This window comes from Myotis daubentonii, chromosome 10, assembly GCF_963259705.1.
Source record: "Myotis daubentonii chromosome 10, mMyoDau2.1, whole genome shotgun sequence".
NCBI lineage: Eukaryota > Metazoa > Chordata > Mammalia > Chiroptera > Vespertilionidae > Myotis > Myotis daubentonii.
The window spans coordinates 83,077,627-83,182,453 of record NC_081849.1 but is presented as its reverse complement, the minus strand read 5'-3'; the positions used below and the strand labels follow the sequence as shown (position 1 = coordinate 83,182,453).

Sequence of the window (104,827 nt, the reverse complement as noted above, 5' to 3'; positions counted from 1 at the left end):
GAATCTGGGTTCAGATATTTGTTAAAATATATTTTTATTGATTTCAGAGAGGAAGGGAGAGAGAGAGAGATAGGAACATCAATGACGAGAGAGAATCGTGGATCCGCTGCCTCGATCACTGAGCCTCACCAGCCGGGCCAGAAAGGTGCCTTTCAATGCTGTAAACCGTTGTTGTCATTTGCCTCCCTCTGGGCCCGGCTAACAGTTGGTATGTCAATCATGCAGCCGCTCAATGCTCCCAACAGGTGGGCCCCCCACTGGGGAGACGGGCCCGGAGGGGGCCCCGTTCATGGGTGATGGTGAGGGCCAGAGCGGCTCCCGGGGGCACAGGTGGGGCATCGCGGGTGAGAGCAGGGGCGGCAGGCCTAAGGGCCCGGGAGGCGGAGAGAGAGCTGTGACCCTGTCCCTGTCCCTGTCCCCAGCCCACCTGGGGCAGGACGGAGCCCTGCCCACACCGTCGCCCATGCTCCCGGGGGCAGCCCGGAGTGTCCTGCAGGGCTTCGTGCCCCAGAACCAGCTGTCTGCGCATCTCACCCCTGCTGATGAGCGTGCGCATTAGAAGGCACACTGCCGGCCACGGTGGCTCAGTGGTTGAGCCTCGAGCTATGAACTCACCAGTTCGATTCCTGGTCGCGGCCCATGCCCAGGTTGCAGGCTCGATCCCCAGTGTGGGGTGTGCAGAAGGCAGCCGGACAATGATTCTCTCATCAGTGATGTTTCTGTCTCTCTCTCCCTATCCCTTCTTCCCTAAAATCAATAAATTTAAAAAAAAAAAAAAAAAAGAAGTTGCACTGTATTGTGCATGTTAGTGTGGAATCAGGGAACTAAAGACCCCATTTGCAATGAACGTGTCACTCTTTACATCTATGTAGAGTGTCCTGGGGGCTCCTGTGACCTCATGGAGACAGGACCCTTCCAGCTGTTTCCAAAGTCTAAGTTTTGGGAATGACCTCTGACCTCAAAACACAGAGCCAGGCACAGGAAAGACACTCAGGGGACTGGGCTGAGCCAAGTCTCAGGAAGTCCTGCAACCAAAGAGCGGGAAGCTTCTGCCCTCTGCCCAGAGCCCTGAGCAGCAGCCCCCATGATTGTCTCAGCCTCCTCCCCCCGCCCCCCAAGGCCCAGCCTCAGGGCTCTAACGCGATGGAGGCGATTCCCTGGCCCCTAAGGACAGGCTGCCTCGCAGCTCAGGTCCATCCACCCGTGGCCGAGCCAACATTCACCCACATTCCAGTGCTGGGGGAGGGACCTCGACCTGCCCCTCCCGCTCCAGCCTTCCTGGGCCCTGGTGCTTTCAATGATTCCCCGTGACCTGCTCACCACCCACCTCAAAACCACCTGGGCAGGTGTTTAAAATAAACTTTCTGCCCTGGCGGGTTTGGCTCAATGGAGAGAGCATCAGCCTGCACACTGAAGGGTCCCGGGTTCGATTCCAGTCAAGGGCACAAGCCCGGGTTGTGGTTTCAATCAACAGTAGGGGGCGGGCAAGAGGCAGCCAACCAATGATTCTCTCTCATCATTGCTGTCTCTCTCTCTCTCTCTCTCTTCATCTCCCTTACTCTCTGATATCAATACAAATATATATTTTAAAATAATAATAAAACAAACTTTCCAGGGCACCACCCCAATTTTCTAGAGGTCCTCATAGAGCCCACCCATCAGGTGGGTACCAGATGCCCAAGCCAAGCTCAGCTGATTCCAGTCCTGCGCCCCCTCAGAACAATCATAGCTTTACCCACTTCACCAGCACCCCTCATGCCGGCAATGCCTGAGCTCAAATGCTGAGAGACAAAGCTCCTTGTAACTGAAGCAAATAACTAACCCTAAGCGTAGCCAAAACTCTATCTCTAGCCATAACCATAACAATAATAATGGTCCTAAAGCCTAGAACTAGCCCTGCCCAAAACTAACCCAAAGCCTAGTCCTACCCCTCACTCAAACCCCAACCGTTACCCTAACCCGAACCCTAGCCCTAACCCTAACACTAACCCTAACCCTAACCCTAACCCTAGCCCTAGCCCTAACCCTAACCCTAACCCTAGCCCTAACCCTAACACTAACCCTAACCCTAACCCTAAACCCTAACCCTAGACCTACCCACAACCCTAACCATAGCCCTAAACCTTACACTAACCCTAACCCTAACCCTAGCCCTAGCCCTAACCCTAACCCTAGCCCTAACCCTAACCCTAACCTAACCCTAGACCTAGCCCTAACCCTAACCATAGCCCTAACCCTAAGCCTAACCTTAACCCTAACCCTAACCCTAACCCTAGCCCTAGCCCCGGCCCTAACCCTAACCTTGGCCCTAACCCTAACCTTGGCCCTAACCCAAGCCAAGGGAAGGGAAGGAGGAAGACAAAGGCACTGGCACTAATCCCCAGAAAGCAGGAGAGGCCAACCTCAGAGGGAGCGAGCTCAAAGCAGGGGACACAATCAGGGATGAAAGGGGCACCCAGTCCTCGGGTGGATGCGCCCAACAACGGAGCCCCACGGCCTGCGAGGGAAGCGACAGGCCCACGGTCACACCGGAGCCCTGGACCCCTGTCGGTCAGGACCGGCTGAGGACAGGTGGCGGAACATCTGAGGCAGAGGGACAGCGTGAGGACGGACAGGTGCAGAGCCGGGGCAGGAGCCTGTGCTGAGGACGGCCATGCCGCTGCTTTGGCTCAGGTGCCCACGAGGGCTGGGCCACTGGGAGGACCAGCGGGAGGGCAGGGGGAGCCTGGATGGGCCCTCCGCCCCCTGCTCAGCAGGAACTCAGGAAGGAAGCAGGGAGGAGCGCGCTGGCCCTGCCGCCAGGCTGGGGGGCAGCGGGGCCCGGGAGGGCGGAGGTGGTGTGGGCATCCCTTCCAGGATGAAACCAGGGCCCAGGAAGCACAGTGACCTTGGCCAGGCCACAGGGAGGAAATGCTGCCACCAGCACTTCCAGACCTTTTTTTAAACCAAAACAGTGGACTATTTTAAGAATTACATTATCAATTATTTTACTTATCTTCTTTGACAGGAGAAAAGAATGGGACTCTTAAAAGAGAAAGTGAAATTTTAAATAGGCCTCCACTGGTGGGATTTTATGGGGGTTTTCTCTGATTATAAAAATATTGCATGTAGCCCTAGCCAGTGTGGCTCAGTGGGTAGAGCGCCAGCCTGCAGACCCAAGGGTCCCGGGTTGGATTCTGGTCCAGGGCACGTACTTCGGCTGCAGACTCCACCCCGGCCCAGGCCCCTTAATGCTTCTCTCACATCGATGTTTCTCTCTCTGTCTTTCCCTCTCTCTTCCACTCTCTCTAAAAACCAATGGGAAAATATCCTTGGGGGAGGACTTTAAAAAATTACATTAAATAAAAATGCTGCGTGTAGAAAAAAATACAACGAAGAAAACGTAGAGCTTTTCTTCTCGTGTAAAGAACGTGTTGGATCACCCAGCAGGGGCCCTGCGTCTCCTCCGGGGGCACCTGCCCTGCTCAGCACACAGCGTCCCCTCTGCGCCCAGATGGGTGTGGCGGCCGTCACGCATCCGCATTCCAGGCAGAGGGGAAACAAAGGCAGGAAAGGCGGGCGCCGCCCGCTCACAGGACATTTCTCGGAAGCGGAAGCCGAGGCCACGCTCGCTTCCCTCCCATGGGTCTGGCACACCCATGGCCACACCTCACCGGACGGGCGCTGGGGAGTGACAGGAGTCTGGGTGGCCACGCGACCGGCTAAAAGTCCAGGGACTGTTTATTGCAGAGAAACGGGAGACCAGACCCTTTTACCGCCCACAGCCTGGGCGCGGGAGCAAGAGCCACAGAGAAGGCGTGTGGGGTCGCCGAGGGCTGAAGGTGAAGATCAAGGGGGAGATGGTCCGACATACGCAAGGACACGGATGGGAAGGTCTAGGAAGCCACGGCGCAGCCAGCGAGGCCTGGGCATGCGGACTGGCAGGGGGTTAGGCGGCTGCTGAGTCCAGGAGGGAGTTCAGGGGACAGAGGGAAATGTTGAGGCGTTTGTGATGGGGAGTTTGCAATGGGAACCCCCTCCGCCGAATGCCCGCCCGCTCCTGCGTGCGTCTCCACGCCTGGGACCGTGTCCGTGCCTGTGACCGTCTCCACGCCTGGCTCTGTGTCCATGCCTGTGACCATCTCCATGCCTGTAACCAGGCAGAGCTGGGCCCCTGGGGTGTGGGCACTAGAGCTGCTGCATCTGCCATGTGGGAGGCACGTGGCCAGGGCAGGGCAGGAGGCACAGCCGCCCGGAACCCCTGCGTGTGTGTGTGCGTGCGTGTGTGTGTGTGTGCGTGCGCGTGCGCGCTCGCGCGTGTGGTGTGTGTGTGTGTGTGTGTGTGTGTGTGTGTGTGTGTGTCCTTGCAGCGGGTGACTGCCAGGTCCAGGGAAAGGCCCATTCCTTCCCGCGGCCTGGAGAGCTCTCTGGGCCAAGCCACAGTGAGAGCATGAAAGCAGGCGGGAGGCTGCCTCCAGCCCGCATGGCCCCGTGGGTGTCGGGGATTCACTCCGGTTGGATGTGCCGACCCCAGGCCTGGAGGGAGGGCCAGACGCACTACCAGAGCTGCCTGCAGGGGCGGTGTGAGTCCCCACGGGCGCCTCCCTCCCGCGTGGCTGAGGCAAGCACCACAATCCAGAGGCTCCTGGGTGGCTGCGTTAACTGCGACCTCTGGGGAGGAGTCCCTGGAAACCGGGGATGGTCTCTGGGGGGCGCCCACAACGCCGCTGTCCACTCTTATCTTTCGCGGACGGTCCCCAGCCTGCCGCTGGAAGGAAGTGGGCCGCGAGCTTTACGACGCTGACCAGGGAGCACAGCCTGGCACAGCGTTTGTGCAGAATTGTTCTGAACGCGGGAACACTAGCTGTGCGGGCTGGGTATTTAGATTCTAAAGCAGGGGTGGGCAAACTTTTTGACTCGAGGGCCACAGTGGGTTCTTAAACTGGACCCATAGGGCCGGAACAAAAGCATGGATGGAGTGTTTGTGTGAACTAATATAAATTCAAAGTAAACATCATTACATAAAAGGGTACGGTCTTTTTGTTCAATAGTTTTATTCATTTCAAACGGGCCGGATCAGGCCCGCGGGCCGTAGTTTGCCCACGGCTGTTCTAAAGCATGAGGCTCACTGCTGGTGAGGCCCCAGGCGAGCTGTCCTGTGGCCCCATGGGGGTTAGTCCCCGATGGGCCCTGGGCCACAGCCAGGTGCCAGCTCTGCTTCCGCCAAGTCCCAGCCGTGTCCTGAGTCCCCGTTTCCTTAACCAGTGCGGTTCAGTGGCTAGAGCAGCCGTGGGCAAACTACGGCCCGCGGGCCGGATCCGGCCCGTTTGAAATGAATAAAACTAAAAAAAAAAAGACCGTACCCTTTTATGTAATGATGTTTACTTTGAATTTATATTAGTTCACACAAACACTCCATCCATGCTTTTGTTCCGCCCTCCGGTCCAGTTTAAGAACCCATTGTGGCTCTCGAGTCAAAAAGTTTGCCCACCCCTGGGCTAGAGCGTGGGCCCAGGTTCAAATCTGGTCCAGGGAATCGGTTGCAGGCTCGATCCCAGCCCTGGGTCAGGGCTAATCGATGTGTCTCCTTCGCATCAATGTTTCTCTCTCTGTGTCTCTCTCCCTCCCCCTCTCTCTAAAAATCAATGGAAAGATATCCTCGGGGGAGGATTAACAAAAAATTGTTAAAAACAAAATAAAAAGAGAGGATGAGTCCGATGTTTGCCACCTGTTTCTCTCCCGGTGCCATCCTTCCAGGCGTTTCTGTGCCCGGAAGTAACACAGGGACAGACTTTCAGAGGTTCCCTGTGCGCAGCCAGCGCCCAAACCCTGCTTCCCGGTGTGCCCCCGGCGCCGAGGCATCGGCCTCACACAGCCAGCGCTGTCCAGCACTCCGCGTCCGTCCTTACCCTCCGTGGATGCAAGATCCCCAGAATGTCCTTGTCAGATAGGAACGCCAGCCTACCAGTGCCTGGGCCAGACCCCAGCGGTCCTGAAAAGGCCAACGGGTCGATGGTGCCCCCTGCTGGTAGGCTGTGGCACGTACAACATAAAGGATGAGGTCTTGCCTCCTGGTAGGTAGGTAGGTCTCAGAAATGGCAGAGCGGGAAGCTAGCTCTCACTCAGACGGGAAGGAGCTGAATACCAGCCCCGGCTCTCCTGCCAGTGACTTCCGGACATCCCACAGGTGCCCCCCCCCCCGCCTCCGTGGTCCGGTCCAGAACGCAGTCTGAGCAGAGGGTCCGCAGAGCTCACCAGGGTTCTGTTCCCGAGAGCATGCAAATCCATCGCACGTTCTTGCCAAGGCTTGGGACCTGGACCGTCACAGCCAGCGCAGAAGCAATGAAACCCCAGGTCGCCTACTTCATCTCGGCGTTTCGACTTCCTGGGAGACTGAGAGACACCTGGGAGGAGGGGGCAAAGCTAGCTGGGGTTTCTGAGCGCGTGTGAGTCTTTCCCGTGGGCTGAACCCTTGGAGGCAACGAGCTGCAGACAGCAGAGCAATCCCCCCTCCCTCCCCCCCCCACACACGCCCACCCACTCCCTCCCCCCACCCCCCCCACACACGCACACACGCCCACCCACTCCCTCCCCCCACCCCCCCACACACACGCACACACGCCCACCCACTCCCTCCCCCCACCCCCCCCACACACACGCCCACCCACTCCCTCCCCCCACCCCCCCACACACACGCACACACGCCCACCCACTCCCTCTCCCCCACCCCCCCCACACACACGCACACACGCCCACCCACTCCCTCCCCCCACCCCCCACACACACACGCCCACCCACTCCCTCCCCCCCCCCCCCACACACACACACACACACACGCCTGCCCTCCTCCCCCCTGCTGTGGCTGTCCATTGCCGCGCTCTTTAATTCTTTCACTGTAGGTGTATAGGTTGTGTATTATCTAAATTTTAGATTCTAAAGCATGAGACTTTTTTAATATATTTTTATTGGTTTCAGAGAGGAAGGGAGAGAGAGAAACATCAATGATGAGAGGGAATCCTGGATTGGCTGCCTCCTGCACACCCCACACTGGGGATCGTGCCCACAATCCAGGCCTGTGCCCTGACTGGGAATTGAACCGTGACCTCCTGGTTCATAGGTCAATGCTCGACACCTGGGCCCCCCGGCCGGGCTAAAGCATGAGACTCACTGCTAGTGAGGCCACGCCGAGCTGTCCGGTGGACCCACGTGGGTTAGTCCCCGATGGGCCCTGGGCCACAGCCAGGTGCCTGCTCTGCTTCCGCCACATCCCAGCTGTGTCCTGAGTTCCTGTTTCCACGTTGGAAAATAAGGGGTCTCGGAGAGGAAGGTAGAGGGAGGGAGAGAAAGCTAGAAAGATCAATGATGAGAGAGAATCATCGATCTGCTGCCTCCTGCACGGCCCCTACTGGGGATCGACCCCGCAAACCAGGCATGTGCCCAGATGGAATCAAACGGTGACCTCCTGGTTCATAGGTGGACGCTCGCCACAGCCACTCGGCTGGCCGGGCAGGAAAATGTGTTTCAACAGCCGCTGGGGAACCTGCCTGGGTCAGAGTGAAAGGACCGCAGGAAAACATTTGAAGGGAATACGGCTGTTTTTACCAGACAGGTTTCCACCATGGTTCTGTCTTCATGTGACCTATTGTGTAACCCTGTGAACGTTCTTTTACCGCCGTGGCCTTCGTTTCCTCATCTGGGAAAGTAGGAAGCGGACGAGATGGGACAAGTCAGAGACCGCTTCCAACCCCAGTCCTGCCAGGCCCTCCTGCGTGTGGGCACACCCTGTGCCTCTGAAAGGCCCTCACCCTCAGAGTCACACAAACATTAGCAACCTCTCACGTTTGCTCAAATGAGAATATGAACGTTAAAGTCCTTTAAAAATGGAAAAGTCATGTACAAATGCTAAGTCAGCTTAATCTCACTCTCCAAGGCCCTTTCAGACAAAATGATTTCATTTCCTCGTTCACCCATCCATCCATCCACCTACCCATCCATCCATCCATCCACCTACCCATCCATCCATCCATCCACCCATCCATCCATCCATCCACCCATCCATCCATCCATCCACCCATCCATCCATCCATCCACCTACCCATCCATCCATACATGCATTCATTCATGAAATATTTTAAATGCCTATGACGTGCCCGCACTATGTGAGGCCATGGTAAAGTAATACCTGATACAAACACAACCCCTGCCCTCATGGTGCTGTGGGCTCATGGAGGAGACACACAACTAAATAAATACGCAAATACTTTCGTGATCCTGTAACACAGTGGTTCTCAACCTTCTGGCCCTTTAAATACAGTTCCTCATGTTGTGACCCAACCATACAATTATTTTCGTTGCTACTTCATAACTGTAATGCTGCTACTGTTATGAATCGTAATGTAAATATCTGATATGCAGGATGGTCTTAGGCGACCCCTGTGAAAGGGTCGTTCGACCGCCAAAGGGGTCGCAACCCACACGTTGAGAACCGCTGCTATAACACACCCTCTTCCATGTTCTCCCTTCCCGTCCGCGGTAACCCCACGCTGCCATCGCCACACTGTGTCGAATGCCCAGGGCACAGTGATCACAGGTGGATGCCAGTCATTTTTATTATTGTCAATTCTTCTGAGATAGTACGCCCCTCAGGGTCTGTCCCTACCCATGTAGGTCTCCTCAGTGGCCTCCAGGTTGGCCCCCACTTCCTCACCTCTATTAGGAGGGTGCCTCTTTATTGTAGAGAAACAGGCAGTGCTCAGACACCCTAGCTCCGCTCCAGTCCCTGCTCACACCAGGCCTGCTGGCCGCAGAGTCCCTGCTGAACTTGGACTCAGGCCATGGCCCTGGAGAGGTTTGTGTCCTCGGGTTGTGCAAGCACTTCACGCCTAAGGGCCTCTGGCTTCTCCCGCCTCTCGAGTAAAATGAGAAGCAGCGGGGCTCCCCACACGGCTGGATAGGCAGCAGGTGGCCCGCGGCCCGTTGCTGCCTTCACCTACCCATCTGTCTTCAGGTGTTCTTTTCCTGACGTGTAAATTGTTTGAGATCTTTCTTTTTCCTGAACGTAAGCATGTATCACTATGAACTTCCCCCTGAAAACTCTTGTGCTGCATTCCTTACATTGTGACATATTTTCATTCGTCTCAAGGTGTTTTATTAACCCTCACCCTAGGAAGTGTTTTTACTGATTTTAGAAAGAGGGGGAGGCAGGGGGTGGGCGGGCCTCCAGGGGGCCTCCTCAGCAGGCCCTGTGGGACCAGCTGCTCCCTGTAGCTCTGAGGACAGCGTGCTCAGTAACCCCTTAAGATGGTCACACACACATCTCGGTCAGCAGGGCGTTTGGCCATCAGGCAGGCAGGTGGGGAGCCAGGCCTGGCCCGCCTTCCCGGTGCTCAGTCGGCTTCCCCGGTCCTGTCACTGCTGATGCCACTGTGCCCCTCGCTCGGCTCCACACAGGACCCCCATGTGTCCTGTGGCCCTTCGCCCTCACCACTGACACGGGGTCCGAGCGCAGGAACTTCCTTTCCCTCTGCTTTGTCATCGCCTGGTACCAACTGGCACTCAATCACTGTTTAAAGGGGGTAGGAAAAAAGTAAAATATTTCCCTGGAGGAGGAGAAATCATTGCATCGATTTGGTTCCAAATAATGAAAGCCACGAGCAGAGAGAAGCGACAGCCGGTGCAGTGAGCCCTGTCCAGGGAGGCAAAGGCTCCTGCCCGTCCTCCCCTCACACCGACAGCCGCTGGCAATGAGCGTCGGGGGACCCTTGGCGCCCGTTCAGTGTTTGGATCAAATGTGCCTTGTCACACTGTGTCTTGGTAACAAAGACATTCGTTCATTCAAAACAAAGGGACTGAAAATAAATCAAATAAAAAAAAAAAAAAAGGCCGGTGGCTCCTCCCCCGCCACCCCTCCCGGCCGGAGGAACGGGAGGGCCGCGCGCCCCCCCCCCCGCCCCCCCAGACTCCGTCCGTGCGGTGCTGGCGGTTCTGCCATCTTCCCGAGGCGGTGTCTCCCGGATCGGAACCAGGAGCTGCTCCCAGCCCGGGGCCGGCGGGAGGAGATGCAGGGGGAGGACCGCGCGCCCGGGGGCCGCGGGCGCCTTGGATGACGGCGAGTCCGCTCCCGGGCTCCCTGCGGGAACCGCCCCTTGCGGCCGCCCGGTCCTCCCGAGGATCGTGGGGCGGGCTCGGCCGCGGGAGGCACTTCCAGCCGGGGATCCGGCCCTGCCGAGCGCGGGCCGGGCGGGCGGCCGTGACCGGGCTCGGAGCCGCCCAGCGCCCGGGCAGCGTCCGGCCGGGCGGGCACCACGTGGGGCGCGCCAGCGGCGGCCAGATGTGCCGGCCCGCGGCCCCGCGCACAGGCTCCCGCGCGCTCCCCGGCCGCGCCCGCCCCCGCGGCCCGCCGCCCTCCTAGAGGAAGCCCGGCCCCGCGGGGTCCCCGAGCGGCCCTCGGGCGAACGCCGCGCGGGAGGTTTGTCCCCGCGCGCGCACCGTCCCGCGCGGCCCCGGCGCTGGGCCCGGCGCGCGGCGATGGGCGAGACCATGTCCAAGAGGCTCAGGTTGCACCTGGGCGCCGAGGCGGAGATGGAGGAGCGCGCGTTCCCCAACCGCTTCCCGGACTACGAGGCCGCCGCCTCCGCGGACGCCGCTGCCTCCGCCGCGGCCGAGGACACGGAAGGGGCTTGCCCCGCACCCGCCCCCGACGAGCTCGGCCTCCCCTTTCACGACGACGGGAAGGTGAGTGGCGGCCGGCGAGGGCCCGGCCTTGGGCCGCGCCGGGCGGGGGGAGCCCGCGCGGTGGTAGCGTCCACCCGCCCCGCCCACCTGCGCGCTGGCGTCATCGGCCCCGCCCACCTGCGCGCTGGCGTCATCGGCCCCGCCCACCTGCGCGCCGCTCGCTCCCCCGTCCTGCGTCTCGCCCTCGGCGGGCGTGGGGAGCGCGTACCGGGGTCTGCCTGCCCCTCGCCCCTGCCCCGCTGGGCTCTTCCTGGCGGCGCAGCCCCGGGGGTGTGGACACTGCTGGTTTGGGGCCTCTTTCCCCCCGGCGCCGCGTGCCCTCGGCCCTGGAGCTGCCCTGATGGGGGGTCTGCTCGGGCGCCCCGGGTGGTGGAGGCGCAGGTTTGATGGCGGGCGACGCCCTTCACTCCGCCTCTGCGCGAGCCAAACGCACGCGCTGCGAACCGGCCCCCGGTGTTCCCGCGGCTACGGCGTCTTCCATTTTCTCGTCCTGTTTGTCACTTAGGATTCACGTTTTTTATAATAAAAGGCTTATGTTGACGGCTGGCGAGCATTACACAACCCATGGTTCACGCCGAGCACCAGCTGCCCCTCCGCCGCCCTCAGTGAGGAGGCTGCTGCCTGCGCGGTGCCGGTGCCGGTGCCGGTGCGGGAGCGAGCCCCGCCCGGAGGGCCCGTGGGAGCAGGAAGAGCCGGGCAGCATGCAATGCACGCTGACTGTGAAAATGCTTTTTCCCCCTTTTTACCCTTTGTATGCAGTGAATGTGATTTTCACCCCAACTACAGGGGCGGGCAACAGCGGGTTGACAGCTGTGAGTTCACAAAGCAATGTTTGTTCTTGTGTTGTTATCATTGCATTACATATTCTTCTATGTGGACAGCTGTAACCTACCTTTGCTCACTCCTGCATGTGCAAACGGACTCCTGTCACAGCACAAATAACTCCTGCGGCTTGTGTTCTCTGTGCGGTTAGACATGGTGACGGTCAGGGTGGGGACCGGGCTGTGAGCGCTCGCGGAAGGAGAGGGGCCTGGGAATTGTGTTCTTGGACATGGGGGGGGGGGGTGGTGTTGTGATGTTAAAAGGGGGAAAAGTCACAAGATAAAATGAAGATGGATTAAGTTCCACTATCTTCCATACAGATACTTTATGGTTGGCTGATCATTACATTTTTATCGTTAAAATATTATGTCAAGACTGTAATGAAGATCGATAATGTCAAAAGTATGCATTTGGCTTGAGAGACATGGAATTTCATGAAAACAAGGACGTTATGGGTGGAATGGTGTTTCCCAGGAAGATGTGCCGAGCCCTCACCAGGACACCTCCCCACGGGAGCTTGTTTCCCGGTTAGGAAATGTCCTGAGTTAAGGCAGGTCTTTCTGTGCAGGGGAGAGAGGCCAGTGCCCCTCCCCTCGGGGAAGGTGTCCTCCCCGCGTCTTACTCTCAGTGTTGGAAGGCACATGAGCCTTTCTGTGAAAAAGAAATCCACCGGTATTCAGTTCCAGGGCCTTGCACCCGTTTAAGGTGTAAATTAACAGCTGCCTCCAGGGTTAAGTAAACCTATGGAGTTCTCACACCTTACACTCTGGTCACTTAATTTCTAGGGTTTGCTTTGACTCCACACCCACAAATTTCAGTAAAATTTGCCCTGAAAGCACCCAATGTGCAGGAACATAAAATCACTTTCTGTTTTTCTTTTTCTTCCTTGGACTTCTTATTTACATGGGGCCATGAATTCCTTTTCCTTTTCAATTGCATAAACGCCTTTTCTCTGTGGGTCCACAGGACATTTCATTGTGATAGCAAGTCAGTTTGTGAGGAAGACACAATTGTACATTTGTCTGTGCCTAATAACAGACTACAAAATACACGAAAGCAAAGAAAAATAAAAAGTGCAGAATTAAAGGAAGAAATAGACGATAGGCACGTCTACCATCAGGGATTGTAATGCACCTCCACAGTTGGCATAGCAACTAAATTTTTTAAAAATCGTCAAAGACAGAAACATCTGAACAACTACACATGTAAGAACGTTGCTAAGTTTCCCTTGAGGAAGACTGCCGGCAGTGGGTGAGAATACCTCCTTCCTTCGCTGTTAACAGTGTTGGTACGTAAATACTTTTAAAATATTTTATTATCATCTGACTGGAGGCCCGGTGCATGAAATTCGTGCACTGTCGGGGGGATCCCTCAGCCTGGCCTGCACCCTCTCACAGTCTGGGAGCCCTTACCAGCCGTGAGCCCAGCTTCTGTCTGAGCAGTGCTTCCCATGTGGGAGTGCTCTGACCACCAGGGGGCAGCTCCTGCAATGAGTGTCTGCCCCCTGGTGGTCAGTGGGCGTCATAGCGACCGGTCATTCCGCTGCTTGGTTGATTTGCATATTAGCCTTTTATTATATAGGATAGGCACACCATAATATTTGTACTTATTTGCACTGCATTGATTGCTAAAGTGATTGACCATTTTTGCATATGCCTGTCACTTGACTTTTTTTATGAGGTGCATTGATAATTTTAGGTATATTTCTGTATTCTAGTTTTCTTTTTATTTATAAGTATTTCTCCCTTGTCATTAACTTTCTGACTTAAATTTATTGGCGCGACACTAGTTAATAAAATTATATAGGTTTCATGTGTATACTTCCATAATACATCATACATTGTGCTGTGTGTTCACCAGCCAAAGTGAAGTCTCCTTCCATCACCATTTATCACCCCTTTACCCTCTTCTACCTCCCCATCCCCCTTACCCTCTCTGGTAACCACCATACTGTTTGTGTCTGCAAGTTTTTGTCATTAACTTTTAAACCATCTTATTTTCTTTCACTTATAGAAGTTAAAATATTTGTGTAATCAAATCCACCACTTTTCAGTGGTTTTGTTCCTTTGGTTCTGCAACTTATTTTGTGTAATCCTACTTAAGACTTGTAGTCTGTGTAGGGCATTATCACATTTAAAAACTTACCTTAAAAAAACTAAGGTACACTCTCCAATCAATGAAGCATTAAAATTGGCCAGGCAATGTAATTTCTGCCTGTTAACGTTCTTACGACTTAGCCTGTTAGAGTAGTTATTACAGCGTTGTCCTGTTCTTGTGCCATTTATATTGATGTCTTTTGGTTCTCAGATCATTCACACATTCGCAAGGCGGGTCCAGACCAAAATCAAAGATCTGCTGCAGCAGATGGAAGAAGGGCTGAGGACCGCGGACCCACACGACTGCTCTGCGTATACGGGCTGGACAGGTGAGAGGGGTGCCTGCCTAGTGTGTCCTATTCTTAGATTGTGATATGAAAGACTTCGGTTTAAAACTCCTTTCTCTTATAAAATGGTAAAGTTCTCTACCCTTTAGATGAAGTTTTGAACTGTCTTCCTAGAGGAGATGCTTTGGAATTTTATTTCTAAAAAATTCTGCCTGGCAGTTGGAACCTGATACGTCGTCTGCCGCATGTCTATGACATTATTTGCCCTCACATACGGCGCCTACAAAGATGTGTGATCAGAGCACACTTGCCCCGGGGTCAGTGTTTGTGCTACCTTTTTTCTACCCTGAGTTTTTTTTCAAGTCTGTCCTGTTGCCCTTCAGAAATACAGGTTTTCTGTAGGTTTTCATGTAAATGTAAAATCATGTCCAAAAGGCAAAAGGGAAAGGGACTGATGCTCTTCTTGGGGACTTTCCCAGGCATAGCCCTGCTGTACCTGCAGTTGTACCGGGTGACGTGTGACCAGACGCACCTGCTGCGGTCCCTGGATTACGTCAAGAGGACCCTTCGGAATCTGAACGGCCGCCGGGTCACTTTCCTCTGCGGAGACGCTGGGCCGCTGGCCGTGGGCGCGGTGGTGTACCACAAACTCAGAAGTGACGGCGAGTCCCAGGACTGCATCGCGAAGTGAGCGCTTAACATTGAAGTCTCTTCTCCAGGCTCTCAGGGCAAGGTCCTGCTGTCAACAGAGAATGAAAAAGAAGACATTCTTTAATTCATCTGCTGCTACAGATCTCTCCGAGAAGTGAAGTTTGTGTGTGAATTCTGAGCGGAGTGTGGGATCATGTGCTCGCTTTCTACCCAGCTCTGCTGGCCTTAACTCGGGGAGGAGGAGAGGGGGGCGGAGCACACGCATGTTTCTTTGTGTTGCTTTGATCATTTTTCTGGGGTAATTTTTGGCTGCCTTCAGCGCATGGAAAGTAGCTTGTATGCCTCAGACTTACTGTGATCGTTGTTCTCAGGTCAGTTGCGATGGGACAGTTAGAGAGCCCGCTGTGTGTGCAGCTGTTGGCTTCTGTTCTTCTCTGGAGAAGCAGAAGTCAGCACTCACGACCGCGGCTGTGGTCTCCAGCTCATGCTGGTCTGTTCCTGTTTGTTGAATGACAGGCAACTCGGGCTAATTCCCAACCGTTGGCTACATTTTACTACCGTTTTCGTTTAGAGTGGAAGTCACTTTCTTCTAACTCTGGATTTCAAAATTGAGTGTCTTCTCTTACATGGCTTAGGGCAGATGCACGGTGGACATTTTGACCATAACGATGTTTTGTTACTCATTGTGATATCTGAGAGAGAAATGAGTGAAATGGACAAGGTTTTCTTTTCTGTTTTTTGATATATTTTTTAAACCATTTAAATTGAAAATAAATAACAGGCAATTCCTAAAGGAACGGGGTCATTTACAGTTTCAGGCAGGTGTCCTAGACCTTCTCGGGGAACAGAGACCTTTCTTGTTGGGTAGACTTTTGCAGCTCCAGAGATCCATTGTCTGCCAAGATTCGGACCTTCCGGACGAGCTGCTCTATGGCCGGGCCGGGTATCTGTACGCCCTCCTCTACCTGAACACGGAGATCGGGCCAGGCACCGTGTGTGAGTCGGCCGTTAGAGAGGTAGGGGCACCCACAACCCGGGCCTCCTCTCACCCGTCTGCACTCTGCCCCTAAGAACAGTGACTTCTAAAAGCATCTCATAAAACTAACGAGTTGCTCCTTCCTGCATCTTCTAAGAATGTTTTTGTTTTTAATCTGTACTCCTCTTAGGCCTGTATCCAATCAGCTGTTTTTACTAGAATCAAACAACCCCAGCTTCAGAAAGACAGCATGTCTCTCTTTCACGAGATGTCTGAACTGGTGGGCAGTCCTGGGAAGCTGGCAGGGGACCCTTCCATCTTGTCCTCCCACATCCTAGGCCCATGCCCTTGTCTGCATGGCCAAAGCTAGGTGAGCACCTGTGCCCAGGGGCAAGTGAGTAAGTGTAAGGCCAAGAGCATGAAGCTGCTCTTCTCACTTCTGCTCACATCCCACATACAGAACTGAGCCAGGCGGCAGTGTCAAGCTCTCTGGGGCTAAGAGGCCAGGAGGCCCAGCTAAAACTTGTAACACAGTTACCAAAAGTATGAAGGGAGTCAGGATATTAGGAGCCAGTCGGGATCTGTGCTGCAGCCTCATTACAGCTACGCGAGTCTTCTTTTGAGCTAACTAAAGCTCTGCATGCCACAGCGGACCTCATGTCACTAGGCTTTCCCACAGAGCCAGTTCTGCAGCCTTTCCCACACACAGCCGGTCCCTGCAGCCTTTCCCACGCACAGCCGGTTCCTGCAGCCTTTCCCACACACAGCCAGTTCTGCAGCCTTTCCCACACACAGCCAGTTCTGCAGCCTTTCCCACACACAGCCGGTTCCTGCAGCCTTTCCCACACACAGCCGGTTCCTGCAGCCTTTCCCACACACAGCCGGTTCCTGCAGCCTTTCCCACACACAGACGGTTCCTGCCGCCTTTCCCACACATAGTCGGTTCCTGCAGCATTTTATGGGAGATCACCAGTCTTTTGGGGGAAACATTGTAGCTACAAAGCAGCTAAGTAGTCTAGAATATTTTTATAGGAAGTTTTTCCTGACTCTAGTAAACTTTTTATGCAAAAAAGTTTTGGTTTCATGGTTTGACTTTTTCTACTCTGACATTGTCTCTGCCTATATCTATTAATTCACATAAATAAAGATAACAGTGCTGGCTGCTGGGTGCCTGGAGATTTCTAGATGAAGCTATCTAAGGACATGCTGTTAGTGGTATTAGACTGAAACAGGATACATGTAAGTTTTTCAGACATAAACTGTGTCCTTATGTCTGCAGGTCGTCACTGCTATTATTGAGTCGGGCAAGGCTCTGTCGAGGGAGGAGAGGAAGGCTGAGCGCTGCCCCCTGCTGTACCAGTGGCACAGGAAGCAGTACGTGGGGGCAGCCCACGGCATGGCCGGGATCTACTACATGCTGATGCAGGTGGGAGAACGCCCTGGAATACTGACACGGCAACCAGACATCAAGCAGTAGATCAAATAGGAAAACAGCTAAACTTGGCTCACAAACCATGCAGGCTGCACTAAGGGTCCTTTGAACCATGACACCTAAGCTTTGCTGCACTCACCCAAGCAGTGAGCTCAGTCCGCAGGTGTCTGCGCAGATCAGGTGCCTCCGCCCACACTCCTGGGCAGGTCCTGCTGCTGTGGGCGGAGTTGCCCTTCCCATCGGGAAAGCTCCCGGGAGCACTCGGCCTCCTGTCCACGGCCCTGGGTGAGAAACGGGCTTGGCCATTATCGTTCTTGTGAGCCGCGGCAGCTCACAGCTGAGAGAAAGCCTGGCCACCAGAACAGCCTGAATCTGAGGGTGTGGAAGACGTTTTCAACTTTAGTTTCTGAAACATAAATCATTTACATATATTCCTCACGTGTGCTTATTTCTAGAGTAAGCATTTTAAGCTTTATCATTACCAACATATAGAAAGAGAAAAAATATTTAAGTGTGTGAATAAAAAAAGCAACAACACACCAGACTGGGACAGACTTCTCTCTCCCTTCCTCTCTGAAATCAATAAAAATATATATATTAAAAACACAAACAGCCCTGGCCGGTTTGACTCACTGGATAGAGCGTCAGCCTGCGGACTCAAGGGCCCCAGGTTTGATTCCGGTCAGGGGCATGTACCTTGGTTGTAGGCACATCCCCAGTAGGGGGTGTGCAGGAGGCAGCTGATCGATGCTTCTCTCTCTCATCAATGTTTCTAACTCTCTATCCCTCTCCCTTCCTCTCTGTAAAAAATCAATAAAATATATTTTAAAAAAAAAACAACACAAACAAGCAGGCCTGCTATCTGTGCTAACTTTATGTGTTAACGTGATATTTACTCACGGTGCCGAGAGATGTGGTTAAAGTTACCCTGAATGTTCCTGTGAGGTATTTTGGGTGAGGTTTGTATTTAAATGGGTGGAAGATCTGCCCTAGACTTAATTAACCCAATAATTGAATTGATTCTAATTTTATATGCTTCTCAGTATTCTAGGTCATTGGTACTTTGTTGCCATAAGATAGAGGTTTTTTAAAAGAAAAGAAGGAACTTTAGAAAAACAGATTAAACGTTTTGTTTTGTTTGTTTAAAGCCAGCAGCAAAAGTGGACCAGGAAACCCTGGCCGAGATGGTGAAGCCCAGCATCGATTACGTCCGCCACAAGCGCTTCCGCTCCGGGAACTACCCGTCGTCTCTGAGCAACGAAACAGACCGACTGGTCCACTGGTGCCACGGGGCCTCGGGGGTCATCCACATGCTGATGCAAGCGTACAAGGTCAGTGCCGTCTGCACCTCCCCTCCTCAGTGGGCCTCGGGCCGCCCGAGCTGTTGGAGGAGGAGGGGGTGCTGTCTGCCCAGGGCCGTCAGGAGGAGGGGGTGCTGTCTGCCCAGGGCCGTCAGGAGGAGGGGGTGCTGTCTGCCCAGGGCCGTCAGGAGGAGGGGGTGCTGTCTGCCCAGGGCCGTCAGGAGGACGGGGTGCTGTCTGCCCCAGGGCCGTCAGGAAGAGGGGGTGCTGTCTGCCCCAGGGCCGTCAGGAAGAGGGGGTGCTGTCTGCCCAGGGCCGTCAGGAAGAGGGGGTGCTGTCTGCCCCAGGGCCGTCAGGAAGAGGGGGCGCTGTCTGCCCCAGGGCCGTCAGGAGGAGGGGGCGCTATCTGCCCCAGGGCCGTCAGGAAGAGGGGGTGCTGTCTGCCCCAGGGCCGTCAGGAAGAGGGGGTGCTGTCTGCCCCAGGGCCGTCAGGAAGAGGGGGTGCTGTCTGCCCCAGGGCCGTCAGGAGGAGGCGGTGCTGTCTGCCCCAGGGCCGTCAGGAAGAGGGGGTGCTGTCTGCCCCAGGGCCGTCAGGAGGAGGGGGTGCTGTCTGCCCCAGGGCCGTCAGGAGGAGGGGGTGCTGTCTGCCCCAGGGCCGTCAGGAAAAGGGGGTGCTGTCTGCCCCAGGGCCGTCAGGAGGAGGGGGTGCTGTCTGCCCCAGTGCCCTCAGGAAGAGGGGGTGCTGTCTGCCCCAGGGCCGTCAGGAGGGGGGGTGCTGTCTGCCCCAGGGCCGTCAGGAGGGGGGGGTGCTGTCTGCCCCAGGGCCGTCAGGAGGGGGGGGTGCTGTCTGCCCCAGGGCCGTCAGGAGGGGGGGTGCTGTCTGCCCCAGTGCCCTCAGGAAGAGGGGGTGCTGTCTGCCCCAGGGCCGTCAGGAGGAGGGGGTGCTGTCTGCCCCAGGGCCGTCAGACTGCTGAGTGTCCAATGGTTTCCTAAGCGGGAAGGGCAGTGTCTCGCTGACTCCCACTGAGAACCCTCCTCCCACTGCCCTGCGTCTCCTGCCAGGTGTTCAGGGAGGAGAAGTACCTGAAGGACGCCATGGAGTGCAGTGACGTGATCTGGCAGCGCGGCCTGCTGCGCAAGGGCTACGGGCTCTGCCACGGCACAGCCGGCAATGGCTACGCCTTCCTGTCCCTGTACCACCTCACCCAGGACAGGAAGTACCTCTACCGCGCTTGCAAGGTGAGGCCTCTCTGTCCCAGCAGCCTGGACACTCCAGGCGGAGCCCACACGCAGCTCCCCCTCCTTTCCTCCGGCTTCTGTTTGCCAGGCACAGCGGTCCTGGCCGCAGTCCACCGCGCCACCCGGGAGTCAGACCACACCCCCGTTCCCAGAGCCCGGCCTCGCCCTGTCCCCCCTCTCCTCTCCCTCGCTGGCACCACGCTGCACCTCCAGCCTCTGCCCCTCTCCACGCAGGAGCGCGTCTGTGTTCCCTTTGAGCTGCTCAGCTGGTTCCCATCAGGAGTGCCCTCCCCCGCAACCCCTCCTGATTCCTTTCCATCCAGTCTCAGCCTGGGTGGTGTCCCTATGGCAGACGCCCCGCTGAGAGGGGGTGGCCTGGGCCCCACGCAGAGGCCACGCCCACCCTCTGCACAGCCCGCCCTGCCCTCTGCACAGCCCGCCCCGCCCTCTGCACTGGGCGCAGCCTTCCGGCCGTGGCTCGGGGAGGTCATCGAGGGTCTGCTTTGCTGCCTCCTCGAGTGAACCTGTCTTGACAAGCAATGTCGTCTTCTTAGTTTGCAGAGTGGTGTCTGGACTATGGCGCCCACGGGTGCCGCATCCCCGACAGGCCCTATTCACTCTTCGAAGGTGAGGGGGCCCCAGGTGTGGGTGATCGGGCCCCCATCTCTGTGGGATTGGCACCAACGCCTCCGGTCTTGCTCGAGCAATGACCCCACAGCCACACATACTCACACAGGAGTTCACGGCTAAAGTTTACACTAGTCTCCCTGCCGCCTGCTGTGTGCTCCTGTGAATGTCTTCCCGGTGTTTTGGTCTCTTGTGCAGTGAATGCAGACAGAACATAGGGCGCTTGCTGCTTGGTAACGAGGACATGCTAAGTTCCTCCTCTGCACCCTGTGCGGTGTTGCCTGCGTGCTGCTCTGCACCCTGTGCGGTGTTGTGTGCGTGCCACTGCTCTGTCACAGGGCCTGTTAGCTACTTACATGTATCTAATTACTTCAGTTACATAAACAAATGTAACTAATCAATATTAGCATTTAAAGAACATTAATACCTAGAAATATTAGTAGTTGGAAAAAGTTATGAGAATATCAAAGAAAGTTCTGAAAATCAAGAGCAATGACAGGAAGTGAGAAAACAATATTAACAGTCTGCTGCAGGCACAGTATGTAGAACATAATCCGGGAAAGCAAAATGGTTCTACAGAGAGCCCTGGGGTGTGCATGTGCATGTGTGTGTGTGAGTGTATGCGTGCACATGTGTGAGTGTGTGTGCTGTTTGTGACTGTTTCCTCGGTGGCTCCTGACAAGGAGGGGTCAGGGGGCTGTTCCCTCCCAGGGCCCTTCCTAAAGGACCCCCTTGACTTGCAGGCATGGCCGGCGCAATCCACTTTCTCTCCGACGTCCTGGCTCCTGAGACATCCCGGTTCCCGGCATTTGAACTTAGCTCTTCGCAGACGGATAAAAAGATGTAAAAAGACTCCTAAGCGCCCCATTCGGACCAAAAGCCATGAGACTGCTCCGTGCCTGGCGGGGAACCAGCTGTGAATCCCGAGGGGGAGGCGGAGAGCAGACAGGCGGGGCCCTGTGTGCAGTGACCCTGGACCTGGAGCCCAGTGGCAGCTCCCGTCCAGCCTGTCACGGCCCGCCCCCCCCCCCGCGGGCACGCCCACTCACACCCCGTTCTCACAGCGTCTGCATGTCTCTTGGTGTTTGTTGTGTAGGTACCAGCTGTGCTCAGCAGAAAGCCCCCCGTGCCCTCGAGCGGTGCTGGCCCGGGACACGCGGCAGCCCCTTCCCTGTAAATCACTTCCCAGCGGGAGCCTCGGGCAGAGGCCGGTGACACCCAGTGCTCGCACCCGCGCCGCCTCGCTGCTCCAGGACCGAGAGGCTGAGCAGATACGGGCTCGGCCTTCCCACAAGGGTTTTGTGCTCACCTCGGTGTTTTTTGTTGTCGTTTTTTAATTTTCTTTAAATCCTTACCTGGGATATGTTTTTCTGGTTTTAGAGAGAGAGTAGAGAGATTGCCTCCCACACGTGCCCTGATGAGGACTCGAACTCGCAGCCTTTGGGTGTACAGGGCTGACGCTCCAACCACTGGGCCACCGGCCCGGGCTCGCCCTGGTGGCTTGAGAAGCCGGGCGCCTCGCTCTCCGGGCCGGTCCTCAGCGGAGTGGCCTCGGGACGGGCGGCCGTCCAGGTGAACCTTCCTGTGACCGCTGTGCGTCGGCCCCGAGCGTCCACAGTCCTGGGCCCGGTGCGTTACTGAAGCAGACGGCTCCCCTGTCCGTCGCGTTGTGTGTGTGTCTTGAAGTTCAGTGAATAAAGGTCCAGAAGGCGACCGGCAGGCAGGTCTCTGTCCCGTGTTCCTGCGATTAAACTGCGTCAAACCTGGTCCGTGATCACGGCATCCGCGCGGGATCAGTACGTTCCTGTGCTTTGGCCAGTTGGGTGATGACAGGGTCACGATGACACGTGAAAGGACTGGTCCTCACTTATCCACACGGGAAACACGATCCAGCGAGAGCCTGGCACACGTTCGTGTAAAACGGGCGCTGCTCTGGGTGGGCCCCAGTCCTGCCCCGCGGGGTTCGGTGTAGAAGGGCTTTCCCTGCTGGGATGGCTGGTCTGGAACGTCTCACCTTGCGAGCTGAGGCGGGGTGCCCCCGAGGCCTGGTCCTTGTCTGGACGCCAGCAGCCCCCTCGGCGCCCTCGTGAAGGAGTCCGGCGGGAAGGCGGGCGCGGGGAACCCTAGCGCTGCTGAGCGCCGCCGGGCTGGCCTGATGGGAATGCCGGCTCAGGAGCCTTCGCCACACGCTGTTTCCAAGTCACGACTGTGCCCTCAAGTGGGGCTGGTGACTTCCCGGGACACGAGTCCGCAGGGTTGTTTTTCAGGGGCTTCCTGGGCAGCCAGCGCCCTGTCACCTGGAGGACAGGCGTCATGAGTTAGCTGAGCCCAACCGGACGACCTGCTGCCCGCCCCCATCCACGCCCAGCCGCTCCCAGGGCCCTGCACCCTCACCCCCAGCCTGCGAGGCCATGACAGGAGCGTGGCCCGGGGAGGCCCCAGAGGCTGCACAGGACTCCCCCCCAGGCCCCAGCACAGGGTGTCCCAGCCAGAGGGGCGCATCCTGGCCACATGTCCCCAAGCAATGAGGATGACGCTTGGTCACCTGCGAATCCTCCATGTGTGACAAGGGCTTGTTTCGGGCTAACACGTGAGGGACAGGTAAACTGCCTGCAGAATAGACGAGGAGCTTGTACTTAACAGTGTTTGCTCCTGGCCGGGAGGACTGACACCTCCCTCCTTCTCACTGGTGTCAACAGTGCGCAGTGTGCGGCCCAGTGACCGCTCACCAGCCGCTGTGGCTCAGGCCCCCACGGTGGAGGGGACGTGGCGTGGGCCAGGGTCAGGGTCAGGTACAGTGAGCGTCAGGCTTAGCATCAGGCACGGTCAGGGTCAGGCACATGTCATTTTGGAGTGGACTGCATATTGATGTCTTTGAAGCGCTCTGGGCAGTGAGGGTGCACAACAGGGAAGGGGCCACAGACAGCCCAGCAGCATTAGGGGGCTGAGAGGAGAGGAAGCGCAGCCCCGGGGGGGGGGGGGCTGTGCTCTCCTGGAAGCCATGAGGGAGGAAGTGGGGGGGGGGGGGGGCAGGGAGAAGAGTGATCGGCTCTTCCGGAGAGAAAAGAATTGGCCATGCGAGAGAAAGGGGATCAAGAATATACTTTTTTTTAAGGACAGAACTTAAGAAGAGAGCCAAGAAGACAGAACATACACAGAGCCTACAGACAGAGGAACTTCGCTGGAGAGAACATGGCAGGGGATCCTGGACTGAACCTGACTGCAGAGGTTGGCAAGAGAGCCTGACTAGAACCTGGTGACTGAACCTGGCTGGAGAACCTAGCAAGAGAACATGGACACAGAACCTCTCTGGAGATCCAGACCAGAACTTGGCTGGAGATCCTGGCTAGGCTGCTGATCAACTGAACACTGTCTCCGTGTGCTTCCTTCTTCGCCGACTCCGTCTACGCCTTTGGGAACCCCTGGACCTGCTGGGGTTGGACCCCGGCATCTGGCGCCCGAACAGGGAGCCCTAGGTAAGCGCCCCACACTCGGGACGGATAGGACTCCACCATAGGAAGAGGGTGGATAGTCTTCGCCGACTCCGTCCACACCTTTGGGAACCCCTGGAACAGGATTCCCCTAGGTAAGCCCCCCCCCCCATTGAGAACCCCACACTCGGGACGGATAGGACTCCACCAGGGTGCTACACACCCCCCTATAGAAGATAAGTAGGGTAAGAAGGTGGATAGTACAGAACTTAGATTGAGAAGATGTGCCATACTGAGTCCAAAGAAAGAAGACTCTGTATTAATCCTTAGATTGAGAAGATGTGCCATACTGAGTCCAAAGAAAGAAGACTCTGTATTGATTCTTAGATTGAGAAGATGTGCCATACTGAGTCCAAAGAAAGAAGACTCTGTATTGATCTTTAGATTAAGAAGATGTGCCATACTGAGTCTAAAGAAAAAAGACTCCGTATTGATCTTTTAACACATATGCTTGCTAGCAGAGGAGTTAAGGTTACTCCCAGTCAGATGGAACATTTTATACAAGAAATATGTCCATGCTTTTCTGAGGAAGGAAAGGTGCCGGAAAGGTAAATGTAGAGGCATGGGAGAAGGTAGGCCCAAGGAGCCTTATCCTTAACCCCACTGCAGCCTTTCTACCCTGGGAAAGTGCAGCATTGGCAAGCTCTCCCTGGGATGATAGATCAGGACTCAGGTAATAGCGGAAAGCGCCAATCCTACGCTTAAAATGGATATAAGAGAGCATTTGAGGTTTTTCTTTTTAATGCTTGCTTTTAAAAAATAAAAAAGGGGGAATTTGCCGGGAGCCGGTCCATCCTTGCTGTTTCAAGGGACCTGGCATATATGGCATACGGTTCTTAATATGTTTGCTCACCTTCTTGGCGCTGTGTTTTAACCAAGGTCACCTCTCCGAGAAAGGTTGAATCCCCAGGTAGGGATTTTCCCCTGAAGTTAGGGAGGGAATAAAACCCCTTAACTAAGTGCCAGGCGGGTAGTTAATCAATTTAACTACAAACAATCATGCTTAAGCTACATAATCTTTACTCCCTGGAATGGAGATAAGAAACGCCCTAACCTTTGTAATAGAGATTGATAGGATTGAATCAACTGGTATAAATACAGATGTAACAAGACAGAGAGACACAGGAAGTTAGAAGTCAGAACTCAGAATACAGAACCTACACAGAACCTACAGACAGAAGAACTTCGCTGGAGAGAACATGGCAAAAGATCCTGGACTGAACCTGACTACAGAAATATGGCAAGAGAACCTGACTAGAACCTGGTGACTGAACCTCGCTGGAGATCCTGGACAGAACCTGGCTGGAGATTGTGGCTACAGAACCTGGCTAGGCTGCTGATCAACTGAATGCTGCCTCCATGTCATTCCTTCCTCGCCGACTCCGTCTACACCTTTGGGGACCCCTGGACCCGCTGGGGTTGGACCCCGGCACTGGTTAGGTGTCTTTTGCTTCCTTATATTCCAAATAGCTGTTTTGGTTTTTGGTTTCATCTACTCTATTGTTGATTTCCTGTCAATTATTCTTCATTTGAGTTAGTGTATTCTTTATTTCTGATTGGTTCTTTTTTATGGTTTCTATGTCATTTTTCATGCTGTTGAGGTTCTCACTAAGTTCCTTGAAGTTCTAACTAAGTTCCTTGGGCATCCTTATAACCATTGTTTTGAACTCTATATCTGGTAGTTTGCTTGCCACTATTTCATTTAGTTCTTTTTCTGGAGGTTTCTCCTGTTCTTTCATTTGGAACCTGTTTCTTTGTCTCTGTATTTGGGCTGCTTTCCTATCTTTGTTTCTATGTATTAGGTAGAGCTGCTATGTCTCCCAGACTTGGTAGAGTGGCCTTGTGTAGTAGGTGTCCTGTAAGGCCCAGTGGTGCAGCCTCCCCAGTCACCTGAGCTGGGTGCTCCAGGTGCTCCCCTATGTGGGTTGTGTGCCTTGTCCTGTTGTAGTTGAGACTTGGTTGCTGTTGGTGTCACTGGGAGGGACTGACCCCCAGAGCAATCACCTGTGAGGACTGGCTGCAACTATAGCAGAGGAACTCTGTGCAGAAGTCAAACCTACAGAGCATGACATGCTTCAGTGGGGCTTTGGTGCTCATTGAGTCTGACCCTGGAGTGTGTCACTTGTGGAGGTAATAAGGCTGTAATCTGGCATGGTCTGAAGCTGTTCAATGGGTACCCTGGCTCAGGGGCCTCCCAGGAGGTATAAGGTCAGCCACTGCCTGTGCCCTGGCTGGGGCCACTTGGCACAAGCTACAGAGTGACCTAGAGATGGCTACTACTTGTGCTGGGCTTGAAGGTGCCCAGGAAAGGCCAACCTGTGAACCAAGGGTGCCACTAGTGCCAGAACTGGGGCCACTTAACAAAAAAAAATGGGGTACAAAAGAGGCCAGATGCTGGTTGCTTGAGAGATTTTAGGAAAGTCCAAAGCATGAGACAAAAGAGGCCATTTGCATGGAAAAGCCACTGGAAACAGTTTGGGGGGTGCTGGCAAGTTGTATGAGGTGGGGTCTCAGGGAATCACTAGGGGATGGGGTTACAGTGTTAGCCAGGTTGATGAAGAATCAGATATGGTGCCCACCTGTTGGGGGCTCTCTCAGAATAGGAATAATGGCCTCTGCCAGCACATTTTTTTCTGACAGAAAGCTGCCCTTCCTGTTCTCATCCTGATGCCAGACAATTCAGTTCCTCCCCATATGTGCCTGGTTCCTTTCAAGCTGCTGCCCCAATGCTAAAGTTCAGAGTAAATGAGTCTGAGTAAGTTAATGTGCAGGCCCTTTAAGAAGAACTGCCTACGTCTCCAACAGTCCTCTATCTCACTCAGCCTCAATCTCACTGGTTTTTACAGCCAGAAGTTATGGGGACTTCCCTTTCTGGCCCTCAAACTCTGGGCTGGGAGGTCTGATGTAGGGCTGGAATGCCTGCTCCTCAGGGGGGACTTCCACAGCCCAGATATCTCTCCCAATTTTAAATTGCCATATGTGGGGTGGAACCAGCCTGTTATGCATCTCTGCCCCACCTTCCAGTCACTATGTGGCTTTTTCTTTAAATCCCAAATTGTAGGACTTCCATTCAGCTAGGTTTCAGGTAGTTCTAAATGATGGTTGTTCTGTAGGTTAGTTGTAATTTTGATGTGATTGTGGGAGGATTCAACCACTGCATTTACCTATACCACCATCTTGACGGGAAGTTGCTAAGAACATTTTGATGGTTGCCAGATGGGAGGGGGGTTGGGGGCTGGGTGAAAAAGGGGAAGGGATTAAGATGTGCAAATTGCCAGTTATAAAAATAGTCATGAGGATGTAAATTATGGCATAGGGAATATAGTAAATAATATTGTAATAACTATCTATGGTGTCAGATGGGTAATAGATTTAGCAGGGTGATTACTTTGTAAGTTATATAATGTCCAATCACTGGGCTGTACACCTGAAACTAATATAATATTGTATGTCAACTGCAATTGAAAAATAAAAACATTTTTAAAAGAAAAAAAAAAGAATATACTTTTTTTAAGTTCAAAAAATTAACAGCGCGTTTGTGACTCCATGGGCAGGACCCAAAGGGCAGTGTTTGAAACGTGACGTGGCACAGAAAGGGGGAACAGGAGGGGGAGCTGGTGCCCAGGCCCAGACCAGCCGGGCGCGGAGCTGGGAGCCCGCATTCCACGTCTCTGGCTCACAGATGGGCGCAGGCGCTGTGGGCGCGGAGGGGGTGGTGGGCGCGGAGGGGGTGGTGGGCGCGGTGGAAGTCTGATTTCTTCAGTGTTGTCAGTGAGGCAGCATCTGCCGAGTGAAGATGGAGGAGGAGGTGTGGGGACTGGAAGTGAGAAGAGAGAGTGTGAAGATCGCCAGGAGAAGGGCGGAGGGTGATGAGCGGCTCTCAAATGCCAGCCGCGCAGCAGTCACTGGGAGGCTTGTGGAAACGGGTTTCTGGGCCGGCCGGATCCAGTAGGTCTAGGTGGGGCCTGGGGGCGTCTCCTGCCAAGTCCAGGGTGATGCTGGTGCTGCTCCCCCGGAGACCCCACACGTCAGGGGAACTTGCCCGTGGGTCCCTGGTTCCTCTGGTCACCCCAGAAAGGCTGGTCTGGACACGGGGTGCCCGGCATAGGGAGACCAGTGGGTGGGCTGTGGCGTTCCTCCAGCCATGCTCAGCTCACTGGTTAGCTGGCTTTGTCCAAGTTGCTTTGTCCTGTTTGCTGGCTTTAGTCTCTCGTGTTAGAGGGTCTGCTAGTTAGCTCAGGGCTGCACAAAGCCTCGCAGAGCTGTGGGGTGGGGACTGAAGCTCATGGGGAATTCTTGCCCACAGGGTTGACGTGGCTGGATCTTTTCACCAGGGAAACGCTGGGCCTGTTTCTGGAGCCCACCAGCACCTGCCAGGCCAATGCCCAGTCTCCTGCTGCAGGTGGTAGAGGGAAGGGGGAAGCGAGCCAGGGGCCATCTTCACCAGAGGGCATTCTGACCTTCACCCTGACCTCATGTCCTCTGGGCCAAAGACCAGTGTTCTCTCCAGAACAGAAGCTCTAGGTAAGGGAGGGCCCTGACCCTGCTGGGTGGCAGGAAAGGCCTCCACAGTGCTGAGTGGCAGCTAAACAGCCAGTGGCCAAACCTCCTCCCTGCCACCCAGAGCCCCTGGGTGCTGCCCATCCCACAGCCCAGGGCCAGGGCCTGGGTAACTGCCTGGGGGGCTCCTGCTGTCCTTGCTGTGGGCTCGGACTTACGATGCCACATTCAGTTCTGCCTTCCAGGGTTGTTGGGAGGATGAGATCAAATAATCCAAGTCAAGAACCTAACATCATGCCTTCCCTGTGAACTGGGGGATTAAGGGGTGACCTCAGATGACGCTCGCTCACGGGGAAAGGATTGTGATGGTGGACTGGCTGCCTCTACTGGCTGGCACCCCCTCCCTCGCCCCTGGAGCAGCAGGCTGGCCCCACCCCCAGGAAGGCAGCTTTCACGGGATTTTGCGGCTCCAGCCCCACATCCCTGTTCTTTTTTCTGGAATGACAGTCCTTCAGGGAGCTGCTGGCCGCTCCCACTTTGGTGCTGAGCTTCCGCCGCACACCCTCAGATGGCCAGCTCTGCTAGGGGGACGCGGTGTGTCATTTACAATCAGCACATATGATTCATCGGTACTATTCCCAGTGGCCTACTCAGGGATATAGCCAGAGTGACTCTCCATTCTCTACTCTAGGCTCTCCTCCATGTAACAGGGTTAAGCTCTGGAGAGCATGGCATCTCTAATGTACAATATTGACTGTCGAGTTGGCACCGTGTGAAGTCCTTGATAAGCCTATCAAGATTTCCCTGCCACATTTCTCTACCTGGGAGGAAACTTGGGGCGGGGAGGTCATACCACGGCTAAGCTGTGAGGCACAGATTCCATGAGATGTGAATTTACAGGAGTAGCAACAAATATTTCCAGGTCAAGGATGAAAATGGAACTAACTCCCATTCTCGCTGGAGGGTGAGGGAGATAAGCCATTAGAATGTGCAGCGAAGTAACTGCACAACATCTTAGTGGACAAGGACAGCAGAGGTATGCTCCGCATCTAAGCATTAAATCACGCACGTGAGCTTTCCATTCCTGTTTTATACCGCATTCGAGCAATTACAGTTCTCAGTGCTTCAGTCTACTGTGTATTCATGGGACACTATAATGTAAATGTTACTACTCGGACATAAGCAATCGGTGAGCCCCAGCAATGACTGTCTGCGGCTAGCAGGACACAAGCAGACACTGTGCTCCTCTGGAAATGCAACCACCATCTCTGACGTATTCCTTCCAAACAAAAGGAGGACCTGAGTCCAATCACACTTCTCTATAGACCTACCAATGTACACGAAATGCAAACACCGTGGCGATGCCATCTGCAAATTCCACGCTGCGGGTACAGACAAAAGACATGGTTTAAAAACAAAAACAAACCAAAAAAAGCGAAGGGGTAAGAAGGAGAGAGCTGTGTAACCTCAGAACCACCTCAAAATGGCCCTGTCCCGCTTATGGAGACACTGAGTTGCTTTTCAGAGACAACAGAACAAAACCCATGTCACGCAGCCAAAACAGGTGCGGAAAACTCTGACCCCCAGCTGCTGCCGGAACCAAAGTCTCGCCCTCCCCTCCCTACATGCACGGAACCACAGGACGGGGACACAAGCGGAACCTGAACCCAGGAACCGGAAGCGGAGGGTCCGCTGTCCAGGAGGATGTGGTGCTGACGCCCCTGCACCCCTTCTCTAAGTTAAATAATGCCGCCAAAGGCTCAGGTCTCGGCACCTCCCCACACAGTGCCCTGTCCCAGCCGCGCGGCTTCCGTGGGAGGCGCGCGGGGCCGGCGCCTCCGCCCCGCTGGTCCCATGGCCCCTGCCCGCCCACCCCCGCCCCGGCGCCTGCTGGGCCCCAGCCTGGAAACTGACAGCGTCTCCCCCGCCGCCTTCTCCGCAGACCCGGCTTCCATCTGCTCCGATCTGTCTTCTTCGAGTTCAGAAACTGCTCCAGATTCTTGTTTTCGTACTTTTGTGCCTTGAGAGCCACGATGGACATTTTTTTATTAAATCCTCACCCCGGGTTTGCTTTCCATTGATTTTGAGAGAGTGGAGGGGGGGTGGGGAGAAACGTGGATGTGAGAGACACATTGCTTGGTTGCCTCCTGCACAACTCCGCTGGGGCCAGGGATTGAACTTGCAACCCAGCGCATGCCCTTGACCGGGAATCGAACCCGAGACCCTCCGGCGTGCGGGCTCTACCCACTGAGCACACCAGCCAGGGCCACCTGCACTTTTTGAAGTTCAATGTGAGAGGCAGATAAAAGCGAGCCTCAGCTTCCATCCCCAGTCCTGACCTGGGCCTGTATGGGACCCTGCGCCCTGCTGTAGGGGTAGCTGGTGGCAGGCCGCTGCCTGAGAGGCGAGAGGCGTGTGAGCCAGCTGGGACCCAGCCACCACGAGCTGCTGCCTCATCCGGCCTGTTTCCTGTGCTGTCTTCAGAGTGCGAGAGAAGATGCTGCTTTTTCCACGTGATCTCCACGCTGATTCATGTAAGTGCAGCCAGCTGTGGCACATACACCCGCCAACAGGTCTGTGAGACGCACAAGCAGAGCCACGGGTAAAATCCGGGCTCGCCTGCCTGTGGGAAGCCGGTCTGGGCTGTTTACCTGATTGCTGCCCCTCCCTTCCCACCTGCTCACATCACTCTTCCTTCATTAGATTTTTAAAATGAGCCTGGCCGGAGTGGCTCAGTGGTTGAGCATCAACCTAGGAACTAGGAGGTTACGGTTTGATTCCAGGTCAGGGCACCGGCCCGGGTTATGGGCTCGAGTCCCAGTGTGAGGCGTGCAGGAGGCAGCCGATCCATGATTCTCATTTCTCTCTCTCTCTCTCTCGAATCATTAAAAAAATATATTTTTAAATAAAAACAAAATAAAATGTGTTGATGAACGAAAACTTCCTTATATTCTCTGATGGTGCCTAGTCCAGTTTTCCGGAGATTGGCTGCGTCACCCCCCCCACCCCCACCTCCCACCTCCACCTGCCGCGGGAACCCACTGCAGATGCCTCAGCAGGTGCCTCACTCTGCCCTCCTTCCGCTCCCAGCACAAACAGTCAGAGCACACGTCCAAAGGCGTTTTTATTCTGCGAACATAGGAAACAGGACCCTGTGGAAGAGAACAGAAGAGCACGGAGCCACGTGCTGCAGACACGTGCGCAGTCTGCCCCCAGTTCCCTCCTCACCTCCGGCTCTCCGGGGCTTCCCCGCCAGGAGCACCCACGCTCGAACCTCGGCAAGAGGGACTCCCCCCCGTGGAGCAGGTTCTCGCCCAAGTTCTAGGGGCAACAAAATGTATCTTACACAAACGTGGGATATAAAACTGCCGGTGCTGCTGAGACCGCCCAGGCTCTTGCTATCCAAAAGGTACGTAAGATTCTGCATGGAGAGGTGGGGCCTCTTCACCCGCACCTGGTCCAGGGCCGGGCAGCTTCGTTATTTAAGAAAAAAGCCAAGGGGCCAATTGAAGTTAAAAATGCAAAACCTGTGACCTGGAGGAAGAGGAACTTTTAGACCCTTGTTGTCGTTGGTTGTAAACAGCAAATGTTGTGCTTTGTCAACTCATTTCACTCGAGGACCCGGGTGTGCGGAGGGCCTGCAGTCGGGGACAGGGGTTCACAGGTCGCACGAGGGTGACCAAAGACACGGGCATGAGTCTGCGCTCACTAACTGCTCCCCAGGGCGCTGGCTTGGTCCCAGGCGTCTCCATCCTCCCAGGAAGGTCCCTCTGAGCAGTGACAATGGCCCCACTCTGACTCCTCGCCACTGCCCTGGAGACAGGCCGGAGCCCAGGGACAGCAAGACTCCTGGCCTGGGGAACAGAAACCACCGGCAGCCCCTGCAGTGACATGTCCCGATGCTCCAGTCCAATGAGTATTTCTCAAGAGGCTCCAATTAGTTCATTTCAAAAGTAGGCTCCCTCCACCCCCCACCCCCACCGTGGAACCGCCACACATACAGGAATCTACCTACGGTCTGGCTATGCTGCCTTGCCCTTCCTACGCACTAGCCAGCAGGGCTCAGTCTGGGCGCACACACACTAGCGGCATCACTAACTGCACAGAGGAACGGGGCTCCCGCTCACTGTCCGCAACCCCAGGACGGCCATCAGCAATCCTGGGGGCTGCCCACAGCCCTGGGGAGGGGTTCTGAGCCAGGTTTGCATCCTGACCGCATCTTCTTGATTCGCACATTGGTTAAGTTGTCAGTGAATCTACGGGGACTTGTGACGATCTCCCTGCAGTCCCGTCTTCCTCAGCGAGCTCCTCTTCGAGCCCACACAGCTGCTGACCACACAGGCCACACACCGCCCGCCCACCCGCCCGCCGAGGTGCCTTTGCTTTGAAAGTGTCCTTCACCAAAACCCGGGGCCAGAGCTGCTGGGGAGGTGTGGAGACTGCTGGTTGCGATCAAAGACGGGGGAGCTGCTGACACTCCGGGGAGACACTGATGAGAGTCCGACCTCAAAGGAGGACAGCGCTCTGCACGCACTTCCATAAATGCACTAAAAAGCGGGGAACGCGATTTCTCCCCAAGTCAGACAAGCTCCTAAATGCCACGTCCCGGCTCGAGGCGCGGAGCGATGTCCCACGAACACAGAGCGTTCCTCAGTAACCTGCAGGCAACTGCAGGCACCCACCCGGGCCCTCACTCCCGGCCCTGGCTGGGCAGAGGGGTGTCCCTCCTCTCTGGGGAGCGATGGAGACAGAAAGCGCGGGAGGTCCTTGTTCACCAAACGTCTCTCTAGCAGCTTCTTCAAGAGGAAAACGGACGGGACGAGAGACCCCCAAAGCTGACCCTGTGGGGCCTCAGTCCAGCAGCCGCCTGGCCCGGGGCTCCAGCGGGGGAGGCGTCTCCCGTGCTCTCCCCATGCCCGGCCCTCACTGGCTCCCTCCTCTAGTCCTGCCTGAGGCTGAGGGCGCGCCACCTTCGGGGGCCAGCCCTCGGGGGCTGTCCACACTCTGCTGAAGCACAGGCGACATCAGAAACAGGACGAGGCGAGTGCAGAGATTGGTCATCTATAGAAAACGGGAGGGGCTGTGCTTGCTCTGAGGGTGTCAAAGAGGGCCGTGCCCTTGTGGCTCCTAAGACCGTGCAGGAAGCCAGCGCTGATGGGACGCGGGCGGCCGGCGACGGCTCCTCCGTGTCCGCAGCGCCGCCCAGGCCGGCTCCGGGCAGCACCCCGCTACTTGGCCTTCACCACCTGTTCGTAGGGGGGTGGGGGCGTGTTGCAGTAGGAAGGGGGCGGGGGGTAGGGCACGCTCCCCTGGGGTGAGCTGGGTTGAACCTGGAAAGCCATCGCCATGGGATTCACGGCAGGATTCATGCCGGGTCCTCCGGGGTCAGTGTAATACGGCAGCCCCGGTGGCTGGGCTCCTGAAAGAGAGAGAGCAGTGTGAGCCCAGCAGACACCCGCTGCCCATCGCCCCCAGCTCCGCCAGCAGCCAGGCCTCCGGGGCCAGCATGCCCGACTCAGCGGCTGACAAGGTGCCGGGCACCAGCACTCCCTGGCCTCCTGGAGCTTCTAACCTCCGGGGTGCGGGCATCCAGTAACACACACCCCGGGTGGCTAAGGGACAGGGCACAGGTGGGCTGAGGGCTCGGACCTCGCCAACCGGAACCTGACGGAGAGCCAAGGCCACTCTGCGGAGGCCTGGGGAGCACGCGCTGGAAACACGACCAGCAGAGAGGGCGCCCGCACTGCCGAGCCAACAAAACCGGCGGCAAGGGAAGTCACTTCCCAGCTAACGAACTCAGCAAGAGCTGGTTTCCTGAGTCTCGGCCAGAATCCCTCCCCAACCCCCACCCCCTCACCCCCGCCATCCCCCCACTCCGCAGCTCCACGGCCCTTCGAGAACCATCTGCTGAGACTCAAGTCAGAAGTACGGCCGCCATTCCCACCAGCCGGGGAACATTTGATCAGGGAGGGGACCACCTGGCATAGGTGAGCCCGGCTCAGACAGGGAGGCCGCCACGGGGGACGCCACGGGCGGCTGGGCACCTGTGCACCGATGCTGGTGGGAGCGGCTCTGCTCCAAGGTGACCCCCTCAGCTCGATCTGAGCTGCTGCTCTGGAGCATGTGTCTCAGATCTGCTTCCTCTGGTCATGCTGATACCATGGACAGAGCACTAAACACACACAAAGAACCGGGACTCGGAGTGGGAGCTTGGGGCGCGCTGGGCTAAGCTGACTGAGTGGACGCAGGTCTGTTTGAGCGAGGCCTCCTTTAGCCCCGGAGACACTGGGAGCCTCAGAGCCTTGGTCCCAGTACATATGGCGGAGGGTCTCCCTGTGCTACAGTTTAACTGCACGGCGGTCCGATTCCCGCCAAGATGCCCACCGGGTGGGCGAGGGGTCTCACGCCTGCACACGTCAGACCTGGGACCTCCAGTGCTGTGGGGAGAATGAGAACAGAAACACGAGGCGGAAGTGCATCTGAGGGAGTCGGCAAGAGGGAAATCTGTCAGCCGGGGCCTCCTCTCTCTCCTGCACGTCTGACAGGCGGCACCTGCCTCCCTGGTGCGGCCGCCCACTGCCCTGGGCCATGTCTGCCCACAAGCCCTTCACCTCCCATGAGTTTCCGAAAGGCAGAGGTTATGCTTTATTTATCTCCGATCCCTTTATATCTTAAAGATTGAGATTTTAAAAAGAAGCTAATGTAATAGTCCAGGATAGGCAATGGGAGCCGCCGAAGAGGAGAGACGAAATGGGGAGTCGAAAAGAAGAGGTATTCGGGAGGACCTGGGGGCAAACCCAGTGTGGAATGCATGGGACAGAGAAGAGGTCTACATAGAAATGACTGGCTTCTGGTCTTGATAGAGGTCCCACGGAGCAAGAGCAAGGTTAAAGGAGGGGGGCGGGGCTACAGGAGGGCAGAGCTACAGAAGGAGGGCGGGGCTACGGGATGAGGGCGGGGCTATGGGATGAGGGCGGAGCTATAGGAGTTGGGCGGTTCAACAGGCGGGCGGAGCTATAGGAATAGGGAGGTTCTACAGGAGGAGGGCAGGGCTCAGGAGAAGGGCGGGGCCGGGGAATGGTCCATAGTGGTTACAGCCACCCACGCAGTGTGCAGGGAGGGACACATGGCCGAGGAGCGGGCGGTGGGGAAGCCTGACATTGGCAACAGGAAGAAAACCCGGGTGTTCAAGGAGGATGAGGAGAATGCCAAGGGGGCTGGGAGGCCTAGGATGGTGAAGTGGGGCCGTGTCCCGGCAGCAAAGGGAATGCAGAATGTTTAGGAAGACGCCTGAACGGCGGGAGGGGCGAGGACGGAGGGGCGGCTGACCTGGTGCCGGGTTCGGGGGCTGCCTGGAGTAGGACACGTTGAAGGCGGGCTCCTCGATCAGCGGCGGCGGGTACATGCGCCTCCGGATGAAGAAGCCGGCTCCGCAGCAGAAGAGGACGCCCATCATGAGGAGGAACCTGGGGGAGAACAGGCCCAGCGTGAGGGCCAGGGCGGCCCAGGCTCCCACTCTGCGGGTCAGAGGCCGCGCTGCCCGGAGCCCGGGTCTCGGCTCCCCCGTAAGGGTCTGTGCAGACACTGCCCTGCAGCCTGGCCGCTGCCGGGGACCTCCTCCCTCGGAGAGCTGGCCATGGCAGGGCCCAGCGTCTGTCCCGAGTCGGGAGGCAGCCCACACTATGTGAAGGGGAGACAGCGAGGCAGCAGGAATTTTATCGTGAGATTTGCAGACTCTCTGATCTTTAGGAGGCTGAGCCCTGGCCCGTGTGGCTGGGCTGGTTGGGCCTTGTCCCCTGCACAGAAGTCGCCTGTTCGATTCCCAGTCAGGGCACATGTGCGGGTTGTGAGCTCGATCCCCGGGAGGGGGTGTGCGGGAGGCGGCTGATGCATGTCTCTCTCTCACATCAGTGTTTCTCTCTCTCCCCCTGCCCCCCCTCCTCTAAAATATCAATTTAAAAATCTTTAACAATAAAAGGACAGTTGACCTCAGTGTTGTTCCGGACACTGGCCAGGAGCTGCTGGAGGATGAGGTGCTGCCCAGCCCCCGTCTGAAGGAATCAGCCTTCTCCCCCAGCCGCTGCCTGGCACCCGGGAGGGGCTTCCGGCAACTCGGGGAGCAGAAATGCTACCGCGAGGCCAGGCGGACACACCTGCCTGCTACGAGGCAGCCCCCGAGACAGTGACCCGGGAAGGCGACAGGAAGGTGGCGCCCCAGGGCCCCGGGGCAGGGGGAGAAGCCATGGGCAGGCGGGGTGTGACCTACCAGAAGTACCACAGCCGCTGGATGGAGAGCGCCCGCACGCAGCACCGGGACCCGCAGCAGTCCTCGTAGGGGCGGCATCTGCGGGAGAGGCACAGGGTCAGGGCCGATCCCGGGAAGGGCGGACCATCAGAGACCCGGGCAGAGCTCAGGCCAGAGGACGGACAGCCACCGCCGCAGGCCACGAAACGGCCACGCTGACCACGTCCGTCTCGTGGCCCAAATGGAAGGTGCGAGACAGACACTGTCAGTGTAATTCACGGCACCACGTCCCGCAGGCCCCGTGCGCCCAATCACGGCGGCTCCTCCGGGGAAGCGCCACGGCCAAGGAGCGTGTGACCCGCCGGTTCTGTCACAGGCTGGCACTGAGCGCTGTGGGTCCCGCTCGGCTGACCCCCGATGGTTCCAAAGATGGGACGGCAGCGCTCAGGGGGCAGGGGGTTAAAGACAGAGCCTGCAGGGCCAGACCGGCTAGGGGGCTTGTCCTGGTCTTGCCACTAACGGTGGGGCCTCTGGGAGCCTCAGTTTCCTGAGCAAAATGGGCGCGAGGACAGGACACGGTCACAATGCTGCTGTCCTTACAGAAGTGCCCACAGGCACTGTCCCTGACCTCGCCAGCCCTCCCGCACCCCACGCCTGAGCTTCAGGCTCCTGTGGACACTCAGGGGCTGTTCCTCCCCCAGAAGAGGAGCCGAGAAAGGCCCTCGCCAGGGACGGGACCCCCCCAGGCCCCGAGGCCTCATCGCTGCCTCCTTCACTATTTGTGCCCCGCCCTTCCCACCCGGAACACCCCAAGCAGGAGAGCTGACCTCACCCGCACAGCGGGGCCCATCAGGCCCAGGTCTGCCAGGAGCCAGGAGTGAGCACACCAGCGCCAGAAGGCAGGTCGGGCAGCCGGCCAGGCACTGGCTCTATGGAGCTGCTTCCGCCTCCTGCTCGGACACCTGCGAACAGCACCTCCCCACTCACGCTGTCCATTACTCACAGCGAGGACGCGCCAGACACAGCCAGCCAGGCTGAGGCTGAGGTGAGCCCCGTCTAAAGGAGCGGCACACCCCGACGGGAGGCTGGGGACAGGGCCCGGAATGACCTGGTCAAGGCCACAGGCAGAGCCGGCAGCGGGAGGAGTGGCCTCTGCCCGCCCCGGCACGCACTGGGGGTGTGGGGTCGGTGGGGGGTCAGGGGGTGCATAGGGTAAGCCAGGCCGGAGTTCCTGCAGTCCTCAGTCCCACGGCGCCCACAGGCTCGCCCCCGGCCCCTTCAGGGGCGTGGAAGTGACTGGTCTCCACAGACCCGGAGGCATCGAGGCGTGAGCTGCTGGGCGTGCTCACTGATTCTGTCACCGCGTCACTAATCCCCGTCCCATCTCCTGTCGCACTGAGCGGACGCCTTCCCTGCACTTGTCTCTGTCTCCTGCCCCCTCCCCGCGGCGGGGCAAGGGCTGTGGGCTGCCTCGTCTCCGCGCCGCTGACTTCAGAGCCCCCCGCTTCTCTCCTTCCGCGGCACTGCGATCCGAACCCAAAACTACAGGTGTGTACACAGGACACCCAGCACCCTGCACCCTGCTGCACCCACTACCCGAGAGGGACCCAGTCGCACAGGAGCCCAGGGAAGGGTTGACACCTCCGCCATCGGCGATGTCACTCATGAAACGAGTCCGCTGGCCCTAAGGTTTCCTCAGTAAAATGCGGGTGACAGGGACCCCCTGCCGGAGGCCACGGCCTCTTCTCGCTCGCAAAGCCCTGGAGGCCAGCTGGGGAGCCCGACCCGCTTCTCCCCGCCCCGTCTCCGGGGCCGAATTCCAGTCATGTCCGTTCCTGAAGAGCAGGAAGCCGGCTCCTCCGAGTCACCGGCCTTCTCTGGCTCACTGGCAGCACCGCATGAAGAAAGTCGCCACGTCAGACGATGCCCGTGACTGGCTGTGGGGAGCCCCCGCCCGCCCGCCCCGGCACCGGCACCGGCACCGGCCCGGCCGCCTGAGGACCTCAGCAGCTGGAACTGGGCGCTCACGGCTCCTGGGGCCGAGGCGCTGCCGCTGCGATGCACGCCCTTCCCCGGTGTGTCACCCCCAGGCCCGCGGGAGAAAGACGACCCCCTTCGAAGGGAAACTTGAGCGGCTGCTTGCACTTGGCAGGCAGGTGGGAGCCCGATCCCTCTGACATCTGTACGCTTGTCGCTGCCACAACACATCATCGGCTGGGCCGCACGTCTTCTGTTCTCTACGCTCTAAATTATTCCGTGCAGCCGCCCGAGCGAGTCCTAGAAGCAGGATCGGACCTTGGAGATAATCCGGCACAGGCGACTGGGGCCCAGAGAGGGGAGGAGGTCTGCCCAAGATCACACAGCAGCAGAGCAGGACTGGAGAAGGTCTGACTGCCAGCCCCCCAAACACTTCCCAGCACCAGGCCAGGCTGCCAGCCCCCGGTTCCTCCCTGCCCTTCCCTGGGTCCTGCCCTTCCCTGGGTCCTGCGTGTGTAGGAGCGCCTTCCAGGTCACCAGAGATGTGGAAGTCACCGGCTCCAGCCCTCTACCAGCTCCCAGTCCAGGGAGGGGACATGTCAGCTGTGATCACAGTCAGTCTTTGTTATAACTAACTAGGGGCCCGGTGCACGAAATGCATGCATGGGTAGGGTCCCTAGGCCTGACCGGTGACCAGGGCCTATCAGGTTCCCCGTCTCCCCGCCTCCCCACCTCCTCCTTCCCTCGCTGCCTCAGCACCCCACTGCCGCTGTTGGTCGCCTGCCATATTCCATGCCGCCCCCTGGTGGTCAGTGTACGTCATAGCAAGGGATGGAATTCCCGTTCTCCCACTCAAACTCCCGAGGGGACACTTTGCATATTAGCCTTTTATGTATATAGAGTCCCCCTGACTCCGTGGAGGGCCCGTCTTGGAAATCAGGACTCTGTCTCAGTCTGAGGGAGATGTGGGAACTGGGTGGGCCCAGGTGATGCCGGATGGGAGCCGGGCTGTGAGGTCGCACTCCCCCCCCCCCCCCCCCGCCCACCGTCAGGGTCTTTCTCCTCCTTGGCCTTCGGAGACGGCCTGGGGTCCCTGCCCCACAATCGGACTCAAGAGTCTGAGTGCCCGGCACCAGCTCCTCCTCCTGCTGCCTCCTCCCCTGCCACGTGGGGAAGAAGCGCTGATGTTGATGGTGGCAACGGCTTTTCGGAGCTCTAATAACAGAGTGAGGACAGTTTTAACTTTTCAGGCCCCTTCCCCTCACTAGGGGGAGAGAGAGGGGTGACAGAGCCCAGACCAGCAGGTCTGAGTGACAGGAACGGCTCGCCTCCGTCTTCTCCGTCCACAGCAAAGACGTTCACCCACATCCTGAGCCAGGAAATCGGGAACGGATCAACAATGAAATCGGAACGGCCCCCCTGCAGCCTCTGGGAGCCGGGGAATGCGCCCTGGCTAATCTACGAAACATGAGAAAGGCCGTGTCACAGGACAGGGGTGGCCACGCCTGCCCCGAGCGGAGACCAGGAAGCAGAGCCGACCAGGAAAGGCCACTGTTCCCAGAAGAACTAAGTGTGTGCTCCCCCACGGCCCAGCCCCTTCCCCTCCACCGGCGGCTCTGCGACCGGACCCCCGTCTTCCCGCTGCTGCCTCAGTTCCCAAGGCTCTGCTTTGCCCAGTAGCCAGGCTTCCTGCCAGGACTCGCTGGTTCCCGCCCGGCCCCTGGCCCGGAGCCCGCCTGCCAGCCTCGCCGACAGCCCAGCGCCGCCCTTCCTGCCCATCCCCGCTGCCGGCTGCAGGGCCCAGATAACACAGCGGTGGGGGGAGAGCGTCTCTAGGAAACAGGCTGTCAAAGTCCAGTGAGAACTCAAGGAGAAGGAAGACCAAGGACGCCCTACACAGCCGTCCCTAGAGACACCGGCCACGGTCGGGGCCACGTATGTCAGGTGGCAGCAAAGACACAGCTGAGGGCAGAGGGGCTGGAGCCACTTTGATGAGGGACGCTGCGCTCACTGTGAGGTCCCGTGACCAGCCTCATAGGGAAACCGGCATCCTTCGTGGCGGGTGTGGGCTCACCACCTCTCCGTCCTTCCAGGAGAGAACAGCCAAAGGGCTCCAGGTCACGGAGCACCTCTGGGTCCTGGGAGACCTCTGTTGGAAGGCGCCCTCCCCAGAGGTTCGCTGGGTCACACTGGCTGACGCCTCGAAACGAGATCGGCGCTGTTTCCTGACTAATTAGAGACCAAACACTGTTTTCTCGGCCACAGAATTAGCCAAATCTTTGGAGGAAATCCCGTCAGTGCCTCTGCCTAGCAATGTTCTCCGATCGCCCTGCTGGGACGCATGCTAGTGCGCCAGGCAATCGGGAAAGAAAAGCCAGTATTAGGGGGCGTTCTGCTATTTCTAGTAGAAAGAGAGGAAATACCTGTTTTCCAGAAATACCCTTATTTACACCCTAATCTGTATTTGTTTTTCTCAGCTTGCATTTATTTTTTGAGAAAAGTCTGGTTCTATTCAATTTCTTACTTTGTTTTCACTACACAGAGGAGGTAGTGGTTTCTCTGAGGCAGAAGTATACCTCTCACCTGGAATTCTTGAGTTTGCATTCCTCGTGTGACCTGCTGAGAGGGACGGAGAAGAGAGGGCAGGAGAAAGGGGGGCGGGCAAAAACTCCCCTCTGATGACTTCCGAAGCATTTGTCAAAAAGACTGGCGGGTGGGGGAGAGCGGAGAGGGGATAAATGGTGACGGAAAAAATAAAAATAATAAAAATTACAAAGGACTTGCAGAGCCAGTCATGTTTCAATGATTTTATCAGTGAAAAATGACTTCTTGTTTAAACTTTAAGGTCAAAACTTCTTTTACGTTAATGCGAAGTCTCACTAGGGGCAGGTTTTCTTTTCTAACTAGAGGCCTAATGCACAAAATTCGTGCCAGAGTAGGCCTTCCATCCCCTGGCTGCTGGCACCGGCTTCCCTCTGGCACCTGGGACCCGGGATTCCCTTGCAGCCCCGGCTTCGTCCGGAAGGTCATCCGGCCTAATTAGCATATCATGCTTTTACTGTTATAGATAACGCTGCCTTGCATTACTATGCAGACAGCAAGTCTGTAACAGGAGCATCCACCGCCTGCATTGCTGTTACAATGACTGTTAAAGACTCAGATGCTGGAACAGACTCTCTGGTGGGGCGTCAGGGTTCCCGCGTGTCAGGTGTCTCAACACAAAGCCACACGGGAAGCGGCCCCTCTCGGCCCCTCTCCTGGGTTTCCTCGCACGGCCAGCAGCCCTCCCCGCCCACACCGCCTCCTCAGGAGCAGAAACCCCGGGGGCGGCCGGCAAGAAAGATGTACGTACTGGCCAGTGGAGCAATCACCCTTCTGGCCGCTGTTATACATTTCCTGCCCCCTTTTCCTGGACACCACAATATACGGCGTTTCTGCTGTAACATTAGATGCATTACGAAAAATCTCATGTTTTGCAAAACTCAATGCTAAAAATAACAGTCTTGGGGGGTGGGGGGGAGGACTGGTTTGAGGCATTCCTGCAAAACTATGGGACATCAAAACACAATCAAAAGTAATCACTGAGCCCCGCTAGGAGGTCACGGGTTCGATTCCCGGTCAGGGCACATGCCCGAGTTGTGGGCTCAACTCCTGGTCAGGATGCATACGGGAGGCAGCCAATCGATGTTTCTCTCTTTCTCCCTCTCCCTTCCTCTCTCTCTAAAAATCAGTAAATACATTTACAATTTTTAAATAATCCTATATAATAAAAGGCTACTGTGCAAATCAACTGAATGGTGGAATAACTGGTCGCTATGACATGCACTGACCACCAGGGGCAGATGCTCAACTCGGAAGCCGCCCCCTGGGGGTCAGGGTGCTCCCACAGGGGGAGCGCCGCTCAGCCACAGCCGGGCTCACAACTGGCAAACCTCTCCCGCCTCCGAGGCAACGCGAAGAAGGTCTGACTGCCGGCTTAGGCCTGCTCCCCATAGGGAGCGGACACCCCCGAGGGCTCCTGGACTGAGAGGGCGCAGGTGGGACTGAGAGAGCCCCACCGCCCCGAGTGCACGAATTTCATGCACCAGGCCTCTAGTGATAACAATAATTGGTAACCTCGATAGTTAACCTGGCCACCTAGGCAGGTGGCGCAAGAACAGCCACTGACAAACACGGCAGAAATGAAAAACGCATGCAAACGGGGAACGCAGCGGGGCCTTCCTAGAGCGAGGCTGGCAGGTGCAGGGCACAGGAAGAGACAGACAGACAGACAGACACACACACACATACACACACACACACACACACACACACACACACACACACGGTCACAGCAGCCGAGGGGGTTGTTTTTCCCGCTCAAGTTCAAAATCCCACTCCCCGTGTCCTCACACGCTCAGCCTAGAAGCCATACAAGCCAGCGTCAAGCATCACGCTAGCCTTGCCCACACATCTTGCCCCTTTTGACCAATCGCATGGGAGGCACCACAGCGCCGTCCTCCTGGCCGGAGCAGGTGATGTCCCGGGGGGTCTCTGCGCACCAGTGAGCAGAGGCCGGTGAGCCGGCTGAGGGCCTCCCAACAGGGCTTTCCCCATCCCATAACCAGTCCCGTGAAAGAACCGTAACTCCACAATCAGCGGGCGGGCAGGTACTCACATGTAGTATGTCGGGTAGAGTCCTTCGAAATACCAGCAGTGCTTTTTCGCCTCCGTGCACTGCAAAGAGAAGAGAAACGCGGTCACGGGGGCGCCTGCCCGGTGGGGAGACAGCACAGAGGACACAGGCGGGGCCACAGGCGGGGAGCGGGGCCCTGGGAGAGGCGGCGACGGGGAGAGGCCTCACCCGGACCTTTGCTTTAAGTTTCTTAAAAGGGAAAAGAAACGTAGGAAAACAAATATTCCCCGATGATTTCTCTAGCCTGTCATCTCTCTGAACGCACTGGTAGCCCATTTGTGAAAAGGCAAAGGCGATCCATGTCAAACGCATGTGGTACTGATATGTAAAGAACGCTAGAAGCAGATATTCCAAAGATTTCCACCCCTCCCCCATTTCCATTTGTGAAAGACATTGCCCATAGTTTTCATCTTCCTAGATCTTTATATTCCAGAATATTCTAAAAGCCTCATCTAAATCACAGGTCCCCCATGCAGCCCCGTGCCGGATGGACTCTAAGTCAGGATTCACGGTCCCCTCCCCATTTCCAGGGTGAGAAAGGGGGGGCAGAAAAGACCACAGGCGCCCCCTGTGCTTCCCAAAGAAGCCAGACACCTGGCATTCCGGAGGGGCGGGCAGAGCAGGTGGGAAGCCAGCTGGTGGGGGACTCTCACAGGGACAGCAGCCAGGCGCACCCCCTGCGCATGAGGATGCTGAGCAGGACTGCTCCGACCTCTCCAAACGGGAGTTTTCTAAACTCATGTCCCTCGTGCCATCTCTGTTTTAATTCACCACCTCCTACCGCCACGATCTGTCCACTGACCCCTGGTGGATATACAGCGCCTTCGAAATAATACAGGACAGCCCGGCCGGCGTGGCTCAGTGGTTGAGCGGCCACCTATGAACCAGGAGGTCACGGTTCGATTCCCGTCAGGGCACATGCCTGGGTTGTGGGCTCGATCCCCAGTGGGGGGCGTGCAGGAGGAGGCAGCCGATCCATGATTCTCTCTCATCATGGATGTTTCTCTCTCTCCCCCTCCCCCTTCCTCTCTCTGACATAAATGAAAATATATTTTAAAAAAATACAGCATCCGAGACACGCACCATCAGCCATGTCCGATGTCGTCCCTGGCGAGCAGCACAGAGGCGTGTACACGCACCTGGATGCTACCGCCTATGCAGACCTGGTCAGCCTGTGTCTGTGTGAGCGCTGTGGGCAACTGTGACACGTGGTATCTGTGTGTCTACACACATCCGAACAGAGAAGAGCCCCGCACACAGCTTCATCAAGGGACAAGTGATGCACCTGGACAGGGCTCACCCTGAAGGCAGCCCGCAGGACTGGGCGACGCTCCGCGAGTCAGGGAGTGAGTGGTGGGGGCACCTGAAGGCCCAGGACATGACTGGACACGGCTGTGGACTTGACGACACTGCACCCTCAGGCTGCACTAAATTTATAAAACCGCCGGAGAGGAAATCAAGCTCAACAGATTCAGTCAGCACGAGATTCACGAGGCTGCCGCTGGGGTAGCATGGCTGCTGGTTTACAGCAATTTCTTTCCATTTTTTTATTGATTTCAGAGAGGAAGGAAGGGGAGAGAGAGAGAAACATCAATGATGAGAGAGAACCATCATTGGCCCCCGACTGGGGATCGAGCCCACATTCCTGACGGGTGCCCTGACCAAGAATCGCACCTGGGACCTGCTGGTTCATAGGTCAACCCTCAACCACTGAGCCACGCCGGCCGGACTACGGCAATTCTTTTAGTAAGCAGAAAGAGTACACTCTAAAATAACAATAAAAAGCAGAGTATAGTAAGTACCTGAGCCAGAACAGTCACTTATGTCCATTATCAAGGTGACATACTGCATGCACATAACTGTATGTGATCTACTGTCACGCGCCCGGCAGGGCAGTAAGTGTTGACACCAGCATCACCACAGACATGCAGTGTGTTGTGTTGCGATGTTACCATGGCTACGTCGCTAGGCAACAGAAGCTGTTCAGCTCCAGTAGAGTCTGACGGGACCACGGTGGTACCAGTGGGACGTCTCGGACCGAAGCAGCACCGTGACCATGCGCGGCCGAGCGGGCAGGCCTCGGGGACAGTGCAGGGTCGGGGCCAGGCCACAGTGGAGCGCGGCTCCCCACACGCAGCGCCGTGAACGTCTTTGTTTTGGGGTGCACATACAAGTCACGTTCGCACTGCCCTGTAGGCTCCTAAGTGTGCAAAAGCATCCCGTCTAAAGGATCGTGCGCACACCTTCATTTCAAAAGCGCTCTGCTGCCCTGACCGGTGTGGCTCAGTGGACAGAGCGTCAGCCTGCGGACTGAAGGGTCCCAGGTTCGATTCCGGTCAAGGGCATGTACCTGGGTTGCGGGCACATCCCCAGTAGGAGGTGTGCAGGAGGCAGCTGATGGATGTTTCTCTCTCATTGATGTTTCTAACTCTCTATCCCTCTCCCTTCCTCTCTGTAAAAAATCAATAAAATATGTTTAAAAAACCAAAAGCGCTTTACTGCTCAAACATGCCAACCACCGTGGGAGCCTGCAGCCCTCATCTCTGTGGCCAGGGTCCTGCTCACTGGGTGTGGCTGCAGGCAGTGGCGGCGGCCGTGTCCCTGGGCTCCGCTCTGCAGCACGCGACGCGGTCAGACAGCGTGACCTGCAGCAGCACCTCTTCCAAAAGCGGAGTCCGAACCTCGGACCCGCCGCTGCTCCACGGCCTGGCCGTGCGTGATGGTCTCAGTCCCCCCTGTCCTTCCAGCTGTCCTCACGGCATCTCCCCGGGGGTGGGGGGAGCCACCTCGAGAAGCTGCGTTCTCTGCCCGACCCTGGGGAACAGCTCCTCGCAAGCAAGTCAGACTCGCGCCCGGCGGGCCGCATGCCCGTTTGCTGGCAGAGCTGCCGGGAGAAGCAGCCGGGAGAAGCAGCCGGGAGATGCTGCCGGGAGATGCTGCCGGGAGATGCTGCCGGGAGAAGCAACCGGGAGATGCAGCCGGGAGAAGCAGCCGGGAGGTGCAGCCGGGAGGTGCAGCCGGGAGGTGCAGCCGGGAGAAGCAGCCGGGAGATGCTGCCGGGAGATGCAGCTGGGAGGTGCAGCCGGGAGAAGCAGCCGGGAGATGCAGCCGGGAGATGCTGCCGGGAGATGCTGCCGGGAGATGCAGCCGGGAGATGCAGCCGGGAGATGCTGCCGGGAGATGCTGCCGGGAGATGCTGCCGGAAGATGCAGCCGGGAGAAGCAGCCGGGAGATGCAGCCGGGAGATGCAGCCGGGAGATGCAGCCGGGAGAAGCAGCCGGGAGATGCTGCCGGGAGATGCTGCCGGGAGAAGCAGCTGGGAGGTGCAGCCGGGAGAAGCAGCCGGGAGATGCAGCCGGGAGATGCTGCCGGGAGAAGCAGCCGGGAGGTGCAGCCGGGAGATGCAGCCGTGCGGTCCCTCCCTCTGGCCCCACTTCTCATCCTGCCGCTGCCGCCACGTCTTGAACCCTCTGACGTCCTGACCCCTCCAAGTTGCCCTGAGGGCTGGGGTCACCTTCTCCTAAACACCTGCCGACGTTCATCGTGACCTCCTCCCACGACCACGAGTGTCTCTAGTGGCACCGAGATGGTGAGTCCTTTCCAGAAGGTTCCGGAGGACTTTGGTCGGACGCATCCGAGGAACCACCAGATCCGGACCCAGCGGCTTCCAGGGGGCGTTCTCCTGGGACCCTCGGTCACCGAAGCAGACGCAGGGCTGCCAGGCCCCGGAACAAGGGAGCTAGACATGCAGCTCCTGACTTTTATTCGTGTGGCGTTTTCCAAAGGCTCCCCAGAAAGAGCAAACCCACCTCCAAAAACGTGTTTGAAAAGTGAACAAACTAAGGAAAATCCATTTCAGGGTCTTATGTCCACCCCGAAAAGAGCTCTACCCACTGCAAAGCCTTCCGCCGTGGCTGCTTAAGCATCGCCCCTCTGCTGGGAAAGCCAGTGTGTGTGCTGGGAGCGGTCCGGTCAGCGCTGCCGTCACTCCCCAAGCACCCGCCACAACCAGAGCGCTGTCCACGGTTCTACCTGGACCGCAGCCCTCCCTGGGCTCATAACTAATATTCCTTCCAGGGGTGTCAGGGAAGCAATAGCGTAGCCATCTATTTTTTAAATTATTTTTTAATCTTTATTGTTGAAAGTATTACATAGGTCCCCTTTCCCCCATTGACCCCTTTTGCCTGCCCCTGCCCCCCCATCCCAGGCCCTCACCCCCTATTGTCAGTGTCCATGGGCCATGCATCTATGCTCACAAGTTCTTCAGTTGATCACTTCCCACCCACCCCCGCCTTCCCTGTGAGGTTCCGCATCTGTTCCATGGCTCTGTGTCTCTGGATCTATTTTGATCATCAGTTTATTTTTTTCATTTGATTCCACCTGTGAGTGAGACGCTGTGGCACTTGTCTCTCTGATGGAACATCGCTATCTACTTCTTGAAGTGATCATAAGAGTAGACACCTAGTCCTGGCTGGTTTGGCTCAGTGGATAGAGCATCGACCTGCGGAATACAGGGTCCCCGGTTCGATTCCGGTCAAGGGCACATGCCCAAGTTGCAGGCTCGATCCCCAGCGGGGAGTGTGCAGGAGGCAGACAATCAATGATTCTCTCCCATCATTGATGTTTCTATCTCTCTCCCTCTTCCTTCCTCTCTGAAATGAATAAAAACTATATATAAAAAAGAGAGTAGACACCGACAATTTACAAACCATTAACGAAGCAGGCACGCAGGCTTGTGAGAAAGCATCCACTGAGGAGCCATTCCACGGAGGGAGGCTGACATTAAACTGGTGGCCTAATTCAAAGACCAGGCTGTGCATCACTGCAGCGGAGCCCTCCTAAATATAGTCATCCGAAGTGAGCGCCTAAATGCGCCCGAAGAACAAATCCTCGCTGACCTCCAGCGGAAATCCTCTCACTGATATAAATTAGTCTGCATCCAGCCCTGCTCAGTTCCGGAGCCCCGATGCCACCGTTGGGTAAAAGGAAGAGACGTCCTTTTTCTGTTCCCAGTTTAGAGAGTAACCGCACCCCAGTGATTACGGAGGGGCTGCGGTCCACGCAGAGCAGAGCCGTGGGCAGCAACCCAGTTATGGCGGGTGCTCGGGGGCTGACAGCAAGCGCTGACCTGGCCGCTCTTCACACACACATTCTCTTGTTCAGCGGACGGGCGAGTCTTAAGAAACCACAGTGGAAATCTTCACAGAGAGGGCAGAGCTACTTTTAGGGGGGACATAAAACCCTGGCATGGATTTTTTTCATAGCTTATTCACTTTTTAAACATTTCTTGGGCCCTGGCTGGTTTGGCTCAGTGGATAGCATGTTGGCCTGCGGACAGAAGGGTCCCAGGTTCGAGTCCCATCGAGGGCACATGCCCGGGTTGGGGGTTCAATCCCCGGTAGGGGGCCTGCAGGAGGCAGCCGGTCCATGATTCTCTCGCATCATTGATGTTTCTATCTCCCTGTCCCTTCCTCTCAGCAATCAATACAAATATATTTTTTAAAAATGTTTGCTCTTCCTACAGAGAGTTTGGCAAACTCCCACACGAATACATAAGGTATTACTTGTCTAGCATCTTGGTTCTCAGGAGCTTGGTAATGTCGCTTCCCCGAATACCTGTGTCTGAGGAGCCTGCACGGCGCTGAGAGAACGTGAGGAATCTGTGACTTCGGACACTGGGGAGCGAAGAGCTAGGGTCTGAGGTTCAAAACACTGTGGGTTTGACCCAATTCTGCCCCTTCTCCTTGTTCACAGGGCGCGAGGTGGGATCTTCACAGGCATCGCTGGCTGCCAAGGGAACGCCTCCCTCCAGCACGAATCCCTCCGACCACTTATTGAGTGGAAGCGCCAGGCAGCCTGTCCTGAGCCCGTGAGGCCACTATTTGCCTCCAAATGGCCAGGCGGCCCCCGAGGACCAGCCGATGGCTCCTTGTCGAAGGGGAGGCGCCCGGTGCTGCTGTCTCCTTCATCAGCAGCCCTGAGACCCCAGCTGCGCCCGGGTCCCGCCAATCAGAGTCCACGCTCCACACAGACTCCGAACAAAGGAGGCGCTGGATGCTGGCAGGTGGGTGCTAGGACCAGGGACAGAGGCAGCGGGCTTGTCGCCATCACAGCGGAAAAAACACAAGGAGGGGTGACAGCTCATGACCGCAAAGTCCCTGAATGTCAAAGGACAGGAGGGCCCTGCTTTCAGTTCCGGCGCTGGAATTCTAATCAAGCCCTACGTGCCAATGACTTCCTCCTTGGGCTGACGAGCAGCCTGATTTCCAGGAACGTGTCATCTCCAAGGAACCTTGATTTTTTATTTATTTTTTTTTACAAATAAGAGTCTGAGGCATCTCACAAGCATCGTTTATCAAAGGGAAGACAACAGAGAAACACTTAAAAAGACAGACGCAAGAGCCCCTCCAGTGTCTTGCAGATGAAGCCACACCAGCCACGCCTGCAGCGCCAGCAAAGAGCCGTCAGACACAAAGCGCCATCTACAGCTGGGGCGGGAGGCTGGGCCGCGATCAGCTCCAGCGGCAGGTCCCGGGAAAGCCCGTGAACTCTCGCAATTCCTCTGGATGGAGTCGCGTTGTCTGCTTTCCCTGCCTGAGCTCTTAACAAAAGGAAGGTACGGAAGCAGGTCTCAAAGCCCCTAACCCCAGGAGGTAAACGCCCCGCCGCCAGGCCATGAAAATGAATCACTAACCAAAATTCAAAGGCCGGCAAGAGAGCCACGTACTGACACATTATAAGGTTAATGTCCGTAAAGAATACGGGGCGTGCACAACTTAGTAAGAAAAAGACAAAAATCCCAATAGGGAAAAAGTGAAACAGATGGGAGGATTCTTCAAAGAAGAAACACAAAAGGCCAACAAGCCTATTTCAGAAGATAAGGTTCATTAGTGGTGAAATACATGTGAAGTGCAGCGGTGGGTTTTATCTGTCAGAACCCCGGCATCCAGTGCCGGTGAGGGCACGAGAGAAAAGACATCGCACGACGTGTGTGGCATGTAAATGGAATGCCTCAAGAGGACAGTGTTTCAATGCGGATCCAACAGCCCTTAAGATGTCCATCCCCTACGCAGGGGGTCACACTGACCCGGGAACGTGAGAGTAACGATTGTGAATACATGCTCTTAATAACTGAGTTTCAAAACGTGTGCTTGGTTAACAAACTAATAATACATCCAAGAGACATGTGAGCAGGCACGTCCTATCAGATGGTAAGGAAACGTGTAACAGTATGAGAACATTTTGCTCAGAAAAATAAAGCCAATAAAAGGGTGTGTCTAGAAGCATATATTATCACCGACAGGAGACAATAATATGGGGAGACAGGTACCAAAACACGGACGATAAATGGTCTTTTCGGTGATATTAGAGATGATCTGTTTTTCATTGTACATGTTGGTGACTGGCCTCCCAAGTTTTCTGTATGGAACTTGTAAGATTTTGTTTTAAAATTTCCATTAAATTTTACTTTTAAAAAAAAGCAGGTCACTTGTGGCCCAATGAAGAAATGGAGAGTGACCCTAGCTGGTATGGCCCAGTGGATAGAGCATCAGCCTGCGAACTGAAAGGTCCCAGGTTCGATTCCAGTCAAGGGCACAGGCCTGGGTTGTGGGCTCGATCCCCAGTGGGGGGCATGCAGGAGGCAGCCGATCCATGATTCTCTCTCATCATGGATGTTTCTATCTCTCTCTCCCTCTTCCTTCCTCTCTGGAATCAATAAAAATATATTTAAAAAAAAAAAAGAAATGGAGAGTGAATATACAGAGATATTTATTTATTTATTTTTTAATATATTTTTTTATTGATTTTTTACAGAGAGGAAGGGAGAGAGATAGAGAGTTAGAAACATCGATGAGAAAGAAACATCGATCAGCTGCCTCCTGCACATCTCCTACTGGGGATATGCCCGCAACCCAGGTACATGCCCTTGACCAGAATCGAACCTGGGACCTTTCAGTCGGCAGGCCGACACTCTATCCACTGAACCAAACCGGTTTCAGCAAGAGATATTTAAATTGAGGAAGTATCATTGGTTCACAAAAGTGAGCATTACCCAATTAGGAGTTAAGTAAAAAGTAACAGATGAGCCGAGTTTGTGAAAACTTACACACAAGGAAAGGTCTACTGAAACAAATACAGAGCCAGCAATTGAAACGCCATTTATAGAAAGCTGAACATCATGGACACTACTCGTTGCATGCGATCCTTTAAAACACGTTATCGGTATTGTATTTTAACCGTGAGAAATAAACGTTCCTTCAGAGGAGGAGGAACGGACAGCAGAGCCTCTACCACCCATGACCCCATCGTCGGGATGCCCGCCCCCTCTCACGGGCGTAGGTGAACCTTGGGGGTTACTCCTCGGCCCAGAGGAAACGAGAATGATGCTGAGGCCACATGAACACCCTCCCTCCATCCCCCCCAACAGGCCATAGGAGCTAGTAGGGCTGTGCCTAGAGCACCCTCAGCGCTGCACCCTCATTACTGGTTCTCCAAGAACAACAGCCGTGACAAGGGCCGTAGCAGGTCTGCCAAGAAGACGGCCATCTGCTCAGAGGCTGACCTGTCCGTGAACTCCCACCCCAGAGCCCAGGGCCCCCCGCCGGGGGCTCACCGCCACCCCAACCTCTTGCTCCCTCCGAAGAGGCTTCGAAGCTGCTACCAACACTCGAGGGCAGCGTGAGGGCCAGGGCAGCTGGAATCGAAGGCGTGGGCTGCAGCCAGGGAGGTTTGCGGCCAGGCCGTTTGCCCTCAGGCCCCCAGCATCCCCCTCACAGGCCGAGGCGGGGATTTAATTAGCGCTGCTCGCGGTGACGGGGGAACAGCAGCGCCGGGTTCTGCCGGCGCCACATGAAGGCCATCAGCCGTGCCCGGCCACGTCCAGCGGAGCACTGGGCAGGGAGCACTGGGCAGGGAGCACGGGGCAAGAACCGGACCTTGGACGTGCTCCCTAAGGGCAGGACCCAGGACGGTGGTGCCTCTGCTGTCAGGGCACAGGGAGCACTGGGCAGAGGTCACAGCTGGGCACCCGGCTGTGATGCCATCACAGGAAGTGACTGAGAACAGGGAAAGGTCAGGAGCGCCCAACCTTGTCACTCAGGGCCCCCACATGGGAGAACAGACCTGTCTTTCAGAAACCACTCCTTCAGCCCGGCCGGCGTGGCTCAGTGGTCGAGCACTGACCTAGGAGCCAGGAGGTCACAGTTTGATTCCTGGTCCGGGCACAGGCCCAGGTTGCGGGCTCGGTCCCCAGTAGGGGGCGTGCAGGAGGCAGCGGATCGGTGAGTCTCTCATCGCTGACGTCCCTCTCTCCCTGCCACTCCTTTCCGGCTGGGCCACAATGTAACCAGCAGGTCCACAACCTAACCAGCAGGTCCACCGCGTAACCAGCAGGTCCACCGTGTAACCAGCAGGTCCACCGCGTAACCAGCAGGTCCACGGCGTAACCAGCAGGTCCACAACGTAACCAGCAGGTCCGCAGCGTAACCAGCAGGTCCACAACGTAACCAGCAGGTCCGCAACGTAACCAGCAGGTCCACAGCGTAGCCAGCCCGTCCACAGCGTAACCAGCAGGTCCACAGCGTAACCAGCCGGTCCACAGCATAACCAGCCGGTCCACAGCGTAACCAGCAGGTAACCAGCAGACTCGGGGAAATACCAGCGTCTCGCCTTGGGACAGACATGCCCAGAGGCTGATAAGGACAGCGGCTTCAGGAGCAAAACGCCAGAAAGCGCAGAGGGACTTCCGGCCTCAGGGTGCCCGCTACCCTCCCTGCAGAGTGACATTTTATTTATTTTTTTTAAATATATTTTTATTGATTTCAGAGGAAGGGAGAGGGAGAGAGAAAGATAGAAACATCAATGATGAGGGAATCATTGATCGGCTGCCTCCTGCATGTCCCCTACTGGGGATCGAGCCCACAACCTGGGCATGTGCCCTGGACCGGAATCAAACCTGGGACCCTTCAGTCCGCAGGCCAATGCTCTATTCACTGAGCCAAACCGGCCAGGGCGTGAGTGACATTTTAGAAGGAATGTGTGCAAAGCACAGAAAATAGGACTGCCCCCCTCCCCCAGGCCATACCAAACCACCCCCTCCCGGCGCTGCCACCTCTCCCCCCTCAACTCTTCCAAACCACGTCATCAAATCCAACTCTCACGCAGCCGCACTGCGGACAGACGGATGGACGGACGGCCACCAGATTGCTACTAGGACCTGGCATCTCTGACCTCGCGGGCCACTCCCGCCCCCTCCAAGCCCCAGCAAACATGTAGCCAGGTCCTTCCAGCTTCGGAAGTGACACGAAGATGCCGGGAAGAAGCCCCACCCCCTGAAAGGAAGGATACACTCGGGCCTTTTCGTAACTTGATGCTCAAGCAGCTTCTCAAGATCAGAGTATGAACCTTTCTGACCAAGCCGCACCCACGCCACACGCGACGGAGGCCTCAGGTGCCATCCGAAGGCTGGCGGGTCCACAGCCCAGCAGGGAGGCAGGTCAACCGTGACCTTCCCTGGCTGGATGACAAACGCAGCAATCCCTCCATGCGAACTTGCGAAAGAGCAGAAGGCAGACACTTGCCAAGAGTTTCACGGGACATTGTGTTCAACAGGAAGGAGCTAGAAACGAACTCCACGTCCATCGAAGGAAAGCCGGTTAATGCTCATTCCTACCAAAGAACACGCTGTGATTCTGCAGTGGGTGTGTGCATGCCGACACAGGAACACCTCCAAGAAATGCCGCTCACAAAAGAAAGAAAGATGCGGAACACTGTGTATAATATGATCCCATCTGTGTACTTTTAACGAAGTGTCTGCATATATATATTATTTTAATCCAGAGGACTGGGAAAGAAACTTAGCAGTAACTCCCCCTGCAGAGAAAGTCTAAGATTGGGAGGCAGTGGGGAGGGAGAGGCGCTCACATTGTTTTACACGTTTTAAAACCACATTCATGCCTCACTTTGTTCAGGAAATTATAACCATCTAATCCATGATCCCTTATCTATGAAAATAGGCAGCGAGGCCTACACAGATGAAAGTAACTTAAGAGGGCATGTCACTCGGATTTCGCCCCTTTGCAGCAAAGCTTCAGACAACTGAATTCCGTTTCTCCCTGCTCCTCTCTCCCCCGCCCCGCCCGTCCTTAGAGCAAAACTAATGAGCTGTGAGCTGGCCAAATGCAGGCCCCAAGGAAGAGGAACCCGGCTCTGAACATTCACCACTGGACACTCAGGTCTCCCGGGAGCAAGAGCCACAGGCCCTGCCTTGGCTGGGGTTCAGGCGCTTCCCTGACGGACCGCGAGGTCTTGAGGACAGAGTCCTGGGTATCCCGCCTTCCGGCCATGCTCCTGCGACAACGATGGCCGTAGTGGGGCTCAAGAAATGGTTGCTGCCCTGGCAGGTGTGGCTCCGCTGGTTGGAGCATCGTCCCGTGCACCAAAAGGCGGCAGGTTCGATTCCTGGTCAGGGCACATACCCGGGTTGCAGGTTCGATCCTAGGTCAGGGCCCATGCGGGAGGCAACTGACCCATGTTTCTCTCACATCAATGTTTCTCTCTCTCTCTCTCCCTCCCTCCCTCCCTCCCTTCCTCTCTCTAAGGTCAATAAAAAAAGTAAAACTAAATATAAATAAATGGTTGCTAAACCAACTATACAAACAACTATGCAGAAGAATGGGGTGTCATCTAAAGGTTGCTGTCATCAATTCAACACCACCAGAAATCTCCAATCTGGGGTGCAACGAGGGGAGAGACTTTATTCAGTGGAAACAGCTCGGCTGTGGAACAGCAAGGAGGCCCTGGTGCTACAGCTTGGATGTTGCAGCGCCGGCCCCTCCCCGGCAATGCAGCCTTCCATGGAAACTGAAGTGCGCTCCCCTGAGGCAGAGGTGAAGCTGTCACTTATAGGAAAATTTACCCGCCCCCATTTCCTGATTGGTCCATTCCTATGCAAATGAGGACCCCACACCATGATTGGTCCAAATAGCACCATAAATGCTCTGCCAGAATAAAGATGCTCTGATTAGTGCAGTGGTTCTCAACTTGTGGGTGGCGACCCCTTTGGGGGTCAAACGACCCTTTCACAGGGGTCGCCTAAGACCATCGGAAACACATCTATAATTACATATTGTTTCTGTGATTAATCACTGTGCTTTAATTATGTTCAATTTGTAACAATGAAATTGGGGGTCACCACAACATGAGGAACTGTATTAAAGGGTCGCAGCATTAGGAAGGTTGAGAACCACTAGATTAGTCAGTGAAGATGCAAATGAGGATGTAGCTGCCCAGCTCTGATTGGACGGGGAAAGTCTCAGTCCTATTGGTGGAATTTCGATCCTAGGAGCTCTCTTATCCTGGCTGACAGAGGGCAGGAGGCTTGGCAGCCCAGTCGGAAATGCAGCGAGCGTGAGGCACCTCAGCAAACAATTTACCTGGGATGAACCACAGGCGTCCTTTTTGTGGGTCTATTCTTCTTGGGGCCCACAAGGGGTAAATGTTTTATACATATATGACATAAAATTGGACACACACACAGGCCCCCATGTTTCGGAGTAGCTACTGAAAAGAACACCAATGAATTAACACCGATACATCCCAACGTAGAAACGGATCGTATTTCCAAAGTCTGTATCGAAACTGGTGATTTAGAGTTGAGGACCCCTTTCTCACAGAAATAATGGTACAAATGCTGGCTCCATTTCCTGGCGAGGCCACACATTCCTGCTTAGCCCATAAAATAAATGACTCCCAGCCTGTCCTTGAGCTGCACTGGCCCTGAACTGCTTGCTGCAGAGTCTGCAACTGCGCCCCAGCCCCCCACCAAGCGGGAGAGAAATGACCGTGTGCCAGGGATCTGGCCTGGCTAGACCACGGGAGCCATCAATGTCACTTTGGTCCTGTGGCCCCTCACCCTCAAGGACTGACCTACCTGTCCCCTCCCAGTGTCCCGCCACCAACACAGAGCAGCACACAGCCAACGTGGGTGAGGCCTGGGCACAACCCCTCCCCCACCCCACCCCCACCCCCCTGTGCCTGGGCCGGGGCCGAGATCTGTCCTCTCCTCTCCCCCTTATACACTCAGGCACTGCATAACCGCATCCACCCTGGAGGACAGCGCAGGCATGACCCCACGCTGGTGAGACAGAAAGTGAAACAGACACGACCGCAGCTGCAGTCCCAGCTCAGGGTCACCCTGTGACACACGACAGGGCTCAGGGGTGACAGCTGTGTCTAAGGGCCTCCATTCTGACTCTGTCCCTCAGCTCCTGGGGGGCCTCGCTGGCTCCTGTTTGAGGGCATACGCCTTCCAAGCCCGCAGGCCCACCCCTGGGGAAGGAGGGGGCGAAGGCTCCGGTGTTTAAAAATCAGTTCACAGATGAATGTGTCACTCCTCCCAGGGAATTCACAGTTTTGAGCGATTCTACAGAGAGAACACCTTAAGAGAAGGGAAGGGCGGCGCTTGCGAAGCTGAAGCATGTCAGGACGGGACGGGTCCAGGAACAGAGGACGTGCTAGGAAAACCAGTGAGATACAAATGAAGCCTGAAGTTTCCGTAATGGGACTATGTCAGCATCGGTCTCTTTTAGCAGATGGATAAGGCAATAGAGGGTGTGAAGTTGGTGTCAACTAGTGAGAGGCACCAGGGCCTCTGCATTAGCTTCGCAACTTTCCTATAAATCCAACGCTGTTCCCGAATTAAAGCTGGTCACAAGCATACTGCGCCCAGAACAGATCAGCAACAGAAACCGGAGGGAAGGCCCCCGGCTCTGAAGTGCAGAGAGCAGACCTGGGTGAGGGGAGGGTGCAGGCCGCCCAGGGCCTCTGGCCACCTTGTAGGACTCTGGTCTGGGGGGGAGGGGGGTGATGGGGAGCCAGGGACACGCGAAGGCTGCATCAGGCCCCTCCCAGCATGCCTCAGGCCCTGGGGCAAGGGCAGCCTCTGGTTGGCAAATGCATGAACCAGCAAAGCAGAGATTACTCAGCATGTGAGTGAGTGAGAGGAAGCGCTCTGTTGACCCACATTATGACCCGGCTTGCAGGCAGGCACTCCCCGCTGTGCCCCTGCGTGGGGATCACAGCACACCGTGCGCTCTGTGTCCAATCCGACTCCTAGGGCTCCTCCCAGCACGGCTCACAGGTCCGTGTTCCCGTCCAAGCCCACATCTAAAGGCGCAAGAAAAAGAACGGAAGGTTGACAGCTTTACCTAAGAAACGCGGATGGGGGAGGGGGAGGGGAAGGGGGAGGGGCAAACAGAAACCCACTGCAGGGGAAATGAAAGCGGGGCTGGGTGCTGCAGCAGGTCAGCTGTGAGGGGGGCGGGTCAGCTGTGAGGGACACGCAGCTCTAGGAATAGTAGGGGCCTTGGTATTCCCGGGAGGCGCGCTGACGGCCAGGCCAGGCCCTGGCCCATTCTGAGGCTGGGGAGAAAGACAAGGTGAGCCCCTGCTACCAGCTGGGAGGAGTTTGGGGAGCAGCAGCGAGGGGACCTCCCTGGCTCTTTTTAACTATGATGCCACCCAAACCTGAGGCTCGGCAGGGCACTGTGGCTACTTTCAAAGCAGAGACCTGTTCTCTGACGTTTAAGTATAGGGATCTATCATTTCAACTTCTCTCTTTATACCAATCAGTCTCGCCAGCTTCTTGGGAGCTACAGGGTCACGTCAATTCCAGAAGCAGCAATTGCAGAGACCTCTGCACACAGACCGAAGGGGCCAGTCACTCAGGCGCTCACTGGAAACCGAGTCAGGAGCGGTCCCCTCCACCCGGCCGCCCAGGCCCGTGCGCTTTTTGGCTCACAATACTGGTAGCTTTACCGTAAGATAAGGTAACATCACAGGAAAACCTAGATGTCCAGCTTTTTTGTGAAAACTCTTTCGACCACCATTACTTTCAGATGGTAAATAAGAATATAAAAGCATTTATTTGAGCAAAAGGAGCTGCAGCTCAGGAGGCTCGGATTCAGGGAGCAACCCAAGAGCACTCGGGGAGAAGACAGAGAGGTTATAAAGGCAAAACCACGCGGGTAATTCTTTCATGCAAATGAAGGATCAGGCTCGGTCCACAGGGATTGGTTAGTTCCAATATGCAAATGAAGGGGCAAAAACTACAAGGAGGAAGTCAAGTCCCTGCAACCGCAGGTCCCGGATGTTTATGGCTCAACCTTGAGCCAAGCGCAGCACCAGGTTTAGCAACTTAGCAGCAGCTCCGAGTGCTGCCTTGTGAGGCCGCCTCCTTGTTTCTGTGTCTCTGCCTCTCCCTCCCAGCTACTCCGCAATTAGAACGCATTAGCTTTCTTCTCGCACTAAATAAAGCACCGATCTAACGCCATCGTCTGAAAGTGAGAGATTCCGTTGGCTCGAGCGGTCAGAATGGCCTCCTGGGAAAGGCTGGATGTGAAATGAGAACAGAAAGATGGAGAGGCCTTTCCCGGAGGAGGGAACAGCATGACCAGAAGCAAAGGGGGCTGGATGGCGGGGCGGGGAGCGGGAGGGGGAGGGGGGGTCTAGCTCAGAAACTCTGGGCGCTGGGGTTTGGCTGGCACATGAAGCCAGCACGCCCCCTCCTCACCCACAGCCCCCTGGCTCTCGGTCTGAGCTGCTTTCTTCCCGACTTCTTTCCCATCGAACACCGGCCTGAGGCTGCCATTCCCGGTAGCAGGCCACGGCCTGAGGCTGCCATTCCCGGTAGCAGGCCACAGGCCACGGCCTGAGGCTGCCATTCCCGGTAGCAGGCCACAGGCCACGGCCTGAGGCTGCCATTCCCGGTAGCAGGCCACGGGACGGAACTGGGTCAACGGGATCCGGCCACCCTTGCAGGAGTCTAATGGCTTCTAAAGTCAGTGGTGCGCTCATTTAGATGCAGGCCACGCCCTGGATGTGAGGAGAGGTGACCTGGGACCCGGCATGCAGGTAGGCCCCCCCGTCCCCCCCCCCCGTGTCCCTGCGTGGGGGTCACAGCACACAGTGCGCACTGGGTCCAATCCGACTCCGAGCTCTCCTCCCCGCACGTCCCACAGGCCCGTGTTCCGTCCAAGTCCACGGTTAAATGCGCAGGAAAGAGGACGGAAGGTCGACCCCTTTCTCCAAAGAAACGCTGAAGGGGGAGGGGCCCCTGGGCAGAGGAAGGGAGGCCAGTTCCCCTTTTACACCGTAGGGGGGCAAACGGAACCCCAGGGAAGGGGAAATGAGAGCTGAACAAATACGAAATGGAAGTTGAGTTGAACAAGGACAGGGAGAGGGAGGGACAGCGTGGGGACCAGGGACAGGGGAGGAGGGGAGGCGTGGGACCCGTCACAGTCAGGGCTGTGCCTCTGCGGGCTTTGGCAGGCACCCAGGGGGAGGCGTCCACTGAAGGACAAGTGGCTCGGACAAACACAAGCGCCTTCTGGACTCAGAAGCAGCGGCGAGAGAAGGGATACAGTTGGCTGATTTTAGAAGCTCTGCACAAAACGCCTGCCTCCCAGGAGATTGGACTCGCCTTCAGAGGCTAGAATGGGGGCCAATATGTTCCCATTCCCATCTTCCACACTTGTCCCTATCAGATGCAAATGGCACACAGTGGGCCAGCAGCCACTGTTGACAAACATTTATTTACTATTGGACAAACCTCCACACTCACACAGGATCTTTTTTGTTGTTTTTAATCCTCATCCAAGGAAAAATTTTTTCCATTGATTTTTAGAGAGAGTGAGAAGGGAGGAGGGAGGGTGAGAGAGAGAAACATCAATGTGAGAGAGACACATTGATTGGCTGCCTCCCACGTGGCCCGACCGGGGCCGGGGATCGAACCTCCAACCGAGGTCCATGCCCTTGACCGGGAATGGAACCCATGACCCCTTGGTCTGTGGGCTGATGCTCTAACCACTGAGAAAACTGGCCAGGGCTCAGGCAGGATCTCTAAGAGCACGTCTCCTGCCAGGCAAGCAGGAGAGCCCGGTGTTGTAAGTGAACTCGGGGAAGCCACGTGCATGACAAACAAGAAAACGCTGGAGTCCGCCGGAAACGCAGGTCTGTCTGCTCCGAAGCTGCCTGTTTTCCCACCACATTCCACCACCTCCAAAAACTCGGGGAGACCCAGGTCGAGCACCCACCTCCCTCCTCAGGCAGAGCAGACCTACTGTGTCTGAATAAGGCCTTCACTTACAGAAGGAGAGGCGGCGGCCGGGAGCCGGTCCTCCCCAGAGGCCTCGGCCTGAGCTCGGTGCTAACCCGGGCAGGCGACCAGGCGCCATGGCGACAAGACAGGCTCCCCAGACGCAGTTGCTGCCGGGGCTCGGGTCCAGGCCCGCCCCGTGGCAAAGCCAGGGCGGGGCTTTCCGTCTGGGTTTCCACGTTGTCGCTTCCGTGAGAATGACAAAGGCTTGACAACATAATTATAACTGTCAATCTCCCTAAAATAAATTAAGCTTGGAAGCACTCGGGGAGTTAACGAGACACGAGAGCTGAAAAAAATAAAATAAAATAAAAAAAAGACACACGAGCTGATTGTGTCTCGTGAACTCCCTCCCGACCTCTGTGTTCCACGCCGGAGGCTGTGAGAAACGAGGTACATCTGGTATACCAGCTATTTGTGTCTTTGGGATTCAGGAATTTTTTTTCCCAAAAAGGAGGGGTTTAGGGGACAGTTCCTAGTGCAGTCCCCAGCCCCAGTCCCAAGTCCCCAAGCCAGGAGGGGGAATTAGGTTACAGCCCTCCCAACCAACCAAGACACCCTCCAGGCAGGAAACTTAACTACATCCAGGGTTCCCGTGCCTCAAGCCCACAATGGGTCCGTCCCAAACCTGAGGTATAGGACTCTCTCTCTGCTCTGGCCAGAGGCTGCCATTCTCTCCTCCCGAGGGTGGAAGTCCGCAGCTGTGCGCCCTGCAATGATCTCTCTGCCTATATCCACTGCCTCCCTGTCTTCCCGGAGCCCTGGACTCCTTAACCCCAACCGGTGAAGGTCACACTTCTAATCACCCAACACAATGGCCTTGCCTGGGCTCCCGCTGGGCCCTGGCCACATGAGTGCAAACAACCCCCACATGTAGACGTCTGCTCCTAGCGCTCTGGACGCCCCTTTGTGGATGCACCTCTCCCCACCAAGGGCAAACAGCCAAACACGTCAACACACATCCCATCTGAAGCGGAATCCTGGCTTGTTAATAAAATGAAGGCCATCGGTGTCTCCACGTCACAGTCTCGCTCATCTGTCTCAATCCCAGCATCAGCCTCCAGCTTCGACGGAGCTCTGCTCAACCCTTTCATTAATCAGTTGGATCAATGGCGTGATAATCAAATCTGCAGATGGCACAAACCCATCAAGGACACCAAATTTTTTTTAAAAAAAGGGTTCAGACACACACTTGTAAGTGTAAAGGTGTACAGAACATTCAACATGAGAGCAGGAAGTGATGCTGGATTCTGTGCATAACAGACGTGTCCTCACCTACTGCACTTTATTAAAATGTCCTCGGTTGTGCTGCTAAGTTTTGACAGAACCAGGATTAACACCGGGGTCTGCGAACAGGGAGCTCATCACTGACCAGGTCAGCCATGGGCAGTAGGAAGAGCATCACCTTTAAAGCTGTGCAATTCAACCTCATGCTGTGCCTTCTTTCTCACTAAGTGGGCCAGACTTCTCACCTTTAAAGTGAGCATAATAAAATTTTGTATTATAAAAAATAAAAACAGTATTCAGACAGATGTTGACAGGCGTAAGAAAATGAGATGAAAGAAGTAATGTGAAATGTAATTAAACATCATTAGCCCAGTTGGTGTGACTCAGTGGTTGAGCATCGACCTATGAACCAGGAGGTCACCGGTTTGATTCCCAGTCAGGGCACATGCCCAGGTTGCCGGCTTGATCTCCAGTGTGGGGTGTGCAGGAGGCAGCCGATCAATGATTCTGTCTCATCATTATGTTTCTATCTCTCTCTCTCTCTCTCTCTCTCTCCCCCTCTCCCTTTCTCTCTGAAATCAATAAAAATATATTTTAAAAAAGAGAGAGCAAAACCTTTGACCCTCTAATGCTTAGATGGTAGAGAATAAATCCCATCATACTGGGAGGTAACAGATACAGAGCAGGGAGGGAAGTGGCAGAGTGAGAGGGCTGGGCAGGGAAAGAGGTGGCATCTTATATACGGTGGCCAAGACAGGCTCACTGAGAGGGTGACATTTGAGTGAGAAAAGATAACCGGGAAAATGACCAGCCACCCCCGGCGAGAGAAACCGTGGCCTCATCCAGGAACGTCCAGGGTCACTGAAGCCCAAAGGAAGCAGAGCCTGTTAGGGGTCCAAGTCTGGGCACGAGCCCGGCCCTCCCGGCCCCCAGGAGCCAGGGTTCCCCTTGGCACAGCAGAGTCCCGCCCACCTGCTCATGCATCACTGTCACCTCTCCTGCAGGCACCCAGCCTCCCGGGAGCTTCCAGAGAAAACCTCCCTCCACGCTTCTTTTTCATTCAAATTGCATGTTGCTCAGATTCTAAAAACTCTACCGAGTGGGAGGCCTGAAGAGGATTATTTCAGAAAATTGGCACCCGGGGCTGCCACATTCACTGGGTCCCAGGGCATGAAAAACATTTGGCACGAGACAAAAATCCCACAGAAACTCTGAAACATAACTGGGTTCCGATTCAAAACTCCTGGGCGTGAGCACACACAGGACTTTATAAAAACACGCACCGATCTCCTTCCCGGCCCCAGCGCTAGAAGACAATGCCCATGTCCAACCGCCTCAGAGCAGGCCCCCTTGTTCTAGCCCAGGACGGGCTGTCTCCTGCCAGAACAACTTGGAGACACATGGCAGCCTCGCGTACAGGGTCCTAGTTCCAGGGAGAATCAAGAAGATGCCGAGCCTGGGCCTTGACTGAAATAACCTGGTGGGGGGCACCCCCGGGAATGACCGGTGAACCCCAGCCCTGCACGGGGGGGGGAGGGGGGGTTTACACTAAATGGCAGAGCACCCATTTCTGGGCTCACTTCAGTAATGGAGCCCTTAGAACAAAAATGACTACGTGGCCCAGCCCGCATGGCTCAGTGGTTGAGCATCGACCTATGAACCAGGAGGTCACGGGTTCGATTCCCAGTCAGGGCACATGCCCAGGTGGTGGGTTCAATTCCCACTAGGGGGTGTGCAGGAGGCAGCTGATCCATGATTCTCTCATCATGGATGTTTCTCTCTCCCTCCCTCTCCCTTCCGCTCTGAAATCAATAACAACATTTATATATACAAAAACGGAAAGGTCACTTCGGATGGGTCCTGAGAAGCCACCTGGGGAGGAGGGTGCAGTCAGGGCTGCTCCTTAAAGCCCTGTCTGGGTTTCCGGGTGAGCCTGCCGCCAGGTGGACAGCTCTGGAGAGGCCGAGGGGCCCCCTGGCTCACTGCCCCATGTCACTCCCCCGGTGTCAGGAGTTGGATGCTAAATGGTACGGCTCCCTGAGGACCTGTGCCTGAGTCCTGAGGCCCAGCCGCTGGCTCCCGTGTGTGATGGGATGACCACCACCCAGGTCGCCGTCAGCCTGGACACCCTGTGCGTAAACTCTCTGCATGAACGTGCCTGCGGCCTCCCTGCAGCCAGGAGGCCTCGGCCGGACAGGTGGGCCCCTGGGCCTGGGCGTATCTCCACCCCAGGGACCGGCAGGGACCCTCTGGACAACTTCTTCAGCACCTCCCTCCCATTTGAAGTGAAAATGGGGAGAAAAGGAATGGCCAAGAGGATGAAGAAGTTGATTCTGCTTTTGTTTTGTTTCTTTTAGGGAGCGGATATTTGTAAAGTGCTCAGAGCAACGGTTGACAGAGAATAAGCGCTCTACCAAGGTGCTTGCTAAGGAAAAACACGAATCCTCAGCCTTTATGTCTAACAGGTACATGAGTTTCTACAAAGGGGTGAAGTGTGTGGAGGAGGTGGGGGGGGGAGCCCTTCTCCAAACAGGTGTTAGGTCCCCTCAATTGTGACCCTGGGCGGTACCAGCAAGGAGCAGGGGGCCAGCGGTCAGCGTGGAGCCACCACTGTCACCAGGGCCCCGGGCCCCAGGGCCCGACATTCCAGGTGGTTTATGATCAACTAGCAACTACAATGCAAGCAGCTCGAGCGGAACAAAGACAAGCATCCGGGTGCTGTGGGAGCCTCAGATACCTCCCTCAACTGGTCTGCCCTCAAACGCAAGAGAGCCCCCTGCGTCCCCACACACCGCTCCCGGGGGCTCTGTGTGCGTGGCTCGGGACTGGAACGTATCCAAGGCGTTCTGATAACAACAGGTTGGAGACGAAACCCCGGGCGACCAGTTTAAGAGGCAAACAGCTCAGATCTCGATCTCCCGTGTAAGGTTCCGCGTGATGAGCCACAAAGGAATGTCACCGCGAGATGGGCCGCACCACGCAGCCCCTGGAACACAGTCACCCGACCGCGCAGAGCAAGCCCGGCTGACGGTGCAGGAGTCCGTGCGGCCACGGGCCCACTTTTAAGACCCGTCAACCCCTCGGACAAGACCCGAACTCTCCATCCAGATGAGGAATGCCTACCGACAAAACAGGCATTTGTTGTTGTTAATCCTCACCCGGGAGTATTTTTCCACTGATTTTTAGTGAGAGTGGAAGGGATGGAGGAGGGAGGAGAGGGGGATAGAGAGAGAGGGAGAGGGAGAGGGAGAGGGAGAGGGAGAGGGAGGGAGGGAGAGAGGGAGAGAGAGAGAGAGAGAGAGAGAGAGAGAGAGAGAGAGAGAGAAACATCGACCAATGTGAGAAAGACGCATTGATTGGTTGACTCCCACCTGGGTGCCCTGACTGCCCTGACCAGGGCCAGGGATGGAGCCTGCAACCCAGGTACTGGGCCTTGACGGGGAATTGAACCTGGGACCCTCCCGCGCTGGCCAACGCTCTAACCACTGAGCTACCAGCCAGAGCCCGAACAGCTCTTTTGACCAGAAGAACCCTGAGGCGGTCTGGTTTGGGCTGCAGGGCACCGGCCACACACAGCGATGACCAGCCAGGCCGCTGGGGTCCGGCCAGCGCGGACCTTAAAGGGGCGGGGAGGTCCCGGCGCCGGTGCTTTTGGATAAACAGCGGCCGGTGCCTCACCCGGGGAAGTTGTTCCTACGGTGTTACCATCCCGGCCGTGGGCAGCTGCCAGCGGGAGGCGCCCACAAAGGCACGAGCGCCGGCCGGGGGCAGCCAAACGCACCCACCGGAGCCCGGGGCCAAACCCTCCCCGTCCGCCGCCCTCCCAGGGAGCGCCCCCCCCGCCGGTGACCCCGACTCCTCGCACTCAGCACGGGGAGCCGGGGTCCGGGCGCTCGCACCGCTGGAGTCGCACCGCCTCCGGTCCCACCGACCACCTCCCGCGGCCCAGGAACCGCGTGCAAACGTCCTTCCAAGTGCGGGAGCGGGCGGAGCGGACGGAGCGGACGGAGCCCGTTCCCACGCCCGGAAACGCCCGCGGCGCGGGGCAACCCACCGCAGAGCCGCCGCCTGGGACAGCCGGATCCCCGGGAGGGAGGCGGTCCCCGGGCGCTCACCACTCCCCCCTCCTCCCCGTTCCCTCCGGGCTGCCCGCACCCTCCCGCCCGCGCCCCGGGAGCCCCGCGCCTCGGCGCCCGCAGGAGCGCTCGCTCCCGCCGCCCCGCTATCTCGCCGGCTCCCGGGACTTTCTCTCCAAACTCTCCCCGCGCCCACCCGCCCCGCCTCTGCGCCTGCGCCGCCCCCGCCCCCCTCATCCTGCCCCCCACCCCCACCCCCACCCCCACCCCGGGATCCGCGTCCCCGCGGGGAGGAGGCCGGCAGGGCTGCGCGGAAGGGTCTCTCCCGGTCCCGGGCGGCGCTGGAAGCGGGAGAAATCAGCCGCTCCGGCCCCGGGTTGGGGCGGGCCGGGTGGGGACAGAAGCGGGCGCCGCGGGGAGCCCCCCGACCTCGGGTCCCTCCGCGTCCCAGCGCCGGACACACGCAGGACCCGGGCGGCGCGGCCGCTCCGCGCTCGCCCCTCGCGGCGGGTCCCCCGGGCGCCGGCCCGCTCCCCGCCCCGCATTGTTCGCGCCCCGGCGCGCGCCCGGCCGCCCGGCCCTACCTCCGCCAGCAGCGCCAGCAGCAGCGCCGCCGCGCTCGGGGGCAGGCGGCTCATGGCTCCGTCCTCTCCCGGCGACACGTCCCCGCTGGGCCCGGCCGGCGGCAGCAGGAGCCGGGACCGCCGCCCTCGCCGCGCTCCGCCCCGCGCCCCGCCCTCGGCCGGAACGCGCCCGGCGCGCGCCCGCGGACACCTGGAGCCCCGCCCGGGGCGCTCGGCGGCGGGGGGGACCCCAGGATGGGCGGCCGGCCCCGCTAGAAGCTGGGGAGCTGCCTGGCCGGGGTCGCCTCCGCCGGGGGCCGTCCTGTCCCCCCGAATAGACCCGGGGAGGCTTTTCAAAGGCGCAACGTCTCCGCGGGGTGTGGCTCGCTCCGGAGGGAGGTGCCTGTCCCCGAAGCCACCGCTCCTTCTCGCACGCGGGGCCTCGGTTCTTCCCTCCCCCTGATCCCCGAGAACCGAGGGGCCGCGCACCCAACCCACACGTGACGGCAAGGACAACCCAAGGGCGCAGGAGGCCGCCTGCCAGCCGCAGGCCCCGGCGCCTGGCCTCTCGCTTGTCAGGGCTCTTCATGCATCCCCGCCCGCCCGGCCCTCACCCGGACCCCACGTGGAAGTCCACCTCCCGCGGCTGCGTGTGCAGGTCCTCCCCTCGGCTGAGCCGTCCCTCCGCCCCACCACCCCCCCGGCCCCCACCCTATGAGTTTCACACCGTGGCTTGGTTCCCGTCTCTTCCCTGCGGTTTCTCAACGAGCATTTATGGAACTTGTACCGCAGCCTGAGCTGGAGAGCCGTGTAGGGAGCTGAGAAGTCATGATTCAGGGTGCTGAGTGCAGACCCCCGGGGTGGGATGGTACAGGGCACGGAGGACACGGACCGCCCATGACCAGAGTGGAGGGCATGGGGTCATGGAGACAGACGTCACTGAAGGCCAGTCCCAAACACCTTCCAACCTCCAATGCAAGAACTCACCTGGTGACCATGCAACAGGCACTGGGACTCTCCCTGCCGGACCCAGACCTGCAGGCCAAGCAGAGGTGCGCGAGGCCTGCCCTCTGGGTCAGGGCCAGCAGGGAAGTTCCCGAGTCTTTGGGCTCCAGTAACTGGGACTGTTTACCAATAAGGCATCTCACTGCCTTTTAAGGGCAAAAGTTAACTGTGCTGGAAACTAAGCCGCAAGCCTTGTTGTCAATAGAGATGCAAATGCCTTAACCCCCCACTGGTGAGGTGACTGGTCTCCTGTGAAATGCAAATGCCCTCGGCTGGGGATGGAACCTTAACCAGCTTTCTACCTAATTTATCAATTTCACCCCAAGAGTGCCCTCCCGCCCCTCCCTTTCCACTGGCTGTGTGTGCAGGGCAGTGGCCTGCATTCCCGTGTGACTCCTCTGTCACCATCAGGTTCCCTGGTGAATGGATTCAAACACAAGTGCGACAGGTGCTGGCTAGGTAACAGGTGTAGTGACACGGGTGCTGTCCACTGGGAAGTCGGCATCGCTAGGTATTCCCGCCCCCAAGAGGATGTATGGGGGCGACAGGAAGGATTGCACCTCAGCGCGAGCAGGCCTGGGAGCCGCGTGTTTGGCCGGACCAGAGTGTTCCCTTTTATCCAACCAGCGATTGTGACAGTCCCAACCTAACTGGTGTTTCTTTTTCTGAAGCCAGCTGTTGGGCCGCTCTGGCCAGTTTTTCTAGATCCCCAGCTGGAGAGTTGTGCCCTGGACCACGATGGAGGCTGGACAGCTGCCGGTTCCTGTGTGGGCTGCATTCCCTGGGGAAGCCTCCACCAGGCGGTTCCCTTTGGCTTCAGAGCGTCCAGTTCAGAACGCCCTGGATCGAAACAGCAGGTAAAAGTCCACTCAGCGTTTAACAATTCCTGTCCTAGCGGTTTGGCTCAGTGGATAGAGCCTCAGCCTGTGGACTGAAGGGTCCCAGCTTCGATTCCAGTCAAGGGCACATGCCCAGGTTGTGGGCTCGATCCCCAGTGGGGGGAATGCAGGAGGCAGCTGATCCATGATTCTCATCACTGATGTCTCTATCTTTCTCTCCCTCTCCCTTCTGCTCTGAAATCAATAAAAATATATTAGGAGGAGGAGGAGGAGGAGGAAGAAGGGGAGGAGGAGGAAGGCCTGGTTAGGGGCCCAACTTGGTGGCCCGGAGAGTAGGAGCTGGGGAGGATCAGGGGAGGGAAGGCACCTGGGTGAGCAGACGGCAAGTGGCCCGACCACCCGGGCCAGCCCTCCGCCCCATGGTCTCCACCATCTCCTGGGTGACCTTCCAGCCTGGTAGCCACTTGCCCCAGGGGTAGCCCAGCTGTCCTAGGTCTGAGCAACCATTTCCGCTCCCTCCGGCATCACACGCGGCATGTGCGCTCCTGCCTCTGGCTCCTTCTGAACTGACCTCCTTCCCCTGAAAGCACCTTGGGCACCAGGTGTCTCCCCTGTTAGCGAGCAGCTCTCACTGCAAATCGGAGCAGTGAGGCCGCCGGGGACCGCCTCCCCTCACTTCACTCACACACACAGCCGCGAACTAGCCCCCGAGGGTGCCCGGAGGAGCGCGTCACACAGCGTGCACCACACGAGGACGCCAAGCCACACAGCGTGCACCACACGCGGACGCCACAGCAAGGCAAGCTCAGGGGACTCCAGTGAAGCTTTAGGCCCAAGCTGAGCAGGGAAGTGATTGTGAAAGGTTCCCCGGTGGCGTCTGCAAGTCATATGGAAAGCACCTGGGCTTCCTATGGGCTGTACCGAATGAAAGGTTGAAAACAGGTCCTAGATTTCCCCTCCCAGGGGCCTCGTCTCGGCCCCATTGCTGTTTCTTCCGAGTCTATAAGAAAGCGAGTCTGAGCGCCCCTCAGTGACCGTACAGCCGTTCAGAAGTGGATGCCAACTCATCAATCTTAAAGAAGTTTGCTAGGCTGGGGGCCGGGGAGGTGCAGAACAGAATTCTCATTTAGTCTGTTTGTGGCAATATTTGCAGTCACTTTAGGGTGTAGGAAATTCGTCGTTTTTAGCATGTGAGAAGCCATAGTTAAAGTACTAACCGTTTTCCAATTGTCCGCCTGCTGCATTTGTTCGTGAGACGGTAAGTGGTCCGTGGCAGGAGGTCTCCTCATTCAGGAAGAGAATCCGGAGAGGATGAGCTGGTCACCATCCATTTCCCTGAGGATTCATGCTTGAGTTGTAAGTCATGTTTCAGAATTTAAAGGGAGCAGGAGAGAGCTTGTGGTCAAGCCATGGGTGTTGGGAAATGCAGGACTCAGATCTTCCCACAACCAGGTCAAAATGACACCTGGACACAGAACCACCCTCATTCAGAACTACCTGGATTCTAGCTGAATAGGGATTTAAAGAAGAAGCCACATGGAGACTGGTAGGAGAGGCCGAGACGCTGAGAGGGCTGGTCCCACACCCACGTGAGGCAGATAAAAATCGAGAGCCCAGCCGGCATGGCTCAGTGGTTGAGCATTGACCTATTGACTAGGAGGTCACGGTTCGATTCCTGGTCATGGCACATGCCCGGGTTGTGGGCTTGATCTTCAGTGTGGGGCGTGCAGGAGGCAGCCGATCAATGATTCTCTCATTGATGTTTCTCTCTCTCTCTCTCCCCTTCTCTGTAATCAGTAAAAATATAGTTTAAAAAAAATCAGGAGGATATCTTGGCTGTGGAGGTGTCCCCCCACCCCCAGGCCCCCCAGCCCAGGGTCCCAGTGCCAGGTGCCGGGGTCCTGCCCCAGCGGGTCCAGGGGTTCCCCAAAGGTGTGGACGGAGTCGGCGAAGAAGGAAGGACACGGAGACAGTGTTCAGTTGATCAGCAGCCTAGCCAGGATCTCTAGCCCGGATCTCCAGCCAAGTTCTGGTCTGGATCTCCAGAGAGGTTCTGCTTCGGATCTCCAGCCAGGTTCTGTGGCCAGGTCCTGGTCAGGTTCTCTTGCCAATCTCCGCAGTCAGGTTCAGTCCAGGATCCCTGCCATGCTCTCTCGCCAGGCTCTGCCTCCAGGCTCCGAGGCCAGTCCCTGTCCAGGATCCTCCGGCATGCTCTCGCCAGCGAAGTTCTTCTGTCTCTAGAGAACGTTCTGTGTAGGTTCTGTGCCTAGGCTCTGTCTCTCTTGGTCCTGTCTTCCAAGCCCTGTGTCCTAAGTTCTGTGTCTGAAGTTCTGTCTCTGTCTGGTTCTGTGTTCTGAGGTCTGTGTCTTGTTGTCTTCTGAATTCTGTCTCCTGAGTTCTGTGTGTTTCTGTCTTGTTACAACTGTATTTATACCAGTTGATTCAATCCTATCAATCTCTATTACAAAGGTTAGGGCGTTTCTTATCTCCATTCCAGGGAGAAAAGATTATGTAGTTTAAGCATGATTGTTCGTAGTTAAAGGGATTAATTACCCGCCTGGCACTTAGTTGAGGGGTTTTATTCCCTCCCTAACTTCAGGGGAAAATCCCTACCTGGGGATTCAACCTTTCTCAGAGAGGTGACCTTGGTTAAAACACAGCACCAAGAAGGTGAGCAAACATATTAAGAACCGTATGCCATATATGCCAGGTCCCTTGAAACAGCAAGCATGGACCGGCTCCCGGCAAATTCCCCCTTTTTTATTTTTTAAAAGCAGGCATTAAAAAGAAAAACCTGAAATGCTCTCTTGTATCAATTTTAAGAGTAGGATTGGCGCTTTCTGCTATTACCTGAGTCCTGATCTATCACCCCAGGGAGAGCTTGCCAATCCTGCACTTTCCCGGGGTGGAAAGGCTGCAGTGGGGTTAAGGATAAGGCCCCTTGGGCCTACCTTCTCCCATGCCTCTACATTTACCTTTCCGGCACCTTTCCTTCCTCAGAAAAGCATGGACGTATTTCTTGTATAAAATGTTCCATCTGACTGGGAGTAACCTTAATTCCGCTGCTAACAAGCATATGTGTTAAAAGATCAATACAGAGTCTTTTTTCTTTAGACTCAGTATGGCACATCTTCTTAATCTAAAGATCAATACAGAGTCTTCTTTCTTTGGACTCAGTATGGCACATCTTCTCAATCTAAGTTCTGTACTATCCACCTTCTTACCCTATTTATCCTCTATAGGGGGGTCTGGAGCACCCTGGTGGAGTCCTATCCGTCCCGAGTGTGGGGGTTTTCAAGGGGGGGGGCTTACCTAGGGGAATCCTGTTCCAGGCATTCCCAAAGGTGTGGACGGAGTCGGCGAAGACTATCCACCCTCTTCCTACGGTGGAGTCCGATCCGTCCCGAGTGTGGGGCGCTTACCTAGGGGTCCCTGTTCGGGCGCCAGATGCCGGGGTCCAACCCCAGAGGGTCCAGGGGTCCCCAAAGGTGTAGACGGAGTCGGCGAAGAGGGAAAGACTCGGAGGCAGCGTTCAGTTGATCAGCATGGTTGGGTTCTATTGCCAGGTTCTGTAGGTTCTCCAGCCAGGTTTGGTCGCCAGATTCTAGTCAGGTTCTCTTGCCATGTTCTATAGTCAGGTTCAGTCCAGGGTCTATTGCCATGTTCTCCCGCTAGGCTCTGTCTCTAGGCTCCGAGGCCAGTCCCTCTCCAGGATCCTCCGGCATGCTCTCTCCAGTGAAGTTCTTCTGTCTCTAGAGAACGTTCTGTGTAGGTTCTGTGCCTAGGCTCTGTCTCTCTTGGTCCTGTCTTCCAAGCCCTGTGTTCTCAGTTCTGTCTCTTGCTGTCTTCTGAATTCTGTCTCATGATTTCTGTGTTCTGAGTTCTGAGTGTTTCTGTCTTGTTACAACTGTATTTATACCAGTTGATTCAATCCTATCAATCTCTATTACAAAGGTTAGGGCGTTTCTTATCTCCATTCCAGGGAGAAAAGATTATGTAGTTTAAGCATGATTGTTCGTAGTTAAAGGGATTAATTACCCGCCTGGCACTTAGTTGAGGGGTTTTATTCCCTCCCTAACTTCAGGGGAAAATCCCTACCTGGGGATTCAACCTTTCTCGGAGAGGTGACCTTGGTTAAAACACAGCGCCAAGAAGGTGAGCAAACATATTAAGAACAGTATGCCATATATGCCAGGTCCCTTGAAACAGCAAGGATGGACCGGCTCCCGGCAGCCAGGAAGGAAATTCCCCATAAATTCTGGCTGTAAAAAACCAGCCAGGATGTGGCTGAGTGACATGGAGGCTGCTGGAGTCCCAGGTAGTTCCTCTTAAAGGGCCCAGGCACGGACTTACTCAGGTTCACTCCCTCGGAGCTCCCGCACTGGGGCAGCGGCTGGACAGCACCAGGGCCGTCGGGGAGGAACTGAACGGATTAAGTGCTCCCATCCAAGGACACACAGTAGCTGAATAGGTAACAAGGCCCTTACCTACGCTGTCCACAAGAGACTGACTTCTGGGCCAAAGACGCGTACAGACTGAAAGGCAAGGGGCGGGCGGACAAAGAGGTTTCATAAAAATGAAAACAAACCAAAAGCTGGGGTAGCGATCCTGATACCAGACAAAATAGACATGAGAACAAAGTTGGCAGAGCTCAGTAAACATTGGCTGAATACACTGGGCTCTCTCTTTTGACCCCGCCCCACCAGCCCACGTGGCTACTAGCAAACGCCAGGAGGCAGCCAGCTCGGCCACCCGCCCATCCCCATCCCCGGTCATCGGGGGAAATAAGAGTCCAGGGTCCATCCCCTGAGCAGAATCTCTTTTATTAAAAAAGACGATCTGTCATCACCCAGTTCCCTGGAACGGGAATGCCCTCACTCATCGTGGGAGCTTACAAAGAGGTGGGAGGCAGCGGGACCTTCCTGGGACCGTGACCTCGCTCTGGTGACAAAGCACCTTGGTAAGAGAATCGGCACAGGGTTGTCCTCATGCCAGTCGCCCCCTCGCCCCTTTAAAGCGGAAGGACTGGGCCGTGAAATGAGTCCCTGTGGCCGCTAGTCCCAGGCCCCTTGCCCGGCGGTGGTTCCCATGCCGGCGGCAGGGCTGGCCCAGGGCGGGCTCTCTGCCCGGGGAGTGGGCTGCCGGCAGGGACGCTGGGCTCGGCTTCTGGCCCCGCACAGGCCCCGCCGAACAGAAGCTCGGAGTCGGCAGCTGCGCTGGGAAGATCGTCTCTAGTTCTGTGCCGACTCCAGTTGGTTGAGTCGCTTGACGATCATGCTGTTGAGTTTCTTGAGCTCGTCTATGTCCCTCCCCTCAGCCGCCAGTCTTCTCGACACGTTGTCCATCTTGCTTCCGGTCTGAACTTCAGGATGGAAAACAGAATGTTACATGGGAGCCAGGGCCCCGCGCTGGTGCTCGGCTGAGCACTGATCAACCCTCTAGGCCAGCGACGGCGAACCTATGACACGCGTGTCAGAGATGACACGCGAACTCATTTTTTTGGTTGATTTTTCTTTATTAAATGGCATTTAAACATATAAAATAAATGCCAAAAATATAAGTCTTTGTTTTACTATGGTTGCAAATATCAAAAAATTTCTATATGTGACACAGCACCAGAGTTAAGGTAGGGTTTTTCAAAATGCTGACACACTGAGCTCAAAAGGTTCGCCATCACTGCTCTAGGCAAACGCCCTGCTCCAACAGCCCACGCAACCTAGAGGCTGGGAGAGGACAGCCGAGGACTGACATTACCCACCGGGTGACTTATTTGTACAACCCTTGGGCCCAGCCTGCGTGACCTTGGGGCCAGCCTGTGCGACCTTGGGTGTGGAGTGTGTCCGGAGCCACGGGCCCGGCTTGGAATCCCAGTGCTGCTGGGAGAGCATGGGCAGCTGAGCTCTCTGGACCAGGGTCCCTCATCAGTGAAAGTGAAGTGCCCGGCACCGCCTCCAGGGGCAGAGCAAGGCTTCAGTTACTGGACTCGGTGTCTGGACAGAGTCGTGGTCCAATAAAGACACTTCTTTCTCGAGTCTTCTTTCTGTTTCTTAATACGACTTTACCTCCAAGAGAAAACACTAGAGAAAACACTCATACAAGAGGCGCATAAGAACGGCACTAAGGTGTGTGGTCCCTGAGGCCTTTGGGTCCCATCCAGCACTTGTTAGCGTGTGGCCTTGGGCACGTGAATTCCCCTCTCGAAGCCCGAGTTTCCGCATGGCGCACACAGACATCAGGTGCGAGGACGCTGCCTGGGACGGAGTGAGCCCCCAACGTCCAGCGGCATCTTAGCGGCTTTATCCTTCACCCACTGCCTCTCATCCCACAGAAGGGAGAAGCCCTCGGGCTGCCCCAGGCCCGTCCTGTAGGCACACCGAGCAGTCCCAGGCGCTGAACTAGTCGCCAACCCATCGGAGCGGAAGCATCCGTTTATGTTGGGGTCACCTTCCGGAAGAGTCACCCACATGAAGGGGTCAGAAGCTGCCTGTGACTCTGCGCTACAGACCCGAGTGCATGGACAAGTCTATGCGCTGGGCTGGAAAACCTAGAATGAACTAGAACTGCCCACCGCCTGACAGCGGGCCTCCGCGGGGGGATCTGAGGCTAAAGAAATGTTTGACTCTCGTGCTGGGGAACCTCCGGCCCCGGGGGCTCGCTCTGCGCCTTCGCCGAGCAAATTAAACCACCAGCGACGAAGTAAGCGCGCACCAGCAGTGAAGGGGGGTGGCGGGGGGGGGGGGGGGGTACTTACTGATGAGGAAGGTCACCAAGGCGACCAGCAGCAGGCTGACCATCAGCGCGAGGACCAGCCCCAGGAAGAGCAGGCGGGAGCGCCCATCGCCCGAGCGAGTGCCGGCCTCCAGGGTTTTCTCCTCCGGCGCTAACACAGAACAACACCGTCACAGAGGCCCCCTCCCCGCCCCCGCCCGCCCCCCACACACAGACACACACACGGCCGGTCAGCAGGACTGGGCATCCCACTACCAGGGACCTAATCACTCCGCGAGGTGTAGCCGGACAGTCACTGGGCCCGGCTGCTGTCACCACTTGAGCCAATTAAGCAGAGACGGGTTGGCTTCCGTCCGTCCCTCCTCGGTCACCCCAACAGCCTTGCTTTCTAATCAAGCAGCAGCGCCTGTTCCCGGGACTGGCTGCGGTCAGAACAGGTGAAAACTCTGAATGCTTTACAACAGAGAACAGCGAGATCTGGAAGGAGCCTCGAGCAGCTGTGAATGGGCCCGGGAAGAGTTTAGAATCCACAGGAGACAGACGCCACGCGGCAGCAAGGCCCGTGCCGGGGTCGGCAGGTACGCGGGACCAGGTGAGGCCCAGGCGACCTGCAGGGGCACTTACGATGCACGGGGACGAGGCACGCCCTCAGTGGTCAGCAGGTTGCTTTGCTTTGCTTTCTCTCCCCCGCCTTTCATTCTAGCCCTTTAATTGGGGCCATTTGTCATTTGTCAGGAGAAAATGACGTTGACCTTTTTGCCCAACAAAGTTTTACTGTTTTTAAAAACTAGATGGACGTGTGGGACATTTTCTCAGCCGTTCACCATGAAGGGAGACGTGTCTGGGGAAGGGGGCGCCCCAGCAGGGGCTTCTCAGACAAGAGCTCTCACTCAGAAGCCACGAAAGCCCACCGCCCGCCACGGGCTTTCAGGGCAAAAGCAAGTGTGGCCCAGTAGTCAGTGCATCTCTGAAGCAAGCGTTTGAGGCCCTACAGCCTCCCCCTCCCACCCCCCCAGCCCAGGCGAGCAGCTGCTGTTCTCAGGGGCCGCGGAGCTGGGAGCCCTCGGGCCAGAGGGCACACGTACGGAGCAGGTGCTGGGACCCCGCGGGGCAGAAGTTGAGTCTGTGCAGGTCGTTGATGGAGTCCACGACGTACAGCTTCCTGTCCTCGGGGACGGGGATGCCGCGGGAGCCCGAGTCCCGGGGGGAGCGGTGCATGGTCCCTGGAAGAAAGCACCGCGTCAGCCGCGAGCTGGAGGCTGGCCTAGCGCGTGGCTGGAGAGTGGCAGCCCCTGGGCAGCAGACAAGCCGGCAGAACCTCCCCCTCCAGCCCCCCCCCCCCCCCACACACACACATAGCATTTCCAGCGGCAGGTCCGGGGAAGCCGTGCTTGTTCAGGGAAAATGTTTCCTGTGGGGACACCTTTGTACTGTCCTTTGCCCACCAGGCTGGGAGGCTGGTGTGCAGCGGGTGCCTCCTACACCCTGCGTATCTGCACACCCTCTTCTCCTCCTCCGATTTCCCCATCCTGCCTGTATTTTTCCTGCCCCCACCCTTTTATTTTGTAATCTATATATATAAAAGCCTAAGGGACCCTTTACCATTCAACCATTCGACCAGTAGCTAGGATGTGCACTGACCACCAGGGGGCAGATGCTCAATGCACAGGCATGGAAACATGGGACAGATGGGTGAATCTCAGAGGGAAGAAGGAAGGGGGGAGGGCGGGAAGAGATTAACCAAAGATCTTATATGCACACTAGAGGCCCGGTGGGGGTCCCTTGGCCTGGCCTGCGGGGATCGGGCGAAACTGGCAGGCTGACATCCCCCAAGGGGTCCCGGATTGTGAGAGGCTGCAGGAAGTGCAAGGGTAACAGTTGATGGCTCTGAGGCCCCTTTGTTCGAGGATCATCACTCCATGCACTGGGCCTCTAGTTGATTATAAAGTATTTCCCTTTCATCACACTGTTCACATTCTGGTGAGATGACTCAAGCCCTTTGTGTACAAGATTATGTCTAAACATCGGGGAAGAGCAAAGGCAGCTCATCGGAAGAGGAGAAAAGGACCGTAAACCTTTCTAATCGCAGAGGTTTCCCCACGGGCGTCATGTTCATGTTCATGTTCTCCCTCAGGACAGCATCTGAGTCTCCACCTAAAATGTGCTCCTTTTTTCCTTCTTATTGAATGCATTGGGGTGACACCGGCTAACACAATTATACAGGGTCAGGTGCTCAGTTCCACAGCACGTCACCTGTGCACGGGCTTGTGTGTTCGCCACCCCAAGTCAAGTCTCCCTCCATCACCACTTACCTCCCTATACCTTCCTCCACCTCCCCCGCCACCCCCCTCTAGCAGTCACCACACTGTTGTCCATGTCTCCGTGAGTTTTTTCCTTTCCTTTTCTGTTCAGTCCCTCCCCCTGCCTACACGCGCCCCTCCCCCTGCTCCCCCCCCCCCCCCCCAGAGCTGTCAGCCTGCTCTCTCTCTGTGAGTCTGTCTCTGTTTGGCTTGTTGGTTCATTTTGTTCATTAGCTTCCACCTATGAGTGAGATCACGTGGTACTTGTCTTTCTCTGACTGGCTTATTATTTCACTCGGCATAATGCTCTCCAGGCCCCTCGTGCTGTCGAAAAGGGTGAGACTTCCTTCCCTTTGCAGCTGGGTGCTGCTTCACGGTGCGGATGTCCCGCAGCGTTTTCATCTGCGGACGGGCACTGGGGCTGCTCCCGGGTCCTGGCTGCTCCCGGGTCCTGGCTGCTCCGGGGTCCTGGCTGCTCCGGGATCCTGGCTGCTCCCGGGTCCTGGCTGCTCCCGGGTCCTGGCTGCTCCGGGGTCCTGGCTGCTCCCGGGTCCTAGCTGCTCCGGGATCCTGGCTGCTCCCGGGTCCTGGCTGCTCCCGGGTCCTGGCTGCTCCGGGGTCCTGGCTGCTCCGGGGTCCTGGCTGCTCCCGGGTCCTGGCTGCTCCCGGGTCCTGGCTGCTCCGGGGTCCTGGCTGCTCCGGGATCCTGGCTGCTCCCGGGGCCTGGCTGCTCCGGGGTCCTGGCTGCTCCCGGGTCCTGGCTGCTCCCGGGTCCTGGCTGCTCCCGGGTCCTGGCTGCTCCGGGATCCTGGCTGCTCCCGGGTCCTGGCTGCTCCCGGATCCTGGCTGCTGTGACTGCTCTGCAGCCACTGGAGGTGGCGGTGGTCCCCGGGACAAACCTGAGAAGCCGAGACCTCAGAGAGGAGCCCTGTGGCGGGGGAAGCGACCCAGGACCTCTGAGGTCCCCCGAGCTTCCTCAGATGGAGGCCACGGACATCACGAGGCCTTTTCAGGTGGAGGGACACGCCACAGGTAATATTCCCTGAAGACAGCAAGACTTCACGCAGCACTGAAAGCCCGAACGGACTAAAGGTCTATTTTAGGCTTCTCTCTGGTAGACAGAGGCCTTGTGGCCTTTGAATTAATTATGTGAAAAGAAGGCACCCGGCTGGTGTGGCTCAGTGGTCGAGGTTGACCTATGAACCAGGAGGTCACGGTTCAGTCCTGGTCAGGGCACGTACTCGAGTTGCGGGCTCAATTCCCAGTAGGGGGCGTGCAGGAGGCAGCCCATCGATGGATGAGTCTCTCTCATTATTGGTGTTTTTATCTCTCTCTCCCTCTCCCTTCTTCTCTCTGAAAACCAATAAACATATTTAAAATACCTCTGCTCCGTACACAAGTGAAAGTAGCAGCATATAGAGCAAAGGGCCTCAGAGCCACCCACTGTTACCCTTTTCAGAGGAAACCCAGCCCTGACTGACGTCATGGCCACAGGCCTCTAAACGATGCCTCCAGGAATGTTTTAGACTTTATTGCCTCTTTATACTTCATTATCCCAAAGGCTGGTGCTTGGTGAGGAGCAGCGTTTGTGTGAGTCACATCGAGGATCATCCCTCCACACGGCTTCTATTTCAGGCGTGTGACTCAGTGAGAGGCATTTGCTTCGCGTTGGGATCTGACTTCATATCCCGGACCCCGAGCTCCCCCTCCAGGGATGTAATTACTGTGCTTACATCTCAGACGGCTTCATCGGCGTTTGCAAGGCAGAGGACCAGCCAGAAAACCGTGACCACAAAAACCGCCTGAAGACCAGAACAGCTCGTAAAATCTCCACATTCCTGGCCTGGCTATAGACTCAAAGGGTGACTCAGAGCCACACCAACCCCCACAGCGCGGAGACACGGTGCAGAGCGAGCCCTAAGTGCTCCGAGGGGAAGGGTCGCCCTGTGGAAAGACGCTGTCTCGAGGCATTTCTCCATGAACTGCAGCGAGTGAAAGGCAAATCAAGAATCAGCAGAGATGTAGCAGCATGGATAGAAGTGGAGAGCATTATGCTAAGTGAAATAAGCCAGGCAGTGAAAGAAAAACACCACATGATCTCACTCATTTATGGAAAATAAAGAACATTATAACCTAATGAACAAAAAGATAGATACAGAGGCAGAGAAGCGTGGAACAGACTGTCAACTTACAGCGGGAAGTCTGGGGAGTGTTGGGGGTGGGGTAAGAGATCAATCAAAGGACTTACATGCATGCATATAAGCATAACCAATGGACACAAGACACTGGGGGTCGGGTGGGGTAAGGGCATGTGCTGGTGGATAGGGGAGGCCAGGGGAAGGTCAATTGGGGGGAAAAAAGGAGACATGTGTACTACTATTTGTAATACCTTAAACAAGAAAAAAAAATTAAAAAAATAAAACATTGAGTAAAAAAAAAAAAAGAATCAGAGAAGGCTGTGTTGGGTGTGCGTGTGGCCACCAAGATCCTGGGTGGGACTCGCCAATACACAGACACAGGGTCAGGTGCCCTAACACGGCCCGCAGCTGTCGGAAGGCTCCTGCTGGCTTTGCTTCTCCACACAAGTGCATCTGGGAAGGACCGGAGGGCAGGGGAAGCAGCCACTAAATTCTGCATCCCCAGCGGGCCCTCCTCCCTCCTCCCTCCTCCCGGGGCAAGCTTGTTTGTAAGTAAATGACTGACCATAGCAGCTCCTCTTCACGGAACCCCCTCCAGTCCTCGAGCTGGCACCTGTAAGTGGTTCCCTCCGCTTTAGGTCACGCTAACAGCTGACAGTTGAGTCTGTCACGGGGGAATGCTCTGACTGCCCACAAAGGAAGACTGTGGCAAAGCTAGTTGTCGAGGAAAAATGGGTTTGCTGTCGTCTGTATTTCCCCACAGGCCCTGGGCATAAAGCCCGCAAGTAACTCGCTCACGCTGTTGCCCGATGTCGGACTGGCTGCGAGGCGGATGCGGAGCCAACAGGGAGCTCAGGGAGGGAGTCGCTGACTCCTCCTGTGGATCCGTTTCCGAGCCTCTGCCTGGTCACATTCTGCCTCGGTCCTTTCTCTCCGAAGCTGGAAGCACAGAGCACATGCAGCCACAGGCACCCCAGCACAAAGTCCCCTTCCCTCTCGGTAGTGACATCGCATGCACATTACTTACAAACACAGCTCTCACTGCTAGGTCAGCAGGAAAGAAAGTCCCAGCTACTCAGAGGCGACAAGGAATCTGTCTGGAAATGCGAGTCCTCCCGCGGCCTCCCCCCGCGCGGGCCCTGCCAGGCCGCACACCCGCCGGAGGGCTGCCCGGCATTTGGTGGTGACAGGAGCAGCAGGCGGCTCCAGGCCGACTCCCTCTGGTGCCCCAGGGTTAGTAACTGAGCCACCGAACCCAAGCTGGAGAGAGCAGCACGGGGCGCACTGAGGCTCTTACTGAGGTTGATGTCCTTATTTGGCCGCTGTGACCCTGGGGGCCGGCCCGGCTCCAGCAGGGCGGCCGGCGCGCTCCCCGAGACAAACATCCGAGCTGAGCAGGCTGCCGCCACGGCCCACGCGCACAGGCCTCTGCCCAGCAGTGCAGGGGGCAGGCCAAGGTGACATTGGAACTAGTGGTGGCAGGAGGACTGCGGGCGCTGCTGGGAGCTACCGCGGCGGCGGCGGGCGGCGAGGGGAGGAGTGTGTGGCCCCACACCCACCAGGGCAGGCAATGGAAGCACTTGTCTCACCACCACCCTTTGCAAAGGCTGAGCTCTGAGCTCTCTCTCTCTCTCTCTCTCTCTCTCTCTCACACACACACACACATACACACGCGCGCGTCAAGCAGCTCTGCCCCCTGCTGGACACGGGAGGAGCCGCAGTGAGAGATCAGCAAGCCCAAAGCCTACCTGCCCAGCAGGGGCCGCTAAGGGCTGGGAGGTAACAGGATCCACAGGCTTAGAGTCTGACCTCCCATTGGTGGGTGCAGACACAGGACGTCCCTGGGACACACATCAGGAAAGTTTGCGTCACAAAATTTCTGGTGCATCTACATTCAGTTTGGACCCCCCTCTACCTTCGGGGTAAAGGAATGGCGTTTTATTTCTTTTTTAAAAAAAATATTTTTATTGATTTCAGAGAGGAAGAGGGAGAGAAACTTCAATGAGAAAGAATCATTGATTGGCTGCCTCCTGCAGGCCCCCTACTGGGATCGAGCCTGCAACCTGGGCATGTGCCCTTGACTGGAATCAAACCTGGGTCCCTTGTCGGAAGGCCAATGCTCTATCCACTGAGCCACACCGGCCAGGGCGATATGGCATTTCCTTAAGTGTCATCTATACCTAGGATCAATTCAAAAGCACACTTTATATGAAAAAGTGATGTCCAATTTCTTAAGTGAAAATGCTTAACTATCGTGCTGTTTTAACACCAATCTCGAAGCGACCTGCTCTGCCTCAAGCCCTTGTCCTTTGACGAGATGATGGAGGGTCTGTGGAGCACTGGCTGTTTGCTCGCTCCAGGCCCTGACCACCCCGCCCCCCACCAGAGGCATTACCCCGCCTCGGGACCTGACACCCTGCCCTGGAGGCATTACCCCGCCTCGGGACCTGACACCCCGCCCTGGAGGCATTACCCCACCTGGGGACCTGACACCCACCAGAGGCATTACCCCGCCTCGGGACCTGACACCCCGCCCTGGAGGCATTACCCCGCCTCGGGACCTGACACCCCGCCCTGGAGGCATTACCCCACCTGGGGACCTGACACCCACCAGAGGCATTACCCCGCCTCGGGACCTGACACCCACCTTGGAGGCATTACCCCACCTGGGGACCTGACACCCACCAGAGGCATTACCCCGCCTCGGGACCTGACACCCACCAGAGGCATTACCCCGCCTCGGGACCTGACACCCACCTTGGAGGCATTACCCCACCTGGGGACCTGACACCCACCAGAGGCATTACCCCGCCTCGGGACCTGACACCCACCTTGGAGGCATTACCCCGCCTCGGGACCTGACACCCACCAGAGGCATTACCCCGCCTCGGGACCTGACACCCACCAGAGGCATTACCCCGCCTCGGGACCTGACACCCACCAGAGGCATTACCCCGCCTCGGGACCTGACACCCACCTTGGAGGCATTACCCCGCCTCGGGACCTGACACCCACCTTGGAGGCATTACCCTGCCTCGGGACCTGACACCCACCTTGGAGGCATTACCCTGCCTCGGGAGGAGATGGAGACCAAGCAGTTCCTCAGCCCTAGTCGGGCTCCACCATGGGAGAGGGTGAGCTTCACAGGCTGTGACTGGTCAGACGTCAGGAGAACTGAGTTCAAAGCAAGAGACTGACTCGTGTTCGGCACCTGCGGATCCAAGTGCAGATGCCACTGTGCAAGGTCACTCGGTATTTTCATGTACAGCCCAGTGCACACAGCACGCTCACTCCTTCCGACGCGAAGAACCCCCCAGCAGCCACGCAGCCAGTCGCCGGATCCGTGCGATTTTCCCGTCTCCCTCCCCCACAACCTCGTCACTTTGCACTCTGCATGCACCTCAGGCCCGTAAACAATGTTTCCTCGAATAGAAAAGAAGCACGTTCGTGTGAAAAGATCTTTATTTGGGGATGGAGAGCGCGGAGCCTCACAACAGGCGCAGTTAGTGTCACGGTCACGGTGCTGGCCTCACAGCTGGGCCGCCGTCCCTTCGTGGGTCCCAGTGATCAGGTAAAAGCATCAGCTTCCACTTACAGTTAAAAACACAGCAGCTTTTCCAGAAAAAACTAGCTGCCAAAATTGTCTCCAGAACTCATTTGTCTAAGATCTGAAATGCCTTGTAATACCTGTATCATTAAATCAATATCTGACACACCACAGTATGTAGAGTTCATCTTGGCTAATAGTTTTCTTATGAAATACCCTATTTTTGCTTCCTCATAAATAGACAAAAATGACCAAACATCACAAACACCTTCTTCATGGTTTACTGATATTTACAGAGAAAAGTCCATAATAGAACTCACAGTTGCAATCTATACATTAAATTATAAGTAATCGAACCCCTGCTACAAAAGCTATCTAGGTTGACCCGCGATAAAAACTGTCTACAGAGTTTAAATACATGAGAAATTACAAAAGAAGGAACTGGGGACCAGGAAGTGGTCTTCGCGTGTGAATCTAGAAGAACTCGCCCACATCTGCTCTCTTGTCGCGACATTTGCTCCGAGCTTTTGTTCGGGCTTTGAAGGCTGCGGAATTATATAAATGCTGGAATGGAGACAGGAAAACACGCGTGACCCACAGGCTTAGAAGGGCTTACAAAATATTAAAAAATATGAGAAGTGAACTAATTTGACCCTATAAATATTTTATGTTTATAAAACACACACATACAAAAAGAACAAGGGGAAATCAACACATACAATAGTGGCTCTCTATATTAAGAAAATTCCAGTGAAAAGAGTAAAAAGGAAAAAAAGTGCACCAACACTGAATCTGATCAAGGAAAAGTTGAATCCTGAATGTGGAAAAAAACTCCAACCATGCCGTCAATCACAAAACATGTGACGAAGTTCCATTTTAGTACCAAGCAGACTGACAAGTTCTTTACACCATGAACCCTGCTGTGGAGTGTGTGGCAGCTCCGTGCTCTGCCCGCTGGACGAGTAACTGGAAGGTAACTGGCAATGGGTCAGAGCCATGCCCCCGCCCTGGGCTCCCACACAAGGACTTGCTCCAAAAATAATGCAAAAGGAAAAAGTATGTGAAAATATGAGTATTTATTAAAAACCCAACCACCAATGATGTGGTCATAAAAAATGATTTAAAATTCTAAAAAAAGCCCTGACTGGTTTGGCTCAATGGCTAGAGCGTCAGCCTGTGGACCGAAGGGTCCCAGGTTCGATTCCAGTCAAGGGCATGTACCTTGGTTGCGGGCACATCCCCAGTGGGGGGTGTGCAGGAGGCAGCTGATCGATGTTCCTCTCTCATCGATGTTTGTAACTCTATCCCTCTCCCTTCCTCTCTGTAAAAAATCAATAAAATATATTTTTAAAAAAATTCTAAAAAAATATATAATTAAGCATGTCACACCTATTAGGATGGCTTAGTTATTTATATATTTTCATTGATTTCAGAGAAAAAGGGAGTGGGAGTAGGATAGCTTACCAGAGAGAGAGAGAGAGAGAGATCGCGTGCGCGGCTGCTGGGGCTGTGTTTGAGCGTCAACCTATGAACCAGGTGGTCATGGACACAAGTTTGGGTTGCAGGCTCGATCCCCAGTGTGGGGTGTGCAGGAGGCAGCCAGTCAAAGACTGGCTCTCATCTTTGATGTTTCTCTCTCTCTCTCTCCCCCTCTCCCTTCCTCTCTGAAATCAATAAAAATATATTTTAAAAAAGTATTAAAAAATGTCACCAAAGGTTACATTACTTAAAAAAAGAGAGAATCACAGTGCTGGCCAGGGTGCAGGGATAGACCTCATAGATTGCCGTGAGAATGCAAAAGGGGCAGCTGCTATAGAAAAGCAGGGCCATTTCTTAAAAAGTTAAACATAGAATTACCATATGGCCCAGCACTCCCACGCCTAAGCATTGACTTGAACGCACCGAGAACAGGTACTCTAACAAACCTACACAATGTCCACAGCAGCTACACAGGGACAAGGGGACAAGTGGGCACAGCCCCATGTCCATCAGCTGCTGCAGGACACGCGCGTGTCGCACATGGGAACGGAGGGCTGAGGCAGGGGCCCTGCCACACCCGTGATGAAGTGAGCAGCGGGCTGCTGTGAGGAGAGCCGGCAGGATGCCATGGAGCACTCCAGCACTGGGGGGGTGGGGGGGGGCGCGGGCGGGCGTGGGGGGTGCAGGCTCCATGGTTCTCCTTTGAGGAGATGAAATGTTCTGGGACTGGGCAGGGGTGTGGCTGGGCAACACTGAATACACCAAATGCCACTGGATTACCCACTTTCCAAGAGTCTTACGTAACGGGAATTTACCGCAGGGAAAAAGGAAGAATGTAACTCGGGAATTCTCAACTGCTAGCAGGAGGAATGAATTGCTAGCTCCCGGGCTCTTTAGCTCCCTCATCGTAAAATGAGCCAGGTACTTGCTCAGTGATCTGCACCAAAGCAGCACTGTGTTAATATTTATCCTTTAATTAAAAAACTTCACAGAAAAGTAAACAAAATGAAAATAACGCCTACGCTAGGATAACCGGATACGGGCGAGAAGTCTGCGTCTGAGCCGCGCACTCTCCACGCGGTTCAGCGTCCGCTTCCGGAGCCTGGTCTGCGCCAGGGAGAACCGCCCAGGCCCCGCCACGCCCGCCCCTGCAGAACAGCCCACAGCGCCGTGCAGGGCAGCTCCGAGGCCGCGAGCGGAGAACACCTACCCTTTCGAAGCGGGAGATCTTCATCGTTTTCAGTGTTGCAGCATCGAGCATCACCGGGGGCCCCAGTTCAAACACGTGGCGAAGGAATTCGTTCGCCTTTGAAAAGGAAAAGGTGAGAGGCTCGGATGAGCCCAGCTGTTCTGCTGCAGAAAGTGGGTCTGGCGGGGCAGGTGTGCGAGGGGTAGCTGTGCACTGGGTCACGACGGCCCTCTCACTAGGAGACCCTGTTCCCAAGGCCTTGAACCTGGAGCTACGCCCCCCGTTTCCACAAAGATCCCGGTGCTCTCTGGGGACACAGACGGAGCCACGGGACACGTTCCCTGTCCTGGCATGTCACCCTCCGTGTCCCGCTCTGTGTCACGTCTGCACATGCCGAGAGCATTCCGCACACTCACTAACCGCACAGCCATTAGCAGCCACCTCCCAAGCTCCCCCAACTTCAGGGCAAGCAGAAGCCGCCGCTCACCTGCAGGTGGTACTGCAGGCCGGAGCCCAGGACCTCCTTGAACGTGTCGTAGGTGTGCTTCTTGACCCAGCAGTCGATGTACATGCGCTCAGGACCAAACTTAACCGTTTCTGTTGGAAAATCCCGATCCTGGCCAATAGGAAAACCAAAATTGTAAGAGGAAATAAAAGGCTGAAGAGGCCCCACACCAACACAGTTCCCAACACACACACACACACACACACACACACACACACACACACACACACACACACCGAGATCCGGGAAGGTGTGGTGGGACTGAAACCCGTCCCTGGGACGTGTGCGGACGCAGACGCACTGCCCACCCCCTGCCCCGCCTGAGGCAGGGTTTCTCTGGGTGGCAGACCTGCAGGCACCGCTCAGTGTGGGTGAGCTGTAACGGCAGCCACACTGTTGTGCACGTTTTTCAATTTCAACGCCACCCAACCAACCTGAAGAAAAGTCAACCATCTGTACGGGCAGAAACTGTAGGGCATCTCGTTCTAGAGTTACAGATACTGAGGGATATACACTCTTCCCACAGCCGGAGCCTGTGGCTGCCCTGTGGCTACACACTCAGATAGGGGAGTAGTCTTGATACTCGGGGCTACCACCACCCTGATGAGAACAAGGTGAGTCCTCAGCTGGATGTCTGCTCAAGTGAGCCTTGTTTTAGAAGATAAAACCCAGAGGAAGTTTCATTAACCCCAAGTTTAGATCCTAGGGTCGGGGTGGGGAACCTCCTTTCTGCCAAGGGCCACGTGGGTACTTATCACACCACTCACTTCCCATAATTCACTCCATATGAACGTGTGCTGCTAGGACAAGCTCCTGGACTTACTGACTTGGCAGTCCCGCCTGCGGTGGCCGCGGCAGGGCCAGACCCAATGGCTTCACAGGCCTTGGAGGGCCCCCGGGCCGGACCTCCCACCCCGTCCTCGAGGAGCTCTGTCACTTGCAGCCGAGGTTTTACTGCTAGAGCACAGGCGGCAGCGAGGAAAGCAGCCCGGCCGCTGCATGAGCCGGGAACCACCACACCTGGCCCGAGCACCTGTGCCAGCTCCCATTCTAGTCCCACAGGAGGTCGGTGAACGGCTCTGGCGATGCACTTAGTGAAGAACCACCTGCATAGCCAAGACGTACTTTTACCTGCACACGCGCACACACACACGGGCACACACACACACATGCACGCACACGGGCACACGCACACACACATGCGCGCACACACATGTCACTGGACTGTGGTCCACACTAAGACGGCCTTTCGCCGACAGCGTACCTTCCCCAGTCATTCCTACCCCGACCTTTCCAAAGCCACCTGCCTGCAGGCAGACGGCAGAGGCCAGAGCAGGGCCCGGAGCATCGGACAACGGCTTTAAGGTCTTGTTAAAACGCTGGACTTGGTTATTTCAGCTTTTAGGGGCTTTAAGCTCCTGAGGGGCAGGCGATAAGTCACCCTTCACACAGAAGCACTACCCTAAGTATGTCTGTGCTAAGTACTGTTGCTTAAGTCACGGCCAAGTACACCCCAGTGAAGTAATTTCTATCACTACGAAAATGTTTAACTGCTTAAACTTAATAAAATACCTTTACACATCAGAATTAAAAGTAGAAGTCTTGCCTGGCCAGTGTTGCTTAGGGGTTGAGCACCAACCTATGAACCAGGGGGTCACGGTTTGATTCCCGGTCACAGCACAGGCCCAGGTTGCAGGCTCGACCCCCAGTGGGGGGCGTGCAGAAGGCAGCCGATCCATGATTCTCTCTCATCATGGATGTTTCTCTCTCTCTCCCTTCCTCTCTGAAATCAATGAAAATATATTTTGAAAAAGAAAGAAAAATAGAAGTCTTCATTTCTGTTGTTGAAAACCCACTCAGTATCGAAATGAGAGAATTGTTTTGGTCACAGGTGAGGTTCAGTGACCCACCGCCCCTCTGGCCGGAACTCTGCCGGCGCCCGGCTCACCTCCACGGCCCGCAGCACGTCCCTGAACACCGACCGCTGCTTCCGCTTGTCCACTTTGGCCCGGTGCTTATTGCCGTCGGTCGCCAGGGCCCTCAGCATCTCGGTCAGAGACTCCATGTCCTCGTAAAGGAAGTCCTGCGGGAACATACTAGGTGAGTGTGACCGGTTCCTCCCCCGCATCCTCTGCAGCTGGCAGCCCACGTGGCAGATGCCCAGCAGTGCAGCCCAAAACACAAACCTCGCGCTGCTTTGCTGATACGGGTACACAGAAACACTCATTCTCATGCAGGATTTACCCAGAAATCCTGGCCACAAGATGGCAGATCCCACTCATCAACTAAAATCCCCTCCCAAGCACAGCCAGGCGCACCGGAAAGGCTGCTCCTGCTGCCTCAGACGGAGCTGGGTTCAGGGCCGGTGGAGTCAGGCGCACACACGTCCGTTCATCCTGTCCTTTCTCGTCCCCACATTCCCAGGCGTCCACAGATCCATCCCAAGCTCAGCAGCCCGGGGAGCCTTCCAAAGCACCTGGGGTATGACGCACCGGCATGTTTCCAACAGGCACGAAGCGTCTACCCACATGCACCCAGGCAACCACACCCACGAAGGGAAGGCGTTTCAATCCCACTCGGCGGGAGCCCCACACGACCACGAGGTGCTGCTCCAGAGCCCACGGGGCCCTGCGACAGTGCCAGTGGCTGCCCTCCATGAAGCTCTTATTCCGGGTGGTGGCTCTTACTGTTGATCCTATCACACGCGTCCCCATCTCTCCTCCTCTGCCGCCCATAGTTCTATCTTACAACCACGTTAAAAACCAAGAGATGAGCGGAGGTTATCTAGTTGACCCAAACGAGAACAGACACTTAGGGAAGAGAAGGTGCGCAACCCCAGTTCTGCTATGAACGCCTGGTTAGCATTTCCTAACGCGCGGCAATAATCATTTAACATCCTATTCAAATGAGCAGCTCTTTTTCTGGGCATTCTTCAAACTGTGTATATAATTGTTTAATCTCGAAAGCATAAATGTGATTACTTTTAATATCTGGAATGAAAAAGAATATTACACTGATGGAAAATGAGGTTGAAACTAAAATAACAGACATTCTAACTTGCAAGCACATATTTTCTTCTTGTCGATATTTTAGAGATTGAATATCATCCACTGTTCTAACAAATGTTTTCTTCAAATGCTCCACTTCAGCCTCCTATGTCTGAGTTAGCTGGAGACAACGCCCATTAAGACTCGTATCTAGAAGAGCAATTACCGAAGCGGATGAGGTAGTAAAGCAGATCAAAGTTATATTGATCTGTTTTAAATCCCAATAAATCCGACTCCATCTTAACAAGAGGGGAACAGTCTTGCTTGCAGTGGCAAGTACATTCAGGCACCAGCAGTTTCCTGCGTATATCACCGACTACGTGTTTTTTTTATAGTATTGTCAAAAAAAGAGAATGTATGAAAGATTTTAAATACATGTGGAAGAATAAAGCTGCAAGTAAGAAAGCTACACATCCCTTAGTTTGTCCTAAGATCTAGGGACCCAGCAGGGGGTCTCAGCACTCGCACCCCCCAAGGCCAGTCTCTCGGCTCCCAGGTGGTCATCACCGCTGGGCCCGTTTCATCCCCGTCCCCAGCCGGCTCTGGGTGACTCAGCGCCACACGCTTGCGGAGAGGCCCCTCATGAGTATCAACACACTCTTCACCAGCTCCTGGTCAGTTCACGGACACCCTCCACCCCCACCTCCACCGCTCACTCCTTCCAGAAAGCTTATTCACTTCCTCATCAGAAGGAACAAACGAAACGCTCGGTTCTATTGCAGAAGCCGGTGCACTGGTGTCTGGACAGGGGCCTGGGCCCGATGAAACCCTCGGGCTCCCGCACGTTCACTGGGCAGGGACCTAGGATGTGCACAGAGTTCCACAAACCAGCTCAATGCGTGTAACTGCATTCGTGGTTCGTTCACTCTAAGAAGCAGTTGGAGAGGGAAGAGGGGAGCTCGTCTGGCAGGAGAGGAACCAAGGATAGACGCGACGGCGGTGGCTGGGCCTGCGGTTAGGGAGCCGTTCACTCGCTGGGCAACAGCAGCCTGATCACTCAACCCGAGTGGTTTCTCACGGAGAATCCTGAGCCACTGACAGCACAACCCCTCCTTCTCCCTCCCACCTGCTCTCCTTCAGAAAAAGGAGGGGGGCAGGAAGGGCACTTCCCAGACATAAGCTTCCAGTCTGAACATCTTTCACACAGGCCGACGGGATGTGCAGGACGAGGGCCGCCAGAGCAGTGCGAGTCTCAGTGGGTTACTCACTGCTAGTAACTCAACCGCACAAGTTTCATTCTCAAAACAGTCTTTCTCCTTAAATTACAGACCTAGTACGTAACCCAAGATCCACACCAAGGTCAGGAGCAGGATGGCCAACTGTCCCGTCAGCCGGAGACGGGGTGTCCAAGAGCACAGGACTCTGAGTGCGGACCCGGGACACTCCAAGACGGTGGGTGCCTGTCAGATCCAACCCCCGCCCCCCCGGAGCCGACCGTGGTGGTGATACCCATGAGACGATGGGGGGCCCGTCTAAAGGGCCAGGTCTGCACCGTTAGTCAAAGAGCAGTGACGGAACCCACCTGATCCCAAATCTGTGCTGACTTAACAGATCATCCACCATTTGTCTAACATTCATGATGAAGCGCCATGCCCGCAGCACCTCGATGTGCCCGCAGCCCCCAGTGCAGACGCGTGCTCCCCACGTAGGAGGAGCACCCGAGCCTCGGGCAGCAGACCGCACAGCGGGGTGTAAGGGACTTCATCCCAAAGCTGCCCTGCCCACCCTCTGGTTTCCGGGTTGCAGGCATCCCATGGCCGCTGCCGAGACGCAGGCGATGGGCCACCAGAGCTCCCTGGGGCCGGGCTCCGGTCCCCCCACACTGGCCCAGGAGGGTGCTCGCCGGGTACTCACGCTCTCCATTCCCCGGGCCAGTTCCAACAGCAGCGCCAAGGTCTCCCCGGCCGCGATCCTCATGTTCACGTCGTCCGAAGACAGGAGGCTCGGGAGCTTATGGAAATGCCTAGAAAACAGGCAGTCGTCACACTGTGAACACAAACCATGTCCTCGATAAACGCGCTTATAAAACCTGAGGCCAATGACACGTACGTCTCCAGCCTCTTCTTCAGCTCGCTGGCGGGGCAGATGGTGAGCAGCAGCGCCCAGGCCAGGAGCGCGCTGACGGGGAGCCCGCTGCTGGGGCCGCTGCCGAGAACCAGGGCGTCCTTCTCCTTGAGGCCGGCCTTGGAGAAGAGGCTCTCCAGGCAGTCCAGCGCCGCGTACAGCTCCTAGCGCGAGAACAGAGCCGGTGAGCCTCTCAAATGAGAAACGGGAAGGGAGCTGCAGCCAAAGGCTCTCTACTCACAGTGATGTCGTCTGTGGCAACGAAACAGCAAACGCCAAAGCACGTGGCACACTAAAAAAATAAAAATAAAAAAAATAAATACACACACACACACACACACATTAATGTCTGCCATGTTGTATTAATTCTACATCTTCCTGCTGTTATAATTCAATGTGAGCATTTTCTCAACTGCACGCCTACATCAGGGCCCAACACAGTGTTAGAGAGGAGACGGCAGGACCAAGACTAAGGGAAGGGCTGGGTGTGGCTCAAGCTCTGCTACCGAGCTCTGACGTCAGGAACTCAGTCACCGCTTTCGTTTCCCTAGCGGATCTTTGCAAACTTCAATTCCAATCAAAGACACACGAGGCTTGGCATTTGGGATAAAGAAAACTACTTTCCCTATTCAAAACCTTTAATTTATTGTTATTTTTTAAAGCCACCTGTATGTTTTCTATAGCTGCCATAAGAAACTTAGTGGCTTCAGCAACACAAATTTATTCTCTTATAGATCTGGAAGGCCGCAGTCTGAAATTGGGTTTTCTAAAATCAAGGTGTGGGCAGGGCTGCGTCCCTTCTGGAGGTGCTAGGGGAGAGCCTGTTTCCTGGCTTTTCTAGCTCCGAGAGTTGCCTGCATCCCTTTGTCATGGCCCCTGGGCATCACTGCAACTTTCCCCTTTCTTCACCACATCCACTACCTCTATTAAAAACCTTTAAATCAGCGGTTCTCAACCCTTTGGCGGTCGAACGACCCTTTCACAGGGGTCGCCTAAGACCATCCTGCATATCAGATATTTATATTACGATTCATAACAGTAGCAACATTACAGTTATGACGTAGCAACGAAAATAATTTTATGGTTGGGTCACAACGAGGAACTGTATTTAAAGGGCCAGAAGGTTGAGAACCACGGCTTTAAATCATTAAGTTTGCTATAGGTTTTTAAAATCATTTATATGCATTTGTTTTAATGTAGAGTTTACTTTGAAAACTTCTAAAAAATAAATCAACTTTCAAAAAAATAAGCAACCAGCAGCAGAAATCTCATAAAACTTAAGTAATCATCCTCCAACTTCTCCCCTAAAGAAGCATTTCATGCCGAAACCGGTTTGGCTCAGTGGATAGAGCGTCGGCCTGCGGACTGAAAGGTCCCAGGTTCAATTCTGGTCAAGGGCATGTACCTGTGTTTCGGGCACATCCCCAATAGGAGATGTGCAGGAGGCAGCTGATCGATGTTTCTCTCTCATCGATGTTTCTAACTCTATCTCTCTCCCTTCCTCTCTGTAAAAAATCAATAAAATATATTTTTAAAAAAAAAGAAGCATTGCATTAGCTCTGATTTTTCTTACTTTGGAACGTGCTGAAAAGAGGCTGGGAACCCCGTACCTGCCTTTGGTTGGAGGAAAGGGAAGCCCCACCAGGCGGTGAGACTCCTTCCTCCCTTTCCTCGGGCTGTCACTAGACTCCCTCCTGCTGTCCCGGGGTCACGGAGGCTGGTCTCCCAGGTCTCGCCCAAACCAACACGTGCAAATCCCTCAGACTCACTGTTTGCCTCGCCTGGATGCTAGCTGTTCCGTCGCAAATGATTTTCTTCAGGATCGGTCCCAGGGTCTTCAAAACCTCTTCGCTTTCGATCCCGGGGCCCAGCTGAACGCAGAGGACAGACGCCAGGGCTGCGGCTGCGCGCTGCTCGTCGCTCTTCCCTGCGGGGAGCCAGGAGACAACTGCGATGAGTGCTTCCAAGCACCCATGTATGAAGGCAGCGACTTCCAAATACATCCCACCGTGGATGGGACCCGGAGCACTCAGGTCGTGCTCCACCACAGACAGGCTCTGACATGAGTGGTAACCCAGTGTGAAGCCAGAGCTCAGCTCTGGACACAGACTCTGCTCGAATCCTAGACCCAATGCTTAGCCACGATCACCACCTCATCCCTCTTCCGCGGGCAACAGACCCCTCCTCTGTGACCTGCAGGGGGACGCCGACCTGCGGGAGTGCTATCACAGTTCAGACAATAAGGACCCTCCCTGCACCCCGAGGCGAGGGCACCAGCCCCGACTTCCTCTCCCGAGCATGGCAGGGGCACCAGCTCACGGGGCCAAGGAAACTTGCAGGGGCCCCAGTGGGATGAAAACCGAAGCTCTTTCAACCACAGAGATACATTCTATAAAGGTGTAGGTTATTACCTGATAAACTGAAAATGGGTAAAATATGCCGGTTGAAATGGAATTGCTAAAGGTCACCTAGCCCAGCTACCTCATAGGAGACAGTTTCCATGGAAACACCTTTAACAAAGCCACTGTAGCATCCGAAACAGTTGGCTCTATAAGGACAGCTCTAACCAAGTTCCATGAGCTTCGACAGTCTCCGCCCGGGCCTTCTCTATGCTGCATGAGCGAGTTAGGCAAAGCGCTCCAACCCCAGCAGGACCAAGCTCCCCGAGGCAGTGAGAATAAGGAATGGAGCGCATCTCATTCAGTTCAGAGGAACACGTGTGCTTCCCACGTGGTTTGTGCTGGAAATATGTTGTTAATCAAGTCATAATAATGGAAGGTAATGATCTTCGTAACGTTTTCACTTGGCAAAATGAGTAAGGTGGCAGCCCCAAATCTTGCCAATTTTGGTGGTTCCTAAAACTGAAAAGTCTGGTAATGCCAGACATACTCTTTAAGGTCTTTCTTTATTCTTAAAGGTCCCATGATTATGACAATATGAATTCTAGAATCTCTATTATAAAGTCCAAAACTCAAATATCCCAAGGGGTAACCTGAAAATGACATCAGCCACAGGCACGGCTGTTTTAAATAAGTACAAGGGAAATAAGCTAGAAAATTATGGTCCTTTTTCAATTTCAGGAAAATAAATGGCTTTTTTAACGCTAGCTTTAGTTGACATCTGACCCTGTTCCCAGCCTTCCTGCTGCCCAGGACAGCAGCACCCCTGGTCTGATCCGACAGGACGACGACCCCGGGCTGTTATCACAGACAACACGGAGCTTAGGGAGTCTGGCTTCGAGCTGACAGCGTGTGTTCCTGACAACGGGAGCTGCAGGGCAGGCCGTCTCCAGGGCCGTGGCAGAGAGGGAGCCGGCTGGCGCTTCGGCGCCAGGACAGTACCTTTCTTCAGGCAGCGCTCGATGCTGTCGGTCAGAGTCATCCTTCTTTCCAGGAGGAACTCGGAGAGCAGCTTGGAAGCCAGGGCGCTCCGCAGGCCCTCGAGGGCCGCCTGCCTGGTCTTGGCGCTGTTGGGAACAAGCGCCGTCAGTGACTGTCAAACGGAGCTTGTCTCCCCTCCTGCGTTTTTTGTTTACAGATTTTAAAAATCTGTCATCAGCGCTAAACATTTTTTAATAACGTACTTTTCATCTACACTCACCTTATTACACAAAAGATTCTAAGCTGCTCTAGATCACAGCATTTTCCTGTTTATAGTTTAAAACCACAACTTTAAATGACCGCATGGCATTTTATAATTTCAATGGGCAGGACATGCTCTGCTGTATTACATATTCCATGAATACCCTCCACATTTAAAGTAAACGCACATCTTACTTCACACTACAAAAGCCTCGAGTTCCTGTCCCATGCCCTGGGCTTTTAATTCCGTTGGTTTTAAGCGAGTTCTAGAGCCATGGGAAGTAGGAAAATGACTAGCTTCATATTTTTCATGACCCTAACAAAACTGTGACCAAGAGGCTTACAGGAAAGTCCAGCTGTCCTTTCTAGAACATTAACTCTTAATTCAACACATCCATCCAGGTTGCAGTCAGACAGTGACGGGAATTATGCTAGAGCAGTGGTTCTCAACCTTCCTAATGCAGTTCCTCATGTTGAGGTGACCCCCAACCATAAAATTACTTTCGTTGCTACTTCAGAACTGTAATTTTGCTAGTTATGAATCGTCATGTAAATATCTGATATGCAGGATGTATTTTCATTGTTACAAACTGAACATAATTAAGCATAGTGATTCATCACAAAAACAATATGTAATTATATATGTGTTTTCCGATGGTCTTAGGCGACCCCTGTGAAAGGGTCGTTCGACTCCCAAAGGGGTCGCGACCCACAGGCTGAGAACCGCTGTGCTAGAACATCCACAATCGGAGTCAATCTAAATTCTAAGGCACGTTTCTACCCACATCCAAAGTCCAAAGAAACAAGAATCACTTAGACATCCAAAGCAAACAAATCAAGCTTACAATCCCACAGACCACATTGTTAAGTCAGAGGCCTGCCCACGGGGCACAGGGTGCTGACGAACAGCCATGGGGAAAGTCTCCAGTGCGCTCTACCTCTTATCCAGGGTCAGGTCAATGAAGCCCTTCAGCTTGTACTCCAAGTCTTCTTGCGTCCCTTCCTCATCCAGAACTTCTGGTCCTAGGGAACAACAGGGACCAACCAGCCGCTGTTAGTCCAGTGGCAGGAGAGCAGCTGGGGACAGTGCTAGGACACCTTGGGCACAAGAACTCCCCCACCAAAAGCATCGGTCTAAACTGCCAACGGAATGTAAAAGGCATACCGTCTTCAGCAAAACTGGAAGGATCGCTGTAACCACTGCAGTGGCTCATGGTTTCAATCGATGCATCCTCGTCACTGAAAGGTTGAATATTTCGATGCTGGCCACCTGGGAAGTCAACAGAGGTGGAGGTAAGAAACTTTGCAGCCATCGATGCAAATATTTAACTTGAGAATCTTAGTAGTTACTTAAGGGGAATCCAGTCATAAAAACCCAAAACTGCCCTAACCGGTCTGGCTCAGCGGATAGAGCGTCGGCTTGAGGACTCAAGGGTCCCAGGTTCGATTCCGGTCAAGGGCATGTACCTTGGTTGTGGGCACATCCCCAGTAAGGGGGTGTGCAGGAGGCAGCTGATCGATGTTTCTCTCTCATCGATGTTTCTAACTCTCCCTCTCCCTTCCTCTCAGTAAAAAATCAATAAAATATATTTAGCCGAAACCGGTTTGGCTCAGTGGATAGAGTGTCGGCCTGCGGACTGAAAGGTCCCAGGTTCGATTCCGGTCAAGGGCATGTACCTAGGTTGCGGGCACATCCCCAGGGGGTGTGCAGGAGGCAGCTGATCGATGTTTCTCTCTCATCGATGTTTCTAACTCTCTGTCTCTCTCCCTTCCTCTCTGTAAGAAATCAATAAAAAATAAAAATAAAATAAAATAAAATAAAAAATAAATAAAATATATTTAAAAAACAACAAAAAAACCCCAAAACTTATTTAAGAAAACATGATTTTGTTATAAAAGAAGACACAAATATTTCTAAAATAACTCAATTCACCTAATATGTACTTCTGAGCATGAGCAATTTACAATATCCATCAACTTCAGAAATACATCAATCATCTGACCAGCAGCTCCAGATTACAGATGAAAAAACTACTTCCTAACCACAACCTCAAATCAGGAAGACAATGGAAATAGATCCAGAAATAAACTATGATGTCATAGGTCATCATAAGACCAAGACAAACATATTTTCCAACAAGTATGACTCGGGAAACAGTAACTGGTGAATGGGTTTTTTTGGATACACATGTCCTAAGTAAAGGAATTTAAGGAGTTACAGGATGGTAGTTTTATAGATGATAAGTTTTATAGATGATATATCAAATACCAAAATGTCCATTTTAAGCCTTTTTTCCCTCTGGGATCCGGTGGGGTTGCTGCTAATGTTTTGGTATTTGATATAGCCTGTTAGATAAATTACCTGTAAAAGAAAGGTTCTAACATAAGCAACGGTTTAAAAAGATCAGTGCTGTTACTAAAAATGAAAAATCTCCTTTTTTAAACTAGAATCTGTCAACTTCATTAACCTAAGTAATAAATCCATATTCCTAGTCATTGTGTTTTGTGGGAATTTCATATTAATAACAGGACTGCCCCGTCATGAATTACAATGAGCTCAAATAGCTCCCAAATTCTGCCCCAAAGTGGCCTCGAGTCACCTGATTTACCTGAGCCTGTTTCCTCATTAGATTGCCAAAAAACATGTGACACTGACTACCCTAAGGTAAGTTTTAAAGAAACCCTCTACACGTACGTTGCTTGTTGTTGGGTTGTTTATTTTTAATGGTGTTTTTCTTTATGTAAAAATCAAAACAGAGAACTTAGCAGATTTTTCTATCAGCAGAGGAAGCCGCCTTCCAATGTGCTGCTACCCTAAAGGGAATAAACTGCCAATCAAAACAGTAAGCCATAAAAATAAGCAATGCAGCCAAGACCCCAAAACTTCTTAGAGTGCTTAGGGCAAGAATAAACAAATAAACAAAGACCTATGACATCACTCTCTATTTCTGGATCTTCATTTGTTTCCAGGATGTGAAGTCATGGCAACAGCTGAGTCATCTGCTTAACTTTTACTAACATTTATTCACCAATTTACAATTTTCATATTCAGCCTATTTCTTATCTGTCAAGAAGACTATTCCTAGGCAGGATTTACTGAGCTCCCGTCTCTAAGTTTCCCATGACTTAAAGGGAATAGAGATTTTTTTAAAAAATCAAGGAAAAGAACCTTATATGAATGCCTAACATCTATGTCAGACTCACCCACCTTGTGACCCTAAGTGCCATTAATGAGGTGCAACTATAGACGCAAGGGCCTTCCTTCTTAGGGAGCTGACTCACTAACAAGGTGTTGTTTTCCCCTAAAAAACACCCTCTTCAAAGTAAGTGCTATCGCAACACCTGTATAATAGATCAATTTTATTACCTTCCTACAGCCCTCCACTAACTTTGGAAAATCCATGAAAGTAAAAGAAGTTGGTTATCGTTTTAAAAAATGTATTTTTATTGATCTCAGAGAGGAAGGGAGAGGGAGAGATAATGATGACAGAGAATCACTGGTCGGCTGCTTCCTGTACCGCCCTTATTTGGGACTGAGCCTGTAACCTGGGCATGTGCCCTGGCATGAAATGAACTGTGACCTCCGGTTCATAGGTTGACACTCAACCACCGAGTTATCTTATCTTGACTGTACATGTAAAGATCTCAAATGAACCCCATTTCTTCTAGATGCCATTTAAAAAGACCAACCAAGTAAGTGGTTTGTAAGTACAACTGTCTGACAATTTCCCATCTCGTCTATTAACTATTATTTATTCACTTATTTACTAAATAAGAAGTACATTAACATGGAACCAAATTAAAATTTTTAAAAAGCCAATCTCACCTCACAACCCTCTCGCCAGAGGCCGTCTCAGGTCGCAGATATTCAAAGCAAGCAGCCTTACAGACTAACCAGTCTTTCCCAGCTCACCGTGCTAAGTTTAAGCACCCTTCCCACGGGGAGTCATCGAAAAGGCAGCAGCAGGAAGACTGGCCATTCCACTGGGTGCCAGGAAGGAAGGAGGTCCCACAGGAAGCCCCAGACGGGAAGACAGGGTTGGTGATGGTTCCAGGCCATTAACCCCACCGGATCCCAATGGCTTCAGCTTGCCGCTTCCCCATGATTTGGGTCATCAACAAAAGGCAAACTTAAATAAAATAAGGACCTTCAAGACGGAAGGAAAATGTTTCCTTCAGAGGAAAAGCTGAACCACAAAAGGTTCAGAGGGATCCTCCGTTCACAGGGAGCAACCAGATGCCACCAACTCGTCATGTATTTTACACTTTGGTGATCAAGAACGAACTTGAGGAACATCAAGAGCATCCAAACCAAATGGAGAGCGAGAGAAAGAAAAGGGGGGAATGCGTTCACAGTAACCCCTTCCGAGTGTCAACTATTCAATGTCCTGCCACGATCACCAGCTTTCGTGCTAGAAACCCTCCGGGAAAGCCTTTCAAAGCCGGTTCCAGTCACCCCCAACGAGAAAACGCACTGAAGAAAAGCATCATTCTGAGGACCAGAGTGGCAACTATGTTGACAAATTTCTAAGGACCACAAGCCTCCCCCATGCGACTGTCTGAGGGTATTCCGTACTTAACTTCAAGCCTTCAAACAAGAACCACACGAGACGGCTTGCGCAGTGAGCTTTGCGCTTAGTGTGGTGTCGAGGAGGGGCTTTCTGCTTGAAGCCCTTTTGTTTTAACTGTGTAACTGGCCGCAGGGAATCAAAAGTCCAGTTAGGCAGCCACCCATCCTGGAAAAGCTGCCGCTGTGCAGCGGGGACACACCAGAAACTAAACTTTTGGCCAAGTGCAACCCGAGCTCACGCACCTCCCCTCTGGCCTCGGAGCAGAGAACCTCCAGGACAAAGGAGAACGCGGCTCTGCCCCGGGGCGGGCAGGTCGCCTCCCCGTGTCGCGGTGCGGCGCGGTGGGGGAGGGGAGGTTTCTGCAGGTGGCGCTTCAGGGTCGGGGCGAACCCGGGCTGGGACAGTGACCCCCACCCCTACCCCCGGGAGCCCCCGCCCCCGCCTGGCCAGGTGCGCACGCGGGAGGCGCGAGAAGGGAGCGGGAGGGGAGGCACATGGGCGCCTCTGCGTCACCCCGGCTCCAGCGCCCGAGGCCGGGCCGCGTGACCCAAGGGCCAGTCCAGACCCGGCAGACGTTTGGCATTCCCAGCAGGTCCACGTCGGCGCAGGCGGCCAAAGGCGACCCGTGACAGCAGGGGCGCACCCCCGGCTCTGCCCCACCCCGGGGAGAGGGCGCGCTGAGCAGGCACTGGCCTCCGAGGACACTTGCCCCCTCGCTCAGTGCCCAGTCACCCCGATCCCAGCCCGCTCCCGGGCCCAAGGACCCATTGCCCCCCCCTCCCCGCCCCCACCGCCAGTGCCCAAGAGTTCGGAGCGCACGCCAGCTCCAAATCGCGCGAGGTGCGGTCCCCGGGGCACGCTGGGAGTTGTAGTTCGTTAGGCCTGCCAGGCGCCACGCCGATGCACAGCTCGAGAAAGAAAGAACTACGACTCCCAGCGTGCCCCCGGCGAAAAGACGCGCCAGCCCGGCCGGCAACCGGGACACCGGCGGCGGCGAGACCCCCTCACCTGCCGTCGTCTCCGTCGCTGCAGCTGCCCCTGAGCCGCCGCCACCACCGCCGCCGCGGTGGGTAGTGTTCCGCTTCTTATTCTTCGGCATCGTGGGACGCCCGGTGCCGCGCAGACTCGGAGCTCAGCGAGGATCAGCCGATGGAGCTGCACTTTTTACTCGTGCGTCTGTGCGGCGGGCGGCTGAGCGGCGAGGCTTCGGCTAACAGAGGCGAGGAGCGGCGTGGGTGAGAGCGGGCGCTGGCGGCTGCAGAAATCCCGGTGAAGAGCTGTGATCGGAAACGATACATGTTTCTCTCTAGCGCGGGAGCTAAGGCGGGGCGGACGCGGCCACGACGCCTTAAGTAGCAGGACGGCCGCCTGTCACCGCATGTGGGTGGGGCTAAGACGCTCGCTAGCCAATCCCCGTGCCTCTCCCCACCGGCGAGGCCGCTGGACGCGGACTACCAATCCCATGCTGCCAGTGCCCCATCGGCGCCCCAGGAGCCAGTCTTGTTTGCCGCATTGGACTCTGGGAGATGTAGTACGCCCGGGGGACGTCCTCTCCCGGCTCCTCCCAAGGGCCTTTCCTGCGCCTTTGCCCCCTCCTGGCGGCCCCGCCCCTGCTTCCGGGCCGGCGGGGAATGGACCTGCAGTGGCCGAGGGTGGTGAGCAATGGGGCGGGTACGCGTGATGACGACAGCCCGCCGCCCAGTGAGAACTACGCCATTGGTGGCCCTTCCTCCAGCCGCTGGCGTTCTCCTCCGCTTTTACCTTTTCCCCGAATTCCCCTCGGCGGCCGTGGCGACGTTTCTGTGGCTGTAGCTGTTGAATTAGCTTAGTGATCGCCAGTAGCTATAGCTGAACTCTGGTTCGGGGCTGTGTGCCACAGAAAGGTGAGCTTAACCAGATGAGTCTAGCAGCTCATGTCCTTCTCTTATTCTAGACTGGAAAGATCTGGCGGTTCAGGGATCACATGTCTCACCTGCCAGGTAGGCGGTCAGGTTCAGGGTTAGTTTCTGGGAACATCACAGCTGGTAAAACAGACACGAGCTATAAATAGCACTAATCGCAGTGTTTTGTTGTTTTGTTTTCCCCCCCAAGGTGATCCTAGCTGTGCCTTCCTTGGTGCATTTGTCATGTATTTAGGACTTGTTGTTCCATTCGTGACACTGGCTGACTCACCTCTCCCCCTCTCTCCTGAGTTCCTCCTTTTCTTCCTCGCAGCCTGGAGCACATTTGCATCCGAAGGTCCCCATGCCCCTCAACCCCCTTCCTGCCTTCCCTCTGGGTGTTCACACTCCTGCTATTCTCCCACGAGTCCAAGTTCAAAATCCCACCTTCGTATGTGGTTTCCTTCTCCGTTGGGCACCACCCTCCCTCCAGGAATAATAAAACTGTTCGAGTCCTAGCCTTCAACAACACGTGCCCTCAGTTCATGCCTGGACATTGTGAGGGATCTCCCAGTTATGCCACCACCGTTCTATGGGTCATGAAGTTGCCAAACTTATTTATTCACGTGCTTTCCTAGTTGTTCAAGAACCCCCCCCCCCCCCCAGGCTCCGTTCACTAGTATATTGAGTGCCGATCCTCTGAGCCTGGCCTGGCCTTCCTCTCCAGCCCCATCTCTCCCTGCTTCCCCAGACACCGCCTGTTCTTCAGCCACCTGCACACTCTCGTTCCCAGCGCACAGCTCTGCTGCCCTCCCGGAGCGGCCACTCACACTGCCCCGTGTTCTCCATGTCCTAACTCCCATCCTCACCTTGCAAAAGGCCACCCGTCTCTGGAGGTCTAGCTCCAATGCTGCCCCTTCATGAGGCCTCCGGCCAGAATGGCCTCTTCCTCCTCGGCCTCCTCAGCCTCCCTGCAGCGCTCTCATGGCTCTCGCTGCATCCGCACAGGCCACACGGCTGTTCAAACCCTGAAGCAGCACGTATACCGCACCGCGCGAGCCGACCAGATAAGGGTGCCGGCTGGTGGGCAGGGCTCCCGCTGTGTCCTGGGCCCTCCCTTCAGGGGCTGGGGAGCGAGCCCGTGGCCTTGGCTGACACGGAGGGAGAAGGCCCCGGGCTGAAGGAGTACAGAACTATTTTATAACCCAGGCTCTTTATCATCCAGAAACAACGCAGGCAACAATTTTGCTACTCTCTACTCTCTGAGCCGCATCGTCCAGGTTCCCAGCTTCGAAAGCTGCGCTTTGCCTGCATTTGGGGCGCAGTCCTTGTATCCGCATCCACTTATGGCCACTTAGGGGCTTTTCTGGGGCAACTAGCCATGGCCACCTCATCAGGTACACGCTGGTTTTACATCAGTTTGTCAACACATCTGTCATTTCATGAAATTGTCAACTCCCTGCGAAGAAGAACCTTGTTTTCATCATCTCTATCCCTCAAAGCACATGAAAAGGGTTATCTTTGTCATTACAGACAGTATACGTTCAGTGAATGTTAAGAAATACTTGTTGACTAGATTTTTCTGTGCCCTGAAAAGAGAGCGCTATTACACATGTTGCTTTCAGTGGAATGAACTCTGAAAGCTCCTTTTCATAAAATCAGCTTAACTGTATCTCTATTATGTCTACGGTTTAACTCCAGGTCAGTACAGACACAGAAAGATTTAGCCATAGACCTCATAAGACAGTGATCCCAAACCAACATAGTGGTTTTGCAACATCTTTGAAGAAATTAGAAGACTCCCAGCAACACGAGAGAGTCACCAAATAACTGGAAATGCGAGGAGAAGCGGGGACAGGGCAAGGGCTTTCTCCCGCCCAGGCTTTGCCCGGTTCCTCGGAAGGAACACCCTCCCAGGGGCTTGGTCTGCATCGAGGTGGCCCGGCGCCCACGGGTCATCCGGGAGGCAAGGGTTTGTGGCTGGGCTCGTGGCTGATCACGTCTGAGGTTCTGTGGGTAAGAATGAAGGGGAGACCATGGATATAAGGCAGGCAACGGGCTGCGTCCACCTTCTGGACTGAGAAAATTGTCCCAAATAAGAATCACATGTCTGTTACCAACCTGACATCACGGGATGCCTCTTCCCTCCTAAGAAGGTGAATCCTCGTCCCGTCCCCCTACAAAACCCAACTGACGCAGTCGAACGTTCCATCTAACAGACATTACCATCGTGGTATCTTCAGATGTGGCAAGAATAAATTTCACATTAACCTGGATCTGTGAACACACATGAGGTGAGCTCTGACCTCTCATGGGATGTGCATATCAAGGACTTTGGTTCAAGAACAAGAAACATAAATAAGCCAGGCTGGCGTGGCTCAGTGGTTGAGTGTCGTCCTATGAACCAGGAGGTCACAGTTCGATTCCTGGTCAGGGCACAGGCCTGGGTTGCTGGCTTGGTCCCAGTGTGGGGTGTGCAGGAGGCAGCCAATCAGTGATTCTCTCTCATCGTTGATGTTTCTATCTCCCTCTCCCTCTCTGAAATCAATAAAAATATATTAAAAATAAACACAAGACATGGTATTGAAACCTCTGTTGAGGCAGCAACATGGAAGGGTCTCTCTGAGAGACTGCAGTCGTGGCTTTGTGGGGTTCTTCGCGTGGCAGTGAGAGTAACTGTCCTCCGGGTTCTCAGTCTAAGACTCACTGCCCACCAGCTGACAACGCGGCCCCTCCCCCTGCCACATGGAACTCCTAGAAGGTCTCCAAGTGCACTGTGCCCGAGCTGCCGGGCCTGGCACAGGGTGGGCACGGCCTACCTCTCCATCTCATCTCCTGCACCTCTTCCGTCCGCTACACCGCCGGCAACCCCCAATACCAAGTTCATTCCCCCCAGGACTTTCTGCAGCTGCTCCATCTGCCTGACACGAGGTCTCCTGAGCTTCCCACGCTGCCACTCAGATCTCAGCTTAAATGACGCCGCCCCCGCCCGCCCGCCGCCAAGCCTGTGTTCTCCCGAAGCGCTGTGCCCCGGTGTTCTGGCTCAGTCACCGTCGTCTCCGCGGGAATGGCCAGAGGGAGGCTTGGTTTTATTGGCTGCTTATCTTCAGAGCTGGAACACGGCGGATGCTCAGTCAGTTTACTGAGTGAATAAGCAGGTAATTCAGTGTCACTCCTCTCCTGCCCCTCCTCCACAGCCCCTCCTGTGGTCCCAGGTCCTCGCCCCTCTGCTTTACACATCTCTCCTCTGTTCCCGCAGCTCCTTCCCCAGAGCAGAGCGATTGTGTGCGTTGTCATTCTTGACTGAGACCCAAAGTGGGCAAAGTCCAGGGTCGTCATCTCGGCACCAGACACCAGACCAGGGCTTTACTGGGTGCGTGCAGCAGCCCCGTGCACCTTGGAGAGAGGCCAGGGCACCCACTGGGTGAGCCGTCCCAGGCGCCCTCCCCCACCCTCCTGCAGGGAACAGCCTATGCACCCGACCTTAGCGGCCCTGCTAGACAACAACTGTTTCATTCAACCAGGAGGGAATTTCCTCTGTATCTGAGCCATGTTCTTAAAGGCAAAGAAACTACTTATGGGGAGAATGAGGCTGAACTACTGAAGTCTGTCACGGCATTCTCCCAGGTTATTTTGTTAGTTTTTTAACCGCTGGCTTGAGGGGTGCTATACCAGAAGCCTTACACGTTTAATGTGTACACGGTGAGTTTGGGGTTAGTACACACCCGTAACACCATCAGCACAACCAGTGCCACGGCCATACCCATCACCTGCAAGCTTCCTCCTGCCGTGTGTGTGTGTGTGTGTGTGTGTGTGTGTGTGTGTGTGTCTGTGCTAAGAACACTTAATTCTCGGCTCTTTCCACACATCTCAGGTACTTCTTACGACACCCGTGAAGGA

At 55.5% G+C, this 104,827-nt stretch overlaps 5 protein-coding genes across 7 annotated transcripts; 1 reads left to right on the top strand and 4 right to left on the bottom strand.

Moving 5' to 3' along the window:
• The first annotated feature begins 9,927 nt into the window (after window positions 1-9,927).
• Window positions 9,928-21,863, top strand: LANCL2 (LanC like glutathione S-transferase 2). The gene is made up of 9 exons (XM_059655879.1): window positions 9,928-10,713; window positions 13,843-13,960; window positions 14,398-14,605; window positions 15,438-15,585; window positions 16,825-16,971; window positions 18,126-18,308; window positions 19,341-19,517; window positions 20,072-20,144; window positions 20,888-21,863. Exons 1-9 carry the CDS (start codon window positions 10,507-10,509, stop codon window positions 20,989-20,991), a joined length of 1,365 nt encoding a protein of 454 aa, XP_059511862.1. The 5' UTR covers window positions 9,928-10,506; the 3' UTR covers window positions 20,992-21,863.
• Window positions 21,864-31,241: 9,378 nt separating this feature from the next.
• VOPP1 (VOPP1 WW domain binding protein) lies at window positions 31,242-66,233 on the bottom strand. The gene is made up of 5 exons (XM_059655875.1): window positions 66,075-66,233; window positions 43,015-43,073; window positions 36,402-36,479; window positions 35,465-35,601; window positions 31,242-33,554 (listed from the first exon to the last, which is right to left on the bottom strand). The coding sequence occupies exons 1-5, from the start codon at window positions 66,126-66,128 to the stop codon at window positions 33,364-33,366; spliced, it is 519 nt and encodes a 172-aa protein (XP_059511858.1). The 5' UTR covers window positions 66,129-66,233; the 3' UTR covers window positions 31,242-33,363.
• Window positions 66,234-72,701: 6,468 nt separating this feature from the next.
• LSMEM1 (leucine rich single-pass membrane protein 1) lies at window positions 72,702-80,711 on the bottom strand. Of its 3 annotated transcripts, none has more exons than XM_059655876.1 (4): window positions 80,362-80,711; window positions 75,712-75,849; window positions 74,649-74,777; window positions 72,702-73,259 (listed from the first exon to the last, which is right to left on the bottom strand). In XM_059655876.1, the coding sequence occupies exons 1-4, from the start codon at window positions 80,447-80,449 to the stop codon at window positions 73,129-73,131; spliced, it is 486 nt and encodes a 161-aa protein (XP_059511859.1). In that variant the 5' UTR covers window positions 80,450-80,711; the 3' UTR covers window positions 72,702-73,128. The 3 variants fall into 3 exon arrangements, with proteins under 3 accessions (XP_059511859.1, XP_059511860.1, XP_059511861.1); XM_059655877.1 differs by lacking the exon at window positions 80,362-80,711 and adding an exon at window positions 80,092-80,325; XM_059655878.1 differs by lacking the exon at window positions 80,362-80,711 and adding an exon at window positions 79,630-79,756.
• Window positions 80,712-82,508: 1,797 nt separating this feature from the next.
• IFRD1 (interferon related developmental regulator 1) lies at window positions 82,509-100,204 on the bottom strand. The gene is made up of 12 exons (XM_059655890.1): window positions 100,056-100,204; window positions 95,642-95,746; window positions 95,415-95,499; window positions 94,237-94,361; window positions 92,665-92,822; window positions 91,137-91,187; window positions 90,881-91,059; window positions 90,686-90,794; window positions 87,733-87,867; window positions 85,767-85,895; window positions 85,301-85,396; window positions 82,509-83,175 (listed from the first exon to the last, which is right to left on the bottom strand). The coding sequence occupies exons 1-12, from the start codon at window positions 100,144-100,146 to the stop codon at window positions 83,086-83,088; spliced, it is 1,353 nt and encodes a 450-aa protein (XP_059511873.1). The 5' UTR covers window positions 100,147-100,204; the 3' UTR covers window positions 82,509-83,085.
• LOC132211200 (uncharacterized) lies at window positions 100,190-100,369 on the bottom strand. The gene has a single exon (XM_059655900.1). It carries the CDS (start codon window positions 100,343-100,345, stop codon window positions 100,190-100,192), a length of 156 nt encoding a protein of 51 aa, XP_059511883.1. The 5' UTR covers window positions 100,346-100,369.
• Between the last annotated feature and the right edge of the window lie 4,458 nt (window positions 100,370-104,827).

Bases quoted from the DNA above. Each gene is read 5' to 3' on its own strand.
- LANCL2 (XM_059655879.1), top strand. From the start codon at position 10,507: ATGGGCGAGACCATGTCCAAGAGGCTCAGGTTGCACCTGGGCGCCGAG. The intron at 16,972-18,125 runs GTGGGAGAACGC...GTTTGTTTAAAG, and splicing joins TCTACTACATGCTGATGCAG to CCAGCAGCAAAAGTGGACCA. The intron at 19,518-20,071 runs GTGAGGCCTCTC...TCGTCTTCTTAG, and splicing joins ACCTCTACCGCGCTTGCAAG to TTTGCAGAGTGGTGTCTGGA.
- VOPP1 (XM_059655875.1), bottom strand. From the start codon at position 66,128: ATGAGCCGCCTGCCCCCGAGCGCGGCGGCGCTGCTGCTGGCGCTGCTG. The intron at 35,602-36,401 runs GTAGGTCACACC...GTTCTCCCCCAG, and splicing joins CAGCGGCTGTGGTACTTCTG to GTTCCTCCTCATGATGGGCG. The intron at 33,555-35,464 runs GTCAGCCGCCCC...TCTCTCTTTCAG, and splicing joins GCCCCCGAACCCGGCACCAG to GAGCCCAGCCACCGGGGCTG.
- LSMEM1 (XM_059655876.1), bottom strand. From the start codon at position 80,449: ATGTTTGTCTCGGGGAGCGCGCCGGCCGCCCTGCTGGAGCCGGGCCGG. The intron at 75,850-80,361 runs GTAAGAGCCTCA...GCTTTCTTCCAG, and splicing joins AAATAAGGACATCAACCTCA to GGACCATGCACCGCTCCCCC. The intron at 73,260-74,648 runs GTAAGTACCCCC...TCCATCCTGAAG, and splicing joins CTTGGTGACCTTCCTCATCA to TTCAGACCGGAAGCAAGATG.
- IFRD1 (XM_059655890.1), bottom strand. From the start codon at position 100,146: ATGCCGAAGAATAAGAAGCGGAACACTACCCACCGCGGCGGCGGTGGT. The intron at 91,188-92,664 runs GTGAGTCTGAGG...TTATTTTTTTAG, and splicing joins GCATCCAGGCGAGGCAAACA to TGTGCCACGTGCTTTGGCGT. The intron at 83,176-85,300 runs GTAGGTGTTCTC...TCTCCATTCCAG, and splicing joins AGATCTCCCGCTTCGAAAGG to CATTTATATAATTCCGCAGC.
- LOC132211200 (XM_059655900.1), bottom strand. From the start codon at position 100,345: ATGTATCGTTTCCGATCACAGCTCTTCACCGGGATTTCTGCAGCCGCC.